The sequence below is a fragment of the Phragmites australis genome, chromosome 10 (assembly GCF_958298935.1).
Source record: "Phragmites australis chromosome 10, lpPhrAust1.1, whole genome shotgun sequence".
NCBI lineage: Eukaryota > Viridiplantae > Streptophyta > Magnoliopsida > Poales > Poaceae > Phragmites > Phragmites australis.
The window spans coordinates 31,687,446-31,829,875 of record NC_084930.1 but is presented as its reverse complement, the minus strand read 5'-3'; the positions used below and the strand labels follow the sequence as shown (position 1 = coordinate 31,829,875).

The 142,430-nt window shown below is 43.7% G+C and overlaps 9 protein-coding genes across 15 annotated transcripts in view; 3 read left to right on the top strand and 6 right to left on the bottom strand.

Moving 5' to 3' along the window:
* Positions 1–1,928, top strand: part of LOC133930748 (uncharacterized) — a 4,453-nt gene extending 2,525 nt beyond the window's left edge. Inside the window, exons 7-9 of the mRNA XM_062377472.1 lie at positions 909–1,015; positions 1,119–1,190; positions 1,279–1,928. Of these exons, the coding sequence (XP_062233456.1) occupies positions 909–1,015; positions 1,119–1,190; positions 1,279–1,673 (574 nt within the window). The 3' untranslated portion in view covers positions 1,674–1,928. The remainder of the gene's footprint in view (positions 1–908; positions 1,016–1,118; positions 1,191–1,278) is intronic.
* Positions 1,929–4,648: 2,720 nt separating this feature from the next.
* Positions 4,649–11,387, top strand: LOC133930747 (protein DA1-related 1-like). Of its 4 annotated transcripts, none has more exons than XM_062377468.1 (13): positions 4,649–5,191; positions 5,338–5,397; positions 5,501–5,655; positions 6,169–6,259; positions 7,075–7,318; positions 8,600–8,720; positions 8,788–8,871; positions 9,234–9,353; positions 9,476–9,688; positions 9,779–9,841; positions 9,953–10,068; positions 10,401–10,459; positions 10,841–11,387. In XM_062377468.1, exons 3-13 carry the CDS (start codon positions 5,536–5,538, stop codon positions 11,152–11,154), a joined length of 1,545 nt encoding a protein of 514 aa, XP_062233452.1. In that variant the 5' UTR covers positions 4,649–5,191; positions 5,338–5,397; positions 5,501–5,535; the 3' UTR covers positions 11,155–11,387. The 4 variants fall into 4 exon arrangements, with proteins under 4 accessions (XP_062233452.1, XP_062233453.1, XP_062233455.1 ...); XM_062377469.1 differs by having other exon boundaries at positions 4,649–5,244; XM_062377470.1 differs by lacking the exons at positions 4,649–5,191; positions 5,338–5,397 and adding an exon at positions 6,867–6,936 and having other exon boundaries at positions 5,628–5,655.
* Positions 11,388–34,966: 23,579 nt separating this feature from the next.
* Positions 34,967–40,068, top strand: LOC133930746 (two-component response regulator ORR22-like). Of its 3 annotated transcripts, none has more exons than XR_009911796.1 (7): positions 34,967–35,779; positions 36,158–36,310; positions 36,432–36,842; positions 36,940–37,016; positions 37,772–38,845; positions 39,414–39,652; positions 39,739–40,068. XR_009911796.1 is itself a non-coding variant. In XM_062377467.1 (7 exons), exons 2-7 carry the CDS (start codon positions 35,620–35,622, stop codon positions 39,483–39,485), a joined length of 1,947 nt encoding a protein of 648 aa, XP_062233451.1. In that variant the 5' UTR covers positions 34,967–35,223; positions 35,305–35,619; the 3' UTR covers positions 39,486–39,673. The 3 variants fall into 3 exon arrangements, 2 of the variants coding, with proteins under 2 accessions (XP_062233451.1, XP_062233450.1); XM_062377467.1 differs by lacking the exon at positions 39,739–40,068 and having other exon boundaries at positions 34,967–35,223; positions 35,305–35,779; positions 39,414–39,673; XM_062377466.1 differs by lacking the exon at positions 39,739–40,068 and having other exon boundaries at positions 39,414–39,673.
* On the bottom strand, positions 39,845–44,632 carry LOC133930745 (probable histidine kinase 2). Its single transcript, XM_062377465.1, has 6 exons — positions 44,267–44,632; positions 43,507–44,175; positions 42,785–43,160; positions 41,643–42,232; positions 40,408–41,535; positions 39,845–40,314 (listed from the first exon to the last, which is right to left on the bottom strand). Exons 1-6 carry the CDS (start codon positions 44,426–44,428, stop codon positions 40,099–40,101), a joined length of 3,141 nt encoding a protein of 1,046 aa, XP_062233449.1. The 5' UTR covers positions 44,429–44,632; the 3' UTR covers positions 39,845–40,098.
* A 5,241-nt stretch (positions 44,633–49,873) lies between these two features.
* LOC133930744 (exocyst complex component EXO70A1-like) lies at positions 49,874–52,980 on the bottom strand. Its single transcript, XM_062377464.1, has one exon. It carries the CDS (start codon positions 52,764–52,766, stop codon positions 51,330–51,332), a length of 1,437 nt encoding a protein of 478 aa, XP_062233448.1. The 5' UTR covers positions 52,767–52,980; the 3' UTR covers positions 49,874–51,329.
* Positions 52,981–72,871: 19,891 nt separating this feature from the next.
* On the bottom strand, positions 72,872–76,144 carry LOC133930742 (uncharacterized). Its single transcript, XM_062377463.1, has 8 exons — positions 75,753–76,144; positions 74,602–74,685; positions 74,438–74,472; positions 74,212–74,323; positions 74,001–74,089; positions 73,537–73,645; positions 73,319–73,459; positions 72,872–73,218 (listed from the first exon to the last, which is right to left on the bottom strand). The coding sequence occupies exons 1-8, from the start codon at positions 75,984–75,986 to the stop codon at positions 73,141–73,143; spliced, it is 882 nt and encodes a 293-aa protein (XP_062233447.1). The 5' UTR covers positions 75,987–76,144; the 3' UTR covers positions 72,872–73,140.
* A 272-nt stretch (positions 76,145–76,416) lies between these two features.
* LOC133930740 (CHD3-type chromatin-remodeling factor PICKLE-like) lies at positions 76,417–94,366 on the bottom strand. Of its 2 annotated transcripts, XM_062377462.1 has the most exons (31): positions 93,840–94,365; positions 92,786–92,920; positions 92,543–92,691; positions 92,306–92,467; positions 91,573–91,790; positions 91,370–91,465; positions 91,150–91,286; positions 90,848–91,063; positions 90,632–90,739; positions 89,944–89,994; positions 88,946–89,045; positions 88,554–88,696; positions 88,373–88,476; positions 87,834–87,972; positions 87,576–87,745; positions 87,432–87,498; positions 87,204–87,329; positions 85,938–86,047; positions 85,408–85,486; positions 84,596–84,787; positions 82,768–82,912; positions 82,570–82,672; positions 81,950–82,024; positions 81,005–81,066; positions 80,852–80,928; positions 79,588–79,718; positions 77,714–77,843; positions 77,485–77,625; positions 77,237–77,357; positions 76,974–77,038; positions 76,417–76,889 (listed from the first exon to the last, which is right to left on the bottom strand). In XM_062377462.1, exons 1-31 carry the CDS (start codon positions 93,996–93,998, stop codon positions 76,611–76,613), a joined length of 3,990 nt encoding a protein of 1,329 aa, XP_062233446.1. In that variant the 5' UTR covers positions 93,999–94,365; the 3' UTR covers positions 76,417–76,610. The 2 variants fall into 2 exon arrangements, with proteins under 2 accessions (XP_062233446.1, XP_062233445.1); XM_062377461.1 differs by having other exon boundaries at positions 76,974–77,357; positions 93,840–94,366.
* A 6,722-nt stretch (positions 94,367–101,088) lies between these two features.
* On the bottom strand, positions 101,089–103,592 carry LOC133930739 (uncharacterized). The gene is made up of 2 exons (XM_062377460.1): positions 102,364–103,592; positions 101,089–101,357 (listed from the first exon to the last, which is right to left on the bottom strand). The coding sequence occupies exon 1, from the start codon at positions 103,454–103,456 to the stop codon at positions 102,404–102,406; it is 1,053 nt and encodes a 350-aa protein (XP_062233444.1). The 5' UTR covers positions 103,457–103,592; the 3' UTR covers positions 101,089–101,357; positions 102,364–102,403.
* Positions 103,593–110,956: 7,364 nt separating this feature from the next.
* LOC133931347 (bHLH transcription factor RHL1-like) lies at positions 110,957–113,560 on the bottom strand. Its single transcript, XM_062378208.1, has 7 exons — positions 113,034–113,560; positions 112,888–112,965; positions 112,604–112,771; positions 112,186–112,251; positions 111,620–111,685; positions 111,455–111,523; positions 110,957–111,370 (listed from the first exon to the last, which is right to left on the bottom strand). Exons 1-7 carry the CDS (start codon positions 113,445–113,447, stop codon positions 110,969–110,971), a joined length of 1,263 nt encoding a protein of 420 aa, XP_062234192.1. The 5' UTR covers positions 113,448–113,560; the 3' UTR covers positions 110,957–110,968.
* Between the last annotated feature and the right edge of the window lie 28,870 nt (positions 113,561–142,430).

The window sequence follows — 142,430 nt, the reverse complement described above, 5'->3', positions numbered from 1 at the left end:
TATTTATCATCCAAGAAGGGATAAACTGTTGGAATTACTTCATTGCCAACTGCATGTCCTGCATGCCACTACTCCCGTTTGCATGTGCGGGCCTCTTGGCTGCATGATCCCAACATATGTAGATCTCTCATCTCTTGCACACACTCGTCGATAGAGTCGGTTAAATAAATACAAGTAGTATCCGAACTGCTTGAGAGATTCCAGATGGTTTACCAGGACTGTCTGAAATCTGGAACCAATCCTGGGCTGGGATTTCACTAGAAACAGGAAATGGCACCCTGATTCTATGGTCTGGTTTGGTGACATTCCTAGTTGTATCACTTGGCTGGTTTCTTATCAGGTACTTTTGCTAGGTAGTAAAATTACAACTGGAATGACTTAGGGTGGTAGGATGCTGGGTGGAACGGCAATGCCTGTTCAATTTGAGTTGACTCTTATCCATCACTTCACTATATATTGGTGCTAATAGAGATCTAAAGCATCTTATCTTTAGAAGGATAGCTGCCTAGGACCAGATACGCACAGTAATTGGCTGCCTACTTGATTTTGGTTATGGAGTTAGCTTATTTGGTTCTCATTCATTGATCACTTACTAGTTACTAGGATTAACAACCCACGCCCAAAAGCTTATCATTTGTCACAGAATTACTCTTCACCTTTTGCCCATGATGTTAAAACCAAATATGCACGGTATAATTAGTAGACTGCAATAGGAAGTTTGCAGCATACTATGTTGACTAGTATTTTTGCTGTGGTCAGTATCGGTAACTCTTAGCCTCACTTTATAAAATAAGTTCATCACATGCTATTCTTACTCCTTTTTTTTTCCTTCGAGGAACTCTTGCTCTTATTAATAACTGTACTTTGATCCATCATCACCGCTTATTGTTGTTACAATTACCATGTAGGTATGGTGTCAATGATATGGCCGGAAGTGCAAAGAAGATATATGATGCTGCTGCAGGTGCACCAGAGAGGCATTCTGTCGTATTGCTTGCACATAACGGGCCAACAGGTCTCTGAACATTCAATTGAGCAAATTACATAGATATTTCATGGAACTCATGAACAAAATGTTTGAAGTCTTAGCATTCTCATACAATATTATGATTATGCAGGTCTAGGTTCAAGAATGGACGATATCTGTGGGAAGGATTGGGTACCCGGTGCTGGTGACCACGGTGATCCAGGTCTGATATTCATGACGATACTTTCCCTCTATTTACCTTACCCCTAGTTTGAACAGTTGCTTCATACGACACGACAAAAACTCTGCAGATCTCGAACAGGCCATTTCAGATCTCCAGAGGGAAACCGGAGTTTCCATCCCTTTGGTTGTGTTTGGTCACATGCACAAGAGCCTAGCGTACGGGAGAGGCCTGAGGAAGATGATCGTAGTTGGAGCTAACCACACCATATATCTGAACGGAGCAGTCGTGCCTAGAGTGAAATACGCGCAAGCGCAACTGAGCAGCCCTACAATTCCCAGCTACGAGCAAAACCAGCTTGAAGGATCTAGGTTCACAGCTCCAACGCTGCTTGCATTCACCATTGCCGATCTCTTTGAAGGGCGTGTCGAGAAGATCTCCGAGGTCTGGGTGCTGGTGAGTGGTGCCAGGACCGAGCTTGAGGAGGAAATCGTCTTGTATAAGCATCCACGAGAGCATATGTGACATGCAACCAGTATCGAAGTGTTTGTACGTGAATGTAAATGTGCTATGGCGATGCTGAAGTTGTTAGATGACCAGTATAAAGCGACCTTCTTTTTTTTTTTGGAGCCCAGTATAAAGCGCCTTGTACCAACGGAAAGCAGCACTTACTGAGCCTGTAACGTGCTCGTGTTCGTTCTCGATGTTTGTAATCAGCAAACTTTTCGGAAGAGTTTCTTCTGAAGAGCTGAAGAAAAACATGTCTCGCCATTCAAAGAATGTGACAAACCGAAGTTCAAACACTCCCACGCTCGCTCGCAGTAGGTGAGAATTTCAACAACTTTCTGGTTGCTATCCGGCTGCCGTTCCGTCCATGCCGTTCCAGAAAGATATGAGAGTCATTTATGTCCGATTCAATTGCTAGATTGAAGCAATTGTTAGGTTGAAGAGTAAAAAAAAGTGAGTGGACACGTGTAGAGGATATTTTGTAGGATCGGATATTTTGTAGGATCGGGCTCAATAGAATTTACTTCTGTTTTGGATTACTTGTCACCTGTCTGCGTAGCGTATAGCAGTATGCCCTCCTCAGCCTGCCTCGGCTTTCTGCGACACCCATCCAATGCAGCGCGGATGACAGTGATGTTGTGCGAGGTTCTATGCCTTGCGCGATTGTGATTCTCCCTGCACATATCATGGGCTACCTCTTTCAGTCAAGAAACTCACGAAGGCTTCCCTACAACCATTAGTGGATAGAGTTGCGGATCAACTACCGGGATGGAAGGCTGCACTAATCCATCCCGCGGACAGAGATGTTCTTGTCCGAGCAGTGCTCACGGCTGTCCCTATTTATCATCTAATGGCGTTGGGCATCCTCCCAGATGGGTCATCGAGGCTATCGACAAAGGAGACGGGCATTCTATGGAAGGGGCGGAGAGAAATTAATGGTGGTCACTGTCTCATGGCGTGGAGCTGGGTGTGCAGACCAAAGGAGCTGGGAGGCCTTGGCATCCTTATCTTGGAAATTCTTGGGTGTGCGTATGGCTTCGGAAGACTGAGCCTCTTCGGACCTGGTCCAGCTCCAGCATCTCGGCACCCACAAACTCAATTGCCATGTTCTCAATTTTGTTCGTTTCTAAGACCATCACTAACTATATTCTTTTAAGACCATCACTAACTATATTCTTTTCATTTTGTTTCTTTTCTGATCTCTTTTTATTCATATATTTTTTATTTTTTCTTATCCCTAACAATTTTATTTCAAAAAATTCGTAAAAAGAAAAGAGGAAATCTCATAATATAGGGAATAGAAGAGAAAATTCATCCGTGAAGCGAATCTATTTTAGCGTTGAAGATAACGAGAATCTCTTGATAAAAAAAACTATAAACAGAAGCTGTTTGAGCATTAAAGAGAAAAATTCCTTAAAAAAGCATGATTCGCAAAGGAAAGTCGTTGAAGATTAGTACCAGAAATGGTACTGGTACACTGTTTTGGACTGACAGATGGCTTATGGGCTAGTCTTTGACTGAGTTGGCGCCGCACGTGTTCGCATTGGTGCCCAAGCTCATTGTCAATCATCGAACAGTCAAGCAAGCTCTGCTTAATCGGCGTTGGATTAGCGATATCAAGGGCGTGCTATCTGTCTCGACATTGATGGAATACCCTTCAAATCTGGGACCTTGTGGTGGAAGTTACATTGCAGGATGAGGAAGACACGCCCATTCATGGACTTGCCGAGGCCATCCAGCCCTGTCCTCTCTGCGACCAGGAGCCAGGTACCATCTCGCACCTTCTCGTCCAATGTGTGTTTGCCACACAAGTGTGGTGTGAGGTGTTCCCTTCGTTCTTTTTATTGGTCCGGTGTAGGGATGTCAACGGGGTCCCGATCCCCGTTCCCCGACGGGGAATTCCCCTATTAGGGGATGGGGATGGGGCCAATTTCCCCCCTGCGGGGGTTTAATGGGGGAAAATTCTCCCCCGTCGGGTATGACGGGGATGGGGACGGTTCCCTGTCCCCCGTCCCCGTTTCCCCACGGGGATAATTCTCCAAAATATTTAAACTCTTCATGGCCCATATATGCAAGAAATGACCCAACTAAAGCTCAATCCATCAAAGCCCGTCAGCCAGCAGGCCCTTCATCGTGCTAGCGTAGCGGGGACGGGGAACCCGTCGGGTATATTTCCCCGCGCGGGGACGGGGATGGGAGAATTTTCTCCCCCGCGAGCGGGGACGGGGACGGGGAGGGGGAAAATTTCCCCCAATCGGGGCGGGGATGGTTACCCATTCCCCGCGGGGAATTTCCCCGTTGACATCCCTAGTCCGGTGGCCTGGATAGCAGCGAATTTTGATCTTTTATTGGTGAACTAAAAATTTGTGTTTTTCGTTATTTTTTTATATGTCAGTGAGATTTTTTTTTAAAAAAAATTAGATATTGTGTTCCCTTACTAAATTTGTGAAATTTTATCAAAATTTCTGTGAAATTTTGATCCTGTTGCATGTTCTTTTCTCTCCCCTCTCTTGTTTTATTCTTTTTCTGTTTTTTTGTGAATGTTGTTTGGTTTTTGTACTGCCTTCTTTCCTGTTTAATGTAAATGACACGCAAAAAACGAGGAAAAAAACCTGACTCGGTTTCATAGTGGTAGCAATGTGTGTTTACCATATAAGTGTGGTGTGAGGTGTTTAGAGATTAGAATCAGATCACCCTTTTTTTTCAGACCGGTGGCTTAGCCGGCAATGAATTTTGGTTTTTTATCGGTGAACTAAAAAAAATATTTTTCGTTCTTTGGTTTTTATATGTCATTGAGATTTTTTAAAAAAATTTAGATGTTTTGTTCTCTTTCTAAATTCACAAAATTTTAGTCAAATTTTGATGAAATTTTGATCCTTGTGCATGTTCTTTTCTCCCATCTCTCTTGTTTTCTTCTTTTTTTCCCGTTTTTTGGGTCTTTGTTGTTTGGTTTTTGTACTGCCTTCTTTCCTGCTTAATGTAAATAACACGCAAAACACGAGGAAGAAAAAAACCTGCCTCGGTTTCGTAGTCGTAGCAAGTAATCCCACCCGCTCTCCGGCCCGCCCCGGGCACCTGACGCGGCGACCGCCCGGGCCGGCTACGGCGCAGCTTCACCGGCCGATCGGCTGGTCCTTCCGCTCCGCCCACTCTCGTATCCGACCGGCCGACCACCGCGCCGTCGTCCGTTTCGGCCTCCGCGGCTCCTCCCCGAGATCACCTGAAAAGGCAAGCGAAACCAGCCCAAACCCACCGGGGGAAAAAAAACGCGAGTCATTTCGTCTTCGGTAGGATCGCTCGGTGGCTCTCGCCCATCCTGCCCCCAGCTGCCTCCCCCCTTCCCTCGTTCTTCCGATTTCTCCGCCAACTCGTTTTCTTCCGCGCAATTTGTTGCGCGGGTCATCGCCACCGGCGACTGGGGGCAGCAGCTACAAGCCAGGTCTCTCGTCGAGGAGAGGCCTCGCTCTCCGCCTCCCCCTCTCTACCGGTGCCGTGGAGCGGAGATCCAACCGGACTTGGATCGGTACCGTCTTCTGGTAAGCAGACGTGGCGTGCTTGGATGGATTCTAGAGCCTAACCACTAGTGATTGTGAGCAATCAATCCAAATCTTTCTTTCGCTAGGTTCAGTTAGTTCTGCGTGGCACGTTACTAATCTAATCCATTCACCCATGATTCGATTAGGTTCTCTCTTTGCAAGATCAATAATCGGTTGAGCTTACACCATCGGACTTGGTAGCCAAGGTACTGGTGCAGTTTATTGTCCAAAAAATTTGGGGGCTCAATTGATCCCACTTTAAGCTATCCTCTGATTTTGTGTCTCCTAACATCTGCCTTGTAATTGCAGATAAAGGCTGTTGGTCGATTGCCATTTTGAGCAATATGGGTTGGCTGACGAAGTTTTTTAGAGGTTCAACCCACAATATCTCGGAAGGGCAGTATCACAGTAGGCTTGCAGAGGAGCCAGTATGGAATGAACCCTCTAGTTCGCCTGTTGTAACTGTAAGAACCTTATGCGATATGCTCCCCGCCTTTACCACATCATGTTTTTGAACAATATCGTTCATAGGAGTTCCTCAGCACATCTCTAGACTCAAGTTTATAAAAGGAGGTCATTCTATTTAACTAGGAAAGGCAAAGGAAAGCTCCGATTGGAGTTCCTCAGTTACCTCTGAAAGGAGAGATTTTTATTCCCACCTGTACAAATATATACCACTGTGTCTGTGCAATCAAAATTTTCCTTATATGGCTACTGCTATTGGGATATGGATTGAGACTGGTAACATAGAAGTAACTTTTGCCTTATTCGTAGTGATGGTTGTGGCGATTTTTGATACATCAACTGATATGCACAATAATATATAAGCTTCTAATAAAGTTTCAGATGGCACTAATAGCATGAAAAGATATTGAGCTTATAAACCATTGCAGTAGTCTTCGGTCTGTAGGCTGAAAAAGAAAGAAATTCCAGTTTTACGGATCATGCCACTGATCAAATTTTCACATGCAATGTAGGACATCCTTTCAGAGTTTAACAATGAGGATATTGACCGTGCTATAGCACTCTCTCTATCAGAAGAGGAACAAAGAAAGGCAAAGTCAATAGGTTAATGTGCTTTTTATTTCTCCTGCTCCTCAAGTGTTCATTATCCAAAAGAAGGCTAAAACTCCTTTGTTGTTTCATTTCGATTGGCTGTCCCTTTTTATTGTTATTAACTTATGCCATGACATTTGTCAAGGACTCAAGGTTCTTAATGTCTTAGAAAAGTGCCTATCACTTATGTTTACTATGCTATGACATTTTCAAGTGCTTAGTGTTTTAGAGAAGCACCTATCTCTCGTATATACTATGATTAAAATAAAATTTGTGAAGCTAGTCCACTGCATATGATATAGTATGTTCAGGTGGAATATTTGCTTTAGGATAATTAAATTCTTGACATTAATTGTTTCTGACCTTGTTTGATGTTGATCAAGAAACTCGTTTTTCTTTTCCATTTTTAAGTGGTAATAGTTTATTCTAGATGTCTGGATTAATCAAGTAAAAATCGAAACATCTGAGCTCAAAAAGATCCATCAATCATGTGGTTGCTTGTTTGAAAGATCCATCAATCATGTGGTTGCTTGTTTGTCTTGGCATACTTCCTTGGCATCAGTATGTTTACTTTTGAAGATGGGTTGAAGAAAGTTTTCTCCAATTTCTATTGTTCTAGATGTAACAATCGACTTGCTGAATATTTGTATGGAGGAACTGATACCAAGTAATAGAAGTGCATCCCTGAAGTGAGTATTACATACAAGTGTATTGCGTGTGAAGCTATTGTAGCTCAGCGGACTCCGGGTCGCTGACTCTGTCGCAAATATTCATATAAATTCGTGCAGTTAATGTGTGACACTTTCTGTTTTTTTTTTTCCTTCTAGAAAAGGACATGCATTTGGAGGAGGATGAACAACTTGCAAGAGCTATCCAGGAAAGTTTGAATGTTGAATCACCCCCTCGCGGAAATGGCAGTGCCAATGGTGGGAATACATATCATCCACCCCGCGAAAATGGCATTGCCAATGGTGGCAATACCAATACATATCAACAACCTCGCGAAAATGGCACTCCCAATGGTGGCAATACATATCAACCATTACCATTTATGTTCTCATCTGGATTCAGGTTCATTTGCATTTTGGTTACGTTACTATGCTGAGTTTTGTGTGGATATGCTGATTTGAGTTGATGCTTATGAAGTACTCCCTCCGGTCATAAATATTTGTCGCTTTTGATTTTTCACGGTCTTCGATGTGCAACTTTGACCATTATTTTCTATTAGAATATAGTTATAATATCTAATAAAAATATAATAGTATGAAAGTATTTTTCAAAACAAATATGCATATATGATTTTTATGTTTCAAAACAAAATATTCTGGAAGCTATTGATGGTCAAAGTTTTAAAAGTTTGACCAGATCTTGGTCAAAGCGACAAGTATTTATGACTGGAGGGAGTAGCAAATAAGTATATAACTGAACTGATATTGTAACTCACCATAAAAGGATTACAATAAAAGAAGTCGTGAACCATACAGGCTGCATATTATTGTTAAAAAATAGCGCATCTTATTTTGTTCTATCTGGAGCACTGGCGTGTTGACTTAGGCAGTTCATTCCCTGGATACCACACTCTGTTTAATGGCTTGGCAAATACTACTGGATCACTTTGAGCGAACAAGTCTTGAGTGAGAACTCATATCAGCAGATTTTCAATGGTGTACAGCCATTTTGTATTAATGAGACTACCTAGGAGGAACTAGGTAATTTTGTATTAGGAAGAAAATAGGCATCAAAGTTCAAGGCGAGGAGGAATCAAACCTAGATGGTGGGGGTGTGCACCCACACCTCTAACTCAGTTTCTTATCAGCAAAGTTTTAGTTGAGTTTGCATATCCAGTGAAGAAGTCAAAGGCACCATCGCATGCTTACTTAGAAAAAAATACACCTCACAGCTTTAGTATACAACTAAAGAGTTTCTATCTGTGATTGGGAAATTGCGCAGTGTACACTTTGTTATGCAAAATTCAGTTTCTATATCTTTTCTTTCAGTCTTTTTGGAGACTATTACAAACCGTGGTGAAATTTAGAGGTAAGAAGTAATGTGAAAATGGATCCGTTAAAGTGGCCGTGGCTTTTGGTTATGGGATACCTTGCACGTAAGGGTTGAAGCATGTCAAATCCTGAAGGATGTGGTTGTCTTAACCACAAGTGTCTTGGATATGTGAATTTTCCAATGCTGTCAAAAGAACATGAAATTGTGTGTCATTTGTTTTTTCAATTGTAACAAGGAAGATGCTGTAATGCTCTAAAGCACACTAGGATGATAGGCATGAAATATATCGTCTGAGCTTTTTTTTTTACTCTTTAACTATTTTCAAATGTCAAATGTACTTCTTTCCCGCAGGGCATGCGCAGGATGTCACAGAGAGATTGGTCATGGGCGTTTTCTCAGTTGCATGGGGGCTGTTTGGCATCCAGAATGTTTTCGTTGCCATGCCTGTAGTCAACCAATATATGACTATGAGGTAATTTCTTTGTTAACTTTTTTGAGCAATTGCTTTTATATACTAACCTTGCAACACAATGCTGCAGTTCTCCATGTCGGGAAATCATCCGTACCATAAAACTTGCTACAAGGAGCGCTTTCACCCAAAATGCGATGTCTGCAAGCAATTTGTAAGAATCACTTCATTACTCTGATCTTATCTGTTTCCAATAGAAGGTTCTTTTTGTCCTACATTTCATATGGTCTCTTTGTGCTAAGAAATAATCAAAACATCACATCTGCCTCCAAAATCCCGGAGAATGAAGTTTCCCTACATTCTCCATGATTTCCATATTTATTCTTGCTAATGTCCTATTACATGCATGTTTTTATCGTGTTTCTTGTTGTAACTATAAAAACCTGGAAGCTTGTAGTTAGCTGCCCATTTTAGTTAGCTGATTGGTTACGTTTTCAGTAGAACGTTGATTTGTGTCGACAGTTGACTTCTATTTTTGGTTTTCATACGCACCATCTTACAGTTCTTCTTTTTCAGATTCCTACAAATATGAATGGCCTTATTGAATATAGGGCGCATCCTTTCTGGTTACAAAAATACTGTCCGTCACATGAGGTGGATGGTACTCCAAGGTGCTGTAGTTGTGAAAGAATGGAGGTATATTCAGTTTACGGTGTTTTGGTTTTAACATTTGATCTTGTGGCCATACTTCTTGGTTAGATACACTGCTGTGAGTGAAATTTGTAACAGTTCATTCCAATATGGTTCATTTACTTCAGCCAAGGGAATCAAGATATGTATTGCTGGATGATGGTCGTAAGCTCTGCCTGGAGTGCCTTGATTCTGCAGTGATGGATACAAGCGAGTGCCAACCTCTTTATCTCGAAATTCAGGAATTTTATGAAGGTCTGAATATGAAAGTGGAACAGCAGGTTCCTCTGCTTCTGGTAGAGAGACAGGCTTTAAATGAAGCCATGGAAGGAGAGAGGGCTGTATGTTTACCATTCTCAAAATCCAGAATTCTCCCCTTTTTTTTCCACTATATGGTTAGCTGTAATTATTTTGTTTCCTGTGGAAACCAGGGTCACAACCATCTTCCAGAAACAAGAGGATTGTGCTTATCAGAAGAACAGACGATTAGCACGGTGAGAGCTATTCCAAACACCAAATGGATTATTCTTTCCTCATTTAAAGTCCATGTTCTACCATAGTTCTGTTGTTCTGCTGGGTTCCGACTAAGCTCATGATGTTTTCAGATACTGCGGAGACCAAGAATGTCTGGAAACAAAATTATGGAAATGGTAACAGAGCCATATAGGCTAACACGGCGATGTGAAGTGACTGCAATTCTCATTCTGTATGGTCTCCCAAGGTGAAACATCAACTTTTTGTTTTGCAATGTCATAATCAGCAACTCATGACAAAAATAATAATACTGTTTGATGACTTGTTCAGAAAGGTAGTTTGGTTTCAATCGCTTCAGAATATTGTTACTTCTATGTGCGCAAAAAATGTTTGCATGGAATTGTTGAAGATGTGGACTACCAACTGACTGCATAGTTAATGAGCAAAATAGTTTACTCTCGTACATCATCACTTTATGATATGCAAATACTTTCTTGTTTTGTTTACTTCTACATTGTTGAAACCTGATGAATGCTCAAATTTGTTTGTATGGATTTTTATGAGTTTTTGTTCTTGCAGGTTGTTGACAGGTTCAATTTTAGCTCATGAGATGATGCATGCGTGGTTGCGACTTAAAGGTGATATTTAGTTCTTGTGCTCTTTCTCAGACCAAAACCATTATGAGACCTTTTTGTTTCAAAATTGAGAGACCATGGTTGAACCGAGACATAGCAACTGAACTAATCTTTCAGCTCGAGGCTAGAAACCACATTACGCTGTTTTCAAAGCTAGACAACCTTTTATTAGCCAATGTTACCGTGTAAAACTTGTGGTGCTGCCATGTAAATTGTTGGTACCCACTTAGATATCATGGATCATTAAGTAGACTAGAAATAACCTCAATCAATACTAATTTCTCTGAAGAAAAGTTTGCATTCACTTACCACTATCATTTGCCTACATTTCCTGTCTACATGAAATTTTACAGACATTTCGTTCTAATGAACATGCCATTACAGGATACCGGACACTCAGTCCAGATGTAGAAGAGGGCATATGCCAAGTTCTTGCTCACATGTGGATTGAGTCAGAGATCATGGCAGGATCAGGCAGTAATGCTGCATCGAAGTCTTCAGCCTCTACGACATCCACATCATCGGGGGGACGGTCTCAGTTTGAGCGGAAGCTTGGGGATTTTTTCAAGCATCAGATTGAGTCGGATACCTCTATGGCCTACGGAGATGGTTTCAGAGCTGGGAAGCGGGCTGTTCTCCAGTACGGCCTAAAATGCACCCTTGAGCATATCCGGCGTACAGGGTCCTTCCCATTTTGAAATGACATGGACTCACATTTTGGCGAAACTTATATTATATATATGACTGTCATTCAGAGCTCATTTACAGGGAAAGAAAGGGATTTGAAATGTGCAACTGTACAAACATTCTTTTCAGATATATCTTGGAAGGGCTAACTACATTATTGAATGAGTTGAGATGGCTAGCCTGACCAATCATTTGTATTGTGACCAAACTATGGACCGAAAACAACAGTAATTTTTTTATACCATGAGCAAATGAGTTGAGATTTGAATTTCTGTTCAATACCTGTTTTGAAAACGCTGTCCTGTCGCAAGTTCAGAACAGGAGAAAATCCTCAACGGGAAGGAGTGTAGCTACCGGGGCCTCTGCCGCAAGTTCAGAACAGGAGAAAATCCTCAACCTCCCCGGATTTAGCCAGTACACCGCCCAAACAGTACCAGCACACGGTTTCTACAGTTCTGCTTCATGATAGGCATCTCGCTATTGGTACACACAAATTGTGCTGGACCCCTACAAAATCGTCGACATCACCGCTACAGTGCGCCGAGATCTTAGGGTACACATCGCAAAGTATCACCTGACCAATGCTATGCTTGGTAGAATAGATGTGGTCACAACTTGCATGACTGGTACAGCAAGAGAGTGAGAGCCTATGAACCTATCATGGACTCATGGCATTTACAGTATCAGCCGGTACTAGTACAGAGAAATCATCAAGGGTGTGTTTGCAGAGCTTGGATCCAAACGTAGAAGGGGCAAATGCTAAATGATAGATGAGCTGAACAAGATAGAGGTGACCACTTTGAAGCTTAATTAGTAAAATAATTTAAAATACTGCTACTTTTACTATGTAATCGAACAAATGTGTGTGTGTGTGGGGGGGGGGGGGGGGTGGGGCAAGGCCCCTTGGCCCTGATGAAATTTTGTCTCTGTGTTTGGTTCCCCGTATTTCCTCATCTTGTTCCATTGAATACGTAGAACCCCGAAAGGAAATCCATTTGTTTGCTTACACGTACTATTACAGTTTGGTTCAACAGGTGTAAATATATAGCTTCATCCTAGTCTGAAAGTGAAGCTCGACTTTGAGTTTCACTTCGCAGCCTGAGTCGACGAATGTAGACTTTGGATCTACTCATATAGACAGACTTACTTGTTAGTGTTATAAAATCATCTTCATACCGGTAATCAATCACAATCTTAACTTTTACATCTGCTCATACAGACTCAGATTCAAGTCAACCAAATAGAAACTCAATTTAGTCTATCCAAATAAATACAACTAACTAAACACTCTTCTTTTTAATAAATATAATTTCATTCAACCTACTTATACGATATAGCTCTACGAAACGAACCAAACACATCCCAAGTTAAAATCTGGAGGCGACACCTTCACCCAGCACGCAGGGAATAAATACTACAAAATTAACCTTACTAATGCACCGTTGGTTCTTTCTAAAATTAACCTACTACTGCACCGTTGGTTCTTTCTAAAAGTTCAGTTGCTGCTTGGGAACATGAGATCTAGTGACATAAACTGCAGGTACCTTGAGCATGTATGGAGAGCCACATGCTGCCTGGCCTCATGCCGGCCCGGCCGGGCCAAATTCTTCGCCGGAAATGCCTCGCCTGGCCCTGTCGTATCGATCAGCAACGCACAAATTTCTCCTCCAGGAAAGAAGCCGATCGAAAAGACGGACACGCGTTTCACGCGTCGTGTACTCGTGTTCTGCCTGCATGCCTGCCTTAAGCCACAGAGTCTCAACCACGGCAGCGCGCCAGTAAGCTCGGCTGCAACCAGATGCTGCATGCATGCATGCAGAGCTGCACTGGGCACTGCCCGCCCGGCCACGGCTGCCGGCGAGGTGCATGGGAGGCCGCACCGGGGACGCGTCAGCACGACCGCACCAAATTCGGCAGGATCCGGAGTTATTGCGAGCGTAAGTGAGGAATGTGATGAGCGATGAGCTAGAGCTAGCATTCATTCCGGCCGGGGAAATCCAGATTTAATGAACTCTAGATCTCGTTTTTGTTGGAAATAAACACGCCATGGTGTGTTCCTGGCGTGTGTGAGTCAGTGCGTGTGTCGCCGAGTCGTGCATGAGCTGCAGAGAAGCTGCGGCCATGACGGAGTCCGAGTCGAGCTCGTGAGCGCAGGGGTGCTGCAGTGCGCTCGGTCGGAGTCAGTTAGAGGAGTGGTGTGCGTGGCGCCGACTCGCATGGAGGAAGCCGCGTCGTCCGGACGAGCGAGTGGCTCATGGTGACGCCGAGCGGGTCCTGCGGATCATGGCGCGAAAGCCGGGCGTGGAGGTTAGCTTCGTGGCGTCCCCGGCCTATATGTAGCCCTGTACTCCTCTGTGTTTGGTAATCAAGTCCAGTGAATAAGATAGCCAAGATACAGGCGAGTTTGTCGCCGCGGCGTTCGTCGCCGGAAAACCACTGTTCATCTTCTTCCTCGCGTTGCCGTCGTGAGTGAGAGAGAGAGAGAGCAAGCTATCCTAGCATTCCTGGGCGCCAACATTTGGTATCCAGAGCGAGGTTGATGGCGACACCACCGCGGATCGGGGAAAGCTCGGAGAGCTCGAGGGCTGGTGCCGCCGTGGAGCGCGTCATCGCCAACTCCGGCGCCGTGGAGCTCCCGCTGCTAACTCGGACCAACTACCATGAGTGGTCCTTGGTTATGCAGGTGAGCTTGGAGGCGATGGAGCTGTGGGACGCGGTGGAGGCAGTCACCAAGGAGCGCGCCAAGGATCGGCGGGCACTGGCCGCCATCTTGCGCGCGGTGCCGCTGGAGATGAAGGCCGGGCTCGCCGTGAAGAAGTCGGCGAAGGAGGCGTGGGACGCGGTGAAGAAGATGCGGGTCGGTGATGACCGCATGAAGTCCGCAAGCGTGCAACATCTCATGAAGGAGTTCGAGAACGTGGCGTTCCGCGACGGGGAGACCGTCGGCGACTTCGCGATGCGCATCAACAGGCTTGTCGCCAGCCTGCGCGAGCTTGGCGAGGCGATGGAGGACAGCTGCGTGGTGAAGAAGATCCTACGCGTGGTCCCGAAGAAGATGAAGCAAGTCGCGGTGGCGATCGAGATGCTCGCGGACATCAACGCAATGTCTGTTGAGGAGCTCGTCGGGCGGCTACAAGTGGCGGAGGAGGCCGACGCTGAAGAACCCGCGGCGGACCACGCCGGGCGGCTGTTCCTCACTGAGGAGCAGTGGGAGGGAGGCGCGGCGGTGTCAGCGTGGCGGCAAGGAGCAGGCGTGCAGCGGTGATGCGCGACGTGGCAGTGACGAGAAGGGCGGCGGCCATGGTGGGGACCGTGGCGACGATGACGGCGGCGACAGCAGCACAAGCTCGGGGCGCGGTAGGAGCCGCTACCGAGGAAAGTGCTTCGACTGCGGGGAGCGCGGACACATGGCGAGGAACTGTCCGCGGAAGAAGAAGGAACAGGCGCTGCTGTGATGACGAAGTGCGCCATGTCGTGTTTAGGGGGAGATTGTTGGAAATAAACACGCCATGGTGTGTTCCTGGCGTGTGTGAGTCAGTGCGTGTGTGTCGCCGAGTCGTGCATGAGCTGCAGAGAAGCTGCGGCCATGACGTAGTCTGAGTCGAGCTTGCAAGCGCAGGGGTGCTGCAGTGCGCTCGGTCGGAGTCAGTTAGAGGAGTGGTGTGCGTGGCGCCGACTCGCATGGAGGAAGCCGCGTCGTCCGGACGAGCGAGTGGCTCATGGTGACGCCGAGCGGGTCCTGCGGATCATGGCGCGAAGGCCGGGCGTGGAGGTTAGCTTCGTGGCGTCCCCGGCCTATATGTAGCCCTGTACTCCCTCTGTATTTAGTAGTCAAGTTCAGTGAATAAGATAGCCAAGATACAGGCGAGTTCGTCGCCGGAAAACCACTGTTCATCTTCTTCCTGTGTTGCTATCGTGAGTGAGAGAGAGCAAGCTATCTTAGCGTTCCTGGCGCCAACAGTTTTGACTATTGCGAGTAGCTAGCATGCATGGCGTCGCCGGCCGCTCGTTCTACACGGTGAGTTTCCAGCTAGGAGCGCGATGCGTACTCGTCGTACGTACGTGCGCGCAGAGAGAGAGAGAGAGAGAGAGAGAGAGAGAGAGAGAGAGAGAGAGAGAGAGAGAGAGAGAGAGAGAGAGAGAGAGAGAGAGAGAGAGAGTGGGTGCAGAACTGCAGATCGGATGGTCCCTGGCTAGCGAGCTCCCCGCGCGCGCTGCCGTGAATGAATGCATGGTCGAATCCAAAAAAAATGCTTCTGAAGAGATGATCTCGGCCGGGAGTCAATGCATGCTTCGTTGCCATTGCAGCTGCGCGCGTTCCGATCGATCGACCGTGTACAGCCCAGCCTTATTCCCCCATATCTCTCACAGCGCGCGTACGAAGATCATATGATCCGATCGAGATCGGTCAATCATGCATCAAGCGCGTGTTTAATAATTAGACACCTTTTCTTGGTGCTGAACTGCTAGTCGATCAAAGGCTGCCCTGCCCTGATCATAAAAAAGCCTGGGCTTATATATGCCAAGTTAACTTCTGGTTTAATGCATCTGCAGCGCCATGATCGGCGACGAGAGAAGGAACAAGGTGAACGGAACAAGCGCAAGATGTTAGGGCCGGGTGAGTGAAGCGGATAATGATCAGTTCAGACATTCATCACAGCTACAAGCAAAAAAAAAAAAGTCTAAATATTCACAATCTAGTCAGAATTAGGTCAGGACTGACGCCAGCATCTATCTACTAAACAGTACTTCATGCTCTAACCTAGCTAGAGCAACGAGCAAAAACCAATAATTATGGTCATTCGAAAAAAGAAAAAAAACCAATGCTCAAGAAGGGACGAATCATATACATAGCAACTCTAAAATCACACTCCTTGAAACGAGGGTGAAAACTGAAAACTCGAGCCACTTCCTGTTGCTACGCTCACAATCTGTCCGACCCATACATGCCCGGCGGGCAGTTAGTTCAGTGGACTTAGAATTACCTGAGATTTGATTCAATATATGATCTACCTTACGATTCGTTCAAAGAAAAACGAAAAGAAAAAAAAACTTAATCGGGTGTCTACCCAACGCTCTGTGAAATAGATCACAACTGAAGCATGCACGCACAACCCGGCACCCATAGCCTGGCACACGTTGGGGGTTGACTTTGGAATAATACGAGCAGATCTTCGAAATTCGAACCCGATCGAGCGCGTTGCAGTTGCCGCTCCAGTTCGGACATCACGCAGCAGTTGAGACTCGAGACGATCATCCGGCTTCAACTACAGACTCGCAAGGGCAAACTCCGTACACAGCGCCACTGTGTACTTGGGTGTAGAAGATACGAGATCTTGAAGAACAGATCTATACGTACGGTACGATACCGTACCCAGGGCTCAACAACAGCTATATCTACGAGCCCGGCCCAGAGACCTGCACCCATCATTTCAGAGAGAGAGACTTTACTCCATCAGCGTCAGGCTGTCTGATTAGACTGTAGATGCATTTATTGGTGTACACTGTCAGTGTGTTACCTAAGCCGCAGGGAACGCATCGCGGTAATTGCTAGTCTACGATGGTTAGGCCAACTCCAGCAGGCAATTCTGTATTTCTACGGGCCACTGTAGCACACTGCTCACAGGGACTGACAGTGGGTGTGAAGGAAAAAACGCGTCTGGTACTGTAGCAGTACTGTAGCAACACTGTTTACAAAAGGCTGATAGCAGGCTCGGAGAGAGAAAAAGAGGAGTAGAAGGTAGGAAATGGGGTAGCTGCTGGAGATGAAAAAATAAGAGATGCTGTAATAGTGATAGAGGATGCTGTAATAGTATTTTTGAGGATGAAAATTTGAGGTAGTTGCTGGAGATGGCCTTACATGGCAGCGCGTGAAATCCAGTTAAAAGTTGGAAACTTAAAAATTCCGTCAAAAATCATACGTGAAATTTTACATAGAGCGATTAGAGATGGATGAATAGATATCTCAATAAACTTCTTATGATCGATAATTTTTTTCTATTTAGATCACTCAACGTATCTTTAAACTGAAGTAGAAACAAAAATTAAAAGAAATTTTAATAAGAAAAAAATGAGTCAACATAACTCTACAGATAGTATATAAAATATAGGTTTCATTTAAGACCAATACATATGTCTTAACATTTGAAAGATCATAACTAGCTAAGAAAAAAAAAAGATGAGCACCGAGCAACGAAACTCTCCAAATTGTTTGTCTAGAGGCAACGAAAAAAATAAACCTTTATGACTTATCTTTGCCTCAACGCAATCTTCGCGATGGTGTCACGTACTCCTCCAGTCATCCCACAGTTTTGAGATCAAACCGCGAAACCCTAGCACGCTTCTCAAAGTGTTACTAGCTGTCACTTGCTTCCACCTAAACCATGCCCTCCGATGATGACACGTGTCATCCATCTTGCGATCTTGACCGTCGGCAAGTCTCTTCCGCTCTCGATCCCTCGGGCCGTCTTATCACTTGTACCGGCATCTCCTTCGCTTGACTTTGTTAACACACCATCTTCATCCTCCGTTTAATGTTTTGTTTAACCTTCATATGTACAGCTAGGATCACTCTTTCTCCGTTCGGCCCTTCTTGATCATTCGGCATTAAAACACCCGCTTAGTTCCGATCACCCGTCGTCGACCATCAAGTTGCATCCATCATCTACACACCATGAAACAAGCAAACATATTTTTTCACACTCCAAAATATCTCCAGATTAGCACAAAATCAAAAATTTCAACTCAGAGCACATTCTGCAGAAAAAATGAACACCGGATGTTCCGGTGTGTTCTGCTCATGAACACCGGACCATCCGATGAGTGTAACATTATCTGTTCCAGGAAAAATTTATTCTCTGCAAGAAAAGGTCCAGTGAAAGTTTTCGATGATCTCATATTCATCATCGGATAAGCCGATGTGTGCCAATTCACTGAACCACCCTCCTGCAACCTCTCTGTAACAAAAGGTCTGATGCTTTCTTCGGTATTCACAATTACAACACTGGACTATTCGGCGTACATAATCAGACTTGACGCCAAAAATTCCCTCCCTGCAGAAAATATTCCAGCGCTCTCAAAGTCCATCACCGGACTATCCGGTGTTTGTTTTTATTTCTGGGTTACCACTGAAAAATGCTCCGGTGATACTCTCTGGTGTAACCACCACACTCACCGGGTATTCCGGTGCATTGATCTCTAATTTCGTCCGAAAAAATGCTCTCTACAAGAAATAGTCCGACGAGTATACACTGCAAACACCAGAACTTCCGGTAAACACCGGAATATACGATGTTCGCACTGAAATTTCCGATGTGCGTAATTTTTCTACGTACATAGAAGAATTTGTCAATTCCAAATACAGAATAAGAACAAGCATCTATAAACACATGCTAACTAAGTTTAAGATACATCAACTGTTATCAATACTCATCACGTGAAAACTAAGACACTTCTTCACTTGATTTCTCTGTTTAAAAAAAAAATCAATACCATTCTCAATCCCATTTGCGAGATACAAAAATGAAAACTCCGTCAAAAATCATGCATGCACCTACTTGGATTTTGCATTCAGTACGCACGTACGCGTATCGAGCACCAGGTCCCAAAATCTACGCACACGCGCACATGCCGGCTGGACGGACTCCTCAAGTGCGTGCGTGCGGTGCAAATTTAGGAGCTGGATACGCTGCTGTTGCCATGTACGTCGTGTACCCGAGTACCAACCGAACTGCCGCTTTGATCTACTTGTTAGGCTATCTCCAGTCCAAATCATTGCATGTTAAGCTGTTGTATCAGGCAGTGGCGTAGCAATCCAGGGTATTGCTAACGGCCTCACGGGAAACACTAACACGAGATAATAATCTCATAAAAAATATCTATTACTTATCATACGACTAGATTTCGATGCTAGGGGCGCCACAAGGTTTAGTAGGCAGTAGCTGCATGCACTACAAGATCTCCGACTTTACCTGGGGGGTGGCCGACGATTTAATCCATTCCTTTAGAACTTTCTCAATTGGCCGAGACTATTTTTAGTGTCAATAGGATATTTCCCAATGGTGAAAACAAATCACGATAAAACATTACCGATTAAGAATTTCCGACAAGGCTTTTGGTATAAAAATATATATACAAAAGAAACTAAACCGTTGGTCACTTAAAAACAGAAATCCTAACTAGGAGAAGTTAGAGATCTTGTAGTGCTTCTGCTCGAGCACTAGGTGTCCCCCTCAAATTTATTCTTTATGTCAAGAGGTGCTGATAGTGTTCCACCTCGTTAGAGATGTAAGTGTTCTCGTACACACAATTAATGATATACTGGACTTAAATAGTACCACAGAACTTTAACATATTTCCTCAGCTTCAATCGAATGAATACACGCCTTCTTACACTCGACTGTTGTGCACGTACGCCGCTGGTGAGGCTAGGGTTAGAATGAGTCGACACATGGTTGAGGTCGTGTGGAAGAAGAAAGGCTAAGCTGTCGGAAAGAAGAACAAAGATTGTTGGACCCGTTGAGTGTAATCGACTGTAGCATAGTCTTCTCAAGTTTTAGTTGTTGATTGTCTGTTTTCACCGGGCCAAAACGTGTGCTTCTTGTGGAAATGGGTTATATCTTGCACAAGACGCTCGGGTCATTTCTTCTTATCTCTTTCATTCGTCTTATAATTTTGTTGATATGGCAAGCACCAATACGAGTGGTATGTAGCTTTAGAAATAAGACAAATGCTATTTTTGAGGCGACTGTTTTCCCCTTTTTTTCAGTCGATGTCATCGGCGGTTCGATCCTTCTTCAACCTCCCGCCCAGTGGCTGCATCCAGCAAGACCCAGTCCAACAACTAAGTGCCTAATAAACCACCCAAACGTGCAATGATATAAAAATAAACAATTTTGATGGTATTTCAACTCCATACTTATACGATACAACAAACTACATAAAAATTTGTAATGATATAAAAGTAATTACCTAATTAATAAGTACTCCCATTGGGAGCAGACACAATGTGCTCGAAGAAACATACCTTAATGGTCATCCCGTTGGAAGCAGTCACCAGGTCTCATGTCTGTACCACTAATCATATTTTCACAGGCAGTAACTATAAAGTGAACATGTGAGAAGGGAAAATTATTGGCATTTAGCAAATACACTAAACAAGGTCTACTAAGATATTACTCCTATAGAATTTAAAAACTGAAGTACCTCTACTCCAGGGGGCTTGATTTGGCCCAAAGCTTTAGCTGCACCAAATACTACCGTAGAGCCTCCCATGTCAAATTTTATCAGTTCAATGCTGCAACCTGACCTAGTCTTAATGTTGTAGCCACACCACTGAAGTCATAGGTGAATCAAGTATAAGAACAAGCAACAATTATTAAGAAAATTAACTTCATGACAAAGTATATCAACATATTCTTCTAAATGTATCTATCATTGTACTAAATTCATGAAACAAGATGAAAGTATTACAAACCTGTCAAAAGTTAGACCCTTCCCAATGATAGCTATCTTTCTCGAGACGTTTCCCACCAGTGGGTTTGTAACACAAGTGGATAAAGTGAGGAGGGTTAGCAGAAGTTGCAGCAACTCCTAAGTAGGAAACCATCTTTAACTCTTTGTATTTCTCCACATATAATATTGTGGCAGTGAACACATCACTGTATGTACAAGCGATCTTTGATGGCTCCTCCGCAAGCACAACTTAAAGGACGAATGAGGACTGTAGTAAGTAAATACCACAAAAGCATCTATGGAGAGTACTAGACATTCACAGAAAAGATCTACTGACCCGGGGTAAGAACATTGGCAGGAGGAGAGTTCACAAGCTCTCTCCCAAATATCACACTCGACAAAAGATTGTTAGCGTGCTTAACACTATAATAGAATAGGTTATTCATACCGCACTATCAGTACCGGTTAGATACAAACCGGCACTGATGAAGTATCAGTGCCGGTTCGTAATATTTTGAGCTCGATCAATGATGGAGTCAGGTTAAACCAGCACTGATATTCATTATTAGTGCTGGTTCTAGTTACTAACTAGCACTGATACTTTAGTGCCGGTTCATAAATATGGACCAGTACTGATAACTTTTATCAGCGCCGGTTCATTAGTAGGACCGGCACTGATAACCTCGGTCGGATACGAAATTTTACAGAGCTAAAACGAATAAGTCTCGAGTCCGCGTACAGCAGCGCCGGTTGTTAGTAGGACCGACACTGATAACTTTAGTCGGACCTGAAATTTTACGAAGGTAAAACAAATAAATCTCGAGTCCGTTGTACGCCTTATCTCCTCACCAGTCACCCCTCACCCGCTGAAGCTCTCAGCCTTATCTCTCTCTTGATCGATCTCGATCTCTCTCTCTCTCTCAGATGGAGTCTAGATCCACGCTCGCGAACCTGTAGTCTAGATTCACTTTTCTAATGGATTTTGTTGTTCAACAATTGAGTGCTTGATTACCTTATGCAGATACAGGAGTATTTGGGAGAGGTCAAGCTCAGAAAGACAAAGGCAGGCTCCTCGTGAGCCTGCGGTGGCAGGTCTCACCCACGACGAGGCTAAGCCTGCGGCAGCGGGTCTCAACCACGGCGAGGCTGGGCGGTCGGCCCGGCGGCCTGCCGAGCCGTGCGGCGCCGGCGAGTAGGTAGCGACGGTAGCAACAGCAGCAGATCGGGATGCGCGTCATGGCGTGGTGGCGCACAAGTGTGGTGGCGCCCGTGCTCCGCGCCTGGCTCGCCGTCGCCGTCGCTGCCGCCCCCGCGCGCGTCAGCAAGGGCGGTAAGCCACCGCGCACCATGCCCTTCTTACACGCTGCTGCTTCTTGGTTCTCTTGGAGCTCTGCGTAGTACAGAACCGTAATCGTGTTCCTTGACTGATTCGAGAGCTGAAGTGTAGTTCATGGCTCACTAGCTTGTAGCCACATATACATGTCATTGGGATTTCTGTCTTTTGAAGAGTATGTAAACCACCGTGTCATCTGTCAAACACTAAATCAGTTCATATATATTGCATCAGTATTGAAGTTTATACTATTTTTGCAATTGCAAATTTTATAAGTATTGCATCAAACCATGGATGCATGGATGGATTTCGGTCTTTCGGTGTATCAATCTACGATTTCCTTGTTACTACACAGTTGCTTTATTTTTGTTTTCAATTTGGTGTATCAGTTCAGTTCTGGAACTTAAACTATGAATTGAACCTATTCAGTTCCATTCTTGTTAGACATGTGGACTTCAAACCTGTTGTACCTCTCTGTATTGAACTGTGAACATGAAATTCGGGCATGTTCAGCTGAAATCATTTTTATTTCTAAGATGTGAGCTTTTTTTTGTCCCTGTAATATGTATTAGTCTCGGCTGGTAAAAAGAACCGATACTGATAGTGTCAGTATCAATGTCGGTTCTCTGTTGAGAACCGGCACTGATACTGGAATCAGTGCTAGTTATATAACCGGCACTGATAATCATAGATTATCAGTGCCGAGTAATCAGTGTCGGCTTAAAAACCGGTACTGATGGGGTTTTTGAGCCAGCACTGATGACATATTATGTTGTAGTGTAAGTTTCTGATCCACCTCTAGACTAGAACCCAATCTAATAAGATCTACTTGTTTCAGATGCACATTTTTTGATTCAGACTTGTATCTACTGTCCTCATATAGCCCGAGCATAGTTCCTGCAATTCAAATAAGCACAATAAGATGAAAATGTCTTGATCCTCTTCATGGTGTAATTGTACTACCAATTAACTACAATGTGCAACATAAATGCCATCAGATTTCAATATGTGCAAATGATACAAAAAATAATCTAACTAGAGAAGGAATGGGGAATTGGAGAGGGGAGCAATCACCTGCTGAGTGCCAAGCCCTGTTGGCTGCTACGGTGCTTGATATGCTAGGCTGATGGCAGCTGGCCTGCCCCCTGTGGCCTGCGCCCTTCTGGCCAACGTAGGCGGCCCTGCCAGCCTGAATGCCGGTGCTGGGCGCCAGCTAGCGACTGCCCGTTGCCCCCTGCGACCCTGCCTACCTGCGCTACCCTTAGGCGGTCATGCGCCCGTGTGCCTGGCCCTTGCTCGGCAGCCCAGTCCTGCAGCTGCCCCCTGGTGCGAGTGTCGTGTGCACCTCCCTATCAGCTAGGGCCCTGGGCCGCTGGCACTAGGGATTGGCACCGCCGCTAGGGCTGAGAGTTATCGGTCGAGTCGAGTCAGAGAGATGGAGGGGAGCGAATAGAGCGACAGGCCAAGCAGGAAGTAGACTGGGCTGAGCGACGACCGAGCAAGAGAAAAGAATGAGTTTGGGCTTGGGCAACTCCTGTCTAGGTCGTGGGCTAAGTGGAGGCTTGAGCCACTCAATGGAATATATGCTTGGGGCATGGAAAATTGAGGGGGTTACTCAGATTTTTTGGGCCACAACTGGGGTCGCGGACCCAGTTGACCAGGGCCAAAATCCGCCCTTGGTCCTGCCTCCGCTCTCTCAAGTGACATTTCCCTCTCACGTGATAGCCTCCTCTCTCTCCCCCGCCCCATCTGTCTTTGGCTGTCTCCAGCGACGTCCCTGCTATCGGATCCACGCCCGTCACCCCCATCGCGCTAACTTGACTCTATTGAGACCATCAACTTACCTTCCTCGTTCTGGCACTAGCCCATCTGGCGATATCCCTAGTGCCTCACCCCGTGCTAGCCTCCTTCGTCAGGCTGGCCTGTCACCCGCCAATCTCCCTCTAAGGTTGCAAATGGAGAAATCCCGCGAAAAATAATGCCATGCACGTTCACACACATTGACCGAGAAGCCTCTCGATTTCAGTTGCCTGTGGGGCTAAACGAAAAGCTCGAAGCTCGCAAGCTAGCTTAGCTTGTGTCTGGCTCAACTCGAATCGTTCCAAAATCTAACAAGCCGAGCCAGAGTTTTAACTCGTTTAGATAACGAGCTGGCTCGAGCCAGGGCCATCGTCTACATCATATTGCTCCCTTTGACTGTGGTCATCAGTTTGCTCATTGAAAATCTTCATCTTCGATGGATAGGCTCCTCACTAGCCTACTTGGTTTTCTATTGGTCAGCTCCTCATTACGATGTAACTCTTATCTTTTATTTTTTCCATTGATCATTCCTTCAGGCTTTGAATGTATAGACGGATGTGTGAGGAACATTTTTTCATATATTTTTTGACGAAATGTTTTGTTCCCGTAGCAGAATATATATATATATATATATGTATGTATATATATATATATGTATGTATATATATATATGTATGTATATATATGTATATGTGGATCTGTCTGCTGATGTGCTGCATGTGGATTTGAAAAACATTCAGAAGAGATTCAGCTTACAACAATTATACCTGTGATTAAACCATGCAAAGAAGTACTATGCTTATAGATGTCATTAATATTGTTGTATAATTTTATTGATGCATTTTTCAGTGGATGTTTATATTCTTTTCATCCTAGTAACGAGCTGCTCACGTGGCAAACAAGCCGAGTCAAGCTGGCTTTTCTGCTCGTTATGTTAACGAGCCGAGCCTAGCTAGCTCGTTATCTAAACGAGCCGAGCTGGCTCATTATTTAGCCCTAGTTGCCTGAAATTTAGGACTATAGAAATAATACCTTCAATCATCATTGCTATTGTAACACACACACACACACACACACATGAACTACACAGACAATTTTTCACGGAGATGCAAAGTCAGCTTAGAGATATGTCGAGGGTTTTTCCCAGACAATATGTTTGTAAGAATAACGGGGTTGCCTTCATGATTCAGGAATCAAACAGGAGATGAGGCACACCCGATTTATACAGGTTTGAGCACCCAATTGGAGTAATACCCTACGTCATGTGTAGTTGATGATGTATTTATATTCACTCGAGTACAAGCAAGGTGTCTAGATCTATTACAATGAGTAGATGGGATCTAACTAGACTAATGAGGAAGTTGTCGAGTATATCTTGTGGCCCTAGTTGCTTGCGTCGAGTTACAGATGAGCTGTCCTCCTTCGAGAAAAGAGAGCCTCCCTCGGGGGTATGGGTCCCCACCTTATATATAGGGGTCTTGTACCACCTCCTATCTCACCGTAGTTGATAAAGAATCCTTCATCTTTTTCACCAAAAAAGATCAGATAAATCCGGCTGGGATACTAGTTGTTCTCAAGTTGGGTAACCAATCAAGACCTTTGTATATGTTACTAGATCTTCAGGAGTATCAGGTACCGTAGACCAGTTTCGTAATATCCAAAGTTGTTAAACATGCACACAACATACCTTATCCGTATATAGTATACTCTTTATACATATATACCACATAGTTAGATATTCGACAGTAGCCCCCTAACTCTACTCGGGAGGAAGGGTTTCTGCAATTTCCCACTAGAGTACCGTCAAGCCTAAGCCTGGTCGAGTAAGGTGGTTCAGGCTTGCAGTCGAGAGAATTAAGTAAGAATGGATCCTATTCTGAGTATTGAGTGGAAACACAATTGGGTTGAACGCCCTACTAGTGACCGCACTCGAAGCACAAGAAATGACTAAAAGCTCGATTAGTTGACACCCGATTCCGAGTAGAGTTAAAAAACCTTTCAAATTTTGAACCAACGGGTATAGGCGGATTTAATGCCTTGCAGAAGTTAGACGGGCGTGTAGAGATTCCCATGATATTGCCACTCTGCCTTTCATGCCGATCGAGGCGTCACAGAGACGATAGTGGTTGCCAAAATACAATAAGTTTTGGGCTATTTACCCGTACTAGCCGGAATTGTAGCGATCATTCCTTGCCCTCATCGTCAACCTTTTCGCACAAACGTCCATCTTTCTCCTCCCATACATTCACCGCCGTCGGGAAATCATGGATTATGGTTCTCCTTCGAAGACCCCCGCTCCCTCCTTGCCGGAGGAGGAGTCTGACATGAAGTCTGCTGATGCCTCATCCAAGCAGCTTGATGAGACAGAGCTCCTAACTGAGATATGGTCAGCCTCCCTGATGCAAGAATCAAGGCTGAAGGAGCTTGAGACTGAAGGAATAGTGCATGTCGATGGATGAACACCGCAAGCGGGGATACCTTCATATATAGTATATTTGGTACTCCCGGGAGTATGTACTCTCACATATGTATATCATAACATAGAAAGTATCTCATGTGATAAATGGTATGTACATAAAGCATGTGAGTATATAACATCATCCAAGTCGTACGCATACTTTTTTAGGTGGTTTGTACATATTTTTTGAGTATATTACATTTTATGTACAAATATGAAGGTATTATCAAAATCTATTAAAATTGATGGACTTCATTTCAATTTTTTCATGTAATTCACATTGGAGTACCTTAGAATGAGTATATAAGTATACTCATAGTGATAAATGAGTATATCCAGTTTATTTATGTGGTATATCATAGTAGGGAGTATGTACTCTCGGGAGTACAGACTAGTTTTCCTATATATATATATATATATTAATAAATGACACAAAATACATAATAGTTGAAATTACAATACAAGACCTATCTATGATAAACGATCATAACATATCAGTAGATGTCTCTGCTTTATTATCATCTATCGTATGTACTATATCAGGATATTTTACAAAGTATTTATCATGAATAATATTATTTTGCATCCCGTGTCTACTAATATCAATATTTTATAGGTAATATTTGGCCTTAATTTTACTTTTACTGGAATTCTTATTCCTAATATTTCTTTAAATGGTAGCTAAACTATATACTTATTTCCAAAGTTTGTTATAGCATCTTTTAACTGGATTATCTTGTCTCCTCTACTACTTTTAATGCTACAGTTTGCTCTTAGCATTCAGTATTTTCTATGAACTTATCTTCTTTCAAATCTGTATTGTCCATTTTGGTTTTCAGATCCTCTAATTCTACTTCTAATTTATTTACTGTGTTTTCTAATATTCTTACTCTGTTGGACATTATTTTTTCATCTGGTTCTAGCTCTAGCTCTTTTCTCCATTTTTGCTTTTTTGCTTTCAAGCATTCAAAGCATGCTTGTTTTACATATATGCTGCATGTAGCTTTATTTTCTTGACTTGGGTAGTATATAAAAAACACATTTTATATTATAATCCTTCTTTCCTCTAATCCAATCATGACCATAACTTTCTTGATCCATCATTTCTATTGTTAGACTTGCTAATTCGTCTATTAAGTCAATTTCATCATTATTTGACTTGTAGTCAGCCTTATTGTTTTCAATCTTATCAGTTTCTATGATTGAATATATTGACTCGTCGTCTTTGATTTTATCATCGCAAACTAATATATTTTTATTTACACTATCTATCGTTAAAACTCAAGCTTAGAAGAATATTACATAACAAATTTTTGTGTCGAATACATATGATTACAATCATTTGCACCAAATTAGTACAAAGACATAAAATCTAAAAAGGATATAGAGAAGATTGTATAAAGATTGAAAGATATCCAAATAATTGAAGAAATACCAATAAAATATTATGATAAGAACTCTATTGTATATAAAATTAACATATTAAACCCAGATTATATAATCAAAACATGCCATATAGAAGACACTCCAAAAGATATAGAAGAGTTTAAAATGCATGTTGAGGAGTTATTAAAATTAGGGGCAATAAGAGAAAGTAGAAGTTTACACAGATCAACATCTTTTATATATGACCCATCCAAATGATCTATATCTTTCATCAAGTATTCTTTATATGTAGGTTTTTTTAAGATCCTTCTTTTTTTTATAATTTTACAAGGTGCTGTTGTTGGTATTTTTTTTTAATTCTTTGCTCTTTTAAATTTCTGAATATAATCTTTTGATGCTGGTTCTATATAATAATTTACTCCTCTTACTATTTCAGAATGATTTCTTACAAATTTGATTCAATATCATCACAATGAAAGATAGAAATGAAAGAAGAAATTCTAAAAGAATTAAGAAAGGAGATGAATGATAAATTTGAAGAAATGAAGAAGACTTATGATGAAAGATTTGAAATTCCACTATCAGATAAAGATATAATGTATATTGTCGGACATAGGCAAAATCTAAAATAAAAAAAGTATATATACGAATGTATTGATAAGTAATATCACCAATATTATATGAGACTGTAAAAGAAGAAAATTATTATTTATTTTATTTTATTTTACTATTCAAATTAGAGTTATTATTCATTAACAATATTTATCGTTAGCGCAAGATGGTGTAAGATATAATATTAACTCGTTTACTTCCTGCATATAATTTTATATTAAGAATTACTATTTAGATACTATTTGGTACTATTTAGATACTATTTAGTATTGTTTGCTATAAACAGTAAAAAATTAATTTAATATTATTAAAACACTATTTTGAACCGTAATAATAATAATAATATATTTAATATTGAAAGCAATTTTTATTAATTTTACGTACGCATGTGCGCAGGCGTGTGTGTTAAAAAAAATATCGTGTTGCCTCACCCATGTGTAAATGTTTAGTGCAAACCCTATTTAAGTTCACAATTAGGGTGGAAATGAATAGATATCGTTCATCACATGTCTAATTCCATATATTTTCTTAGAGTTAGAGTTAGTCACAGTACTGCTTTTCCATCTTTCCATATGCACTCTAAATGCTTTTGTTCGGTTGGTCGAAGTCAGTCAAAATTATACGTCCCATTTGCAACCCTAGAAGAAAGTCACGATTGCTTGGCCAAATGCAGTTCGTATGAGCATAGGTGCACGATATTTTCTGATAGGATATAGACGGCTGATGCTAATTTCTAGATGACTGAAAAACGTTTGGTTCGGTTCACATGTGTTACGTTTGGATCTAAATTGGACGGCTGCTGATCTTTCTTGCTTCAACCTCCTGCACGCATTGCTCTTCTTCCTTCCATCGGCCTTCTTCCTTATGTCTCCTTGCGTCAGGTCGGTTCGCCTCTGCCTCACCCACCTTTTCTTGTAGCCACTGCCCCGCCCATTTTTTCTCGTAGCTAGGATGCCACCGTCGAATCCACAGCTGCTGCCCTGCCGCGCTAACCGGGATTCGTAGGTAGGGTCATCGTCACGTCTCTCCCATCCTACCATCATCTAACCGATGATCCTCTGCCTCCCACGATTGGTGACATCCCCACCGTCTCGCCATCCTGCCCGTGTCTACCGTCACCACCCCACAAATACCCTCTAAGTCCGGCAGCCATGAAATCTCTTACGGAAGCTAATCCCCGCATGTTAAAACTATCAACGTTTTAACACGATTGAAGAATAGGAGGTGTGGATATACATGTAGATGCCACACACTAATCTATGTCCTAGCTGGGGGATGCAAAATCCGATCTTCAGCCCCACACTTGTACTGCGAGCGCGCGTATCGTTCTCATTAACTCCGGTAGTGTCCCATCGGATCCGTTCCATAAATGAGAACGTGTAGGGGGGCCGGCCGGCGGCCCTGGCCGGGAGAAATCTACTGCGGGCAATGGTCGCACCTTCGATCCGCCATCAATTCCATTGGCAAGTGTTAAAGGACAAACTAAATTGCTGTAGAGGTAGGCATAAAACACGCGCGCCATGATAGTGGCCGAGACGATTGACGACGACGACGCAGCAGGTCGGGTTGTGTCAAGAGTCCCATTGATCGTTCGATCCATCTCGCAATGAATGAATGAACTCGCAGCCAGCATTGATTCGGTAGAAGCTTTAGGCCGGGACCAGACCAGCATTTGCTGCCGCCATGGGCGACATGGTGGCCTCGACTGATCCTTGGACGGATTAATAAGGCGACGGCTGGGAGGAGACATCAGTTAACAACGATCGAGTTCAAGCCGGTGTTGTACGGCCGGGGTGCATAGATAGGAACGACCAGTGAGATGTTGCCGACTTTAATTGAGGTGCCATAAACTTTGTGGGAGAAAATATTTTTTTAACCATTGAGATGGGTAGGAACGAGATTGAAAACTAAGAGCGGTGAATAAACATCTCAATAAATTACTTGTAAAATTGATAGTCTTTCTCTATTTAGATCATCCAACGTACCTCAAAACTCAAATGTAAGAAAAAAATCGAGAGAAATTTTAATAAAAGAAAATAGAGACAACATGACTTTATGGATAGTATATGAACTATAGGTTCCATTTAAGATCAATCCATGTGTCTTAGTACTCGAAATATCACAACTAGCAAAGAAATAAAAAAAGATAAACACCGAGCAATGAAACTCTCCAAATTGATTGTCTAAGGCAAATGAATTTAAGACCCTACCATATAAGCGTGTGTATATGAATTTTATAGCTCTAGCAACAAGAAAAATGACCTCACGAGGAAAATTTTCAGCCCAAATCAGCGGGAACAAAAATTTCAGCTCAAAAATAAACGAAAATCAAAATCAGAAAGGAAAAACTTACATACAAGGTAAGAAAAAAAAAGAAAAACTAGAAGATGAGAATTCAAGCATATGAAACAAAATAAACTTCACTACTTTAAGAGATCAGCCCTATTTTAAATGGATTACAAAGACATCTCAAAATTCTTACCTATTACATATGTTAAGCACTCATCATCCTCTCCACTAAAACTTTAGCATAATACTCTCATATGGGTGGTACAAGGGGTTCAAATGGCCGGTTCAATCTCTCTCATAGTCATACCTCTTTATTTATAGGCTTAGAAAATTTGATCTCTAAGTTTTCTATCTTTTTTTCCAAAATACGCTTCTCTTATAATACACTTCTATCTACCACCAATGTTATTTCAGTCCATTTTCTTTTCTATTCATCGGACGACCGTGACGCCTTTATGACTTAGCTTCGCCTCGACACAAGCTTCGTGATGGTGCCACGTATTCCTCCAATCCTCCTACGTTTTTAAGACCAAACAGCGAAACCCTAGCACGCTTCTCAAAGCGTAACTAGCCTCCACTTGCTTTCACCTAAAGCTAGTGCTCTAATGATAACATGTGTCCTCCGTCTTGCAATTTTGATCACCAGTAAGTCTGTTCCACTCCCGATCTCTCAGGCCGCCTTGTCACTTATACCGATATCTCCTTTATTTGACTTTATCAACATGCCATCTTCATCCTCCATTTCATGATTTGCTTGACCTTCGTGTGTACAGCTAGGATCATTCTTGACTCTGTTCGGCTCTCCTTAATCGTTCGGCACCAAGCACCCACTTAGCCTCGATCACCCGTCGTCGACATCTTAGTTGCATCTATTACCTGCACACTTTGAAACAAGCAAATATATTTCTCTACACTCCAAAACACATCTCTAGGTTAGAAAAAAAACTTCAACTCAGAGTACATCCTGCAGTAAATGTGAACACCGGATCATCCGAGGAGTATAACACTATCTATTCTAGGAAAACTTTGCTCTCTGCAAGAAAAGACGCGGTAAAAAGCTTTTGGTGATCTCATATCCATCACTGGATAATCCGGTGTGTGCCAATCCACCGAACCACCCTTCTGCAATCTCTCTGCAACAAAATATATAGTGCATTCTCCAGTGTTTACAATCTCAGCACCGTACTATCCAGCATTCATAATTAAACTTGGTGTCAAAAATCTCCTCTATACAGAAGATATTCCAGTGCTCGTAAAGTCCATCATCGTACCATCCAGTGTTTGCTTTTATTTCTGTTTCAGCACTGAAAATACTTTAGTGTAGCCACCACATTCATCGGACCTTCGGGCTTCAATTTCGCCAAAAAAAATAGTCTCTATAAGAAATAGTCTGGCGAGTACATACTTCCCACACTGGAACTTTCGGTGAACACCTAGACATCCGATGTTCACACTAAAACTTTCGATATGTATAATTTTTTTTTGCATACAAAGAAAAATTCACCAATTCCAAACACCACCCAATCGAGTTAGACATAAATAAAAACAAGTATCCACACATATGCTAACTAAATTCAAGACACATAACTATTATCGATACATCATCACATACAAACCAAAATACGTTTCCACTTGATTTCTCATATGGTCTGAACTAATGATGAGTTTTATATTATCTTTTTTTTTCTGCTAGGCAAGAAATTAAACATCATATATTATTAGGTTTGTTCAAGAATGTAGATGGTGTCTACGTACCTTGTTTAGTTGCCACAATGTAAAGCTAGGATAGCATGACCCAAATAAATTAGAAATAGAGAAACAAATGGATTTTTTCAGCCAAGCGAAAAGTTATACTGAATAATGTAACAACATAATCCAAATATAAACCAAAGCATTCTTAAGTACTCCACATATGAAAGCGTGGTTGTGTGATACGTTAGGAAGATATAAATGTCTTTATTAACAAAAAAAAGATTTATTGCATAATTTCTTTTATGAAACATTTCACAAATAGAAGAGCAATAATCCGGATTTGTTGCGTAAAATTACGTTTTTTTTATAGTTTTTTATGAAGAAGAGAGCACGGCCCTCCAAACGTACACAACGATGTTCGAGCTCGTCTACAAGCTGCATACTACATACCGATTTCAAATCAGCTAAAATCCTGCCGCGTCCAGATTAATTGTTCGAGCTGTGTGAGACTCGTCGACAGTTACACGTTCAAAAAACCTTTTGGTACAAGTACGTGCTCCTTCCAATTGTAACTCGATGGATATCGATCAGCGTAAGGCTGTGGAGGATCCTGCCGAGTGGTGTACATGCAGCAATCGCATCCGGGACATTCATCTCTCGCTGTAGCTGCAGCGGGAGTAATATCATCAGCCAGATGCGTAATAACAAGCGTGGCGACTTTATCTGGTGACGATCAGGCTTTAACATGGCGATCATTAACAGGATGAAGATTCAAAAAGATGTCTCCGATATTTGTCGAATTCAAAACTACTGGAGTCGGATAACTTTTGTTAGATTGGTTAGGGAGGTACCCGTTAAAAGCAAAACAGTGCCGAGATAGTGGACCTAGGATATTCATACCAAACTTTATATTTTTTGCTCCCTCAAAAAAACTTTATATTTTTGTTGCATGGGATCTTTTTCATTCGAATTCGAAATTAAACAGATAATAATACATCTATTTTAAGATAATTGGCCTACCGATATCAAAATGTCAGTTATAATGAAGTGTTGTATATCCTTAAAAGCACATAATTGAAGCGCCAAATCCTTATTTTTTGGCACAGTGGGGGAGAGCTGGGAGGCTGTTGACACGATGTTGAGAGAAAAGAAGACAATGCTGATGGGGGCAGGATTCGAAAATTCATCGAAAATTGCTCAATATTTGTGATAATAGGTCAATTTGGTCCGCACCGAATTATGAATTCGACTGGTTTTTGAATTTGGATTAAAAAATAAAAAATCATTAAAAAATTGAAAAATACTTGATGCCTTATGTGATTTTTTTTAAAAAATAATGTCGTTTGCATCATATTTATATGGAGGAAATTTGAAAAAAAATTGAAATGGGCCACATGAACATGATGATTTGGCTTATCACAATAAGAAAAGTCTTAACATGTAAACACATATTTTTCTGAGGTAGGACGTATCTTAAGATGACCTTTAAAATTTATTTCGCTTCATTTAGAGTTTTATTAATTTCTCCATAATTTTTAAAATATTCACAAGTATAAAGTGAACATGTTAAGAAAGAATATTTTAATTATTTTTTTCATGTCTACTATTATTTTTTCTATATAAAGCATAGTATAAGTAAACTAATAAAATTAGTTTCACTAATTTGGAGGTGTGATAGGTTAGTTATGAATTAATCTATTTGCAACATATTTACACAATCCTGCATGTTACAATAACTATTTCATGAGTTCATGTATTTTTAAAAGACATAGGATCATGTAAGTTGGTTTCATGATTTTTGGATTAACAAATAATTAACTATGTATTTAGCTAGGTTTAGCAAATACATTTTCTCATAGAAAATATTCAACTTCTTTATGATTATAAATACTTTTATCATGTAGATCATATTACAAGAAAAATAACAAAATTTGTTTCACTTGATTTGAAGCTTAGATGAATTAGTTATTGATTTTACAAGATTAAACCATTTTTTAGTTTTTTGGTTGAATTTCACTGAAATTCGAGAAATACGTTTGACAGATTGGAAAATTCGACCGGTTTTCGACTAATTCATTCAAAATGCGTCCAATGCGGAAAATGCTATCGGTAAATCGGAGAATTCGCTTAGTTTTCGGTGGAATTCGACCGATTTTTGCTAACTTGATTCAGTCGGTTTTTATCTTGGATTTATAAATTTGATCAAGTGATTTTGTCCGAATTTTGATCAAATTTTCTGATTTTCATGGATTTCGAAAAATTGATGAGTAGCGGTTTTCGTTGACAAAACGAATTTGTTAACCTGCATAGGTGAGTGCATCAATGTGACATCGTGTCGTTATATAACGGTCTAGGATGATCGACTGAAAACAACGCCGTTTTCAGTCACACGAAGGATAGCACTGCTCTTGTTTTTCCTTATGTAAGATACGCACAATGGCCTTTCACTAGACACTATTGATCTCTCATGGTACAAAAGAGTTTGATCTTTTTTCATACGAAAAAACTAGCACCATGTTTCCCTCAAATTCTCTCTCCTCCCATGAGACGTTAGATTCGATAGAGATGATAGGATTGATGATACGATAGGATAGAGACGTTAAATTTGTGAAAGCAAGTTCCTTATATCTCTATTACTACAGTGTCTATGCTACAGTGATCGGCGGCATGTACTCCTCCCGGCGTGAAGTCAGAGCATTTGATGCCCGGACGGGTATCGTTGGCATACTTGCATCCTGTCACCACCAGTCACGCCACGCCGTTCTGGCCCTCTATAAATCAGTAACCACCCAGACACTCGTGACTCCGTCTCCATCCCCATCTCCCTCTCAAAGCAGTCATCTCACCACCTCGCGCTGTTGCTGTGGTTTGGTGCTGTTGTTGTGAGAGGCTGAGAGGAGTGAGCAGAGCACAGGGGGCTTTTGCAGCTTGCGTGCGTTCTTGGCCACCTGGGCGGTCGCTGTCTCTCACTCTCTCCTCTGCTTTTGCTGCCTTTTGGGCTCCTCCCTCCTTTTGGTTCCCCACCTCCTGCGCTCAACAATGATGGAGGCGTTGTGGGTTCGTTCTTTAAGTCTCCTATCTCCCGTCGACAAATCAACTTGCGCTTTTCTTTGGTTTCAGGTGTAGTTTTGTCAGCAGGTGTTGCTAGCTTTTGGGCCTTCGCTTTTTCAGCTTATTGGAGTGCTTTCTTGGGGCGCCTCCGAATCAGGCGGTGTTAGTGTGTACGGTTTGAGGCGAAGTTCCTCTTCCTTGTTCTTGTCTGCCATTAGCTTCTCAGGATTGGCTATTTGGCTCAGTTTTCTCCAAACAGGTTCCAGGTTTCTTGCTTGGAACTGAGCCAATTGGGAGGTTGTTCTTGGGGCCTAAAGTTGCTTCCATTTGAGTTAGTACTCGATAAAAAAATGTTCTTGGGCTTGGTTCTTCGTTTCCTGCTCTGAATCGGTGTGAATTGGGATGCTTCTGGGCGCTGTGAGGTTGGAGGAGAAGAAGGGATCGATGATGGGGACTAGGGAGAGGGATCAGTTCCCGGTCGGCATGCGGGTCCTCGCGGTCGACGATGACCCGGTGTGCCTCAAGGTTCTCGAGACCCTCCTGCGGCGCTGCCAATACCATGGTCAGTAGTTGCTTGATCATTGTTGTATTATTCTTATATTATCGATTCCGCCAATTGTACTTTCAGTTATCAAATGTTAGAAATCAAAATTGATTAATTTTGAACAGTCATGCATATTCAGGACACTCTTTTTATGTTGCTGCTTGCAATGTATTATGTAGTAATTACTACCACCTAACTATTTCTGTAGCTGTAATAGTTACCACATGCAGAATATTTTTTTCCTTACATGATCTGACATGTTTGGGAGAGTCTTTGCTGTTATCTCTGAATTTGGTAGCACATTTTAGAACTAAAGGATGTGTTAATGGTGTTATCCAATATTACACTGATTAGACCATCGTAAACTGATAAGAGTACCTTATGCTTCCTTAACAGTAACAACAACCAACCAGGCCATTACTGCGCTCAAGCTATTACGGGAGAACAAGGATATGTTTGATCTGGTTATCAGTGACGTGCATATGCCCGACATGGATGGCTTTAAGCTCCTTGAGCTTGTAGGACTTGAAATGGACCTCCCTGTCATCAGTAAGTTTTCAGATCTTCTTATTCTAGCCAAGCGCTCTCAATAGTAAGAGGTGCTTGATGAGTAATGGTGTTTGTTTCCACATGTCAAATGTGGATGTTAATCAAGTACATTCCTGTGCAGTGTTATCCGTGAATGGAGAGACAAAATCCGTGATGAAGGGGATAACTCATGGCGCCTGTGACTATCTCCTAAAACCTGTTCGTATCGAAGAGCTTAGGAATATATGGCAGCATGTTGTTAGGAGGAAGTTCAGTAAACGCGAATGCAGTAATCTTGATATCTACAAAGAATTCAATAAGCCACCAATTGCAGATTCATGCCATGGGCACAGTCAGATTATTGGGGCTCCTGACGAAAGTGGGAGGATCAGCAAGAAGAGGAAGGAACTGCATAGTGACGAGGAAGATGACGGAGAGGAGAATGATTTTCAAGATGGTGATGAACCCTCAGCAGCCAAGAAGCCAAGAGTTGTTTGGTCAGTTGAACTGCATCGGAAATTTGTTGCGGCTGTCAACCAGCTTGGAATTGATAGTAAGAACTCCCAACCTCCCTTTTGCTTTATGTTGATTGTCCTTACAAGTTACAGCAACTCATTTATGTTGTGTCCTTTATTTTGCTGTTGATGCAGAAGCTGTACCAAAAAGAATTCTTGAGCTTATGAATGTTGAGAAACTTACCAGAGAAAATGTTGCGAGTCATCTACAGGTACGACATTTACTTCTGTCATTAATTAATTTTAGTGACTTACTGCCCTCTCTTTTTTATTTATGTGCCTGATATGCATAAGTACCAAAAGTTTTATCGAGTTGGTTCTTTTACAAAAAAAACTTTATTGAGTAATTACTGATATTGTCTGACAGTTGGACCTACCGTACTGGGTTGAATTTGAGAGGGCCTCGTGTCATCATTTTTTGTGGTTTAAAAAATGATTCTCATACACTGATACACGGCCTGTTTTTGCTTTCTTTCATTAGTATTGATAGAACAAAGCGTTGCTGATCATACCTTAGTTTTATATTATGGGCTATGGCTGCTGCTAAAATGTTAAGATGTTGTTCCGATTTCCTGGCATGAGCTTGAGCTCCATTATTCACCTTAACATTTCTGTGTTAATGCATTTTTTCAGTTGGTTTGGTACAATCTACACTAAAGAGAAATGCAAATCAATGTTTACTTTATCCTTCTGTAAACCCCGGATAAGAAGATATTCCATGCAAATAGTAGATTGCTCACTCTGCTTTGGAGCAAGTTGATAATTAGATTAAAGCTATATGTATACTCTACTACAAACCTGAGAGAAGATCTCAGATTCTTATCCCCTGTAGTGTTTCAATCCACCATTTTAGTGATGATTTCTGTGCTAGACCTGTATATCTCATGCATGGATCATATATACATTGTGGTTCACTGATTACATACCAGCATTCATGTCTAATCTGTTAGCTTTATGTGATATGCAGAAATACAGGCTCTACCTCAAACGTTTAAGTGCTGTGGCGTCACAGCAAGCTAGCATTGTTGCTGCTCTTGGAGGTAGAGACCCCTCCTTTCTTCACATGGGAGCATTTGAAGGATTTCACAGTTACCAACCTTTTTCCCTTCCTGCTGCTCTATCATCTTTCAACCCACACGGCTTGTTGGGTAGAAACAGCGCAACAGCATTCCAGTTTCAGGAGCTTGCTCCTACCAATACAATTCAAACTGCTTCCAGCAATTGCCCAAGAAGTCACTGTGCTGGTGATACAAACAAATTTCAGCTTGTTGGTTTACAAGAAAACCAACAAGCAAATTTGGCACAAGGCTCGACCACATCTCTCGGGCTGCCCCAACTCCAACAGAAGTGGATCCATCAAGAAAATAATGAGTTGTCCACTGTCTTTTCTGGGAGTGCACTGGCTAACACTATGTCCAGTACACTACAAGGAGTTACAAGCAGTTCATTGCTACCACAAGAACTTTTGGAATGCACGCAAGTTAGTGTCCAGCCATCAGTCAGGATGCCATCTGTGAGTTCAGAACTGCTTGAAAGGACTGTTGGAGTTTCGACTACTTTACGGGATTCAAGTATATCCCAACAGGGTGGCCTTCCAATAAATGATGGATTTTCTAGTGACAAGTTACCAACGGACAATCTGTTTGAGAGCACTGGTGCAACAAAATTGGGTACTAGCTTTGTGGCTTCACAAAGAGAGATAGACCAAAATGGGAAATTTTCAGTAAGCAGTATCAGCGGCGGAGCTAGTTCTTCTGGCAGTACATTGCTACTCCCTCCTTATACCGAAAGACATCCAAACTACATGCAGTTCGGAGTTTCGAGCAATGGAACTTTCAACCATAATGTTGGTGCCTGTATGACTGAACAGAAAAATTCAAGTGTGTCATCTCTTATGCCCCAAATGAAGATTCACACGTTAACATCAGAAGATAAACTGAAGCAGAAGAATATTCATGATTTGGGTATTTCAAAGCTGAATGGTGGTTTTAACTCTAGTAGCTGCAACTTTGACGGTCTCCTCAATTCCATGATCAAAATGGTAAGGACCTTAACAATGCTATTTTTGCTTCCTGCTTTTAGGAAATTACCGTAGCTTCTCTACATGAATATATCCTTCTTATCATTCTTCGTATCAGTATTAGGATCAGTAGGTTTAACGCTTTTTCTGTAGTCTTTAACACTTAATTTTGCAAGTTACAAATTCTTCCCTAACTTCAGGCATTTGTAGCAAACCTATCTGGCCCAGCATAAGCACTGGAAATCTTATACTATTGTACATAAATTTTGTAGTGCCAAATCACTTACTTAGTAGTAACTAGTATAAGTACGAAGACACACCTAATATCCATGATAATGTACCTCTTGAATATTTGGCAACTATGTGTGGGGAGGAATTGGCACAAGTCACTCTTAGGATTGTGCTGAGTGGTTCTGTGGATCATCGACTTTAAAGTCTGCTTTAATTTACCAGGGTTGTATCTCATCACAATATACAGAACTAATTTGACCACAAAGCATTTACATTCCTTCAAATCATTGGCCATGAACCTTTATTTCCCTGCATTACAAAACTGATTTGCTAAAGCGTTATTCTAATGCCGATGCAGGAGAAGGATGATATCTCGTTCATGGATAATGACCTGGGATTTGACTTTTTTCCACTTGGTGCCTGCATATGAGAGCTATTACTATCTCTCTTGCAGATTAGTCCTCTAGGGCATTAGTCAGTTATGCTGCCTATGTCTAGTACTATGCACTCTAGATACTTGGGATACAACTAGCTAAGGACAGTGGCTTGTACTTGTGCTTTCTCCTTTGGAATGGAAATGGAAGTGATTATGATTAGGTAAAAAAGGAGTAAATATAATGCTTCAATCTCATTTCATCGTCTTGAATTTTACCAAATTTTATTTACACATGACATTTGCACAGATGCTGGAGCTCAAACACCGCATCATTGTGTGGAATGGAAATGGAAGTGATAACCTGATGTTTGTCGCGCCCAGAAATGCCAAAAACTGAAACTCCCACATAACAGTTCTGGAAAGTTAGAATGACATATATGAGAAGTAAAATCTGGATACACCTGAGTTTAAGACTAAAGAGATTAACTGCTGATACATGTGATGGCACCATTGTTTAGCTACTAAAGATACATGCTGTTGTTGGACCGAATGGACTAAGAGATTACAACTGCAAGCAATGATCTGATAGATGCTGTGATCATCATCATCCTACTCAATAAAACCGCCCATTTCTTGAGTTCTTCATGCAACGAGGAAATTTATTCCATCAATTCTTACGTTTGCAGATATGGAAAACAGCTTCCACTATCCTCTTCCTTTCTATTGGCTTTGTCAGGTGCAGATCCATCCCAGCAAGAATAGCCTTCTGCAGGTCCTCCTCCATGACATGAGCAGTCAATGCGATGATTGGAGTGCGAATTCCGTAGCTGATTTCTACCTCGCGAATGAGTTTTGTTGCTTCATAGCCATCCATTATAGGCATCTAAATAAAAAAAGTAAGGTATATACTAGCAACGTCAGGCAATCATCAGATGAAGCTTTGTGTAAAGGGGTAGTAATTTTTTGTTGAATAAACCTGGCAATCCATGAAGATAATATGGTAGGGCAAGGGTACTGTATCCTCTTCTGAAACACTGGCTTGCTCGAGAGCTTGCTTGAACAATTTCACGGCCTCGGATCCATCTACTGCTACGTCGACAGTAGCTCCTAGTTGATTCAGCATTTTTCTTTGGATAATTTGCAGCACTGAAGTGTCTTCAACTAGCAAAACATGCATCCCTGCCAGTGGTTTGTCATCTTCACTTTTCGGTTCCTGAGCCAAGCGTTCAACTTCAGTTGATGCTGCAGTTTCCGCATCCTTTTTTGAAGCTGTAACAGTTTCCACATCCTGGAGAGCAATCCCTGGTAAATATTGCTGATGACTAGTCCCAGCAATCTCAGAACCAACTTGGGAAGATTGTGCATCCGAAACTTGGAGGTCTCTCAAGGTCATAAGAAGAGCGTACAAGCGAGACCCGTGCACTGGCTTTTGCAGGACAAGATCACAGCTCAACTCATTGAACCTCCTCAAAGCATCAGAAGAGGTCTTTTTATCGGTCAAGAAGACAACTTTGCATGGAGTCTGATGCTTGATTCTGAGAAATTTCACCATCTCCAGGCAGATGTCCTCCAATCCTCCATTGGACGCATCAATGATAACAAGGATACCGGAAGGATGCCCTCCAAAGCTGCCTCTCCTGGGACCATTGCTGTTCCTCAACGCCATCGGCAAGACTTGGCTGACCATCTCCTTGGAGCTGAAGCACCGGTCTGCCGCATCGCAATCGACGGTGGGGGATGATGCCCTTGCAGGGGACATAATAATGCGTTGCACCTTCTCCAACGTCGAGGCGATGAACTCGGCTCGCGGGATCAGCGAAACTTTTACCCCGATGTTCTCCATCCAAGTTTGCAAGATCCTCCTGGTTTCATCCCCATGAACGTAAAGAACGCAATGCCCACCCTTAAAGCTGTTGGCCTCTTGAAACACTGAGGCTCTGAGACTGGAATTATTCAGTGTGTCTGATGGGGCTGATGTTCCTTCTTCTATGTCTTGAGGTTCTTGCCTCTCAGTCATCTTCAGAAGCACATTGAACGCGAAGCATGTTCCTTTTTCCCCGGGTTCTTTGTCCTTGATGCTAATCTCTCCTCCCATCAGACGAACCTGTGATCAACAAATATTAGCTAAAGCAAAATTTTACAAAGAAAATTAACAAGAAATACTTATGTATATTTGAGATTTTAACTTCGAAAAAGAAAGAGAGAACCTACAAATGATTGCACTATTCCAAGCCCCAAACCGGTGCCTCCTTGCCCATCTTTCACCTGAACATAGTTCTCAAAGACAGACCCCCTCTTCTCCCGGGGGATCCCTATGCCGGTGTCAACCACTTCAAAGTAAAACTCAACTAGATTGGGATCATTCTGCACGGCATTGTAAGAATCGTTCTCATCACCATCGTCCCTTGCTCTGAACAAGCACCCCAGGAAACTGCCGCCGCCGCCGCCGCCGCCGCGCCTTGGGCACGCAAACCTTGAAGGAACACTGTTTGAGCTCCTCGCGATCGGCCTGTTCGCCCAGGCGCGGAGAGCGACGTGCCCTTCGGATGTGAACTTGAGGGCGTTGCCGAGCAGGTTGTCCAGAATCTGCTTGAGGCGCTTGCAGTCCCCGGTCACGTTTGTGCATTTCAGGACCGAGAAATCGCAGGGATCCCAGACCACCTCGATCCCTTTGCTGACGCCCGTCACGTTGGCCATGTCCACGGATTCCTCCAGGACGGCGGCCATGTTGAACTCAACTTCTTCCAGCTGCATCTTCCCCGACTCAACCTTGCTTGTGTCGAGAATCGAGTTTAGTATATCTGCAAAAAGTTTCATCACATCCATGAATATATACATACCTAGGTTTGAAAATCCTACAGATAATTTAGTGAAAATGAGCACGCTAAAATCATAAACTCTACTTATCGATTATATGTGCGAACAAATATTTACGATACTGATTTTCTAAATATATGGATGGGCTCCATCTAACACAAGGATTGTGCATACTCATGAAAAGGATAGCAGTAGTAGCTATGAATTGCTTAAAGATATACTAGCAACAATTCACGAGTCCGATCCACCTACTAATTGCAAGATATTAACAATATTAGCAGCACAAATCCTTCCTATCTATCAAAGAAAATGTGAGACCATGCATAAACTACCCTCTTTTTTTCTTTTTTCTTTTTTCTTTTTTTTTTTTGCTAGCGTTACGATTACTACTTTGTAAAAGGTCACCAAATAGTTTACAAAACATTAGTAACATCATATTTGCACCATGATATTTAATGGAGGATAAACACAGTTGCTTGTTTCATGAAGACCTTTGTTTTGCAAGAAAGTTTCATGCAGTTTAATTCCAGACTCACCTAGCAGTTTGTCAGTGCAGACGCCCATCTGGTTGAGGTTGTCCATGATGTTGGGGTGCGCCTGGGACTCCGGCAGGGACATCTGCACCAGGCCGGCAATGGCGGACAGCGCCGACCGGATGTCGTGGCTGGCGCTGGCGAAGGCGTTGCTCTTGTTCATGCTCTTGCGCTCCGCCTGCTGGAGCGCCTCCTTCTGCTGGACCAGGTCGGCGTTCAGCGCCGCCTCCCGCGCCGCGGCCTGCCGCAGCGCGCGCGCCATGAGGACGCACGACGCCGCGGCGACAGCCACCAGGACGCACACGAAGAAGAGCACGGTGATGCACGACGGTCGGATCATGTCTGCGTCGAGCCGGTTGTGAAGCACCACCCGGAACGCCTGACGAACAGCGTCAGAAAAGCATGCATGCATGTTAGATTAGGAATCACAAGCGTGGACGTGACACCGTTGGCCCAAAACTTTGGAACATGAATGCATGTATCATGTATGTATGCAAGCTGTTTTAATTTCTTTTTTCTAAAGGAAAATATTAAGATGGTATGCGTATCGACACTATCGGTATCGTATCTGCAATTAGGGAAGGGAAATGCTCGATCGATGCAATTAAGGACCAGATATATGATGATTTGTTGAAAGGATTTGTAAGATATCTGCAAACTGGTTAAACGTCCCAAATTACCAAAAACCAACGCGCACACGTGTAGAGATTAACTTGCAGACGTACCAGTTGTACTCCGGAGACGTCAAAGTTCGTACACGCGACCTTGTACTTGATGTAGCGGCCCACGGCGACAAGCTGGCCGAGCTTGGGCGCGTCGATGGCTGAGGCCTCGCACTCCACCTTCGAGAACAAGCCCATCTCCTCCGCTCGCGTCGCTGCGTCGTCGCTGATCTGGTTCTGTTCAGGGAGCAGCGCAGATTTGTAAGCAGTTGCCGGCGCGCCGCCGGCCTTGTCGCCGATCGCGTAGTACACGTCCACGCCGTGCTGGAAGCCGAGGCGGGAGGCGGTGGTCCCGACGATGTCGTCGACGGCGACCGCGGCCGAGATAACGCCGGCGTCACCGACCGGCGCAGAGAAGAATAACATCCGGACGCCCGGGCGCGCCCACCCGGCGCCAAGCGACGCGGGCGAGCCGTTCTTGCTGGCGAGGAGGATCCGCGTCGTGTTGGGCAGGTGGAGCCCCGCTGTGGCGGCGGCGGGGGCCCCGACCAGACGTCCGGTCGCCGGGTCCACCGCTTGGGTGTACCACCTCTTGTGCGCATCCGTGAGCAGCGCCCTCGCCTCGCCGTCGTCGGCGCGGTAGTAGGAGAACGCGGCGCCGTTGACGCCGGCGTACGACACCTGAGCCAGCAGCGGCTGCATGGCGAACGCAATGAATAGCTCGGGCCCCACCTGGCAGTTCAGCACGTAAGCACCATGCATGAATAGGACATCAACTGGCACGTGTCTGTCGTGACGGAAATAATGGAATAAGTAACAGTACGTGAGAGAAAGAAGTTGATTTCTCGTTGCTCATGGGCCGAATGGCGCCGGCGATGGCGAAGGCGGAGCGGTTGGCTTCCAGTAGAGTTTGTAGGTTGCCGGCGACGTGCCTGAACGCTACGTCCATGGCCGTCAAATCGGTGTCACTCATTTCTACTGCCATGGTCCATGATAAATACGTAAATGGCACGATTGTGACTATCACAAGTACACTGACGATCACCTGTGTGTAAATATGAACATGGTGAGAACATGACTATGGTAATAAATATCATATATTTTAAGTATCTTCTTAAATTTCATCCATGTACTCATTTTCTTTATGGTTTTCTTGATTTTTGCCAAAAAAAAGTCAGATCATAATTCCCTTTATGCATAAAAAGGGTTAAAAGTGGTTCATATGCCACAAATATAGGTATTACGACAACATGCGCGTATGAATGTATGTTATTTTTCAAAAAGCTTTTATAAATACTGTTAGATAGAACAATACGTCTTACTAAAAGTGAAAAAGAAACCCTCAAAATTTTATTATCGATTCACACGAACAATTAATCCATTTGGAACTCACAAAAACTACTAAATCCATACCCTACCACCGAGAGAAATGAATTCTAAGTTCTTGTTCAAGGATAGTCATGGTTAAACAAACATGATAGGAAGCTATATGCATAACACCATTACAAACAAAAGAGTCATGGTAACAGTACTAGTTGGTCATGAATCCTTACCAAGGGGGAAATGATACAAAAGTAGTGGAGAATAGATCTACTTCTTTCTCTAATCTCTTCTACCTTCCCCATGGTTTTTGCAAAAAATTCAAACACAACGATCTCAAGAACAAGGGCAAGCAAGGATTTGGGAAGCTAGCTTAGCATTTGGCAAGTGAGTAGATGGCTGAGTCTTCGCCTTGTTTTATAGACGCATGGCTGGGGAAACCAGGAAAGAAACCCATTGGTTGATGTTGCTAAATGCCGCCTATGGTTTTGGGAAATGCCTGCGTGGTTTTGCTCAGCTGTAACGGCAAGTCAACCAAATTTTCTCTTACCGTTGAGATATTTCGTTCGCAATTGTGGCATGTCTCTGCAACACGTACGTGCCGTGGCGCACGAATGCACGGTGTGCGCGCACCAGCCACGTACACGACCACCAATGCACCGTGCATCTTGTTCCAAGTCTGAAAGCGTCACGTAGCATGCATTCATTTGATTTAATTTTGTGCATGCCAAAATTGTATTTTTGGTTGACTCTGTAGATGCTTTGGATTGGGAATAGTTGTCATGTATACTTCTTTCCTTTATTTTCATGCATAGCGGTTTTACATGAATGGTAGAGATAGATAAAATTGGGGCTGCAAACCAGAAACCACTATATATGGCCCTCAGTATTACCCCTACAGGGAAAAATTTTGAATACAAACTTCTTGTGTTCAAACATGAATACCACAGCGCTTAAGTATGTAAACTAAAAATATGGGGCAACCATATTATCATGCAAGAGGAGCTGACCAGACACATAAATTGTCAGCTATAGATGAACTGTGCATGTGCATACAGCAAGCTATGTGCACTATAGTCAAGGTTTCTAACCCTTAAGTCACAAAAGGATGTATGTGCAACCTTCGCAAATTTATTTGTGCGGTTTATCGAAAGGGTAGTGCTTACGATTCATATGTGATTTTGTCGTTTCTGAATCAATGCACGAGTTATATTGTCCATCTATTTTTGTACATTGGTTGAATTTTACGAACATTGTAATAGATACATATACGTGAATGCGTAAGGACTACGAGGGAGAGACAGAATAATTGAATGTACATACTCAACTAGGGATGGAGTTGAACTAAGAAGTTACTGAAGGTAGGCTTGTTAATGTACTCATGTTGGAGGTTTTTCAGTCTAGAAATAATAACTATAGACATGCGTTAGTATTATGGGATGTATGGATGAGTTGGATTGCTTTGGTGATTTTGTGGATAAGGGGAATTTCTCCATAGAGTGCCCTACAGGGTTTCGAAAGCTACCGTTACCAACTTGTGTACTCTTGTTATTACCACTTTCTCTTGTACCCTACAACTATCGTTGCGTAGAATTTATTTTGCCATAACTCGTAACTGGACCTTTCTTATGAACAAAAATTTTATATAGGCTTTTGACCGTAGAGCCTCAAAAAAAGTTCTAACTTAAGTATATTGTAAAAGTTTTGGTAAAAATTGAAAACACTGGAATTAACCAAGCCCCTTTAACCAAAAAAAAAAAAAATGCTTAAAGAGTATGCGGAGGCACATATAACGGAGACTGATCCCCCCGATGTGCTACAGTAGCATAGCATGGATCATCGTCGGCATCTATAGCACCGCAGGCATGCTACGAGACTTCCCCGACCCCAGCTCCATTTCCTCAACGTCGGAACCCTTCCTTCGTTGAGATCTAGCTGTCCCCGCTGTCCGCTGCCATCACCACGCCTCTGCAAGCCGCCTCGGCGCCCACATGTGCCCTAAATGGAATCCCCATCCCTCGGAGAAGCTCTTTCGTCGCTCACCGGAACTCCCCAACCACCGTGGTGCCATCTTGCTCATCTCCGGTGTATGCACCGCTGCACCTGAGCCGCGATGCCGCCTTGATCCACCGGAGCCCAAGTGAGCCCTCCCTCAATCGTTTGATCTTATATGTGGAGCCGAGATTAGATCTAGCCCGTACCCTTTCGCGAATCAATAGAAAGTCGCTATGTGACCTCATAATCCCAGTTAGCTTATGAAGCTACGTCAACGTACCACACCAGCGGTTTCACCGACGTGGCATCCAGTTAGCCTTCCCAAGCCCAGTCTGCGTGCTGACATCAACATGACACAATAATTAGGGTTTCCTTTAGAAAAATAATTCACAAAAATAGAATAATTTAAAAATAGGTTTTATTTTAATAAAAGAATTCAAAAAATTAATACATGTTTTAAATAAATGTTTTTAATAGGTTTTCAATTCTAGTTTTATTACTAAAAATAGTTTTAATGTTAGAATAAATATTTTTATTTGGGAAAATAGTTTGGAAAATATAGATTAATTCTTATAATGTTTGAAAATGATTTATTTGATAAATAAATGCTTTTAATATGTTTTGTTGTATACAAAATTAGTTTCAATTCTAAAAAATACAACTAAATTCTATAAATTTTTATTTAGTTTTATGCTATAAATAATTCTGGAAAATTTTAAATAAAATTTTAGGCTTTTAAAAAATTAGTTTCATTCTAGAAAATTAGTTTTCATGGTTTTAGCCATTTAAAATTTTGTTTAGTCGTAGCTTCCGCGTCATAGCTCTGATTTGAGTGATTCTTACGCTAAATCTTTTTAAAATCGTGTCATAGCTCTGATTTGTTTGTTGTGTTAGCTTCATTTTGTGCTTATTCTTAGCGTGTTGTTCTCTTCACGTGTAGGCAATCCTGTCCCAGAGCTGTTCAAGAATTTCCAAGATAAAGATTTTGGTGACTTTGAGTAGCACTTCAAAGAAGGCAAGTGTCTTTGACCACTTTGATCTCATTGTAGAAAAGAATGACTTTTACTTTTTATTGCATACTTGTCAATATGAATCTCATGGCTAGGTTTACTATATTTTTTTCATAATTATTCTTGTCGCCTGTGTTGTAGTTTGGGTGTCGATGGTAGAAATACTTAGTCATGTTGTTGAGTCGAGTGGTTTAAATATTAAATCTGTTTAATGGCCTATGCAACATGAACTAGTCTGGTAATCTTGGTAGCAACATGGATACCTAGGGACTTGGGTAAGTGGACTGTAAGTGGTTGTGATGTTATGGTTATCTTTGGTTGACCTGTGGATGTGTTCCAGACGGTTTGGTTATGCTGGTATTCATGATGGTTAGTTTACCCATGTGGTTAGTGGTAGTCTTTCCTAGGTTGATGGCTAAGGACCGGTTCATGGATATGTAACCCGGCACAACAACGTAATCACGATGCTTATATGGGTATGATTTGACCAAGTAATTAGATATTTTCTCAGTATTGTATGGGTCATATGGTGGTGTAGGGTGTGGAAAGGGCCTATGCGGACTTCCATGGAAGGAGCTTGTGTGGATTTCTCTTTTACCTACAAGCACAAGAGGAGGCCTCTAGGCTGGAGTTTACTCCACTTATGTATAACGGTAAAATCTTAGTATGCAAATGCATGTTGGGAGATGCTTTTGAAAGGTCTTGTAGTGAGACCTCGGCTCTATACTTCGGAAGTCTGAAGCAACACGGGAATCACGACTCGTGGGTAAAGCGTGCAACCTCTGTAAAGTGTGCAACTAATATATCAGTCAATATCACGGTCAAGAGTTGGCTTAGACTTCTTCATGATTAATAGGGAATCTTAGATGGTTGGTTTTGATAGTCGTATAGTGGTGACCTAATGAATTGGTAGCTGGATACGGAATACCTAGTGAGTTTGGTAGTTGGATGTGATCCAATAAGTTATTCTTATAGATACAGTGTCGCCACACATAGTAAATAGAATAATATACCTTTCTTTGGGTCCTAGGTTAATATGGTATAGATGCAGTAAACCCGAGTCAAGTGTTTTTGTCTTAAGTCCTCATGTCATGTTTTTCCACACTTGTTGAGTACGATACGTACTCACTCTTACTATTTCCATTAGGAAATACTGCTTAGTTGGAGAAGACTACACGGAGATCAATGAAGCTGGAGACTACAATGGAGAAGGAGCGTCATAGGTCATGTTGCCCCAAGTCGTTTGCTTGTGGTGTGCTCTGAAATTTTCGTTGGAGTTTTCTTATATTCTTCCACTGTTGTTTAAAACTCTGGTATTTATTTATTTTGATAAAAAAAATTTATACGATATAGTACTATTTATCACTAATGATGTCACTCCATGTATGATGAAATTGATTTTGTTATACATGTAGTTTATATCTGATTTAGCCTTGTAGAATCAGGTGTGACACATCGCAACCACTACACCACTACTCCATATTTATCAACCGTGCTAAAATATGGTTAACCTCGCTAAGAAAGCTTTTCCTGTAAAGGAATTGGGAACATAAGCAAGAACATAGTAGATGTAATCTGAATATTGCTAAGTACCGATGAATAACTCAAAATTGAGATTTCACAAACCGATATATGGTGAAACTATCTAAAATAAAATAATCTAACTAAAATCCAAAACTAAACTATAACGATTACTATATATATATATATATATATAGTAGGGATGTGAGGAGGTGGATCCATGGTTGTGCAACCATAAGAAGAGGCGTACACAACCTAGACTCCGATCCTGACAGCTTATAAGACCCGACAAGACGCACAACGGTGATGTAGCACCTTATTTAATCGACTCTAATTAATCTATAAGGAATCTAAAGATGAAACTAGATCTATTAGAAATAACCCGTCATAAGCTTTTGAGCAAGCCTAAAAATATCTTAATTAGACTCTGTGTACGAAAGTTATGACTATTTTATTTACGTGCTATTTTGAGACTTCGAACTAAATTTAGAGTCCAACTAAAGCTCGATTTTGAGTCCAAATAGACTTATTCTTCGAGGAATGATGTCCAAATAAACTTGCAGTGCTTCTTCTATATTCTTAAGTAACAAAATATCATAAAAATTTAATATAATCTCATTTTTTACCATGAAAATATGAATAACGAGAAATACACGTACTTTATGTGTATATGGAGGGATATCCTGTCACACCGGATCGGAGCAATCACACTGTCTGGCAGCGGCAGGGGAGATGAAAAAAACCGAAAGCGAAGGGCTGCTTTGTTGGTGTGGAAGACTCGCTCCTCAAGTCCACGCTCGTGGTTCTTCTGTGAATTGTCTAAGTCTCCGTGCTTGGATTGATAAATGATTAGTCCAGTCTCGGTCCAGTGGAGAGCTGGCAGATAACCCAGTGGGAGTGCTCAGTGGCAAGTTTGGGCACCAATTGGAAAACCGCGTGGAAGCAGAGGATGAAGCACAAGACTCGCGCTGAGCGCGCGCACCAGACAATGGCACGGCCGGCCACGCTCGCACGTAGACGTAGCAGAAGGAGCTGCAGGGCGGAATGCGAAGCGACCGCGACGGCGCCTCGCAGTTTCACCTCTTCTTCCGCCCCGGCCCGCCTAATCCTGTTCCTGCGTGCGTTGATCACTTGCCGGTTTGCCACGAGCGCGCGCGCTGCCTGCACGTGAGCGCCTCGTTGGAAGCTAATTGTCCCCATCTTCTAGGCCGGCGAGCGTAATCGCCATGTACGCGCTCGTCAAGATCGAGGATGTCCGGATCGGCGACGACGGTGGCTATGAAAACAACAGCAGCGGTGGCAGCAGCCCGGCTTCCTCCCACTCTGGTCCCTCGGAGAGCGACGGCTTCAGCAGCACCGCCGACGAGTTCTGCGTCTGCCGAGTTCCGGCGCCAAGGATCTGACTCCTCTTCTGCCTCCTTCGTCCCCGACGAAGTCGACCGCAACAGTCTCCGCCTGGTCTCGGTGTCGTCCGCGTGCATCCTCGACGACATCGACGAGCACCAACAGCGCATTCTCCTGCTCCTCCCCGCCTTCTCCCCCACCGGCACCGGAGCGCGCGCTGACGCCTTGTCTGTTGTCTCGCTGCCTCGCCGGGTTTGACGTCGGCTGGGTGCTGGACATGGACGAGTCCAGGAGGGGCGGTGAAAGCCTCCCGCGGCGGGAAGTTGGGAGGAGGGTCACGGCGTGGGCGCAGGCGCTGAGCACCATGGAGCGCGTGTTCCGCCTCCGGCACCGGGAGCTCACGGACGCGCAGGTGGCGGCTCTAGGGGAGCTCGCGGCCTCGAGCGCCGGCGCGATGCAGAAACTAATTCATAGCTGCAAGTCGGTCCATGGCCCCTTTTTACCATCAAGAAGCTCCGCCCCTGGATGGCGCGTACACACAAACGGAAAAATTCTGAGTTCAACCCAAAGAACAGAGGTTGGCACAAGTCGGTCGAAAGGTCTCTGTTTCCGATACAGCAAGCTACTGAACATGTGCTATCACTCTGTTTCGTTGTACACCTCCGTCGGCGCAGCTTCAGCGAAACATCCCGTCTTCTATCCTTCAAACAAGTCCGACAACTGATGCTCCATCTCCTCCGCGGTGCGCCCGACGGCCACTTCAACCTCCGGATGGTCCTCCAGATACCGGCGATACGCCGGCACGACACTCTCCGACACTGTCTTCCGGAGGACGCACCGGAGCACCGGGTCGGGCACCTTCCAGCATCTCTGCGCGCTGCAGGCGTTCTCAAACAACGAGTAGAACGCGACCAACTGGTGCCGACGCCGGGAGACGGCGGACGGCTTAGTGCGGCCGCCGTCCAAGCGCGACACGGCGGGCGCCCAGGACGCGTCCATGTAGCCCTTGATGTAGCCTTCCATGCGCTCCTCGCGGGCACGGACCCACTCCGGAGGCAGGAACACCTCGAGGTCGGAGCCCACGGCGCGGCGCATGATGGCGCACGTGTTGTTGAGCATGAACACCTGACGCAGCGCCGGGAACGCGAGCGCCGCGGACTTCTCCTCAAGCACTGCTTCCAGGCACGAGATCAGCTCTGCAACCAGGCTGAGGCCGCCGTCGCCGTCTTCGTTGCCGAGGACGAAGTAGAGAGAGACGCGGTTGCGCATCATGCAGCGGAAGTAGCCCATCCAGAACCCGACGCACGGGTGCACCTCGCCGCTCTGCGGCATCCGCCACTGGTAGTGCGACCTTATGAATGCCTTGAGGTCGCGCCCGCAGCGCTGGACCGCGTCCACCAGGCCTGCGAGCATGGTCTCGGTGGCAGCCGAGACAGGGTGGGAAGGACCCCAAGAGAACAGCCTCGCGAGGACGGGGTACGTCTCCGAGACCGAGACGTACACGTCGAGCGCCGCGAGCAGCTTCGACGGGGAGCTCTCGAGCGCGGCCACGGCGCCAGCCAGTTTCAGCATCGCGCCGGCGCTCGCGACCGCGAGTTCCCCCAGAGCGGTCCTCTGCGCGGGCGTGAACTCTCGGTGCCGGAGGCGGAAGACGCGCTCCATGGTGCTCAGCGCCTGCGCCCACGCCCTGACCCGTCTCCCAACTTCTCGCCGCGTGAGACTCTCGCCGCCCCTGCCGGACGCGTCCATGTCCATCACCCAGCCGACATCAAACCCAGAGAGCCAGTAAAACAACGCTTCGGCGCGTACAGCGGCTATGGCTGGGGAGGCGAAGGCTGGGAGGAGGAGGAGCATGCGCTGTTGGTGCTGGATGTCGTCGGGGACGCGAGGGGACGACACCGAAACCGGGCGGATACGGTCGCGGTCGACTTCATCGCGGACGGAGGAGGAGAGAGGGGAGGCGTGGCGCCAGAACTCACGCAGGTCGTTGCAGAACTCGTCGGGACTGCTGGAGCCGTCGCTCTCCGAGTGGCCAGACGAGGCCGGGCTGCTACCACCACCACTGCTGTTGTCGTAGCCGCCGCCGGAGCCGAACTGGGCCTCAGCGATAATAGTCTTGATGCGCGCATTCATGGCGCTTGGCGGCCTGGAAGACGCAGGAAATGGGACTGGGAAACTAGCTTCGGCGAGGGGTTCGCATGAAGGCAGAGCGCGCACTCGCACTCGCTCTCGCTTGACAAACCGGCATGTGATGGACGGGAAAGTCTACTGGGTAGCGTGAAAGCACGCAGGAACATGGTGGCTTCGCTTCGATACTGTTGACATGGTCCACCAGATTGAAGCAAATAGCACTTTGTGGCGGCCGAGTGCCAGATGAGAACCGAAAGGAAAGCGAAGGGATGGTGCAGACTGCCGAGGATTCGCGCGTCGCTCGTCAAGTCGTCAGAGTCTACGGATGCGCGTACCAGTCAGTGTCAAAACTTTTAAGTTAGTTTGTTATATCAGCTTGTTTATGGTCTTAGTGACATGTATGAGCCCGTGACTTGTGTGAAAACCATGCATGTTGTTGGCCGCGGCGAGAATAGCTCGCAGCGAGCCGAGTCTTGAGCTGTGAACGGGACACACGTCACGTGGGTCATGGGATGGATGTGGCTGAGGCGTGTGTGAGAAGTGCTCATGCGCTCTTTCATTCAGCAGCAATCGCTAGTAAATAAATAGAGTAAGAAACAAGAAAACGCGGTCAAGGAGGCGAACGGCTCGACGAACTATCCACTACTGACCAAAACGAATTACAACGACTAGTCCTTGATGATGAAGATGAAGCTGCAAGCGCGGTGTCTCCGGAACACCATCGATCCTGGCGGTGTCGCGCTCCATGAGGACCGAATAGCGTTGGAGGCCATCTGCAGCGTAGTGCCGCACGAGATGATCTCCTCGTTGGCGACCAAGCCATCGCCCAAGGACGCGTGGGAGAGCATCAATACGATGTGGATTGGCGACGATCGAATCCACAAGTCCTACGTACAGAAGCTCCGATGCGAGTACGAGACAATCTCGTTTCGAGAAGGTGAGACGATGGAAGGCTTCGCCATGCGCCTCACCGGCATGGTCAAATAGTTGGCCATCCTCAGCGACCCCGAGCCTGATCAGAAGGTCGTTGAGAAGTACCTGCGCGTCACTCCTCCCAGGTTCAGCTAGCTTGTTCTTTCAATTGAAACCTTACTCGACATGTCTACATTGATGGTGGAGGAGGTGACCAGGAGATTGAGGGTGGCTGAGGACATGTGTGAGCCACCACCTTCGTCTTCCCGAGTGGCGGTGGCAAGCTCTACCTCACCGAGGAGGAGTGGCTTGAGCGGTACAAAAAAGGGCAGGAGGCTGGCCGTGGTTGCGGCAGCTCCAGCAAGAAGCTCGACGATAGAAGCAGACCCATGATCTTTTTGGGCTATGAACCGAGATCAAAGGCGTATCGTGCTTACGATCCAGCCACTAGGCATGTCCATGTCTCTCGGGACATCGTCTTCGACGAGGGGGCGTAATGGCAGTGGAGCGGCGACCAGATGGAGAACGTCGACAACGACTTCATTATCGAGTACACCACTGTGGTCAAGCCAGGCGTGGTCACCACTCTCCAACCGGCACCGGCAGATCGAGCTGCGACACCACTCGTGCCAAGTACCCATGTGCCAAGCTCACGTACGCCCATGCCGACGCCATATGTGAGCACGCCACCGATCGAGTTCGTCTCACCGCCACCAAGTGCAGAGGAGACCCTTGACGTCGACCATAACGACGCTCCGCTCTGCTTCTGCAATGTCGACAATGTGCTGGGCCTGATGACACCGCTAGACCTGGCTACACGAGAGCTGGAGGAAGACTTGCTACTGGTGAGTGCAGACGAGCCAACGATATTTGCAAAGGCATAGGAACATGAGTGCTAGAGACAGGCGATGCTCAACGAGATAACGTCGATCGAGACCAATGACACCTGGCGGCTTGTCGATCCTCCATCACTCCAATGCCCAATTGGACTCTAATGGGTCTTCAAGACCAAGAAGGACGCCGCTGCCAACATCACCAAATACAAAGCGCGGCTCATGGCGAAGGGATACGTGCAGCGACAAGGCATTAATTTCGACGAGGTGTTCGCACCGGTGGCGCAGCTCGAGTCGATGCGGCTGTTGCTGGTGCATGCTGCGAGTGAAGGCTAGCCCATCCACCATATGGACGTCAAATATTCCTTCCTCAACGGCAAACTGCAGGAAGAAGTCTACGTCATGCAGCCGCCAAGATTTGAGATTGACGACCAGAAGCACAAGGTGTTGCGCCTCATCAAGGCGCTCTACGGGTTCCGTCAGGCCCTGCGCACGTGGTACGCTAAGTTGGATGCCTCCTTGGTGTCACTTGGGTTCCATCAGAGCACCTCCGAGCACACGGTGTACGTTCGCGGTGTGGACGTGCACTAGCTAGTGGTAGGCATGTACGTTGACGATCTTGTCATCACCAGTGGCAACCTCACTGAGCTCGAACAGTTCAAGGAGGAGATGAAGGGGACGTTCCAGATGAATGACCTCAGCCTGATGCGCTACTACCTCGGCTGGGAGGTGTCCCAAACTGACGACGACATCACCGTGAGCCACGGCGCATAAGCGGTGAAGATCCTTGAAGAGACAGGCATGGCTGGGTGCAATCCCAGTCACATTACCATGGAGCCACGACTCAAACTCAATAAGACAAGCACATCCCCTACAACTGATGCTACTGAATACAGAAGGACCATAGGTTCGTTGCGCTATCTGGTGAATTCACTGCCAGATTTGGTATTCTCGGTGGGATACATCAGCAGGTTCATGGAGAAACCTACCACCGAGCATCTGATGGCCGTGAAGTATGTGCTGTGCTACGTCGCAGGCACTATCAACTACGGCTGCTGCTACCTGAGGAAGATAGAAGCTGCTCAACTCATCGGCTACAGCAATAGCGACCTTACCAGCGATGTCGACACTCGCAAGAGCACCACCAGAGTCTTCTTCTTCCTAGGGAGCAACTTGGTCACTTGGCAATCGTAGAAACAAAAGGTTGTGGCATTGTCTTCCTGCGAGGTAGAATACATTGCCGCGACGATAGCAACTTGCCAAGGTGTCTGGTTGGCGCGTCTCCTTGCAGAACTCAAGGGAGAGGAGGCGGGTGCCATCACTCTGAAGATCGACAATCAAAATGTAATCATGCTTAGTAAGAATCCTGTTTTCCATGATCACAGCAAACATATTGACACAAGGTACCACTACATTCGAGAATGCATCGAGGAAGGCAGGGTGAAGGTCGAATCCATCGGCACCAATGAGCAGCTTGCGGACATTCTGACAAAGCCACTCGTGCGTGACAAGTTCTTGGAGCTGTGTTTTAGGATATGCCTCGTCGAACTCAAGTAAGCAGTATAAGGTTTGGGGGGAGATGTGTTAGTCAAATCTTGTATGTACTCAAAAAATTTAGTTAGTTTGTTATTTCTGCTTGTTTCTAGTCTTAGTGACATGCATGAGCCCGCGACTTGTGTAGAAGCCATGCATGCTTTTGGCCGTGGAGAGAATAGCTCGCGGCGAGCCAAGTCTTGCGCTGTGAATGAGACGCACATCACGTGGGTTGTGGGGATGGATGCAACTGAGGCATGGTGTGAGAAGCGCTCATGCGCTCTTTCATTCAGTAGTAATCGTCAGCAAATAAATAGAGTAAGAAACAAGAAAACGCTGTAGTTTTACGGCATCACAAAATTCTCAGTGTTCCAGTTGTGTTCGTGTGAGTTCATTCTTGAGTTCTCACCGGTGATTATTGCCGGGAAACCTGACAGCTCGCACGTAGCAAAAACAGCAACAGAGAAAGTGAAGCCACAATGACGTGTGTTGACGCTAGCTCATAGACTTCCCGTCAATTACTTGCCGGTTTGTCACGAGTGCGCACGCTGCCTGCATGAGAGAACCCCCGTGGCCTTCGCCAAGCTTGTTGCGGCTCATCTTCCAGGCCAGCGAGCACCATTGCCATTACGGGTGCGTCAACATCGCTGATGTCCAGTTATAGAAGAAGCGGTGGCTGCATGCAGGCCGGGCTCCTCCCCGTCTGGTCCCTCAGAGAGTGACGACTCCAGTGGCACCACTGACGAGTTATGCCCTGACCAGCATTGTTGAAGTATAAGTAAATTATATATCTTTCTTTATCAGCTTAGATTTTTAGGTGAATTGATCGGTGCATATAACTTAATATGGTATCAGACTCAGATATCTTGAGTTCGAGTTTTGATGGGCGTAATTAAATAAAAAATTATAGCCAACTCCTATTTCTATGGTTGAGGCCTAAGGGGAGACTCCACGTGAGGGGAGTGTTGAAGTATAAGTGAATTGACTACATTTCTTCATCAGTTTAGGTTTTTGGATGAATTGATCGGTGCATGTAACTCAATATACGTGAGAACCGAAAGGGAAGGGAAGGGAAGGGATGATGCCTCTTATCCCAACTCCTCCTTATAAGTTTGAAGCGTGTTACCCTTGCGGGCCACTGGCTGCATGTTAATATAGGCAAGGATAGCCCCTTGCGTGGCATACAGATATGCCCGAGTTCGGCAAAACCCGATTCAATTATGGAGATACTATCTATCTACAACCTGTTGTACAAGTTTGAATACAACATGCATCTCCACTGAACCAATCTCTAAACCAAACTCAGACTTGATGTTTACATCTCAAACTCCAACACTTCCCCTCAATCATAACTTATCTAAGTTAAGATTGCGCCTAGGTTCTTCTAATTTCCGAACTGTAAGAGGCTTAGTAAATTCATCAGCAACTTGATCCTCGGACGATATAAACCTTATGTCCAGCTGCTTATTTGATACTCATTCTCCTACAAAATGATAGTCCACTTCAATATGTTTTGTTCGTGCATGGAATACAGGATTAGTGGACAAATAAGTCGCTCCTAGATTGTCACACCAAAGACAAGCTATCTTGTACTGAGAAACACCAAGCTCATCTACAATAGATTGAACTCAAATAATCTCAGTTGTAGCATTAGCAAGGGCTTTATATTCTACCTCAGTGCCAGATCTTAATACTATAGCCTGTTTACGAGCAATCCAGGAAACAAGATTTGAACCTAGACAAACTACGAACCCTCTGTAGACCTTCTATCATCTAAACATCTTGCCTAGTCTACATCAGAAAACACACTCACCAACATAAAGGAAGATCTTCTAATCTTAACTCCCAAGGCTATAGTATAAGCAACATACCACAAAATTCTTTTTTACTGTAGTCCAATGTAGAGATGTTGGTGTATTAAGGAACTGACATACCTTGTTAACAACAAATGCAATATTTGGACGAGTTAATGTTAAATACAGCAAGTCACCAACAATACTTTTGTACCTTGTTGAGTCTTCACTATTCAAAATATCACCACCAATGACTAAAAGTTTATGTGAGACTGAAAGAGGAGTAGTTACTGGTTTGCAATTTCTCATTCCAACTCGACCCAACAGCTTAGATGCATACTTCTCTTGAGAAAGAATAATGCCATCACTGGTTTTATTTACTTCAATGCCCAAAAAGTAATTCAAGTCACTAAATCTTGTAATGCAAATTCAAGTTTCAGCTCCCGAAGAAGATCTTCAATTGCACTTGTTGAAGAACTTGCAACAACAATATCGTTCACATAGATTAGTAGAAATATGATTATTCCATCTTTGTTATAGAAAAATAATGAAGTATATGCTTTAGAAGCAATAAAACCAAGCTGCTGTAACTTTGTACTAAGGCCGTGTTTATTTGAGCTTCTGCTTTTGAGCTTTTCTGAAAAGCTGTGTTTTTTGCTTGTCTGAAAAGCTGCTTTTGGAAATAGGCTGTTGGCTTCTATAATAAATTTTTAGCTTCTCAGCACATAGCTTCTCAGAAAAGCACATCTCAGCGAGCTTCTCAGCTTTAGTTCATTTTTCTTAGAAGTAGGCTTCACTTGTCATATTACTTCCCTTCTCAAGCTTCTTCATGGTGAACCCAATGATCAAGTCAATCGGGTGATCTTTGGAAATATGTGTATGCTTCACTTGTGGTTGTTGAGGTGTATTTTGTGGTGGTCCAACATCTTGAGCTTGCGCTTGAGCTTCCTCTTGAGAGATATGGACGTCATGTGATGGAAGTGGTTGATCATCTTTGTCTTCATGTTTATCAACTTGGGGTGCCATTGAGGTGTGCGGTATTGAAGTAGAGGGTACATCTCCATCATCCTCCTTAGGCTTGATATCCCCAATTGCCATATTCTTCATTGCATCTCTCAAGGGTTCATCACCTACATTATCACAAGAAATAACTTCTCCTTGGGAGCCATTAGATTCATCAAACTCCACATCACAAGTTTCTTCAACAAAGCCGGTGGCGTTGTTGAATACTCGATATGATTTGGAGTTTGATGCATAGCCAACAAGAAAACCAATATCACAACGTTTTTCAAACTTGCCTAGGCGTTCCTTTTTCTTGTAAATAAAACACTTACATCCGAACACCCGGAAGTAGGAGACATTGGGTTTTCTCCCAATGAGAAGCTCGTATGGCGTCTTTTTCAATAGTCGATGGAGATAGACTCGGTTAGAAGCATGGCACGCCGTATTGATTGCTTCCGCCCAAAACTTCTCTGGGGTACCATACTCATCTAACATTGCTCTTGCAAGTGTAATCAAGGTCTTGTTCTTCCTTTCCACTACGCCATTTTGCTGAGGTGTGTAGGTTGATGAAAACTCATGTTTGATGCCTCTTTCTTCACAAAAGTCTTCAATTTGAGTGTTCTTGAACTCTGTCCCATTGTCACTCCGGATCTTCACAAGTGTGGACTCAAACTCATTTTGAGCCCTCTTTGCGAACTTCTTGAAGATTTCAACGGTCTTTCCTTTGTCATCTAAAAAGAAAGTCCAAGTATATCTTGTATAATCATCAACAATGATAAGACAATATAAATTACCACCAAGACTTTTGTAGGTAGTCGGTCCGAAGAGGTCCATGTGTAGAAGTTCCAAGGATCTTGACGTAGACATCATAGACTTGTATGGATGAGGACTTGCAACTTGTTTTCCGGCTTGACACGCACTACACAACTTGTCCTTCTCGAAAACTACATCCTTCACACCAACCACCTTCCCATTTTTGAATACCTTCTTGAGTTGGCTCATCCCAATGTGTGCAAGCCGACGATGCCAAAGCCAACCCATAGATGTCTTGGTGAAGAGGCATGTAGTCAAGCTAGCTTCATTAGAGGAAAAATCCACAAGATAGATATGCCCATGTCTAAATCCCTTGAATATTAGGTCATTATGCTTCTTACTCGTTATGATAACATCAACATCACTAAACAAGCATGTGAAACCCAAATCACATAGTTGAGCTACGAAGAGTAGATTGAAGCTAAGTGATTCTACTAAAAGAACATTGGAAATAGAGAGATCTTTTGAGATAGCCACCTTACCCAAACCTACCACATTTGCCTTAGAGTTATCACCAAAAGTGACTTTATCATGATTATCCACTTCATCTTCTAGAGAGGTGAACATCGTTACATTGCCGGTCATATGTTGTGTACATCCGCTATCAAGCACCCAATGTTTTCCACCGACTTTGTAGTTCACCTACACACATGTGATCAAGCCTTTTGTTTAGGTACCCAACCAAGTTTGGTACCTTTCATGTGAGATACAAGAGATTTAGGCACCCAAAGTTGCCTAGGAAGTTTGCCCTTAGCTTGAGTTCCAATGAATTTTGCCATAATTTTACCATTTTTAAGCTTATGCAATAGAAAATGATGATCATTAAATGTGGACTTGTATTTAGAAGGCAAAATAGGGAGAGGTTTGGTAGGAATTGGACACTCCCTTGTGTGGTGTCCGGTGACTTGACAATGTTGGCAATATGAACCAACTTCCTTGATGAAACAATTCTTGATCTCCGGTGTCTTTATGACCCTTTTTATCGGGTTGGGGAAGCATCCAAGTTCTTTCTTGTTGTAGTACAAAGCATTCTTCATGAGGATTTCCTTGTGCTTGTACTCCCCCTTAGTCAACCGGGCCACACAAGATTTGAGACTTGCAATTTCACTTTCAAGCTCTTGCTCCCTTGCATGGTTAGTCTTAGATGATGATGTAATATCACATGATATATCACGAAGATCATCACAAGAAGTAGATGCATTGACCTTAACTACATCATTATCAACCAAATCATTCAAGCTACGATCAATGGCATCATAGGCATACTCAAGTTCTTGATGTTTGTATATTAGGCCATCATGCTCAAGTTTTAGCTTATAGTTACTTGCTTTGAGAGACTTGTTGGATTCAACTACTTCATCATATTTTCCAAGCAAATTATCGTGTTTAGTGAGCAACTCATCATGTTTAGAACTAAGCATGGAGTTAGCATTTTCAAGTAACTTGATTTTAGCCTTTTGCCTCTTGATTATAGTAGCATAGTCATTCATTAGCTTAGATAGATCATTAGGAGAAAGACCATTATCATCACTACTATCATCTTCCTCAGTACTCACCTTGTTGTTACCTTTTGCCATGAGGCACATAGGTGGTGGAGGTAGAGGTGGATCATCATTGACGATTGCAAGACCCGCGAAGTTGTTGTCATCATTATCACTTGAGTCATCACTTGAGCTCTCACCGGAGACCCATTCACCAACAATGTAGGCTTTACGTCCTCCACCTCTCTTGTTAAAGAGCTTCTTCTTCTTCTTATCTTGATCCTTCTTCTTGTACTTGTCCTCATCCTCACTTGCATCAAGCTTTTTGGACTTGTTCTTGTTTCTCTTGTCAGGATGAGGGCAATCATATGATATATGACCAAGATTACCACAATTGTAGCACTTCTTCTTGTCTCCACCCCCGAACTTGTCAAATTTCTTCGGACGAAATTTGTTCTTCTTGGGATCATAGTTGTAGCCCTTCTTTTGAAACTTAGAGATCATCCTTGTGGTTCTTCTCATGAGAAGAGCAAGCTCGGTGTCGAAGTCATTATCATCATCTTCATCATTATCGTCATCTTCATCACTTTCACTTGATGATGACGGAAGCTTGATCTTCTTCTTCTTGTTGTCGACCATCTTTGCTTTGAGAGCAAGGTTTTTCTTGGATGAAGACTCATGATCTCCGAACAAGAACATTTCATGCGCACATATCTTTCCAACGGCATCGGTGATGGTCATGTCATTGATGTCTCTTTCATGAAGAAGAGAGATAACAATATTGTATTGTGGCTTGGGAAGTACCATCAAGATCCTACGAATAACATCTCCATCGGACAATTGAGTGAGTTCAAGAGAATTGATTTCTTCCACAAGCATGTTCATACGAGAATACATATTATTGCATAATTCATTTGGAAGCATCTTGAATTGATTTAGAGCATTCATAAGCACATGATATCTTTCTTCACGAATTCTCCTAGATCCCTCATGAATTTCACAAAGAGCGACCCAAATGTCAAGAGCGAATTCCTTACATCTAACTCTAGAGAAAACTTCTTCACTAATTCCTTCAAATATAGCATTCTTAGCCTTAGCATTCCACCTAACTTCTTGTTCGGTAAAAGGTTGTTCAAACCCAACGGAGGTTGCTTGCCAACACTCGGGGGAAATAGCCTCTAGGTAGCTCGCCATGCGAACTTTCCAATATGCAAAGTTCTTTCCCTCGAACCTTGGCACGCTACTTCCGCTCCCCGGGGCCATTTCTCTAGGATTTTAAGCCTATCAAGAGAACGTGGCTCTGATACCAATTGAAAGGATCGAATAGCCCAAGAGGGGGGGTGAATTGGGATATTAATTAAAACTTCTACCGCTTTAGCAAATAAAACTAAAAGGAAATGCGACTAAGGGATTTAACTAGAACTAGATAGCTAATCAAGCAAGAATTAACTAAGAAAGATAATCACTAAGAAGAACTTGCAATAATAACAAAACTCAAAATAAGATGCAAGAAAGTAAGGAGTTAGAGAAGACAACACCGATTTTTTCCCGAGGTTTCGAGAAGTTGGCACTTCCCCCTAGTCCTCGTTGGAGCATCCACCAAGGATGTCGCTCCCCCTTGAGTCACCAAGGCTCAAGTGCTCTCTCTTGATTACCCCTTCTCCATCTCCGGATTGACGGGTATCAAACCAAGTACATCCTCCTTCTCCCGGGGCTCCCACAATTCCTCCAAGAGCTCACCGAGAAATCCTTCGATCACCAAGACCGTCTAGGTGTTGCCAACCACCAAGAGTAACAAGCCTCAAGCTTCGCTTGACAAAGACAAAGCCTAGACAACAACTAGATGCACACTTGCTACTCTTCAAGCACTCAAAGAAGTCCTTAATCCTCAACTAAGAACTTGGAATGGACACAAGTGCTCTCTCTCTTGCTTTTAAATGACACACCAAGTGTATGAGCTGCTACAGAGTCGCAAGAGAGACTATTGAAACCAACTGAGTGGGTATTTATAGCCTAGAGATAAAAATTAGCCGTTGGCTAACCACTCTCATTTTTCTGTAATCACCGGATAATCCGTTGGCTATATCCTTAAGATCACCGGATAATCCGGTGGGTTCAAACCCAGAGCCAGCTGTCACTAGCCGTTGCACGGCAACATTTGTCCGGTGATAAACTCCGGTGAACAACAGTCATCACCGGATAATCCGGTGAGTACAACTCACCCGACCCTTTAAATTTCAGAACCTTCTGCAAGAAATACTCCGGTGATATTTTTGCTCTCACCGGATAATCCGGTGAGTTCAATTTGTCTGAGTTTCTTCACAACATTTCTCCGGTGGTCTGCCAGCTAAGTCACCGGATAGTCCGGTGACTGTAATTTTCCACTGTGGCCCGAAGCAATGCTCTCTGTAAGAAATAGTCCGGTGTTCATATTATGGGGCATCGGATAATCCGGTGAATACAAAGTTGTTTTTCTCCCAAAATTTTCTCTGCTGGAAAAGCTCCGGTGGTCACCGGACTTCCATCACCGGACATTCCGGTGTGACACTTCTGAAATTTTTCATATAATTCGGATGCCTCAATTAGTGTTTATCCGGTGAGTATTAGACACTCATCAAAGGATAATCCGGTGAATAAATTTTTTTGTGAGCTCGTCCAATTCAGATCTCTTTGAGCTCTAATTCCTTGACAGCTTCACCATGGACTTGTATGCTCTACCTAGTGCTAGAATTTAACAAGTGTGCATCATCTATGTTTAGACTCACTAAGTCAAGCTACTACTTTTAGCCCCCCCTTTATAGTACGGTCAAAAGACTAAAAGAAAAGAAGACCTATACTACTCTAAGTATCCTCCATCTCCTTTGTGACACTTAGAACTAGAAGATCCTTAGTCTTAAAGCATATGTCCTTTGATTGACCATATAAGCACTTTAGGGACCAAGATTACCCAAATGTCATTGTATACTGAATTTTTGATTCCCTTCAAAACAAATTGTTAGTCACAGTAATATGGTTGTCATTAATCACCGAAACACTTACCACTTACCTAGGTGCCTAGATGCTACACTTAGGAACCTGTTTTAATTCATACAATGCTTTATCCAATTTACACACATAATTAGGATAAGAAGAATTTTCATACCCAGGTGGCTATTTCATATATACTTCCTCCTCCAGAATACCATGTAAGAACTGAAGAACAATGATGTCGACTAGAGGAGGTGAATAAACATTCTCTTCCGAATTTAAAACTATACAGTGGATTATATAGAATCTGAAACTTCCAAGTTCAATCTGGAACTTCCGGGTTCAGATATTTGGAAGAGGCATATACAGAATCCGGAACTTCCAGGTTTAAATCGAAACTTCCAGGTTTAGCACAGAACCTAAAATACTAGGTTCAACTAGTGCACTAACACTCTAAACAAAATGTGATGGAATGAAATCCTATGATGATAGACAAGCACAATAATTCTAAGAAAGATATGCAAGAGAGCTTAAGAATTGATATCACAAATAAAGATACAAGCATGCAATTTAATTCTATAAAGATATACAAAATGAGACAGAACGAATTGCAAGTAAGCCTATAACGAATAAGCACAAATGTAAAGGAGACACGAAGACACTTGATTTTTTTACCAAAGCTCGGATATCCAACGATATTCTAGATCTCCATTGAGGAATCAATCACACTTGTGCCGAGTCTCTTTCAACCTTTTTTCTCACAAAGCTCAGTCACATTTGAGCTTAGGTTTCTACTGTGGTCAACTCTTCCTCCACTCCGGAGATGATGAGTTCCGCAACCACTTCCGAGTCTCCTCACAAGCTTCACTTGAAGAGATCGCTGGTAGTCGCTCCACCAAGTCGTCTAGAAGACGATGATCTCTAAGAGTAACAAACTCTCGAACTTGCGCACGATTCACGCTAAGTGCTCAAAAATACGCAACCAATGCGATAATTGTGGGCTACCAAAGTATCACACCCCTCACACACCTCTCTCTGTGTTCACTAAGCCAACAAAACTTATTTTCACCAAATTTTACTAGAGAGGGAAACGGAGCATGCAAACGTGAAACACTAAGTTCAAAGATGAGGGAAGCGCATGCTCCTCCTCCCGGGCTTCTCTCCCGCCGACGCCGCGAGATTGACGTCGGCTGGGTGCTGTCGTTCTGGAAATGGACACGTCTAGCAGTGCCGAGAGTCTCCCGCGGCGGGAAGTTGGGCCAGAGGTGGGCGCAGACGCCGAGCACCATGGAGCTCACGGCCGGGCAAGTAGCTGCTCTGGGGGAGCTCACGGCCGCCAGCACCGGTGCGATACTGAAACTGGCCTTGTCGTGGACGCGCTTGGGAGCTCCCCGTCGAATCTGCTAGCGGCGCTCGAAGTGCACGTCGGAGTCTCGGAGGCTCCATCAAGGGCAACGTTGACGCGTTCTGGGCTCACCGTGGAGGAGCTGAAGCAGCAGTTGCCGGACTTGTTTGAAGGACAGAGTGACACCACTTGTTCAGTAGCTTGCTGTATCAGAAACAGAGACCGACTTGTGCTGCTGATCTCTGTTTCTTTGGGTTGAATTCAGAATTTTTCCGTTTGAGTGCCAGTGAAATACCAGCTACCTGCAGAGGATAGTAAGAACAAAAAACTAGTACCTTTGGATGAAGTTAACCAGCTACGCATTATGAAAAAACAAACACACACAAAAAAAAAAGTGCATAATCAGGGCCGTCCCGAAGAATTTAGGGGGCATGCGCTAAATTCTAGGCCATAAATTTAACTTCCCAAAATCAAAATATTATTAATAAACACCATGATTGTACTAAAATAGCTTCAATTACAGTATGGATATCATATATTGCTAAAAGATATGCCTTCAAACTCTACATATATCGCTAAAAGACATGCCTTAACTCTAAACTAGTATCTAATCTTTACTAAAAAGCATCATTATTCTAGTATACTTTGAAATGAAATCTTTAATCAAGAACCACTCAAATGGCTAAAAAAAACACCACTTAAATGCACAAATATAAGAAAGAGAAGCAATGAAAGGTAGTACTAGAAAATCAAGAACCAAAATATAGTTATAGTTTGTTTGGCAGAGCTTCATCTTCAAAATTTTCTGGAGCTCTAAGAATTATTAGAGCTAGGTATTCCTAACTCCAAAAATTTGTAAGTTGAAGTTGTGGGTACAGTAAAAGTATTTGAGGAGTTATCTTATTTCTATTTTAATTCAAAATAGTAACTTAAATCTTTTGATTATAGTCTATAACTTTAAAATCTGATGTGAAGTTAAAAATTAGAGCTCTATCAAACGGGATCTTAATCCAGCATGTGCGGGCAATGTTCACTGCATACTAGCAATGAATTGCAAGTTTGCAACGAAATAACCTGATTAGTGTGGCTTGTACGGCTTCCGGAGGCCCCCATGAACAGCCTGCTTGGAAACTTCAGCGACCAAGTGATGCCCTGATGTGGACTCGAGTCCAACGGATGAGTCCAACGGATGGAAGACCAAGTGAGAAGAAAAGGTGTCTGAGTGAGCACACAAAGAAACAAACAATTAAATCGTGCCACCGATTGGAAGAGCAGTAGAGAGAGAGAGAGAGAGAGAGAGAGAGATATTAACGCGTGATCCGTCGTCCCAGATCGCCCGACCCCGATCTCGGCTCGTCTCTGTCCTGGCAACAACTCGTCTTCCTCAGTCCGTCGTTGCCCAGCTTCCTCTTCACGCCCACGCCCCATCCCTGCCACTCCGTGCTGCCGGCGCCGACCCGCCCTCCCCTAACCTCACCGGCGTGACTCCCGCATCCTGACTTGTCACGCCTGATGCCCAGACGGTGACAGACGATGGCAGGAGCATTTCCTGATTTCACTAGGCTGTGTCCAGCAAGAAGACGGTAAGTGGATTGTTGACAACACCAGGCCCGGGTGTGTTAGATAATGTGCTCCGATGGCTCACGTTGTGCGTGGGCCATGTTTGGCAGTGAGTCATGGACATGTTAAAAAGGGTTGTAATGATTGGAACTCTTGGCAATCAAGAAGTTAGAACTCGTCTCCTACCTCTCCCTCTCATGTGTTCTTCTCTGAATCCTTCCCGCTCCACCTTCCTCTTCTGATGAACTCCACTTGATTGGCTGGGTATTACATGACTTTGCCCACCGCCCGCCTACAACCCGCGACCGGCGGCACCCCGCCGCCCAACTAACTCGAAATCCTGCCAGTCGTCTCGGGTCACGCGGTGTGATGCGAATTCGTGATCTGTCGTGGGTTAGAGATTCAGAAAGTTAAAGTTTTTTACCATATCACTTCCTCTAGCTAATTAGCAACTAGTACTACTACTTAACACACGGGTAAATTTGGGGACCTCAACTTTTGGGGGCCCTGAGCGGCCGCTCAGCTCGCTCCTATCCCAGAACGGGCCTGTGTAATTCTTATTCACAGTACATTTAACTTGGTAGAATTTATTCTAGGATGAGTTGTGTCCCACAAAACTATTGAAATCCTTTTAAGCTGATAGGATTGCAGCTCTAAACAAAGAGAAAAGAAGAAAAAGGACAGAAGCAACTGATCCATAATAACTAGTGAAATTTCACAAAGGAACATGACACATTTGCTAGATAGAACACCACAAAAACATTGGTCAGTCCACTGGAATAACACTGATATTGCCTTGTTGAACACTAATCAGATTCTGTTCAGAACATCCTCGTGTGGTGATCACCCGCCACCATGCACACGCATATAGCTATGGGACAGACCACGAGGGAGCTGGTGTCAAAGTGCTAAGACTCTTCCTTTCCGAATCATGGTGTCATCTCTTCTACTTAAAAAATACCAAATTCATGTATCGTCAGCGTTTTCTTCTGCCCGCCCACATCTTCGTCCTCGCCACCAAGTGGGCCCCTGTGCAATCATGTCTCCTCCTCCCCTGCTCTCCCTCTGCTCCCCCCTTCCCTGAACCCACCCGCACCTCTGCTCTCCAGACTCCCGAGCCGCGTCGGTGACGCTACCCCCGCTCTCCCTCTGCTCCCCCCTTCCCCGAGCAGCCAAGCACATCTGAGCATCTCCTCAACGGCCAACACCCTAGCCCCCGCCTGCGCCCCCGGCCCCCAGCACGCACCATGCAGCACCTGCATTTGAGCATCTCCGTCGTTGGCCCTCCGCCGCACACGCCTCCATCCGCCGAGGGGCCGACCCGCCGTCACCAGGTCACCTCATCGAATCATCGAATGGATCTAGCTCCAGGAGGTAGGTCCGTCGCTGGCACCCGAGGGCAGAGCTCTTCGTCGGTATCGATCGTGGCGTTCCCTGCCGCCGTCTTGCCTCGGGCAACCACACCACGCGACACACGCGTACGTACGCACAAAAGTACATACATAGCCATGACCGCCCTGCCCCGAGTGCCAGCCACGCCAGGACGGGCCCTCCTCCTCCTCCCAGCTCGCCATGGCGTCGATCGCACCAGCGGCGCCAAGACGGAGGCATGCGGCAGCGGGGGCCGTGGTGGGGGAGTGGGCGGCGGTGTCCAGCGCAGGCGCGTGACTGGTGGAGGAGGTCGGGAAGCACCAGGTGATGCGGCGCACAGGGCTACCGGCGCGCAACCTCCGCGTGCTGGACCCGGCGCTGTCCTACCCATCCCGCATCATGGGTCGGGACCGCACCATCATGGTCAACCTAGAGCGCTTCCACGCCGTCATCACCGCCACCGAGGTGCTCATCCCGAGCCCGTGTGACCTCGCCGTCGCACTGCTCGTTTGCGAGCTCCGCACGTGCCTTGCCTCCGCCCCGCCGCCGCAGGTCTATGTCTATCTCGGCTCGCCTCTTGTCTCGCACGGCTTTCTTGAACCGCTCACTTATGCAAGGTTCGATCTTTTTGGTGGAAGGAGAACCAGGCGGGCAAGGACGGGGTTGTCTCACCGCCGAGTCCTAGCGCAAGAGGTGGCGACAAGGATGGACAAACGTTAGGAAGCGACAAGGCCTTGTCGTTTTAGTTCAGGGCGCTAGGGGTGTGCCTAGAATTCACGTGCTAGTCCCTTGAACATGAGGTACGACTTATTGCCCTGTCGATCTTCTAATTGGAGTAATTCATGTTGTTTGAGAATTGTTGATAAACGCTAACTGAATCATCATGCATTTTAAAGCTTTCCTTTTACCGCCTGTCTGTCATTTTTTGCACTAAGAACACAGCCCAATGTTGTGAACAAACTTTAGTTGGCGCGTGACTTCTGTGCAGACTAATGTTAGTGATCAATAGTAATTATAAATCATACTTTAATCATAGCGATATGTTCCCGTCACAGAGCTTGCAGAGGCATTCCAATCTTTCCACGTTGGTGAGGCTATAAGAAATGAGTTAGCAATCCCATATGACAAGAGCAAGAGCCACCCTGCTGCTCTGAAAACATCAAAATACGGTGCCAACATGAAAGAACTACTTAAAGCAAACATCGATAGCGAGATATTGCTAATGAAAAGAAACACCTTCGTGTATATATTCAAGGCAACTCAGGTGATTCTCAAAAACCAAAGTTTCTTTTCCAAATTTAGATTATATCGACCTCTTACTTTGATTTTTCTTCAGTAATCTTCAAAAGTTCAAATTCAAGTGATCTCCTTGTTTTTTCCCAGAAATGCATAAACCAAATAACACCTTTTAGTTTGTTATTTTCCCTATTGTTCAGTGAACACTCATGGCAATCATTGCAATGATTGTCTTTCTCCTAACCAATATGCATCGCGACTCAATAATAAATGGAAGGATATACATGGGTGCACTGTTTTATGGAATCCTAATGATTATGTTCAATGGATTGGCAGAAGTTGGCCTAACTATTGGAGAGCTCCCTGTTTTCTTCAAGCAAAGGGATCTTCTTTTCTGTCCTACATAGGCATACTCCTTGCCGTCATGGATCATTAAGACCTCCATCTCCTTGCTCAATGTAACAATTTGGATCTTCATAACATACTATGTCATTGGATTTGATCCCAATGTAGAGAGGTAGGGAAACTAAAATTTCTATCCTGGATCAAAGCATGTTATGAGTGTGTTACAGAAGCTAATAAAAAAACTCAATGCTACAGACTTTTTAGACAGTTTCTGCTCCTCTCACTAATGAATGAGGCGTCATATGTACTGTTATGTTTCATTGCTGGGCTTGCAAGGCATCAGGTTGCTGCAAGCACCCTTGGCTCACTCGACATTCTGATTTTTATGCTTTTGGGTGGATTCATCCTGTAAAGAGGTATGCAAAAGTAGATATTCAAATATAGCGTATCCAGATAAAAATATTGGTTTAAATTGTCTTGTTGCAGTTGCTATTTCCAATTTTGATGTGGTATTTATATAAGAAATCACGAATTAAGCTATTCCTTTGATTTAACAAAGAATGATGGTGGATATAGGGGTACTACATATCACCCCTGATGTATGCACAAAATGCTATATCAGTAAATGAATTTCTAGGAGCCGGAATAAGGTAGAGTTTTTGCAGAGAAGAATAATCTGCATATGTTTAGCTAATGGCTAAATCATATTGTTACTGCTATGCAACAGATAGTCCCCGGTTTCACAGAACCACTTGAAATAACTAATATGTGGTACTCATTTATCTTTCAAAATTTCATACATGAAATGCGAACAATGATGTATCATCTTAGAAGGGCGATCTTCTAATTAAGTTTGACCTGTTCGCATAACAATTTTTGTCTTGTGCTTTTATTCTTCCTTTATTATTTCTTCTGTTGCAACGTACAGGTAAAAAACTATCATGCTTAATATATACGACTATGGATAAGTGAATTTTCATCAGTTGGCAGCACCACGGGTTGGTTATCACCATGATAGATGTCATAGTTCCCAGTATCAGCACCACGGGTTGATTGGCACGACCGTCAGCCCTGGAAAGTCACTTTAAAGGGATCAGTGACGTTTTAAGAGGAGGTGAATTAGGACATCTAAATCTAACCAGCTCTAAAAAATTCACAAGATAAACTTATATCAATTTTTATCTAAATGTACTCTAGGTTTATTTAGTGTGTCTATTCTACTGCTCAAAAGGGTTTGCAACCTATAGCTAATCATAGCAAACTACCTAAGGAAGGTAAATATGCAAAGGTGAATTGTAAGTATGTAAATACGAAAACGTAAATAAAGTAGAGAGAGTAAACTCGACACAAAAAAATTTTATCCTGTGGTATCGATGGTATAAACGCCACCTCTAATCCACGTTGGAGCAGTCACCTAAGCTATTACTCCCGGATGACACCCAATCACAACCCTTGAGCCACATAGGCCTTAGTAGGTTCAGCCACCAAGGCACTAAGTCAAGGCTCACCACAAGTCTCTCTTCCGATCACTTGTCGTCGTCTTCACTTCGGAGCTTGAGCTACCAAGGTAAAGGTCTATGTATCTCTGTATAAGCGTCTTGTTGCCACTCCACACCAAGTCGGAGGGTCAACAAGCTTAAACCACCAAGGCTCACAGTGCCAGCAAATCACCAAGACTCTAAGACGACAGCGTACCAGTTGGTACAAGGTAAGATCACTCCTTGATTCCTTCTCTAAGCAGCAATACCTAGCAACAACTCTTTCTAGCCCTAATAGCACTAATTGCTCTCTAATCTTGTGCTAATTGTCTTGATGATCACTTTTAGCACTTTGGTGCCTTAGATGTCTTATCTAGTATATATGACATTCTCTAGACTCCAGTATACTGAAATGACCGAGTGGGGGTGTTTATAGTCTCAAACCCACGAACTAGCCGTTGCCCCAATGGTCATATTTTTCGTGAACACCGAATATTCTGACGTGCACCACTTCTAGACACCAGATCATCCGGTGTGTATCCTCCACTCACAGCTTGCCGTTGCCAGCTGTCATTAGCCGTTAACTAGCTATTGCAGCTATGTGAATCCTCCGGCGATTCCTCCGATGCAAGCGCCAGATCATCCGACGTGTATATCGCATTCTTCCACTGAACCGAAGGAAATCCCTCTGGATATTTCTCCGACGAAGCCTCCGATGCATACGTCGGACTATCCGACGTGTACAACTCCAAATATTCCTATGAGAAACACTCCGGCGTGTTCAACACTTCATCGCCGAATCATCTGGTGTGTACAACTTCAAATTTCCACTTCTGACAAAACACTCCGACATGTACAAACCCTTCAGCACTAGACCATCGGATGTGTATATTTTTCCTGAGACTTATTTAATTCAATCTAATCTTTATTCTACTTCGATAGCTTTTTCACATGTTATATACATAAGATCTATTAAAACATATACTTAACAAATATGTTAGTTCTATTAACTATATTATCATTGATCATTAAAATAACATACATACCACGTTCGCTACACCGCCTCCGCAAGCCCGTCTCACGAGCCATTCCCTGCACTGCGGGCAGGCGCACTGCGCGTTCGTAGAGGTTGGCCGCGGCCGGAACGTCCTAAATCCCCCGTTCCGGAGGTGTTCAGAGGAACACGGACCTCGTATGCTGTGGTGCGGGCTTACTTCCGACACGAACTGCTCCGAGAGCAACCTGTACCGATCGCTTCCGTTTTTATATCCAACTGCCCCCGCACTCAAGAGTCCAGGATCAACCTCGCCGTGAACTTCTGAAGATTTATCGAGTCCAGGCCTCCAGGGTCAGGAGCTTCGGGTTGGAGATGGTGCCAGGTTGGGTGGGATACATTGGACTGCGAGGTTTGCAGCTATGAACTCACGGACATTTCCTCAATCGGAGAAGCTGCTGTCGCACCCACAGTATCACTTTCACCTCTGGGAGATCAACTAATATGGTATCAACAGATACAGTAATGGGCTAGTGGCAAATAATATTTACTGCACCTGTACTTCTACAAACATTCCAAGGAAGAAACAAACGATTATTTGTCTTTAAGATGGGAAGTATGTGGTTTTTGTTCTGTTGAGAAGATTCGATTCAGCAATGCTGAAAACAGACTCGGCATGTTGGCGTTATGGAACAGAAACTGAGAGGTTGAAATTTACACGGATCCTCTTCCATGCTGGTGAACTACAAATCTCTGAACCACCTCGCCTTCTACATTTATCAGCATTGACTCCTGCCAGGTTTACGAAATGAAAGTTACATGGAGATTCAAATGTTATGAATTGCTATTGGGACAAAGAAGGGCAAGTGTCAGCATAGTCATATAAACTCACCATCTCTAGGGGGCTAACTCTGTGCAACAAGAAACCATCCACACTTGTTTGGTCACCACCAGGACTGGGATTTCCAATGTACAATATTGAGTTGTCTCGGTGGTAGTACCCACAAAACCCACCCGTGCTTAGGTATGCGTTCTGTATCATATACAGGGTGTTAAATTACAAGCAATCATTAATATGATTTTCTCATCAACAAAGAGACGGGAAGTTACCACTTCATATTTTGCAAAAATACGCTGAAATGGTGCGTAGAACTTAGTTGTTTCTGGTGTTTCTGCCTCATTGCAAACAACTAATGGATCACATCCAACTACTATTTTCCTGGCTTAAACAAAAAGAAGGTGAGCCATTATGGTTACAAACAACAATCTATGCATAAATCTGCATAAGTAGTTATAGGCGCGGAGCTTAAATTTTGCTAAAGAGGACAATTTTAGTATTTCTTGGGGATGTTTAAAGTTTGCCAAGATGCCTTCAACACTAAGCTCTACATATGCTATTACCATGTCCATTGATAACTGTTTAGCATATATGCATGTTATGAGTATGTTGGTTCACAGAATATAACGAAAAAGTATCTACATTAAAGCTAGACAATAGTCTTAGCCTGTAACATTTGCTTCTCCAATAATAATACAAAAAAAATTGCATAATGAACAGAGTTCACTACACTTACCAATTACCGCCACTCAGCGCTAGTGATTGCTCCAACCATTTAGTTTGTTCCCTGTAAGAAGCGCTTATTTTGCGATCATGTAGAGGTTCCTTGTAAAAGAATGACAAATCAATGTATAAGAATCCATAAACTTCAGCATATATAACGTGATGTACTGCTGTTTATCAGATAGGCCGTCTGCAAGAACTCAAAGTTGCTCGAAATGTAATACCTGTAGAGGCCCTGTGTCCAGACCAATAATATCTAGAGCCTGACCGTATGGCATGTTAACCTTCTTCAAAAAGTTACCAACTATCCGCTCATGTGACGATGTGGTGGGATACCTGAAGGAGAAGCGATTTTACAGGTTAAAAACATAAGAGACAAACCTTGGGCAGTGTACTACACTACAGAGTTGCGTTTGTTAAAATTGAGTGTACATGTAGGAACAGGCTTACCAGGGGATATTCAGAGCTTGGAAGTACAAAGAACCCTGACAGAAAAAAAAAAAGAAAAGAAAGGATAGCTTAGTATTTGGCTCAATTAGTTCAACAAGGTCAAAACTACTCCTTAACAATTTTATTGGTAACTCCAGTAATATTAGCGTGAGTTAGCTACTTACATTTTGCCAAAGTGGGTCGTCATCTCCAAATCGAGCAACATCCAACACGAAATTGACTTCATAAATCTTTGATACAGTCTCCATCTTCACAGAAAATGGTTTGTATTTAAATAGCCAATCTAGAACAGAATGTAGAATATGCATTCTTTTTTGGTCCAATTCTTTCAAGTCAAGGGGAAAAGCACGATTGTCAATCAACGGCATCACAGACAGCTAAAAAATCATAAGCCAAGCCGAACTTTTAGGTCATTTAATTTGAGATCAAGCACAAAATGAGCCAAAGACAGGTAAGCAGCAAATCAGACGATACTTTACTACTTAGTTATATGAACACACTACACAGTGGTGTTAAGTGTTAACTAATCCATAAAGTGGTGTGACAATACAAGAATACAATTCAGAAACCGAGTGCGGGTTGGCGAAAAGGCATGATCAGGATTCAGGAGGCACATTTGCACATGCGCCTCATCAGAAGGAACATGCTGCATGTGCCGTCATCATAGGTAAGTCCAATGCAAAGCCTATAGAGTAATACCAGTCTTAGATCTGGAAAAGTTTATGTCGTCATCACCTCAATGCGCGAATCAGTGTGAAAGCATTGCTGATTAGTAGTTTGGAGCACGAGACTAAGCTCACACGCACCCACTGGCCCACTTACATACGGGCAAATCCGTATCAGAGTGATGATGACACGCCTTCTTTCCTAATGACTACCGTTGGTCAAACCAACGATGGATCAAGTCTTCGTAATGTTGCGAACTTACCATACTCGCAGAGTCACAGACAAATTAAATGGAAGATTACTCCGCACTAATCCAATTGCCCGTGAGGCCGTGGTAGCGCTGCATAGGAAAGCTACCACGGTGATCAATCCCTGTCTCTGTCAGCGACGCGTTCAGTGCCGTGCGTGCGACCCACGACCCACGCGGCCATCCGCTCCCCGCACAAACGAATTTACCAACAAGAAGACGCTGTTGGGTCGATCTGTGGGACTCCGAAAAATCCAGCGCGTCACGAAGCAATGCGAACGAGGGCAATGCCAAGCCGCTGCCAGGGGGAGACAAGTGAAGAGCACCACCAGCGGAAACAAGACGACGGAGGATGCGGATTAAGCAGAAGAGATCGCGGAGGGGGAGTAGAAACCCGCGCACCTGGCTCAGGAGCCGGGCCTGCTCGGCGGGCGCCCGCGCTCCGCCGGCGACGCTGAGGAAGGCGACGCCTCCGCCGCGCGCGCCTCGCCCGAGCGCGCCCACCCCGCCCCCGCCCCGCGGGAAGAGCTGCGGCTCGCCGAGGCTAAAGGCCGCGTAGAGCGCGAGGCAGAGCGCGGCCTGCACGGCCACCGTGCGGCGCCACGGCGGGCGCTTGTGCCCCGCCTCCTCTTCCATGGATCAGCAGTGACCGTGCGGCGCCTGGGCGGGCAACCAGCCAGGTGAACCACCGCACCAGGGGCAGGCTCCCGTCTCGCTCTGGTGCTTGATGCGTTGCAGTCGACGGAGGCTCATGGATGAGCACGAACTGACGGAGCACCAATTCTGATCCATAAAAAATGGCAACTCTTTTTATTGAGATCCTGCGGTGGGCCCACTGGGCCAGGTGCCGGACAGGTACGAAGGTGCCAGCTATGTTCACTGATTTGCCGATGTTGATCTGATCGGCACCTTCCAACGCTCTCATAGACTTATTCGTCACAAATTTGAATTCTCAGCAGCTTAGTAATCCTACATCACCACTCGTCACAACCTTACCTTCGAACTTCGATTGAGACATGTAGCGCATGACATCACAAAATGATAGCAGTGACGCATGTAAAAAGTGTAAGCACACCGCGGGGTCAAGTAAATTTGATAAGTTAGCGGAACGGTTTGACGGTAACCATTAGCAGTAACAGCCAGAGGTTTGCAGATGTCTGGGGGTGCCTTGCTTAATGTTACAATATATGCTAGATTAGGGCCACTTCATCAAGTAAATTAAACGGGAGTTTCCTTTCCTGTCATTCTGATACTGGCGCATCAACCATCGATTTCCATCTTGTCCTCCGGTTTGACGGACGATAGCTCATTCGCTGCCTCGGGGCCTGAATCTTGCGGAGGTGTAGCAGTTTCTTTGGAGTATGCATCTAACACCTCTTTGGTGGTAGTGCCATTTTCTTGTGCTCTCAGGGTCTGAACAACGTCCTCGCACACGGTTTCCAGCTGATGAAGACTATTGACTAAACTAGAAGAAGCTGCCTTGTCGCCAAAGAAAGAATTGAGTGCAGTAACACCGCTGTCCTCAAGCACAAAACACATCTGCAGAGAATACAAAGACAGTTCGGTCAAGGAAAATAAATGGTGTGGTAGTTTATGACTCACGAAAACTCCCTCATTATGCACCTTATTGTAAAGATGGAGAACTTGCGACTGATCAGCTGTACCATCAGAAACCACTTCTTTGGTAGCTGGAAAGAGGATCCCAGTTATCACAACAAACAATGAGCAAATCTCAAAGTATATTATTGTCAACAACGTTACATTTTTAGAGATAGCAAAGTACATAAAAGATATGATTGAAATGGTGAGTATGTGCACACAAGCAAGTTCTGTGTCTTTCTGCACAGATAAACAGAAAGGAATATAGATAATAGGATATCGCTTACATATTGGTTCAAGATTGGGCAATTCTCTCGACAATTCGCTTATATCTGGATAAAGCGGAGCATGCCCTGCTTGAACATCTTGTTCAGTAAGATCATCAGGAACAGGAGTGTTTGTTTTTATCTGCAAAAACAGGAAGCATTCCTTCATAAATGCCGCACAACAAAGATACTACATGAACAGTTATAGTGTATGCTCCCATGAGAGCTTCAGTACAAAGTCTGTTAAGGGAGAAAGCCTCGTGCCTTACCACTGCATATTCCAGATCCAAGCATCTCTCCAGAAGATGGTATCTTTTTCTTAAGAACTCAACTGTCTTTCTCTGAATCTCCTTGTAATGGGACATGCTTGTTGAGTTCACCTGGCCTTCCTGAGTGCCTTCCAGGTTTCCCTGGAAAAGGAATGGAAAGAAAAAATAAATGTAATGAGTCACGTCACTTAGAAGTTTGGAAGAAAAGACAGTGTGGGAACATACTAACATTTGCATCATTATTTGACTGAGCACCAATTAATTCATTGACAGAAGGGAGATTCAGCTCTCGTCGTGCAGCCTCAAAAAGCCCATTCTCTCTGTCATCTGATATATACTGCCACCTTGCATACCCATGCCTAGTGAAGGGACAACAGGCCATTATGTTAATACCTTAATTTTTAACTTTGAACACTTATAATGCTACAGCGTAAAGGCAAACAAAAATCAGATAAAGAATGCACTAGCCATGGGAAACACATGCAAAATAATTTTAACATAAAAAACAATTAAAATGACATTAAGGGCATTCACTTTGCAGGTCAGATATTCCTAATATAATCCTTAAATCGGAAGAAAAGCTAAGTTCCTATGAGATCTACTCATTAATTGGGAGGATTGACGGCAGTCAGATTCATGCCCAAAAGTGAACTTGAAAAAAACCTCCCACTTTCATTAAGCTGTTGATATATAATTATAATTGTCAGGATCTCTCATCATATGGAGTCGAAACAGAATAGATGAAGTTGGGAGATCAACTGTGGAGCCCATCTGGTTTCCACATGATATTTTGGTTTGCTTGAATCTCCATTCAAATTTAAGCTACATTGATTGCTTTAGGTAAACAGTGTTCCTCGACACAATGTTTCAAAAAGTACTAGGCACTGGGCAGACGCCTTGGTGTTACCTGGCAGCTGTGTGAGAGGATGCCTATTAGAGGAACCCTAACTTCTCAGTTCACTAGGGCCACTCAGCCCAAGAATGATAGAAACCTAACCCACACTTCCCAGGTTCCCTTCCATACTCTCTTCCAGTCCACCCCTCCCACCACCCCCTTCACCTACAGTGACACTACCCCCATCATCTCCCCTTACCGGAATATTTAACTTTTTGCCACTCTACCAAAGTGGCAATTCCTCGCTGAGGATGACAAATGGGGCCCTTGAATCTATGACAGGGGGCCAGGTGGCAAATTTGCCACTCTACCGGATGGCAGAGTGGCAAAAAATCAAATGCCCTCCAGGGCCACAACCCCTAGTCACCAGTCATCCTCCCCCTTCCCCCACCTCCTCCGCCTGCCCAGTTCCGCAACACGCAACCACACTCACGCTGCCTCGTTCGATTTTGACCACTTAGGCAGCCCTCTCGCTTAGGTTGGTAACTACAGGGCAAAACACAGTTGGAGGCTGCCAACCACACCTAGGCACGGACTTCCAGGACACTGCTCGGCATGCAACAAACCGAGCAGGCAAAGGGATAGAGAATGACAAATCTCAGTACTTTTGTGTGTGTTAGTGGCCAAACTTTGAGAACTTCAGTCACAAACATTCTACAACAAGTATATTTGGTAACAGAAGAAGCAGAAAGCAAAGCATAATTATCAGACTCGGCAGAAAAGAAAACAAGTCACACCTACCAAAGCTTTGAACATGGAACTTGGGGGCTGAAGCATGAAGCTCAGAGCGCAACGCAGCTATCCCCACAGCAAATTGTTTTTTAATATAGAATTGTATGACAAAATAACTAAAAGAATACCGGAATACACATACTAATAGAACTAGAGTCTTTTATGGTCTTTCTTGTATAGTTATTAGCAGACAAATAGATAATTAAAACAGTATGTCCATATATACATTTTTTATTAGTCATATTACTAAAAATAAAATACAGCCTGCATTACTACTGATTATCCACAGGTCTGACATGTGACCCAAATACCTTAGCCAGTTCATGGCCAGGTCAAGTCTGATAACACTGAAGCAAAGTCCAACGTCAATTGTTAAAGAACTATTCTAGCCGCAAAACTTGTTCTGGACAAGTTATATAAAGGGATAATTTCGTAAAGTTTATTGTAACAAACTGAACATGTCAACGGATGCATACTTTATTATTCCCTTCAGTAACAGTAAATCATGTTCCGCTTTCCATATTCTTCCACCGGATAAGCCTTGAAATTCATTTATCAAGTAATTAGGAAAGAGCTTTGTAATTTTTCCTTGTTCCATGGCAGCCACCTGGAACCACAAAGACATGTCAACATTAAACTGAAAGGTTATCACATAGAATCATATACCATGGTACTATTATCATATGGATTTCTAAAAGGTCTAGGGATCAATAAAACTGTACAAATAATATGCTTCCAAACTATAGCAAAGAACAGTCCAACTTCAAAAGAACACAAAAGGTAAAATACTGAGAATCAATTTCAACATAGGTTGCTCTTTACCTAAGAAATTCTACAGTACCCATAGCACAATCATATTTGTATTAAGCAACCATCACAACTAATAACCTTGGGTGGCCATCAGTTTCTTATATGTTCTAAGTCAAGGTAAGATGCCAAGACTAACTCTGAGCCACAAATACGTACTAAAGACTACCAAAGAAATAATTAACATTAAGATATGGTGCATTACAAAATATATTTCCAGATTCACACTCTTGAAAAAGCGAACAACATGCGCACCTTCACATCACAAACTTTCAGAAGACAAATTACGAATTTCCTTTGTTTGGGACCTGTTTGGTAGCGTGTTTAAAAAACAGCCTAGGCCTATGCAGTAAGCAGTGGCACCGCCGCGATTATGGCCTGGGTGGTGATAGCCTGGTGCACCCAATTGTGGGATGTAGAACTACAATCATATATTCTCATTATTTGGTAGAATGTGTTTTCCAATGTCGTATGTACCAAAAGTACTTCGATAAATATGCGGTCGAACTTCTGATTAACTGGTTTGACTAGTGACCCAATACCTCAGCCGAGTCCGTAACCAGGCTGACAGGTACTCCTATTGTTTCACCCTTTGGGGAGTTTTAAGATGTTTGCAGCAACCACTGAAAGAGTGACGCATAGAAGCAAAACTAATTCACAGTTCTACAGTATTTATATTTATGTAATGTTTAAAAATACGGAATTTTTCCTGCTGTTCCAAACATATGTGCATCAGATTATACAAGGCATAATGGGACTTGTTCAATGAAAAAAAAAACTTGTGTTTCAGCTATCATTATTCTGAAGGTTTTTCCCATGTCCTCTACAATAATGCAACAACGCACAAACTTTCAGACTACTTCAATGAGAATAACAGATGCATTTGCCATCAGTATGGCTGAGCAGATGATGGACAATACTCTAAACGTGTACCTTCTCCTCAATAAGGGATATGTTTGCTATCTTGACCAATGTCTCATCTGTACGCATCCCTTCCTTTGGAACGCCATCTGCATTCATACATATGGATTTTTAAGAATGTAGATGGAATAGAAATGAGAGTAATCATCACTAAGCTTAATTTACCTGAAAAATAATCTGAATCATTGATTTCTTCAACAAGATGGACCATGACAAGTTCAGCATACCTGCAAAAACCATATTATAGAATAAGTAAATTTACTGTAGAAGGTATTGCTAGCAATCAGCTTCAGGGCCTTCGAATAAGGATTGCTTTTAGTGCAAATGTGTCAAAATTGGATTGTTTGGCCTTTTACCTGGGAAGTCATTTAATGATAATTTGATAACGGAAAAAGGCCTACTTGATGCTTAATAGGCAATATACAACCCTCTCCTACTGATAGGTGGGTGTACAAAACTAGGTGCATGCTCAAGCATAGAGCATTCGAACGTGGAAAGATCAATATTCAACACTAAACCTATATGAGAGGTCTGCATCTCAATGCCTGTTTCATGTTCATACGAGTTTACTTCAGCTTCAAGCTTACTTGAACTTCAACTGAGAAGTGACCCTATCGACCGTCGATATATCATCGGCTGCATTGCTTGGAAGTGCAATAAGCAGAACACTGTGTCACACAATCACGCTCCACTGCTGAGCCAAAGCTACAGGCACTTGCTACTACCACTTTAGAGATAGTCTGGCTTTGGTGACTTCCGGCTTTTCTTGGTGTTCCATGTGGGGTGCTCTAGCTATACAGATTTTCAATAAAAACTAACCAAGCATGAGCCCACCCAAGCATATTGGTGTAAATGCCTGGTCGCTCTCATTGCCAGTAGCTGACCATTGCTCCCAATATGTACTCTCAGAACTTCAAGGTACTGATTTCTTCGGCAAGGCACAAACTCAAGTTCATTGTATATATACCTAAAAGCTACTTGATTAAGCGTACAACGTTGGTAGATAATCTTTACCTAAGTTAGAAAACTATGCCGCAAAGTCTACATTATATTTGGTGTTCAACTCAAAATATTTGGGACAACATAATATGGAGAGAACGTTTCACATACCTCTGAATTTCCTCAATACCTTTCCCTTTCAGTCGAGGAAGATACTCTTTCCAATCATAATTCTGAAAACCATATCTGCAATGTTGAATGGGGTAAATTACTGACCAAGAAAGAAAACATGGTACACATTCATGTTAATCTGATAGTACTTATAGAATACCGAACATATAACAATGATCACAGGGCAAATATGAAAATGCTCAAATTGGATAAGAAATAATGATATGGTGGCAAAGATAGAGGTCAGAGCACACAATTACACAAACAAATAATAAAAATGTGAAAATACATTAACCATTGTCAAAATAATAACTGTGAAAAATATGTACTCTGTTCTATCAATTGATACAAATGAATCAGAAAATAATTATATGTGCTCTGTTCTATCAGACTATGTAAACAATCCTCACATAAACTATAGTTCTTGATACCCTCACCTGCCAGGCGGGTTCCGAGGGAAATCAGTAGATCTAGTTTAGCTGCCCAGGGCATGCCATTGAGAAACAAAAGAGCAATTTACAACTGTTCAAACTTAAAGTGGTAAGCACCCCCCCCCCCCCAAAAAAAAAAAAAAAAAAAAAAACAGAACAGCAAATTTTACGTAGATATTTCTAACTAACCTATTGAGAGTCTGTAGGAACATTGCTCGTTGAGCATGGTTGAATCCAAGAACTCTCAGTGTACGTCCTTCACCCTCCATCAGCGGAATCGAATCAACATTACCTAATGATAATGCATTGGAAAAGTGTATAAAATGCATAATACTTATATCATGTAGCAATAACACATAATGACAGTGTACACTCTAACTTTCTTACGTGATTTTCTCTTAGAATATTGGCCCTTCCTCCCAGAAATATTTCCTTGTAAACTCGTGTCATTGTCCGACACATCGTCCTCATAGGAGTAATCCTCATCTTCAGAGCTTAAGTCATGAATGTCGTCCTCATCAGCAGCGGCCATCTACACATGACCCAGAGAGAAACAAGGCTCATTAGTCCTTTTCGTTACTGAAAATGCATTGCTCACTGTAAGTTTAAATCAGTCCCAATTAAAGTATTATCGTGCAAAACAGAAACATAACAGTACATTCAGCTATAGTTCTCGTGACTAGTTAGGAGGCAATGAACTAACGATAAATTTCAATTACACCAAGAAAGATCTAACAAAGAATGGCTGTATTTTTTCCCTTATTGTCATGCAAAACTCAGCTCCATTCACAATGGTGTCTTACATAACCCGCAAAAAATCCCAAACTTTAGGCACAAGAATTTATCAGAAAGTAGAGTATTAGATACCCCAAAACATGAAGAATTCTACTGTTCACAGCTGGATATAGAGGAAAAATTGTATGCTGAAACATCTAGGCCCCTCTTAATGGAAAGAATTCAAAAGCTGTGCTTAGAAGAAAGAACATCCATGTTGATTCTGATTTGTTTGTGTTGTGCAGAAAGAACAGCTCTGAAGATTATGGTCATTTGTTCTTCTCTTTTGATTTTCTTAAAAGCAACTAGGAAATGTTTGGTATTTATTGGGATCTCTTTATACAAATTATGGAAAGATTGGAAGCTGCAAGAGAGGTCTTGCCCTCGACCAAAATGGAGCTCAAAAAGCTGGTTACTTTGGGGTGCTGGTACATTTGGTTGCGACGAAATATTAGTGTTATGGATGTGGGCCAGCCCAGCCAAGTCCATTGGGGATGGCGCACAAGAGGCAGCAGTTATCCATAGGGCCACATGATGCAAAGCATGCATGCGTTCTCTTCATGGCTAGATTAGCTATATGGCTTTGATACATATAATATCAATAGCTGATTAGTTGCATCAGTTATCCTTGTTAGGTAGCCAGCTATATAAGCGCAGCATCATTATCTCTTTGAGCCAAGCGATAATAATGAACCAATCTGATATCCACCAAGCTTCTTCCTCACAGTCCATGGTCCCCACACCCCTCGTTCTCCTGAGCCTCTTCCCTTCAGCTGCCTTCATCCAGCCCTCTCCTCAGTGCAGTGTTTACCCCCTAATGATCTAAGGATCATAACAACTCGGGACATGGTTTTGCTTAAAGAAAGGGCCTCTAAGAAGTTTCTGCTTCATATGTTGGCTTGGCTTCAGAATAATTAGAATGATATCTGCCCATTCTGTTCTAGTGTCTTATGGCTTTGCTTCAGAATAATTCAAATAATATTAGGTTGGCTTCAGAATAATTAGAGTAAACCTATGGTTTAGAATTTACATCATTGATGCAAGTGAGCAGTATGCTAGGATCAACAAACAAAAAATTTCCTTGGTGATCTTAAGCACGGAAGCAAAACACCACCCACCATGCTATGTAGAAAAAATACATGTGGTATCAATAAGTTGGAAAAAAGAGAAAAGCGATGAAGCACTACAAATAGTTTACAAACAGTCAACGAAAGCCAAAATCCCTAAATTTTAATTACAGTTACAACTATGCTACAGGGTGTTTCAAAGTTTTTTTTCTTTCCCTTTATATAGGTGGAAGTTCTAAGTTGAAATCCCTGTTAATAATTCACAAGTGTAGCCAAACTCGAAATAAAGAATTCAGATCGGAAAAAAAAAGAAAACAAAAGGAAAGGAAAGGAAAAAGAGACAAGGTTAATAGGATAACGCATAGGAGTGAAACCTGCTTGCGGCTTCTTTTTCCTTTTCCCATAGTAGTATGTTCTTCAACTTTCTGTACATCATATCTATCCTTCAATAGTTCATCCCAATAGTTTGCTCTTTGAGAGTTTGCAGCTTCAGCTGCAGCCTTTCTGCGTGCCTCTTCTTTTGCTGCCAAAGCCTTTGCCTCATCAATGTATTCAAAGTTTGCAACCTGGCATGAAGTAACACATGAAATGAGAACTGAGTTGCTTGATATAATATTCCAAAAAATCATAATACAAGCAGAAAAAATGTGTCTGATATACAGTTGTATTATGTGATATTTTAACAATAAATGAAAAACAAATAGTATTACTCTGTGAGTAGCATGCCACGTTTGGCATGGCAAAATATACATGCTGGCGAATCAAAGAAACAAGATAAGACCACAGAAACACTGCTTATTTGCAGAGTGCTTTTACCAGCACTTTACCAGCACTACCCATCTTGGGCGTACTGGTAGAACTAGCAAGCTAATTCAAATGTGAATGCATGCAATACTTAAGTACCAGATCTCTTAGATTATTCACCAACAAACTCTTAACACATAGGTTAATCCTATCAAATATCAACAGTGGTTTGGTTAAATGAACAAAGAATACAGTAAGATTAAAGTATAGCAATCACATGGTAGTCAGACCTCATTAGCTCATAGACAAACATATGCAAAATGGATGTGCACATAAGCAAGAAAAAGCACAAGCGATGGAGACCACAGTGAATAATAAGAGGATAACTAAAATGAAGAAGCTCCTCGGGCATGCTACTTGTAATCAAATGAGGCCTCAGCACCTTGAATCCTTTTAGGAAGTCGTCCTCTTCTTCATCTTCCAAACATTCTTCCTCATCAGCTTGGTCACGATCCAACAACCTGTGAGACCAGTGCAGAACAATAAAAAAAATGTCTCATCCAACATAGAGCACTCCTGTTTGAAGCTGTAACAAAGAAGATAAATTTGGGTGGGGAGGGGGCTGAAAGACTAGGGATAATGTTTCATACACTCTACAACATAGACAGAATCCATACTATAGATTAATCTAAAAGGAGGAAACAGAGAAATTCATAAGAAAATGAAATTAAACAATAAAAATGGATTATTCTGCTGAAACTTTTCTTGTGCATAGGGTGCATTTAGAGTATAAGCTATGTCCCTTTACTACAATGATTACAATTTTTCCAGGTTTTCAAACATCTTGAAATTATCCCCAGCAATTTTTTCCAAATTGTTCCAAAAAAATTGGGGATTGCTTTAAACAACTTCACAGCACAAAGGCACTTCACAAAAAATTTATCCCCATGTTGAAATTAAGAAAGTATGTACCTCTCTATTGCAGCGTCATCATAATGAATTTGACGAGATTTTCCGTCTTCGTCGTTCTCGTCATCAAAAAGTTCCTTTGATCCATAGCGTATAATATCATCTAACTCCTCCTAGAAAAGGCACAGATGCATATTTCTTACTTAGTATTCAAAAATAGATATAACAAGGTTTCACAAGTTTCACAAGTGGGGCAAAGTAGCAAGTTGGGTAACTACTAGACTACATTCAATCAATTAACAAAGCATAAAGAAACCAGAAGTGTGATCCCGGTGAGAGCATGCACTTTGAGTTGTGTTTTGTTGTTTGTCTACAAATGCTAATTAAATGTTGCTAGAAGTTGATAATTGATGAATGTTTAGAAAAAATAAAATTGAAATATGACTAGGATTAGACCAGTAACCAGTAAGTTACCAGCTCCAGCCAAGGAGCAGGAAATTTATGAAAAACAGATTCTGAAACCCTGGGCCTTATATTTTGTTGCTGGTGACAAGCCTGTTTGAAGAGACTGTCAACCTTGTTTTCAGTAACAAAGAACAAACACCACCCAGCGGGCCTGCCAAGGGCCAGTGCGGAGCGCCTTACCCTCAGCCGTCAGACCTTTTTTTTTTGACTGAAAACTGCAGGTTCCCCACAGTGAGCACATAACAAAGTCGACCTGATCACCCAACCTAGACAACAATCTGAGCTAACGCATCCAATGGATTATGAATATGAAACAAAAAAACTGGAATTTCTACAATTACCATCAGCCATAACAAAATAAGCAACCCCTAGTATCAGACCACAGCTCAAAACTAGGTCTGAATCAAAAGTACATAACACCATAGCGAAGCTAAACAAGCTATACCACACTCATGCTAACAGACCCACAGTCTCATTCCAACTATAAACTGCTATAAGAAACTACAACTAAAATTACTGATGGGCTTAATAACCACCAACTGTGGCAAGCTGTGTTCTAGCAAATAGCCACATTTTTTCAGTGTCCGGAAGCAAACATGAAAAAAAATCATGTCCTACAGCAAAAGCCACACCTAACGAGTGTCCAGGAGAAAAAATTGCCAAAATGTTACACAAAGAAAGGACTATTTACTAACAGATTGCATTTAGGTTCATGCCATACCAGTAACAAAAGGTAACATGTCATTACTCGACCTTTGATGCCAAAAAAATGAATTCATACATAGGTTAAACCATAAAAGATCAGCCAAAGTTGATGCTTCCCAAAATTCCCACTAGCCATTTAAATGCAGTCCCCACAATTACCTGATTGACATTATTAGCTTTTGTGAGTCGACCAACAACTAAGTGCTCTAATATCATCTTTTTCTTTGTAAGCTGCATCATTCGTTCCTCAATTGTACCTCGACTAACAAGCCTGTATATCATCACCTGCAAAGAAAAACAGATAAAAAGATTATAGATAAGAATCACAACAAAAATTATTGAAAAATATTGCATTTCAATATAATATAACGCTGTAAGGTAAAATACCTTGTTCGTCTGTCCTAACCGATGAGCTCTTGCCATAGCTTGCAAATCCGCATGTGGGTTCCAATCACTGTGCATACATGGAAATGATAAGTGAAGGCGAACTCATAATATTGGCTGTATTTGTCTAAACACAGACAGTTTCACCTGTCATAGATGATTACAGTATCAGCCGTTGCCAAATTTATTCCCAGACCACCAGCTCTGGTGGAAAGAAGAAAGCAAAACCTAGTCGAATTCTTAGCATTGAAGCGGTCTATTCGTATCTGCCTTTCAGCACCACCTATCTTGCCATCAATACGCTCATAGCTCCATTTCTGAAACATGTATTGTTCATAATACGGTGCATCAGATCCATTAGCCCACAAAGCTAACAATAGTCACAGTGGGAAGATAATGAAGTACCCTGTAACTTAAATAATCCTCCAGCAAGTCCAACATGTGCTGGAACTGTGAATAAATGAGAACTCTATGACCCTGCTCTTTCAGTTTCACCATCATCTTGTCCAGCAGCTGCATCTTACCCGAAGAATCTAAAAGCCTCCTGCAAAATCAAAGAACAATATTATGGTAATACCAAAAAAAAGTATGGAGTATAAATACCAATCAATAGATTTACTCAGGCATGAAACATGACTAAATCAAATCACTTAATCCAGTTCAACAGAGGAATAATTTAAAAGATACCTTAGGAAATAGATGGTGCCATACAATCATTCTAAAAGATGGATACATAAGATATATTCAAACTAAAAAGGGCACGATGAATATTAACAGGATGTTTATATCAGCCAAATCCCAACCTAAACCAAGAAGGATAAGAATATAATGGAAACCAATATAAAACTACATGTGCCAAACAAATAACAGTTGCAGCAAAGAGAAACTAAAGAAACATAACAAAATAAAATATAAGACAGTTAATAAACAAGCAGCTAATGCACCTTAAACCTTCTTCTGGATTGGCAGGTTCAGAATCAGGTTCATCTGTCATGAATCCATGGCAACAAAGTTTGCGCAGCTCCATTACAACATTTATTAGGGATATCTGCAACCAGACAATAAAGAATTGTAAATCCAGTAAAGGCGGCTAGAATCGATGACATGAAAGTCTTAAGCTATTACTTGTCCACCACTGCGACGGGCTAACACTTCATAATTCTTGGTGAGAATTGCCTTATAGTACTCCTTCTGTTTGCTCGTCAGTTCAACTCGTAAAATCAGTTCCTTTTTTGGAGGAAGCTCTTTCATAACATCTTTCTTGAATCCTATATGTACCACATGGGCAACAAGGTGGCAAAGGAGTCAGGTGATAAACATAATACAGAACCTTGTACAACAAAGCAAACCAATAGCAGGAAGTTTAACTACAGTGTACATGAACAACCATACAAGTTTCACAAGCAATAAGTTTGAATCCTTTTAACAGGGGCAGCCAATAACACAAATAGTTCAATTAGATATCAGCGGCACTATGTGCCTGTGCAAAAAATGAAAAATGTGAAGTAGATCCGCACTTCGAAGAAGATGTGGCTTCAACATTCCATGGAGCTTCTCAATTTGCTTGTCTTGGTTTATATCCTTGAACTCTTCTTGGAGATCAGCTATACTCCCAAACTACAGGGTACAAACATAAGCACGTAGCATCAGGATATACATAGTTTCGGGTGGGGGGGGGGGGGGGAGGAAGGGGGATGTGACAGCCAAGTATGTGCAATGCATTGTTCATAAATGGCTACATTGTGCATCAAAATGTTTCCTTAGCTTTGACCAAGCAGAAAGGATATGGGAACCAATAAACTTGGTGATCCAATCAAAACAGTGCTAGTAAGAATTAATAAAGGCAGTATAGTATGATGATTAGTGATTTATACAACACTTCACCAGCTTAAAACTTATTTAATCCTATTTGTCTTGCACTTGCAGAAAAATGGTTTTCAGGATTACTCCAGTAATACATTTGTGACAAATCAGTGCCAGTTATGGTATTCACGAATAACTTAAGGTATTTCTCCAGCCATCTGGCAGTTAAAGAAAGTCCAAAGGTCCTAACATAGTCAAGCTCATATAACAAAATTGTGCAGTTTTCAAACTCTTACTAACACCAGGGAAGAAGCTGACAGTAAATAGCTCATTGAACCAACTGATAAACAGCAAATCAGCAATTACATGATGACAATAGTCCCTGTATGACAGTCCATCAGACTGGGCAATAGTGGTGTGGCTTACACAAGCAACCATTGTTACCCTAGCTAAGCAATTCAATAATAGGATTATCTATCCGGCTAAAGTTGGTCAATTGTCTGGTAAATTGCCTTTATTTATCAATCAATCTGCTGTGGGGATCTTTTCCCTAGTTTTCAGTCCAAAACAATTGGCTGTGAAGGACAACAGTGCAATTGATACATTATAAAAAAGGCTGCAGAAGAAAGGTCACCACCAATGAGCTACAGAGTACCATGAACTAAATTAAAATAAAATAAAATGAGATCATCCGAGAAGCAGGAAATCTTACACTTTCGCCCTCAAGGAAATGCATAAGCATGAAAAGCTCATCAAGGTTATTCTGGAAAAGAGAAAAAAGACAGAACATCAACTTAAAACATATAGAACAGAATGGCCAGGATCAACAAACGACAGTACAACCAGAAGGAACAGCATACACAGAAATACTCGAGTAGAAAACAATGGCATGATTATGAACAAATAAATTGAACGATTAACAAATGTGAGTTGAAATGAATGATGTCACCCGATATATGATCAAGGCTAATGCAAAGTTACTGTGCTTAACTTTCAATATTTCATATTTGCATTGCATACACATGTGATGCATAAATAGCATCTCGAATTGCACATGTGAGGAAAAGTACCTTTTTTTTGTTTCACATAAGCATGTCATCGTAGATTCAATAAATATATACTATTAGGTTGTAAGTTCCTTAGATGTCTCATGAGGCAGATAGACTGTTAAAAACAATTCTCAAATATCCGTACTCAGGAATTAGCAAGTAAAAAGGACTGGCAACAAAACTGCCAGCAGGGAGAACCAGAAGGTACAAAACACTGTTGAATCTCCAAAGAAATAGTATGAATACTTCAAAACACGTCAGTACTAATAGGCAAAAAAAAAAGTATAACTTTTCCATATAGCCGAGGCAAACAACAATGATAGTTTTGGTCAATGTATATATAACAGCAACCTGAACTGGGGTCCCTGTTAATAGCACACGATGTTTGGTATTATACTCTTTAAGTTGACCATACAACTTGGAATCTTTGTTTTTCAACCGATGCCCCTCATCCACAATCTGACACAATATTAAAGATTGGAGACAAGTTAATTAAAATTTAAACAGTTGAACAAATATTCCGCTAGAGAAATGATGCAGAAAGGGGAGGTGCAAAAATAGAAGTACCAAGCTTTCCCATTCTATATTTTTTAGAACAGCTGAATCCATGTTAATCATCTCATAAGATGTCAAAAGGACATCAAATTTTATCCTTGACTGCTTCTTTTCTTCATTAGATGGAGATGATTTCTTTTTCTTAAGCTTCTTAGGTTTCTCTTTCGGGAAGTAAAATTCGTGCTTCCTAATATTTTCACGAGAAGCAGCAGATCCAAAATACATTACCTGTCAACAAGGGGAAATATTATTAAAGACATAAGATTGTCAGAATTACATACAATATGGATATCAAATTAGTTCGATCCACATACAACATTCATTTGAGGTGCCCAAGTTGCAAATTCGCGCTCCCAATTTCGCAAGGTTGAGAGGGGGGCAACAACCAGATGCGGACCAAGCTTGTCTTCAAACAGAGAGCCTAGGAAAGCAATACTCTGTATCGTTTTCCCTGCAATTTTTAACCATTTGCTCAAAATCCCAATACAACATTTGATCGAAAAGCTTTGTTCTTACAATACAGGTATCTCTTACCAAGACCCATCTCATCACCAAGGATTACACGTTTGTTATGATACCACGAATAACGTAAGAAGTTTAACCCTTCAAGCTGATAGGGGTGTAGTGTGCCTTCAATAACCACCAAAAGCAACATTCAAGGAAAGAACAGATCGATGAGATTTAGTCAACTGAAAATCAAATATCAAGGAACAATTATAAGTTTAATAACAACATACCACCAGAAAGAAACTTAGGGCTCTCCTTGAATGTACGTATCTCACGAGTGACACGTTTGCCCTGGTCACCAGATTTCTTACGTCTGGACTGAATCTCATTAAAACGATCAATCTGATGTTGGAATGCCGAGATGTCGGACTCATTTTCCCAAGTACATTCGTCGTATGAAAGTTCCTTCCATTTCACATAGTACTCCCGCTCGCCAGTGGAGCTTTTTCTGTTCATAAATAATGTTGAAATCTCAAGATGCCAGCCAACTTCTGCTGATGAAAATTGATAGGTATATGAAAGGAAGATGATAAATGGACACCTAAATGAGTGAGACCATCATGGCATGGCGAATTAGCACTATGGAACTAAAGTTGGGGGATGTTGTGATATATCATGAATTAATTGGGTACCACCACTTCATTCTAGATTACGGAATAAATTTCATAGTATCCAATAGCAACATGAGTTCATGACTGACTGACTCACAGAACCAGTAGGAAATAAGAACCCTAAAAATGGAGTATGCATTCGCAATAGCGACACGCATGACCACTTGTTTGACGCAAAATTAGATGCATATGCTAATTCAGTTATTCACCAAAGAAAAGCCGGCACACCAGGTTATAAAATCACAATAACAAAATGGTTCACTAGATATCTAACAGAAAATCGTATTAGTGTTTTTAGTACCACAAATCCCTCGTGTATAAGATTTGTTCGTTATCAAATTACCCTACGTACCTGCTAGCAAGGATCCGGTCAACAGTTGTCCATTCCGGTCTAATTGCAGCACAGTCATCATCAGATTTGTCGATAGAATCCAACTGCCTATGGAAGTTATTCAACCTGGTTTTCAACCGAGGGTGTATCTTGGCAGCTTCAAAATATTCTTTTTCTGAAACCCTGGTTTCAAAGAGAGATGATAGTCAATAAGAGAGAAGTAGAAAGAAAACAGTTATGCAATGAGCAAGAAACTACCAAGAGCAGTGAATGTGTGATAATCCTTTCCACTTTATAAGATATCGCTTGATCTTCTTCGGTCCAGGCTCTGAGGAATTAATATCTTCAGAAGTAACATCTTGCATTTCACAATCTAGAATCTTCTCCATCTCCGTCAGCGGACTTATCTAAAAATAACAAACAAGGTGATTTGGTATAGCGATGGTATCAAACAAGAGGTGAAAGAGAGGAGCATCAAGACCGCAAGACATAGTGACATACACATTCTGGGCAGCTCCATTTATCAGATGTAATGTTTAAGCAAGGAACCAAGCATTTTCGGTGAAATGCATACGTGCATGTTGAACAAGATACTAGATCATCATTTTTTCCACAGCGCTGGCAAACATCTTCTTTCTGCACACACAAAATGAGTAAGGATGAACCTACAAAAAAATACAGGACCACGTAAACTGAAAAGAAATAAAATAACAAATACAGAATCACTAGAAAAAAATCAGAAAGTCCAGACAGTGCATCACAAACAATTAGAGCTCATTATATAAACCAGGACAAGGTTCAGTCTTTGAACAAGATATCTCAAGTTCAAAATGATAAGATCCTAGTTACCTTATTATTCTGCATTAATGTAAATTGGCAATAAACCATAACAAATTAAATATTAAATATATGCAAGACCCAAAACAGCAGGTCCTCTCTCGTAATGGTCTCATGAATAGTCCTTACTGAAGCTTGAGCTTACAGAACGCCAAGGCCACCTATTATGGAAGAACATAGTACTTACACAGTTACACCACGACATTTAAGCAACACTGGTATCACCTCGTAACTTCAATTTTAAGTTCGAACTCAGGTAGCACAGTACCAAATAATGTGTCAGTCTTAAACCAACAGATTCTTAAGTCCTCTTCAGAATGAACAAATTTCAATAAGTTAACCTCTGCTGACCAAATCTCATCATGCTAAGTACCAAAACTAGTAGCATGTCATTGCTGAACTCAGCCAAAAAGGAGGAGAGCCTAATATCACGATTCAATCCCCTAAAGGCATCGAGCAAGCATGTCACCTAACCAAATCCTCCTAGAAACATTCCAGCACCCGTCAGGCTACCTCAATGCCCCTAATCCACATGGAATTGCAAAACTAATTCTCCCACTTTGCGATAGTTGAGCCATCTAGCAACCTAACCCTCAATTCCCGACCAGCAACCCTAGCAATAACAGCCCTAATTGAACCCCAAAACCACTAGCTGCCAGCCAGCGTCAGCACAATTCGCAGCAAACAGCACAGAGAATCAAGCCCCGATCAGCCATACCGCGCCCTCCCGCTCGATCCGCTCGGCAGGCGCGTCATTCTGCCGATCCTTCCCTTTCCCGGCCCCACCAAGCGGCGGGAGGTCGTCGTCCGACTCATCGAGCGTGTACAGCGGCCGCCTCTCTGACCGCACGCGCAGCCGCTCCACGAGGCTGCTCATTGCGGCGGCGCCGCTGCAGCTCCACGCACACCGGGAGAATTAGTACCAAAACGCCGCCAAGCTCTACTTCCACCTCTCGATCCGCCGCCTGCGAGTGGGGCTAGGGTTTGGTGGGCTAGGAGAGAGGCGAGGAGTGGAGGGCTATTTGTACCCCCGTGGGCGATGAGGTGTCGTGCGTGGGACGGCGGCGAGAATGGAAGGTGGCTACGAGGTGACGCTCGGTGTGAGCTGTGGGCGGAGGAGGCGCGAGGGCGGTGAGGGGGGAGCTTCTCTCTCTCCTCTGCACGAGCTCTGCACGAGAGAGGGGAGGAGAAGGGGGCAGTAGTAACGGCCACTGCCCAGGAAGAGCAAGGACTGTGACGTTTTGCGATCTGCACCTTCTGTTGCACCCAAATTGTATAGTCTTTGTAGGGAGAATTAAAATCCAGCCCTGACTATGCAGAAATTGAATAGACGTGGACTTGTTTGAAAGCAAAAACCTTTGTTGTAAAATATGATTCATCGTGGTATTGACCTGATTATAGTTGTTGGAAATCTTCTACGGGGTGTGAACATGTCGTCATTTATGTAATTTGCCTGTCTGTATTAATTGTTGCTGGATTAGTACCTTCTTTCCTTGGCATGTATTCAATTGTTTGCTAAGATTTGGATTCTAGAGTATATATCAAAAACATTTAAGGCTCAAACAAAACAGATCAGATCTTGAAAAATATAAATCTTTACCTACCCTATTATTCTAGAGTATATATCAAAACAAAAAAAAAACATTTATGGAAAGGCTAAATGTCATGCCAATGAAAATTGGTGGAGAAATCATTCGAATCCGTAGCCTTTGGATTTGTTAGGAGATTTATGCTCACCGCGCGAGTGGTTGTCTTCTCCGACGATGTTAGGGTTCGATCGGTCTGGTGGTGGAGGCGGGCGAAACGACGAGGCGGTGGGGGCGCCGCCTGTCGCGGTGGTGGAGGACCAGTGGTGGGTGGTGATTGTGACAGGGGCATCGTGCTCATAGTGGCTAGAGGAGGGCGGGGATCGAGGGTGGTGGCTTCAGCGGCAATGGCGCTGCAAGAGCCGGTCAGGGTGATGGCGGCGATAGGGCCACCATGAACGAAATCATCGGTGTCAGGGATGGATTCGCTAGTGTTGTGGAAGACCATTTTGCGTGAAGGGGGGAGGTCCAGCGACAATGAGGCGATGGAGCGCAGTGGTGGATCCAAGGAGCGGCGGCGGGGAGTGAGATTAGATCGGATGGGTTAGGGTTGTTAGTTTATAAACTAACTTCGGATTGATCTGGTGCGTTGATTGAATATTCGACGTATAAAAAAGGTGAATGGTTTTGCATAGAAAAAACATTAGAAAGTTAAATAGACAAACTCAAACATTTAATGCTCAAAGAAAGCAGATGTGATCTTGAAAAATGTAAATCTTTTCATGCCATGTTGCCCTACGTGTCGTGTCCCCCACCCCTAATTGCCGACGCAACCACCGACGTCGCAACTACCCGTCGTGCCATGACCTTCCCTTCTACCATTGGAGACATTTGATACATTATCCCTGCCACCTCCTTCCCACCTACTCTAATCTCTCATGTGTGACACCTACACCCCACCAAGCCAACCAAACCACAATTAGTGATGCCCTGCAACCACCAGCCACCATTGGAACTGAACATGACACTTAGGAAAACACATATTCCATAAACCCATATATGGTTTATCCTAGAGAGGGTTGAGAGACAGCTGCTTACCTTAAGAAGCAAACATGATGGTATTGGGGGAGTAGGACAATTTGGATGCATTGATGTAGAATCAAATTGTGATAACATGGGCAAAAGGAGCACTTGTGTTACCGTACTTCACGGGAAGAGATGGACAATGGAGGAGACCTTGTCCACATGAGGAAGGTGATGCTTACCTCAAAGAAAATAAGGAAAGTGGAACAGGTAGAGAGGAAATTGACTGTAACTCAGTGTTTTCAAGTACGATAGACTCGTGGGTATGTACAGAGCTGCGAGTGGGGCGGCTTGTGGGAGAAAGTAGTAGCAAGTAGACACTCTTATTGTGGATGGAAAGCCAAGAGAGTAATGAGAAATGCAAGTCTCTCTTTACACAAGAGAGAGAGAGAGAGAGAGAGAGAGAGAGAGAGTGTGTGAAGAAGTTGTCGGATAGCATACAAGAGAGGGGTGAGAATGAAATATAGTAGAAAGTGGACACCTTTTATGCTGTTACGAGCAAGGGAGGCGCAAGGGCGGTGAGAGGACTCAAATTCTAGTTGCCAAACGACAAGGGGGCGCGAGATATGTGAGGTGGAGTGCAAGAGAAGTCCATGAGAAATGCAAGTAATAGCAACTTGGCACTTTATGCAGTTCTCTAAGCGGTGGAGGCATGAGAGTGGCGATGGAGCAAGTTTCAACGTCTACACTACGTCTAAGGGTCAAATGCAGGGAAGATGTTTGAGCAAAAGGCAATAGCAAGTGGACATTTCCTTTATTGACGCGGATAGGGGAGAGCAAAGGGTGGCAATGGGGCTTAAGTATTCTTCTATACAAGAGGGACAATGGATGGAGGGATGGGATAGGGTGCAAAGGAAAAAGGCAAGAATGGAACTCACAAGACATTTTCACCTAATTGTGAGTGGGAGAGGCACTGGGGTGCAAAGGCAAATGGTGAGAATGGAATGTAGCAAATATTTTCTCTTTGTTGTGGGCAAGAGAGGCACTAGGGATGGAGGTGTCACAAATTTTTTTTTACAAAAGGCGAGAGAGTGATGTGTGAGTAGGATGGTGTGCGGGAGAAGGTAGTGAGAACAGAAGTACTGGCAATAAACACCATTTATATGTTGATGCGTGTGGCAAATACACTAGGGTGGAGACATACACCTATTTATGTCTGCATGAGAATGGAGGGGAGGGGATGGGCAAGGGTGGCATGCTTGAGAAGATGGTGATTAGAAGGTAGTAGCAATTCGACACTTAGGATGTAATTGGTTGCCCATATGGACCGTATATGCAGGCTGAGCAGAGTCATATTTGTTGAAAAAAAAAAGAGTGTTTCATTGGTTGTATCTGTCTGAACAGGTTGAGCTGAGTTTCTGTTTGGTTGATTGAATTTGAGGTCACATGGGCGGATGTAAGAGTTGAGATTGTGATTGGTTGCCCGCATGAAGGTGATTTTGTGACATTGACAAGTGGGCCCGTCTGCATGAGCGGATGTAGACTCAAGTGATTTTGTAGTACTGACAAGTGGGCCCGTCTACATGAGCTGATGTAGTAGCTTGCATCCGCCTGGCCAGGCTGCGGAGCTTCCCTCCCAGACCAAGCTGCAGGCGTACATTTGCATCCGCCAGACCAGGCTGGAACAGTGCATACGGACAACCAAACACGCTTCTCCCTAAGATTATACATATCTGCCGAGTCAGGATTCATCCATGCGAGCAATCAATCTCACCCTTACAACATTGATGCGTGTAGGAAAGGCATGAGTAAGACAAGGAGACTCAAGTTTCCTTTACTCAAGAAGGGGTGGGCGTGTGCTGGACAAGGTGGTGAGGGCAAGGACAAATGGACAACGTTTGTTTTATTCCTGGTGACGAAGGCATGAGGGTGACAGGGAACATATTTCTCTACATGAGGGTGGAGCATGAGGGAAGGGTGGGTGGCACCTCATTAGAATGTGGTGACTCTCTCTGTTTGACATATGGGACCACCCTACCACGATGGCACTGCGGTGGCGAAGTGTTCCCCTCCTCTCCAGTCTCCGAAGCTCTATGACTTTTGGAGGAGCCAGGGTCCTAGCTGGAGGATGAGTTGTCTAACTCATCGCCAACTTCTTCGATATTTTCTACCCCTTAGACCCTCTCATCACGCCCAAACGCGATCTCCCTCTCCTCCTCCACTTTTTCAGCAACAACTCACAAGTCCACCAGCTCATCATCATTGCCCTCGCTATCAATCATGAGAGGGGCCAAGTCAATTCACGCAGAAGTTGTAGCATGTTTTGGAGAAGGAACGGGTACATCTGATGTGTCCTTTAGAGGCGCTTGTCGAAGGGGCACCACTTGAATGGCTTTGGGCTCCCCGAGGTCATCATCACCCCCAAAATCACCAAAGGACAGTTGGCGATGTCTTTTCGTCAAGGCAATGGCCTTCTTTTTCTTGGCTCCTTGAGCTAGAGGGTCTCCACCTTTCCTCTTCCTCTGGGCTTGGGTGGCGGAGGTCACGCCAGCGCCGGTGTTCGAAGGGTGACCCTCTGCAACATAGCCCGCCAAGGACCCAGACAACTTTGGCCTATCTCCATAGGTGAGGCCCCTCAACTCAAAGATCCGATTGAGTTGGTGGCTGAGGGCATGTTCGATACAGGCTTGGCCCTCAGCTAAGGTGAGTTTCCCTAAAAGAAGTTGGGCTTCGGACTCCACCTCGGTGACTATCACAACTATTGCAAAGTACAAAAAAAAACTTAAGAAAATAGCAAACAATCAAAGGTTAGTAGGAGTTAGGCCAAGAAACATACCAGGTTTTCCCCTAAAATCAAGCTGGGGGTGGTAAAGTCCCTCTGCCCCCTTCAGTCTGAAGGATGTAATGGTCCACCCTTCGCTCAGTGGCCAGATCCTTGCAGCAAGGAACTCTTCGATGAGGTTACGAGTGCTCAGGTGCTTCATACACATCGTGAAGGCTTCGAACACTACTCGCTGGGGGGTCTTCAGCTGCACATCCGGGGCACAATTACCTTTGAAATCTTGGCATTTGAACACAAGATAATCCTCTTATCTACATTATGGTAGAACCACCCGTGTGTCCAATCCTTCGATCATTTGTTTTTGTAAGCCACGACAGGTATAGCCAACCCTACTCGATAAGAGAAGTTCACGCAGTCGCAGTGGGCTTCGCTCTAAATGTCGTCCACAAAAACCGGCTTCAGCTGGTGATGAAGCTGGTGGGCAGCAACAAAAGCTCTGGTTGAGGCATTCGCTTCTTCTGCCTTGCCATCCAAGCGAAAAGGCTAAGCCAAACAATGAAATTTGGCGTTAGCTGATGGAGAAAGATCTCAAACATCTTAAGGACCTTCGCCAGGATCTTGTCACAGGGTAGGCGAAGTCCAGCTCGGAAGTAATCCATGAAGACAAGGGCTTCGTCATCTTCCGGTGTTGGAGTCTCTTGGTCCTTGGGAAGTATGACCTTCGAAATATCACTTATCAGACCTTCTTTCTTCAGATCGGCCAGCACTCCTTTGTCGACCTTCGACTGCCTGATCCAATAGGTCTTCGACTTACCGGATTTGCTTTTCAGAGCCATCGGATCATCCTACCTTGGCTTCGATCTGAAATACGAAGGATGGCGAATAACTTCGTGCACAACGTAGAGAGATGAGCGTGCAGGCTTGAACGCAGAGGTTCGATAAAAACAAATGAACTGCGGGGTAGTCTATATATAGCGGTCAATACGCCAACTCAAGAGCAATTGAGAAGGCACACATTGGAAATCAAATTGTCGCATTAATGGTAGTTAAGATAAATGAATAGTAACTGATGTTTCAAAATTCGAACCGTCTCACCAGAATAAAACTGTCACTTATAGAAAAGTTAGACCCTTCGGGTGAGCAGGGGGGTTGATTAGCAAAAGATAACTCGTATAGCAAGAGGCCTTCGACAGGCCGAAGGGGACAACGTTTGGTGATACCATCTAATTCACAGATTCAACCCATATAGGAGGAACTTTGCCTGTGGGGGCTGCTATTGGGGAATGATCTAACATGCGACTTATAGTTACCGTGGATCTGTCATGTTGCAGAAACCCTTTGACAAGCTGAAGGAACCCTTTGGACTCTCCACATCGAAGGAACAGTTTCGACAGCCAGAACGAGTGAATCCTTCGTTGAGCCTTCGGAGTTCAACCGAAGGGCTTCGCTTGATGCTGCGAGGGAGTTGCCCGAAGGGACGCCGAAGGTGTGGCCGAGTGGCGACCTTCGAAGGTCCAAGGGAAGGGTGACCCAGGTCTTGCACAAAAACGGAGCAAAGGGCGAAGGCACGGTTAAAGGGAGGATCATTGGTAGCGACCGAAGACCATAAAGAGCAAGATTGTAAGTAATCTGGATGTACTTAGGAAAGTATCGTAATACCCTCAAATATACCGATCATGTGGCAGTTGGAGGGGTAATCTCGTAAATTGTAACAGAGAATGGTTGATTACGGCCTATAAATAGGATATCACTATAACTGACTTGACGGGTGACACTAATTTCAATAAAGATTTCTCCACTCTGTATACATTTCCCTCTAGCCTTCGGATTCCTCTGAGGTCTGAAGGCTCACCCGCACTTTATTGGCGACGTTAGTTCCCAACAGTTTTATTTTATTGTTATCATATTTATATAATAGGGAAAGAAATGAGGGTGTGCTTGGTTTCCTAAATGAGGTTTCATATAGTTGCATGTATAAGTAGACTGAGAGAAAACATGCCGAGCGAAACCATATTTGTTGAAAAGAAGAATATTTGGTTAATTCTATCTCTTTAGATAGATTGAACTAAATTTCTGTTTAGTTGACTGAATCTGATGACATATGAGCAGATGCAAGAATTAAGATTATAATTGGTTACTCATATGAAATATATTTGATTATTTATATGAACAGATATAATGACTATATAAAGATGTTTAGTTGTTTATATAAACAGATACAATGATCTTATACTAAAACTAACAAGTAAACTTATTACAACATTATAGCAAATATAATACATCCACCGAACCAGATTCTATAGAAAAGCTCAATCCAGATATATCCACCGGACTAGATTCCAATCGTATAATTACATCCACGTATGTAACGATAAACAATACATACATGTAACCAAACAATTTTCTCAAAAAATACATACACAGCAGAACCAAGATACCCCTCGTTCAAACAACCAATCACACACCCTTTGCTACTCCTATGACAAGTTGAATACAGAGATGGTAGTCGAGGCTGGAAGAGTCTCTGCTTTTCCAAAGGTAAAACACTGTAACAGTTTCCAAACAAAGAGCGAGTGAACATTCAAACAAGGGGGTGATAAGCACAACGTATTTTTGAGGAACCATGCGAATACCACTTTTAGAAGAACAAAGGGACCATAAGAATGAAGGTGGTTTCACCAGTGCCATCAGAGTAAATATGGTAGACATGTCGCACATACAAAAAACCGAAACAGAGTACCACGCAGTATATACAGCTTGCTGAATCATGGGCAAGCGACAGTACATCACAGGCATACATTTAAAAACTACAAGGCGCAGAAGTATCCCAAATTCTTATGCCAGGCGTTCTTTGCTGTCTCAAATTTTGCCTCCTGGAATTGCACATCTTTCGGCCATTTCTTGTCTGAAAGAGTCAACAATTAACACAATGATATATCAATTAAATACTCATAAGTAAGGTTGATTTTTCAAATATATTGAACCACTCTGAAATCCTATGTATCTTAGGAATATATATGTAGTTCCAATTCGGATTAGGAGCATGACACCGCTCAAATGGATGGACGACACACGTATTGAAGATATGCCTGAAACTATTTTTCATGCTTATGAGCCAGACAAATTCAAGCCGATAGATGGTAACTAAGAAATACACAAAGAAATGGACCGAGAAAGGTACTCCATTTCACCTAGAAACAAATATGGATTTTGTGATTAAAAACAGTTTGGAATCAGACCCATCACTTTCTATATTTTAAGCACAACTAGACAATTACGACGTTAAATTTTCGTGTGACTAAATAAACTGATGCCTTGGATAAGCTTTTGACGTTTCAGCAGGATTTGTGATTTGTGAGTGCATTGAAAAACTAGCATTATCCTAGGCACTGCTTTCAATGGTTTACAAGAGTTGCAATTCACAAACCTATATTTAGCAGACCTGCTACAAAACCCGATGAACACTTGAATATTGGTTAACAGCTCTGCAGTATGTTCGCGGAAGATGGTTTTAGAAAAGAATAATGAGGGAAAACTGACGTTAATTTCCATGGAGTGCATCCTTTGTGGAGGATACATAAGAATCAAACAAGTATTGTGAATATTACAGATGGACTGTTGATTAACTGTACTGTGGAAGCTACAACGATGACACTAGAAATCCTTAGTGTGTATGTGCAATTTCTTTGGGAGCTCCTTAGCAATGCATATAAGTTCCAACTTTATTCCAAAACCTGCTACACAAGATCAACTATTGCATATTTAGCACACCATTCAAATGAATTTTGCGCTGCTCTAAAAGTGGAAATACATAGCTCCACATCACCAATCAAACATAAATAACACCAACTAAAACAGCCCTTAAACTTAAGCGAGCCATGGTACGAAGCAAATCAGTACAAGAGGTTCACCTCCATGCAACCTCCCCCAGTCTCCCGGCATGACATCAATTCAGTTCCTTCCGAGCGGAAGTGACCGGCATGAGTACGTCTCCTTGAAATCCGACTTCCTGGAGGATGTGAAAATTGATGCATACACTTCCTTGTTCGCATAGGCTGGTGCATGGTCTGCAGCCTTGAATCGCTTGGCTGCTGCGGCCTCCCCCTTCTTCCCATTCCCCAACTTCTCAGCCCCTGCCTCAACAGCAGCAGCAGCAGCATGCTTACTGCCACTGAGGCCGTTCCCCACCTTCTTGCCCCTCTTCTCCTTTACCTTCCCCCTCTCCTCCTCCATCCTCCTCCTCAACACTGCCACCTCTTCCTCGGTCCCGTTGATCGGCATCTTGTCCGCCTCGTCAAACTCCTTGTGGCAGACCAAGCACGCGGATGTCTTCACCTCCTTGAGGGCCTTCACGCTCAGCACGTGGCCGCACCCACGGAGCACGAGGAATTGGTACCTCCCGTTGAACTCGAGCCCGGTGATGGGGCACTGGAACCTGACCTCCTCCCCGGTGGCATCGGCGTCCGGCTTGGGATGCAGGTGGATGGGGATCATGTCGCGGAGTCCGCGGATGTGCGAGAGCGCCTTGGGCAGGCGCTTGTGGATCAGCGCCTCGACGAGTGCCACCTTGTTGAAGAGGTTTCCGAGTCGGTCGGCGACGGCGGGCGCAGCGAGGGGCTCCCCGGAGAGCGCGCAGCAGGTGAAGCGGGAGAGGCGGGCCTCGTTGGGGTCGGCCTTGTCGGGCTTCTTGGAGAGGTACATGGAGAGGTAGCAGTCGCGGGACTCGGCGCCCGTGGCCCCGCCGTCGCCGCCCCCGCCGCGGAGCGCGCGGAGGCGGAGCTGGACGGAGGCGGACGGCGGGAGAGAGGACACCGGGGAGGAGACTGGCAGCGGGCGGCCGTCGGAGGTGAGGTAGTAGGACGAGGAGGGGAGCGGGAGGGAGCGGAGGAGGTCGGAGACGGGGAGGTGGGAAGGCACCGTGAGGTACCGCGGCGGCAGCGCCAAGTCATCGAGGCGGAGCACGACGGCCCTGGCGGCGCCGGTGGGTGGGACGGAGCCGGCCATGGCGTTCTAGGGTTAGGGTTTCGGCGAGGCTGCCTGATCGGGAGCGGAGGAGGGGGAGGTCGGACGAAGACGATGGGGGCAAGGGGGATCGAGGCGCTCGGTGAGGGTTGGCCGTGGAAAAGTTCGACGCGGACTAGCGGAGGGGTGAACCGACATTGCCGCGTACGCGCGGCGGAGTGGGCTGGGCTGGGGCGGATCGTGGCGGAAACGTAGCCGGCCGCGCGTGAGTTCGTTGGGTTGGGTCGAGCCCTGAGAAGGCGTGCGCAACGCAGCCGCGTTGGGTTCGGCGGGGGCAGAAGGACGCTGTTCGATTTCGCTGCTCGTTTTCTGCGTCTCTGACGCAGCGTTCGAAAATTCATCAAAAATCAGTCAAATATCGCGAAAACTGATCAATTTGATTATCACTAAATTTTAAATTTAACCATTTTTCGGATTTGAATTCAAAAAATATAAAAAATCTAAGATAATTCTAAGGCCTTCTATGATATTTTTCAAAAATAATATTGTTTACATCATATTTCATGAAGAAAAAATTTGTAAAAAAGAAAAGAAAAAGTGTGCTTTAAAAACGTGCCACTCATTTAATAGGGTTCACGTTAAGAAAAATATTAACATGTAAACACATATTTGTTTTATGTATGGCATATCTTAAAAGGATCTATAAAATTAGTTTCACTTTATTTAGAGTTTTATTAATTTCTCCATATTTTTACAAAGTTCATAAGCATAAAATGAATATGTTAAAAAATACTATATTTAACTTTGTCATGTCTACCATTATTTTTCCTACACAAAGCATTGTTTAAGTAAACTATAAAATTTGTTTCACTAATTTTGGAGGTGTGATGGATTAGTTATGAATTAATCTAGTTGCAACACATTTACTCAATCCTGCATGTTACAATAACTATTTCATGATTTCATGCATTTTTAGAAGATAGAGGATCATGTAATAAGACTAAAAAATAGTTTCATGATTTTTGGATTAGCAAATAATTAACTATGCATTTAACTAGGTTTAGCAAATAATGTTTCTCACAAAAAATGTAACTTTTCATGAGTATAAATACTTTTAACATGTAGATCATGTTACAAGAAAATCAACAAAATTTGTTTCACTTGATTTGAAGCTCAGATGAATTAGTTATCGATTTTACAAGTTTGAGTTTTTTTTTTCTTGAACTTTACTGAAATTCGATAAAACCGAATTATTTTCAATGGAATTCGAGTGATTTTTAGAAAAATCGAGTGGTTTTCGAGCACAAATGAAATGCAAGAAATGCGGTCGGTTACCAAATGGTCGATTCAACCAGATTTTGCCTCGATCAAACCAGCTTGACCGGTTGAATTCGACCGAATTAACACCGAATTTTGAATGCATTTTCCGATATTCATGAACATTGGGCATTCAGAGATCTCCGGTTTCGCTTGTGAAACAAATTTGTGAACCTTGCTTTGACGAGAGTTTGGGTCGTTTTCATGGAGAAATTGATAGATTGGGTCCTACGCTTCAGCCAGTTTCGGCCACAACTCAAATGCCACGATCGTCTAAGATGAAGATTTGAGAGGGGGGGGGGGGGCAACCCTCTTGTTTTCAAGCACCCACCCCTTGTTTGTTCCTTAGAGTTGGCACTTGCAATTTCCAAAGACGGTCTAATCAGGAGCGATTAGTGATGCATGTTGTAAGTGCATATTCACGGATCACCGGATCCGTTTTTCCAATTCCCGATCCCAGAAAAAGGAGTAAGAGGTGGTAGATGGATCTCGTTCCCTTTCCAGAACCCAAACACAACATATAAGAGAAATAACACAAGACACATTATGTAGGTGGGCTTCAGACCTTTTCTTATTAGTCATTAAATGAATACAATGGTGTCGTATATATAACTACGGGAGAAATCCACCAAGGACAGTTTCGATATAAAGCTTACAAAACCTACAATTAGAGGTTTCACAACACTCCCCTTAGAAGTATACCGCAGCATTCACATGTCTCACTAAAAATTCCTTCCAAAAAGCAGTTGGAAAAAATAAGGAATGGAGAAAGCGTTCACATTGTTGCCGCACATTGCATTGCACATTGATGCCTCATAAAAAACCTTATGTGAGTAACTTTAAAAAAAACTCACTAAGAAAAAAAAAGTACAACAGGTGTCTTCAAAACGAATTATAACCTTTTAGATTATACTATTTTGAATTCTCTAGAATCCTACATAAGGGCTAACTTTTATGGACGTGCTCCCTTGTAGCTGGGACATTCCAGGATTTGCCACGATGGTCCGCATATCAACCTCAGCGGAAAATTGGCATCGGTTAAGGATGGCAAATCCAGAAATTTTCCCCTGTAGCTTGCCTTCAGGCGCGCTCAACGTGTAGGCGTGTAGCTCGCGTGACGGCGAGCGGGACAGGCAGCGTCGTTACTGGCACGGATGGCAGCGACCTGCCGCGCGGACGACGCTTCGAGGCTAGTGTTGTACTGCCGCGCGTTTGGCTGGCAGGACCAACATGCGGCCGGCACAGGCAAAAGGCAAATAGAAAACACAGAACATGTTGGATTCCAGCAAGATCTACTAGTAAACTTATCTACTACTAGGAGGTAGGGATTAGTCTACCGGATTAACGAAACCTAGTAGAACGGATCGATTGGAAGGTCAACAGCAAATCGTTACCATGCAGGTCATGGCTATTGTGTTTGCCGCGTACGGCAATAGCCACGGTTGAAGACCTGCCTGCTTGACGATCGATGAGGATGTCAAAGATGGCGGCGACGCGGTGGCCGCGGATGTCGAGGACGATGGCGATCATCTCTTCGTAGGGATCGCCGGCCGTCGTTCCTCGCAAGCACATCAATATGTGATTAGCAGCACCAAATAGTAGAGTGATCTAATAACAAAAATAGAACAACTCACCCAGTGGAAGAGATGCTGATAACGTGTTGTAAAAGTGCCTGTTCACATATCACATGATCCGTTTTCCCAATTCCCGATTGCAGAAAGAGATGGTAGATGGATCCCGTTCCCTTTCTAGAACCCAAGCATAACACATGAGGAATAACACAAGACACGATATATAGAGGGAGGAAACCTATCACGGGCAAATTTGGTATAAACCCTATAAAACCCTCAATTAGTTATTCAAAATAATCACTATGTAAAAAACAGATAAAAGATACACGAATTAACGATGAGTTGTAAAATAGCCCGCAACTGATGATAATAGTGACGTATTATAGTTATGATCCATCACTTATGATTAGTCATCAGTGTCAGATCATTCTAGACCAGTCATTAGTGATGGGTCAACTTGTAACCCGTCACTAACGACGGATCATCTTAAGGAAGTTATTATGATGAGTCCCTCTATACCCGTCACTTATAATTTGTCATTAGTGATAGGTCTCCATGAGCCAATCATAAGTGACAGGTGCTGTTATGACCCGTCATTGATGACGCATGTAGCGAACATGACCCTCTTAGATATGTATGTGGTTTTTACGATTAATAACAACATATTCAATGAGACTAATATGTTTATTAAGTATATGCTTTAGTAGATCTCATGGATACACCACATTAAGAAGCCACTAAAATCAGAACAAAGATTGATTAAATTGGAGTAGTCCCAATAAAAATATGCACGTCGGATGGTCTGACGATAAAGCTGTTGTACATGCTCGAGTTTTTCAGCCCATAGCACTTATACATGCCAGATAATCTAGTGCTTGAAGTTGGTAATACCGGAGTATTTCTGTCAAGTAAAAAAAACTAAGACAACACCGGAAGGTACGACGATATGAAGTTGAATACGGTGGAGTATATCTTACAGAAACTACTGCTAATGTTGAAGAGTGAAGATTAACAAACCAGATGGTCCGGCGCTCTAAAAGTTAACATGCTGGAGTATTTTATGCAGAGAAGAGTGAAGATCAACACGCAGGATGGTCCGACGCCTTGAAGATCAACACGTCAGGGTATTTTATACAAAGAATAAGTGGCTCGGTCTAGCTCAAGTGTACACGACGAATGGTCTGGCAATAGAGCTGGTGAATATGCTGAAACATCATGTGTTCACAGAAGGTTTGAGTGGAGATCCAACATGTAGTTTTTGAAAGATATACACGTTGGATTTTCCGATGAGTATAATGTTGTTTACACAGGATCATCCGCGTATATACAGTAAATATGAGTCGCTAGGGCAACGGTTATGCCGTAGGGTTGAGGCTATAAATACCCCTCTATATTCTTTATATTGTTTATTTTAATTCTGCAGCTCCTTTGGGTCAAAATAAAAAAGCTCAATTAAACTTTAATTCCACTATTTGATTCTAAAACTTTGAATTGAACCATTAAAAGTAATTTTATTTCTTTTGCTCTTAAGCTCTGCAATTCAAATTGGTAACATGGTAATAGATGATGGATCACTGTTATGATCTATCACTAATCAGTTATAGGTGACGTGTCACAAATATGACCCGTTGCATTAAAAATAGTTTGAAAATAGTGTGATTTATGGGGCATAAGCGATAGACCGCTGTATTAGGGTGGTTTCGAGTGAATATATATATAAATTTTTTCGTAAAAAATATTTATCAGTCATAAGTGACGGGTCACTATTACGACCCGTCACCTATGACTTTTATTAGTGATGGATCAAGTGTTAACTTGTCACCTATAACTTTATTGGTGGCAGTTCTTAACCCATCATCTATGACCTTATTAGTGACATGTCTTAATCTATCATCAATAACAACTCATCAGTAACGCATTTAGGTGACAAGTACATGACCTATCATTAATAACAATTACCACCCATCAACTACGTCCTTTTTTCACATAGTGAATGCAAATGGTAAGGTTATTGCTTTAGATTATGGGTAAACTACAAATTACGCTTGAACTTTGGTCTAATCTTCAAATTTCATCATGAACTATGAAATCAGATATATTTCACCATGAACTATGAAACTAAATATATTTCACCTTGAACTTTATAGTACAACTCATACTTTATCCTCAACTATAAAACCAGATATATTTCACCTTGAACTTTACAATACTACTCAGATAACACCCTAGCTAGAATGATTTTACCTATGTGACAAGTCTGCATCGGCGGTTAAGCCATACGGGCTGACATATCACTTAATCTTGTTTTTATTCTTCTTTTTTCCAAGTGGTTTTACTATGTATTGACTCGGTCATGTTGCTTAATCATTATTCAACGTCTAGCTGAGCTAACACGGGCTGTAGCTAGGGTTTGTGCTACATGTCAATTAATTTTATTTTTATTCTTCTTTTTTCAAGTAGTTTTACTATACATTGACTCGATCATATTGCTTCATTATCATTCAACGTCTAGTTGAGATAACATAAGCTACCACCAGCCATGTCAGCATGCCCTTTGGCAAAAACATTCATGCTTACGCAACAGATAGGCAAAATCATCATTTAAAATCGACTAAGGTGTTATTTGAGTGGTATTATAAAGTTTAAAGTAAAATATATCTGGTTTCATAGTTCATGGTAAAATTTAAAAGATCAGAAGATGATCTATAATTTTCACTTAGTTTATTTATTTTCTCGACTTAAGTAGATGAAAATACAATTTTAGTTTAACTTTGACTTTTAGATCGACCCATTAACCAAAAAAAAGAGACAAAACTTGCATCTAGAAGCTGCCATATAGTCCACTAACATGCTTGCAGCTCGCTAGCATGCGAATCTTTCAACAAGGTCGTCGTATAGAGTATAACTAAGCATGCACATATGTAAACTAGATTAGGAGTGATAGGGTGGGGGGGGGGGATTTTGTGATGAATGGATAACCATCTGTCCACCTCTCCGCCTGCGGGGAGAAAATTTTTCCATTCTCACTCCGCACGGGGAATGGATACCCGACGGGATGCCTCGTCCCCGTTACAGCTCCTGCGGTCGAATCACCTCACCGCACAGGCCGTCGACCACGACCTGCTGGCTGCTGCCTCATGCACTAGGCTCGCTCGTCGCTGCGCACCCATGCCAACCTGCTAGGCTACACACCGCCTAGGCATCACGCGCCTGGCCCGAGTGGGAAGGCCGAGCCGCCTGCTCCTGGCCGCACGACCACGTGGGCCTTCGCCTCCACAAGTTTGGCTGGGTCATGCCTCTTGGCGCGAATTATAAATAGGGTCTCGTTGGAAAACAGAGACAGGAGATAGGGACCTTTCCTATTCCCGTCATACCTAACGGGGGACTTTTATCTTATTAAACCTTAAAGCATCTCCAAAAGACTCTTTAAATGGTTCTCTATAGCTAAATATAGGGATTTTGATCCAAAATTCATCTCCAACAATATCTCTATCCTGCTCCCTATCTTTAGGGAGTCCAAAAACACCTCTCTCGCTCTCCATTTTTGGGGAACGCATCTGGTTCCCAAAACGCTCTCCCGCCCCTGGGCCCACCCCACCTCGTCGTCCTCCTATGGTGCAGCTCCTGCGCGTACGCACCCCGCCGTCGACGTTGGTGCTTGCGTTGGTCATCTGGTTGATCGCCTGCGCACTACCGTGACTGCTCAACACGTTCGTGTTCGCGAAGGTGAGCCGCTGTGTGAACGGTGAGCGGCGGCGCAGCCGAAGATTCGACGCAATCCCAGACAGATCGGCGAATCAGATGGCAACGCAGATGAACAGTTCGGGAGAGATGGAGCTGACGGTCGAAGTCCACCTGTTGGTGAGATAGGAAAGGAATCTATTGGAATATAGGGATTGGAGTATAGAGAATATGCTGAAGAGGGTAGCAATATAGGGAGTAAAATTTATTGAAAAGGCTCCCTATATGGGGATATAGGGAGTCGATTTTAGAGAGTCTCTTGAAAATGCTCTTACCAGGGAAAATTAATCACATCATTATTCTTTAACAGGGGAATTTTTCATCGAGAACGGGGATAGGAGCCATTGACATCCCTAAACTAGAGGCTGGGATGTTATTCCATTATTAAAAAAACAATCGCGACGACGTGCAAAATTGAGGGAGGAATGATCCAACTTAGTAGCCTGCACATCGCTCGTTGTGACCCGTCGTTATACTGAACAATGTAATCTCCACCAGCATCTCAATCATTGAAACAACTGCGTCTTAAGATCAGGCACTAAAAGATTAAAGGATAACAATAGATGAAAGGTATGTATAATCAATAGGATTTCTTTTTAACAAATGAAATATGATAGAAAAACAAATATAAAAAATCTAGATCCGAAGAGAGACATCCAAAGATATTACACTAAGATCAAGAAAATATCTCAAAAGTGGGTTATAGCCGGACGACCACCCAGAAAACACAAAAAAGGGACATTTTTTTGTGAACCAGGTTCAACAAACCTGATTAAATCTAGTTGATAGCCACAGCTGAAGTATTACCATCATGCTATTCGGGCTTTCTCTTGAAGAAATACGAATGTATGATACGATTGTTGGACAGACAGGATGCTTCATGACATGGTTTTAATTACACCCTTCTTCGGCCGGCCAGGCTCACTCACTGCTTCCCGCCACCGGCGCCGCCGCCGTCCGTGACGGGCCGTGGCTCGTCACCCCCAGCACCGTTAGCCGACGCCGGCGACGTAGCTGCGGCGCCGTTGCCGTCATGCAGCTGGCCGCCTCCGCCGGTGGCGGCGTGGCGGACGGGCGGGCGCGAGAGGAGCGACGCGGACGAGGTGGCGGAGGAGATGGCGGACGCGAGGGAGATGGGCATGAGGCACAGGCCCTTGCCCTGCAGGTACTGCATGGCCGTGCCCATGTCCTCCTCCATCATTTTTGCCACCTGTTTCTCCGTCACCAGCAGACCGCCGCCGCCGCGGCCCTCGCCGTTGACGGTGTCCTTGGTGCCAGCATTCCCTTTTGCACCGCCGCTGTTGCTGCTGCTCCCATTGCCATTGCCCTGCACGCGTAAGTGATGATGCTTCTCAGAATCGAAACTACAAGCAGCTGGTATCTGACCTCCTAGTATTGAGCGTTCAATTACCTCCGAGGACATGCTTGCAACCAGAGGCGCCATGCCGGCGGCTCCTCCCAGCCGGCTCATGCTCAGAACCTGAAATGCGCAAAAGTCAGCACTGCCGCTAGCCGGAATCAAGGACAGCTGAACTATCACTTGCCATCAATGTTCAGACTTCAGAAATAGCATCACCTTGACTTGGAGCTGCAGGAACTTGACGTAGTCGATGATCTCGTCCAGCATCGACGCCTTGTCCGTCTGCACAACGACAACCCCACGTCGCCATGTCAGTGACAACCACACGTTTTCTCTCTTTTTCCCCCTTCTTTTACCGAGCGTGCAAGAACGCATCGATCCGGCGATCAACAGTGCAAAACACAGCATTGATCACCCCTTCTGAAAATCGGGGGAAGCTACGACAGATTGAGCAAAACAAGGAATGGAATGCGCCCACGTGCCCATTTACTACACTCCACACATATATACTAGCAAGTACTACTACAGTACACTGCACCAAAGTTCGTTCGAAGTTCAGGCAGAAAAATATATATTTCTGTATGCTTTTCTGTATGATTAAATCTAGTCCTATTGCTGCCACTCGCTCGCGGTCACGTAAACGGGCAAGCACCTCGGCGCACGCGCGCGTGCGTCCGGAAAGATTCGCCCTTTTCGCCGGAGAGCGAGACGACGGGAGCGCGCAAAGCGGTGAAGCGACGACGACGACGCGAGGGAGGGAAGATGGGTTGCAGAATGCAGACCTTGTTGGCGTTCGGGACCAGCTCCTGCAGCGATTTCATCCGCTCCGCAATCCTCTCCCTACGAAGCTGCAAAATGGCACGAAAAGTTCAGAAAAAGCTGTGAGTGTAGGATGATAGGATCATAGAATGAAAGGTGCATGCTTGTCATTTTGACATACAAATTCTCTGATGGTTCATGGTCATTGACCGAAGGTTACAGGTCAATTAACGACGTAAATTTCTCCAAGCAAATTAATAGTTTCCAATAATGTGGAATTGCAGAGAATTTGTAGAGGTTGACTGGTTGAGGCTTTGCAATGTTTTGTCATGTCTGTGAGAGAGCATGTTGAATTTAAGTTCTATCTTTTTTATTTAAAAAAAGGAGAATAATTCAGAGAAGGGAAAGGTGGCCTGATCGGAGAGTGGCAATGTTGCATACACGTTCAGCTATGCTATGGGGATCCGTGGCCTGGCCTCTCCTCGCCCGCACCCGCTGCTGCCGCGGCGGTGCTGCCCCGCCGCCGGCTGATGAGGCTGCGCCAGCTGGTGTCGCGCCGCCGCTCCCCGCCGGTCCTCCCAGATGGCTCTGAGGCGACACTGATCCTCCCTGCGACAGGATGGAGGGAAAGAAAATATGCATTATTTTCACGACTTCAAGAGAAACATTGGATGAAAGAAGGGTTCCTGACATACAGGCATACAGCTGGTGGGTGGTGATCTTACCTGCCCAAACTGTGGCTGCACGGCGGCCGTGCCATGGCCATGCATCCCGAACCCGTTGAACAGCGCGTGATCACCTCCCTGCATGCACGCCCAAGAAATTAGCGAAAGATCAGATCGAGCGCTTCCAGAACGGCGAGTCGACGTACGGTAGCATTGGGCGACTTGAAGCCGCCTTCCATCTCCTCCCGCGCCGGCGCCGACCGGTCCGTGAACAGCGGCAGCGGGGTGGAGAAACCGCCAGCGCCCCCGCTCTCCTCGCCGCCGCCTGCCAGGCCGTGGCGGTGCAGGTCGCTGAGCTGCAGCATAACCGGGGAGGACTTGTCCCCGCCGATCTGGTGCTGCCGGAGGCGGGACGCGAGCAGCGCCGACTCGTCGCCGAAGGCCTGCGCGGCAGGGTCCTCGGCGGCGGCGCCCGCGGCCAGCTCCCAGGGCGACTTGCCGCCGGCGCCCAGGTCGGCCCACGCGGAAGGCAGCGTGGAAAGCATCTGGTCGAAGAAGTCGTCGGCCTGCGGCCCACCCCCGCCGTCGCCGCCGGCCATTTCGCGGCCGCTCGGTTGCATGGCCCTGATTGAAGCTGCTCCGGCTCTCGGTGAGTGCGGCTAGGTGAGGCGTGGCTGGTAAAGGCGTTTCAGAAGGCAGGCTGAGAGGAGGGAGGGGAACTCCTCGTCGTGCACTGTTTATAACAGCCTTGTACGTGCGAAAGTTATTAAACAGAGGACGAGTCTAAAATACTGATGCATGTTTTTTTTTTTCATGCGACTGTGGTGAGAGCTATTGGATGGGCGCCCGCCACCCGTCCTTACCTCCGTCTTATACTATCCTTCAGTTTACAGTCGTGCTCGTTCTCCACCCGTCTCTAACGGCGCTTTCGTAGCTTAATCTGTCGTCGTTGTCCACCACCACGCTAACCAAACTAGGTTGTCTTTGCTCTTCCCCGTCACTGCATCGCAACTAATCGTCCTCCGCCGCTTGCAGCTAGCAATGTCCTTACCATCTTGTCACTCTATCCTTGCGCCTGCCTTCTTCCTAGGTCGGTGGACGGTGCCGGAGCGGGAGGGAGCAGAGACGGCCCACGCCCATGTTCTGCATGAAGTCACAGCTGAACGGTGATCGAGGAATCATGCAGTTTGACCTCTTCCAGTTCAGGCTGCAGTTCGGCGCTACATGTACACGTGCGACGACATACGCATAGAGAGCCAAATGACAAAAATGTGGTACTCGGCATCCAATGACGGGTAAATGCGGTTATCAGAGCATATTGTCAGTAATGCAGCAGGTTCAGAGACCGGATTAAGACTAAGAAAATGATTGCCAAGGCAAGGTCATTAACCACCGGATTATTCTGTGTCCCCCACTACGAGTCATGTCTCGGTGTTCTTCCAATTAAAATATAGAACAGCTTATGTGCGGCTCTAATCCAAGGTTCTATCTTGTAAAGTGATATGATTATTTATTAGCAGCTTACTAATAACAAAGAGGATCCAATGCCTTTGCTTGGCCAAATACTCTCAGATTCTTCGACAAAGTGAAAAGGTTCTGGCTAATTGACGAGAAGACCTGCAACTTGTAAAAGTAAAGAGATAAAGATCAAGATCATAACAGTTGCAAAAAAGAAAGAAAAAGATCGAGATCAGTATGCATATACTAGCTTTATCTACCTGCTTTAGCAAATTAATCAAAGGATAAACAATTTATACTAGAGTGCACTATCTCAGAAACTAACATGAAAGACACAACATTAATGACGACTACTCATTATGTATTACTAATATCCCATTAGTAACGGGTGGTAACAACGCCCATCATAATGTGGTAAATTTGCCGCAGTCAACACCGAGATAGAAATATCAAGTCCTACCCTATGCCGACTGTTCTCGTCCGCACATTTCCCCTCTCCTCATCTCTCTCTCCTCCATCTTTCGTTCTCTCCCAACTCGTCGCCGCGTCTCCAACTTCTCCGCCATCTCTCCATCTCCTTCTCCACTAGATCCATGGAGGTGGAACCCCATGCAGCGCAGGCATAGGAGCCTCCTCCTCCGCGTATTGTTGCCACCGCGGATCAATGGAGGGGCAGATCCATGGAGCCTACTCTAAGTCGCTGCCGGATCTGGTCATTGGTAGGGCTGCAACGGCAGGATCCGGGTGCTGGGTTGGCGGGATTTTTCCTGGGCTGCATAGGCATGTTCGCGGTGTATGACGAGCGCAAGCTCGAGGCCAACATGGTAGTGCTCCTCCCCCATGCCATCACTGCGGGCGTCACCTTCCTCGATACCTCCAACGTCTACAGCCCGCACACCAACCAACTCCTCCTTGGCAAGGCTCTGAAGGGCAGGGTGCAGGAGAATGAGCAGCAGCCGGGTTGACCCGGCTTGCGCGGGAGGATTAAACAATCTTGATTCATGGATACCTCTTCACTCTAAATCGGGCGTCACATAGTTAATTTCAATTCCCGTTATGTAAACAGCAATTAATACGAGATTGTGTTGTTTAAGTGTCAGTTAAGCGTCAGTTAAACTTGTCTTAGGCTTAAGCTAAACTGGAGAGTAATTGGGAATGAGTGGATATCTGTAGCTTGTATGTGGATTAGACTTTATCTATATTCAGTTGACAGTTGTAATGGACACACTATGTGAGACGACTGCGATGTTCTTCGTCAGTTCGTCCGTTTAATCCACCAAATTCTCCTATATTTCTTCCTGTGTTCTTGATTTATCTTGTTGTTCGACTTGGAATCGATCTGGGTGTGTCAATTGGTATCAGAGCCTGGCGATTCTCGGCATAGCTAGCGATGAATTCGACAACGATGAGGGTTGCTTGACACCTATTTGAGTGTAAAATTCCAGGAGCCGAGGGTTGGATTGGAGTCACGGTGGTGATGGTGGTGAGTTGGATTCAGGCGATGGTTGCACGACTAGTCTGTATGTAAAATTCCCAAGCCAATCTTCATCTGAGGCAGCGGTAGACCTTGGAGTGGATCTGCACTGGGGGGAGACTATCTCTGAACCGATCCACATCATAGATTGCTGAACATGACGCGCACCATGAAGGCAGTTGCAGCGGTGGCAGATGCCGCGGCGGTTTCATCCACTGGAGTTCCTAGCCTAGAGGAGTTGGATGGCTGCAACCAAGGATTTGCTGAGAACATTCAGGAGGAAGTCATGGATCTGAGGTCACAAATAGGTAATGTGGAGATACACTTAACCCATATGCAAGATCAGTTGAATTCTATGCAAGCTACTATGTAAGACCAGTTCAATACGATGCAATATTCATTGTTGGAGTTGGTCAAAAAGGGTAGGGTAACTAGAGATTAGGATGTGAGGGGAGAAGCCCATGATAGTGTTGCTGAACCTGTGAAGGAGGTGGGTAAGAGGTTGTGTGATGAAAGGGACTGTAAGCTGCAAATGGGTACTATCACTGATTTGCACGAACCAATGTTGTCTAAACATAATTCCCAATGTGGATATGTGTTCACTGATGTGCACCACAAGAATAGGACTTAGGAGCCTAAAGTTATAGTTGATAGAACTCAGCAGATGCCCACAAACACCACATCTTGATTTACCCACCCATATGTCCCTCCCCATGCTAGACCACCTGAAATTGGCAGACAAGGAGTTTGGAATCATCAGGATCATTGGGGACATAAATCATACGACAACACTTTCACCCTCTCCATCTCCCAGCCTAAACTGGACTTACCTTCCTTTAGTGGGGATAAACCAAGTGGTTGGACTCGTCAATGTGAGAAATACTTTGATCTTGCATCTGTACCTCAAGATATGTGGGTCTCAATGGCTACCTTTCATTTCTCTGGAAAGGCTGAACACTGGTGGTCAGGTCTTCGGCTCTCTGCTAGACAGATGAGGTGGAAGCAATTATGTTCAATGGTGTGCAATAGATTCTCTGAGCATAGCATGTTTGACATAGTGTAGATTTTCCATTCCCTCACACAAGAATCAACAATTGCTTTGTATATAGACAGATTTGAGGAGTTAATGGCAAGCATGCAGAGGCAGCACCCATGTCTTATGGAACATTACTATGCCAGGTGCTTTATGAGAGGTCTCAAAGATCAAATTAAGCAGTACCTCAAGCCCCACAAACCTCATACATTGGAAGATGCTTATTGTATAGCTAAAGACCTAGAAAAAGCAGTTCTAAGCAGAAAATCATTCAGTGCCAATTCTTCTTTTCCCAGCAGAAACTCTCCTCAAGCACTTGGCACTCACAAACCAAGTATTGCCAATCCCAAGTTAGAAGCTGTTTACAGACCTGACAAATTGGCACATGTACTAACTAAGGCCAAATAACCAGGAACTTGCTGGAAGTGCTCAGCTCCTTGAACTCCTAAGCACAAGACTAAGTGCAAATTTTATCAAGAGTCTACTCATGCAATCTCCCTAGAACAGGACGAACACTATGTCCCTGCAACTGAACATGAAGAGACAGACCAACCTGAAACCAATATTTAGTCACTTGAGACTTATTTGATAGAAATATCTAAACATGCCTTGCATGGTACTAGATCAGTTGCTACATTCTGTTTACCTTTGCTTGTGGGTGGAAAAAGGACAGTTGCATTAGTGGATAGTGAGAGTACCCATAGCTTTATGGATGTCACATTGCACATAAGGCTCAGTGTGTGATACAACATGTACCACTGCAAACAATCAAGATAGCAGGTGGTGGTGTGCTACATTCAAGTGGCTACACACCCTACTGTGTATATTGGATTCAAAAGGAGAAATTTCAGAACTTGTTCCAGCTACTAGAGTTAAAAAAGCTATGATATCATTTTAGGATCTGACTGGATTTTCCAGCACACCCCCATTAGGATGGACCTTAATAAGAGAACTCTTACTATTCGGAAGGAAGAAACTGTTGAAGTCTGTTTCTCTGATTGTCTGCAAAATAGAAAAGAGTGTTCCATAGAGGCTCCCAAATTTCTAAAAATGATATCCAAGGGAGGAATGCGATATATACTGCATATTAGAGCAAGTGAGCTAGTAGTTCAAATTGCGCAATCTCAGGAAGAGAGCATTGCACACATTCTGGATCAGTATGCTCAAGTTTCTCAAAACCTATAGGCTTACCACTGAGAGAGGTTGTGTCCTCTCAATTCCTTTGAAACCAAATAGCATCCCTCCAAATTTGAGGCCATACAGGATCCCTCACTACCAGAAGGATGAGGTAGAAAGGTTAGTGAGATAAATGTTGGATCAAGGAATCATTCAAGTTAGTGAAAGTCCATACTGTTCACCCTCAATTCTGGCAAGAAAGAAGGATGGGTCTTGGAGGTTTTGTGTAGACTATAGACAATTGAATGATCAAACTATCGAGAACAAATTTCCTATTCCAGTGGTAGATGATCTCCTTGATGAGCTTCATTGAGCCAGAATTTTCTCCAAGCTGGATCCCAGGTCAGGTTTTCATCAAATACTAATGAAACAAGAGGACATACATAAAGTAGCTTTTATGAATTCTTAGTAATGCCATTTGGCCTCACTAATGCTCTAGCAACATTTCAAGCTATGATGAACCAAGTGTTTGCTCCATACATTAGAAAATTTGTCCTCATATTTTTTGATGATATACTCATGTATAGTGCATCACTGGATGAGTATAAGGAACACATAGCCATTGTACTGCAAACTCTGTTAGATCATCAGCTGAAGGCAAAGAAGAGCAAATGTGTGTTTGCAGTTAATCAAATTGAGTAATTAGGACATGTGATTAATGAGACAAGACTCTCTACTGATAAAACCAAGGTGGACTCTGTGAAGAAATGGCTAACACCAAAAAGTATCATTGAACTTAGAGGATTTCTTGGATTGACAGGATATTACAGAAGGTATGTGAAAAACCATGGAATCATTTGTAGGTCTCTTCATGATATGCTCATGAAAAAACTCATTTTGTTAGGGCAATGCTCAAACACAGGCCTTTGACGAGATTAAGGACAAGCTCACCACAACTCCTGTATTAAGTTTTCCAGATTTCACACTGCCTTTAACGCTAGAGGTTGATGCTAGTGGATTTGGAATTGGAGAAGTACTTATGCAGTGTGATTAGCCTATTGCTTACTTCAGTAGAGCATTGAGTCCCTCGTGGAAATTGCAGCCAACTTATGACAAAGAGGCATTAGCCATCTTGGATGCTGTCAAGAAATGGAAGCATTACCTGTTAGGATCCAAAGTGATCATTAAAACAGACCAGCAGAGCCTAAAACATAACAGAACAAAGGTTAACTGAGGGTATTCAACACAAGTTAATGCTTAAGCGCCTCCAATTGGACTATACAGTGGAATACAAAAATGGTAAGGAAAATCACGTTGTAGATACCCTCTCTAGAAGGGAACCTGAATGTCAGGCAATCACATTAGTCCAACCCTTATAGATCAATGACATTCTTCAAAGTTACAACAATGATCAAGATTGTCAACAACTCATAGCACAATTGGCTATTAATCCTGAAACAAACTCAGATTATCTTTGCACCAGGAGATTATAAGGTATAAGGACAAGATACATGTTGGGGCTGACAGGAACATTCAGTCTAACATATTAAAGGCTTTACATTCATCAGCTGTGGGAGGACATTCAGGGATTGCTGCAACATATCAAAGAGTAAAAAGGCTTTTTCATTGGACTGGGCTAAAGAAAATGGTAGCAGAGTTTGTTGCAACCTGTCCTGTGTGCTAGAGGGCAAAATCCGAACATTGTCATTAACCTGGGTTACTCGTACCATTGTCGATCCCAGATATGGCCTGGTCTCATATCTCAGTGGATTTCATACAAGGTTTACCTAAGTCTAGTGGCAAAGATGCTATTCTTGTGGTGGTAGACAGACTTACTAAGTACTCGCATTTCATTTCCCTGAGTCACCCTTTTACTGCTGTAAACATTGCTCAAATATTCATGGACAATATTTTCAGATTACATGGACTTCTAGCTGCTATAGTTTCTGACAGGGACAAAAATTTCCTAAGTGATTTTTGGCAAGCCATCTTCAAATCCTTAATAGTATCTTTGAGATTCAGTTTTGCATATCACCCTCAAAATGATGGTTAAACCAAGAGGGTTAACCAATGCTTAGAATCCTACCTCAGGTGCATGGCATTTGCAGAGCCTAAGAATTGGTTTTATTGGCTGCCACTAGCTGAATGGTGGTATACCACCAACTTTCACAGCTCACTAAAATGCTCACCCTTTGAGGCTCTCTATGGCTATCCACCTCCCATGATCAATGAAGTTTCTATTCTATGTCCAGAGTCTCCTGCAAGGGATTTCATCATGGAGAAGCAGCATATGTTGACACAGCTGAAAGAAAATCTAGCACAAGCACAATCTCGCATGAAAAAATTTGCTTATTTAAAGTGATAAGAGAGAACCTTTTAGGTGGGAGACATGGTCTATCTCAAGATGCAACCGTACAGGCAAGCAGCCTTTGGTGTGAGAAATGCACTCAAGTTCACCACCAAATATTATGGGCCATTCCTAGTTCTTTAGAAAGTAGGAGCAGTTGCTTATAAATTACAATTGCCTCCAAATTCCTTGATACATCCAATTTTTCATGTTAGTCAACTAAAGAAACATATTGGGCCTGAAGCTATACCAAGTTCAGAACTTCTAATGGTGGACAGTCAGGGTAAAATCAAGCTCAATCCTATTGAGGTGCTGGAAACAAGAGCTTTACCAAGGAATGATCCTATTATCACGCAATGGAGAGTACAATGGGATAATGGTTCTCATGCAGAGGCAACATGGGAAGACAAGACCTTTATCAAAGCTACTTTCCTGGAGTTTGGAAGACTCTGAAAAATTGGTTGCCTGACGACCCATCTTCAGAGGGACGGTTTGTTGGCTAGAATTCAGCATCACAGAACACTTGAGGGCAAGTGATTTCTCAAGGGAGAGGTATTTGTCATGACTCGGCTTGCGTGGGAGGATTGAACGATCTCGATTCATGAATACCTCTTCACTCTAAATCGGACGACACATAGTTAATTTCAACTGTCGTTATGTAAACAGTAATTAATACAAGCTTGTGTCATTTAAGTGTCAGTTAAGCATAAGTTAAACTTGTCTTAGGCTTAAGCTAAACTGGAGAGTAATTGGGAATGGATGGATGTCTGTAGCTTATGTGTGGATTAGACTTTATCTATATTCAGTTGAGAGTTATAATGGACACGCTATGTACGACAACCGCGATGTTCTTCGTCAGTTTGTCCGTTTAATCCACTAAATTCTCACAAATTTCTTCCTGTGTTCTTGATTTATCTTGTTGTTCAACTTGGAATCGATCTGGGCGTGTCACCGAGCCAAGCCACCACTGCCACCATGGGTAAACCCCGCCGCTCTTCCGCTCCGCATTTGCCTTGTGGTGCTCTGATGCCCATAGAGGTTGTTGGGTTTGACCGATGCTAATGGTTGCAGCGGCAGTTGTTTTGGATGTGTCTGTGCAGGCATCTCGTGTGACTAAATGCACAAGCGTCGGGACACCGGTGGGAAGCAAAAGGCGTGGAGGAAGAAGCGGAAGTAATGGCGATTTCTCTCCCTCTCTTTTTCCATTTGGATTCGTGTGGGTTTGCTGTTGTGTAGTTGTAGGTAGGCGAGTGCTTGATTAGATCAGTGGTCGGTGTTTTCAGTTTTGCATTTGGATCTCTCGGTGGAATCGTTGTGTTGTTGCAACTGTTGTAATTGATCTGAGATTCTGATTTATAACTAGGATGGTTTGTTCACAACCCACTAGGTCACCTGCTATGGTTTTCCGTTTCACACTTTAGATGATCCTAGTTAAAGCTTATATAATTTTATTGGCTCCCTATTTAATAAATCTAATGTGAATGTTGAATCATGAAAAAGAATGCCTCTGCTGCTAAGAAGGATGCTACTGAGATATTATTCTTTGATACCCAAGTTTTATTGGTGGTGGTGTCATTTAGAAAGGAATGAAATTTATACACAGTATTTTCTATTTTGTGGTTTATAAATTGCAACTCATTTTTGTTCCGGTGAGATCTGACTACTCCATTCTTGTAAATATTTGTGTAGTACTCTTAAGAAGAAATTAATAAATTCATTTCCTTTTGCTCTAGTGTAGCTGTTGTGTCTCTCTTAATTGATCATTTACTAGATGCTCATATGTGCAGGGACAAGAGGGAGAGGTCACAACTGAGGAACAAAGAAGAGCAAACAAGTTGGTATTGCTTCCCGTCCCGAGCAGTGTGGCCATGCTGATAGGTACAGAATACTGGAATTATGTTTGGATTTTTTCCTAGTCATGGATTCAGAAGGTAACTAGAACAGTGTGTTGATTTATTTGATTCTGGTTTATATGCCATGAGAATTCACTGTTTGGATCTTGATGTTTGTGAAAAGATATGTTGAGCACCTGTAGTTTCCTTGCTATCATTACTTGAATCATATATTTGGTTGAAATAGCTTTAGAACAAAGACATGAAACATCCATAGTCACTTGCTATTGTTCGTAGCAATTTATAATGGTCCTTTTTGTATGACAGGTACACACTTGAGGGTAAAGAGCCTGATTTCTACATGAAGAAGCTCCAGAGGAAGAAGGGCAAGGGTGCTTCAGCTTAAAGCATTCTATCCGGTGTTCTACGCTTGAAGGGTGGATTATTTATTTTTTACTCTGGGTTTCATTAGTTGTCTCAAGTGCGTCTATGTCATGTTTGCAGACCTACTAAACACCTATTTTCTAAAAATGAATCAACTCTAACATCGAAGAACTGAGAATTTTCACCTGCTATGATTGTATTCTCATGATATTTAGGTTCCTTGTGTACTTATGCTGAATTGTGCTCTAAAATGTGAGGTGGATTTCTATTGGATGTGGGCCATTTTCTCTTCTTCTTTTTTTTTTTTGGTTTTCAAATGCTCATTAGTGATGGATCTAGATCAATGGGTTTAGACCTGATCTATCACTGATATATAGTCATCAGTGACAGGTCTGGATCTAGACCCGTCACGGATGGGTGTCATTAGTGACGGGTCTAAACCCGATCTATCACTGATGGTGTCATTAGTGATATATTTGAAGCGACAAGTGTAGCATCTGTTACTAATGAGGGTTATGACCTGTCACTAATATACTATCCTAAGATAGTGAGGTATACATGTAACTACAAAGGCAAATAGCGGGAATTGTTAATAACGCAGTACTAGTACAATGTACAATGGATTGTGCTCTCAAGTTCGACAAAGCAAGAGGTATCACTTGTCGCGTAGCACTAACCTCTCTACATCCCACACCACCATTTTGTCAATTTCTATATACTTCTCTTATCAAAATGTGTCTGAGACAATCTCTAACGCTACTGCAATTTTTAGGTAGTGTTTGTTTCGTGAGATGGGATGGGATAGAACGGATCTATCCTGTTTTTAGCTGTTTAGATGGACAACAGTGTAATGAAATAGTTTAGAATCAGAAAATATTCTTCAAAGATTTGGGATGGAGTCGTTCCAAAAAATAGTGAAACACAACTGTTCTATTTCGAACGTGGCACTGATGATAGATCTAAGATACTAAAATAGACTCTTTTCATCCCACTAACCAAATAAGTATCTATATATGAATGGAATCGTCTCATCCTTAAATATATTAATAGAATAATCCCATTACAGTTCGCTCTCTAACAAACACTAATTTAACTGTTTTGCCTATGTTCTTGTGCCCAATTTCTCTTTGGCTTAAGAGATGGCTCGATTCTCATTACCTCTCAAGATCATCAAAGATCTTAGATAACAAAAGCACTTAGGTGTACAAAAGTACATGAAGATAGAAATAATCAAGATGATAAAGCTACTTAGCGTGTCGATTAGTGAGCACCAGATCATGGATTTTTAATTTCGTTTTATAATTTTTTTACAGTGAAAAAACTAAAATTTGTGAAACTTCACAAAAATTTCAATCATTTTTCGTCCATTGCTACTTAGGTCTTACATGTTCGTAAAAGAAAATTTCAAAATTAGATATTTCGTCTACTTCTAAAATTTCTGAAATCCGTAAATTTTCATCGAAATTTTAATGCCTGCACCACATAATCCGTTGACAAGGGGCCAAGAAGAGTGCACGATTGCAGTGGCTTATTCCCTCCTCCAGAAAAAGAAGAAGCGTGCACGGGGGTGGCGCGAAGTCAGCAGCGCGCATTAACTGCGATACATTCCTCTTGGAGAGCTGAAGATCAAGGGGATGGATCAACGGAGGAAGTAGAAGTAGTGGCGGGTTTAGTCAATCTCCGCATTAACTGCCCTAATCAAATCTGGCTGCAACATTAATGACCCCGGGATTAGTTTAAGGGAAAACTGCAAAAACCCCCCCAAAAGTCACTTGGATTTTGACTTTCCCCCCCAAAAGTTGTTTTGTTGCAAAAAGCCCCCCAAAAGTTTGACTTTGTTGAAAAAACCCCCTAAAAATTCAAAAAAAAAATAAAAAAATCATTAAAAAATTCTAAAAAAAACTAGAGACAATTCTAAGACCTTCTGTGAAATTTGTTTTCAAAAATAATATCCTTTGCATCATATTTCATGGAGAGGAAGTTTGGAAAAAAAAGAAAAATATGCAGCTCATTTATTAACTCATGTTATTTTAAATTTGTCATGTCTACCATTATTTTTCCTACACAAATAATTATTTAAGTAAACTAATAAAAGTGGTTTCACTAATTTTGGGGGTGTTATGGATTAGTTATGAATTAATCTATCTGCAACCCATCTACTGAATCCTGCACGTTACAATAACTATTTCAAGATTTCATGTATTTTTACAAGATAGAGGATCATGTAAGAAGACTAAAAAATTTTGTTTCATGATTTTTGGATTAGTAAATAATTAACTATGCATTTAACTCGAATTAATAAATGAGTTGCACGTTTTTCTTTTTTTTCAAACTTACTCTCTATGAAATATGATGCAAAGGATATTATTTTTGAAAACAAATTTCACAAAAGGTCTTATAATTGTCTCTAGTTTTTTTTAGAATTTTTTGTGATTTGTTTTAAATTTTTTTGAATTTTTAGGGGTGTTTTTGCAACAAAATCAAACCTTTGGAGGGTTTTTTGCAACAAAACAACTTTTGGGGGGAAAGTCAAAATCCAAGTGACTTTTGGGGGGGTTTTTGCATTTATCCCTTAGTTTAATCCCCCCTGCACCCAGACTTCCCAGCAGGAATGGATGGAAATGACAAAGACATTAATGTTGTGTCGTTCATGTACTACTATTCGATCGAAGAAATTCCATCCGTGAAGAAAGACAAGAAAAAAGGAGATCAGAGCACTGTCTAAAAGGCTGTGGACGAAAGACTCCAAGTTTGATCTGCATAGACTTGAGTGTTACAAGTTCTACGAGAAAAAAAGAATATCCAAATTGGAATGCAGATCTTTAGAATGCCGGTGCTCAAAATTTTATTTCAGTGGACTTTCTATTTTTTTTAAGTTGTAAAGGTGTAGATCCAAGATAGACAACTAGAGCGGTGAATCGACGGTTTAATAAATTTCTTTCAAAATTGATAGTCTTCTCATATTCCTCCACCTAACGCACCTTAAAACCACGTACGGAAGCACAGAGACAAGACCAAATTGCAAAAATTCCCAAACCGATGAATGTGTACTCTAGATTCCAATTGAGGTCATATTAAGAGTCACAGCGTAAGAAATCAAATAACTTGATAAAAAACTACTAAACACAATAAAACTAGCCGTTGAAAGAACGAATTCTTCAAGTTGATAGATCTAGAGGGTTAAGATGATTTAAGATCAACTCATATGAGATGATTCACCCTCTAGCAATAAGAAGAACATCTTTTACACGATCCAAAATAAACAGCTCTCAAGGAGAACGAAAATCAACAAAGAAACACCAAATATATGCATAAAAATAAGAGATCCAAAAGCAGAAGACTAGAAGATGATGAACTCAAGCAAATGCAAAAACACTCTTTTCATTAAACTTAGAGAAACATCATCTTTTGGTAGACTACGAAGTGTTTTCTCACAAAAACTCTCATCTCAATACAGGCTAAGCACTCATCTCTCCCTCTCCATATAACATAAGTGGAAGGCTCTCAAAACTCTAAAAAGCTCATCTATTTTCACCCGCTATACCTTTCTATTTATAGGCCTAGAGGCTTGCTTAACCCTTAAGCAATCATGTCCCTAAACTGCCATTCACTTACAATACACTCCCACCTACCATTAGTTCAGTTTTGTTTGAATTTTTTCTATCCATCGGATGGCCATGTTATATTCATGACTTAGCTTCGCCTCGACGCAAGCTTCGCGATGATGCCATGTGCACTCCATCCTCCCGTGATTTTTGCGGCCAAACTGAGAAACCGTCTTATATGTTTCTCAAAGAGTGACTCATAACCACTTTCATACACCTTATGCAAGCATCATGATGATGACACATATACTCTATCTTGCAATCTTGAACGTCGACGAGTCTATCATTCTCCCGATCTCTCGAGCCGCCTTGTTACTTGCACCGGCATCCCCTTTGCTTGACCTTGTCAATACTCCGTCTTCATCCACCTTCATAAAACTTTGCTTAACTTCCACATGCACAACTAAGATCACCCTTGACTCTGCCCGACTCTCTCGATCGTTTGGCACCAAGCTCGTGCTTAGCCCCGATCTTCTCACCATCGGTCACCAAGTTGCATTCATTACCTACACACCATAAGATAAGCAAAAATGTACTTCTAACACCATTTAACTCCATCACAAGTTAGTCAAAATTAAAATCTCTGCAGAAATGAAACATCTCTGAAAAATCATGAACGCCGGATGATCTGGTGTTCGCTCCTCCTAAGCATCGGACCATTTAGCATGTTGAACTCAGCAGACTAGACCGTCTGAAATTCTCTCAACAAAAAATAGTCCAACGTATATTCATGCCTATCCCCGGACCATTCAGCACATTCATTCTTGCCCGAACCCATTTTGCATCTTCTTTGAAAAAATTACTCCGACGAAGCATCCAGCATACAAATTGTCCAACGCCGAACCATCTGGTGTATACAAGTACATCAGAGCCAGTTTATAACCTCTCTGCAAGAAAAGCTCTGGTGTTAAGTGATGCCCAACACCGGACCATCCGACGTATACTTCAAATTTTACTTCTTCGTTGTGTGTACTACAAGTGAACGCTGGATCATCCGATGAGTTCATTTTCTTCAGCGTCGGATCATTCAGTGTGTACAATTTTTCTGGACTTAGAGATAAACATGTCAACTCTATTTTCTCTGCAACTTTAATTAGTTATGATCATAATTACAGTACATAACCATACTCATACAATCTCAAAATCATCAAACTAAATTGACACCATTGTCAATCACTCATCACATATAAATTAAGATACATTTTAACTTAATTTTAATAAGATCCAATCATTATTATGACTCGCTCAATTTTTACAGGTCCGCCCCTAAACATCATAAGACCCAAGCATTACATTCTCATGGTCAAACAGACAGTAGCGAACCAACCTAATTGTAGTTTTGTAGGTACCCTACCTTCTTGGAATATCCCCTCTCCCCCTGCCTTTTGCCATTATGAATCAGCACAGTTTCTGCATATATAACAACAGAAATTGGTTGGTGCCCAGGGATCCGGCGTCACTTTGGACGAAAATGGAGAGCTCTCATAATTTATACACAAATGTGTTGGTAGTTTAACAGAAATTGGTTGGTGCCCAGGTGAAGGCATGGTAGCTTGATATACACAAATGGAGAATTATCATAATTTATCAGAACAACACATGAACATGGCACTCAACTACTGGACAAACCACGAACATGAAACATTCAAAATAATCCTTACCAGTGCATTAGTGATAGTACCTAACAGAGTGGCAACTCTATATGCACTGCTATTCTAATATTTGCATTTTGCTTGCCTGAGGAGGCTCAAAAATTTGGAGCATCATACTACTAGCATGCACCATAAACACCTTTGATATTTTTGTTTATCCAAACCTCAAGTAGCATCCATGCACCAACCCCAGCAGCAGACACAGCACCATAGAATGCCAGTGCAGAAGGCCAAGATCGCCGAGGAAGCAAGTAACAGCCAGGGACTTGTATTAGTTTCTTTGGGAGACGCTTCTTAACAATCGGTTGGCTTGATTCAGTATTCACTGCGCCGCCCTGTAGAATAGATATGATCAACTGGACAATTGTATTGATCAATGGCAGTGTTCATATATAGGTTACAATGTGGCCTTTGGCCAGTGCTGTACACGCGAACGGGTGAGCGCGCTAGGCGCGTGCATGGGCGCCGCGGAGACCGGGCGCGTGGGCAGCTGCGGCAGTGCGCGCTCTACGGATCGTGGACGCGGCGAGTGCGCGATGTGGGCGCGCGACGGGCGCGGGACGTTGGCGACGCTGAAGACTTGGACAGCTCTAGCCGTTGGTGGAGTGTATCCGCTGACACCCCCCTTCAGTCTCGACGTCTGCAGTTGTGACGGAGAGACTGTCTCGGAAGTCGAAGAAGAGCGCCGAAGGAAGTCCCTTTGTGAACACATCCGCTAGCTGCCGTGCACTGGGAACGTGGGTGACGCGGAGCTCGCCAATGGCCACCTTCTCCCGGACGAAGTGGATGTCGAGCTCGATGTGCTTGGTTCGCCGGTGGTGCACGGGGTTCCTGGACATGTACACTGAAGAAATGTTGTCACAGAAGGCGACCGTTGCCGAGGGGACCTTGTAGAGCAGCTCGCCGAGCAGTTGACGTAGCCATGAACACTCGGAGACGGCGTTGGCGATGGCGCGGTATTCGGCCTCGACACTCGACCTCAAAACCGTGGTTTGTCGTTTGGACGACCATGAGATGAGGGATGAGCCAAGGAAGACGCAAAAGCCTGACGTAGAGCGTCTCGTGTCCGGACAGCCGGCCCAGTCGGCGTCCGAGTAGGCGGTGATCGTCGGTGTCGCCACAGCGTGCAGTTGAACGCCCAGTTGCAGTGTCCCTTGGACATACCGGAGGATGCGCTTGAGCATTGTCTGATGGACGTCGCGCGGAGCATGCATGTGAAGGCAAACCTGTTGCACAGCGTAAGCAATATCGGGACGAGTAATCGTCAAGTATTGCAGTGCGCCGGCAATACTCCGGTAGGCAGTGGCATCGGCGAGGAGGTTGCCGTCGTTGGCAGAGGCCTTCGGCTTCGTGTCCGCCGGTGTGGCAACTGGCTTGCAGTTGGCCATCCCGGCGCGCTCGAGGAGGTCTTCGGCGTACTGTGTTTGGGAGAGGAAGAAGCCGTGCTGCGTCCGCCGAACACCGATGCCGAGGAAGTGGTGTACCGGCCCCATGTCCTTGACGGCGAAGGTGTCACGTAGCCGAGAGATGACATGCCGAAGAAGACCTGGCGTAGAGGCGGAGAGAATCATGTCGTCGACGTAGAGCAGTAGGTAGGCCGTGGCGCCGTTCCGGTTGAAGACGAAGAGTGACGTGTCGGCCCTGGACTGAACAAAGCCCAAGGAGGTCACGTGCTCGACGAAGCGGTTGAACCATGCCCGTGGTGCTTGCCAGAGTCCGTAGAGGGAGCGTGACAGGAGGCAGACAGCGTCGGGCCTGTCAAGATCAACAAAGCCCGATGGTTGTTGACTGTAGACACGCTCTTGAAGGTTGCCGTGGAGGAAGGCATTTGATACATCGAGCTGATGAGCAGGCCACTTGTTTGTCGCAACGATGGTGAGAACTGTGCGTATGGTTGCGGGCTTGATCACCGGGGAGAAAGTTTCTCCAAAGTCGACGCCGGGACGTTGATTGAATCCACGGACGACCCATCGAGCTTTGTATCGTTCGAGGGTACCGTCAGGATTCATCTTATGCTTGAACACCCATTTCCCGGTGATGACACGAGCTCCTGGAGGCCGAGGCACAAGGGTCCAGGTTTTGTTGGCCTGCAAAGCATCAAACTCAGTTGTCATAGCCGCGTACCAGTGAGGATCGTTAACAGCCGATCGGACGCTCCGAGGGATGGGAGAGATGTGCTCTGTTGCTGCCAGAGCATATTTGGGATTTGGCTTGTATATGCCTGCGCGTGCGCGAGTCACCATGGGGTGACCAGGTTGCTCTGGGATGGGCGACGCCGAGGTGGACGAGGACGACGTCGAGGTGGGCGACACCGCAGGTGCTGTGGCCGAGGAGGCTGAGGAGGCAAGGGTGGATGGTGGGGTGTTGGTGGTGGCGACTGCAGGTGCTGGTGCTGGACGCGCAGAGCGTGCGCGGGTGGGATGATGTGGCAGCATGTCGGCAAGGCGACGAGGAGCGGATGCCAGTGGAGCTGGGCGCGACGTAACGTTGTCGATGTCGTGATCCGGCGAGGGCGGTGCTGACGGCAGCGCGACAGCGTCCGCCGGGGCAGCGCCTCTGAAGGGGAAGGCGTCCTCATCGAAGACGACATGCCTCGAGGTGATGACGCGGCCGGTGTCGAGGTTGTAGCACCTGTATCCTCGATGATCAGCCGGGTAGCCGATGAAGACGCACGGCGTCGAGCGAGCGGCGAGCTTGTGAGCCGAGGTGGAGGTCTTGTTGGGGAAGCACCGGCAGCCGAACACGCGGAGCTCATCATAAGAGGGCGCCACACCGAAGAGCATGGCGTGCGGCGTCGTAGTGCCAGTGGCGCGACAGGGTCGGCGGTTGATCAGGTACGTCGTCGTGGCAAGAGCCTCGGCCCAGAACGCCAGGGGAGCTGCACTGTGGAGCATCATGGTACGCAAACAATCGTTAATAGTTCGAAGAATTCTCTCGGCCTTTCCGTTTTGCTGAGATGTGTACGGACAGGAGAGACAGAACTGGGTGCCAAGAGAAGCAAGGAGGAGACGCATGGCGTTGGTGTCATACTCCCGGCCATTGTCAGTTTGGAACGCGAGAATGGGTAAGTGAAATTGAGTGTGAACATAGGCAATGAATGCTCGGACGATGGCAAAAACATCAGATTTGTTGCGTAGAGGTATGGTCCAGATGTAGTGGGTATAGTCATCTAGAAAAACAACATAATACTGATAGCCAGAATGGCTAAGAACTGGTGACGTCCAAACGTCGGAATGAACAAGTTGAAAAGGGAAAATGACTGTGATTCAGATGCACTGAAAGGTAAACGAGTATGCTTGCCCAAACGGCAAGATGAACAGGAATGAGCATCAGCTTTATTACATGTAAAAGGAAAAGATTTAAAAATCTGGGAGGTGACTGGTTGTCCCGGATGTCCCAGCCGCTGATGCCATAGAGACGCCGCCGACGCGGTGAGTGCCTGATGATTGGAGACTCGGAGTGGGTAGAGATCGCCGCTGCTCTCACATCGGAGCATCTCCGCCCTGGAAGGAAGAGCCTTGATAGAGTAACCAGAGGGGTCAAACTCAATTGAGACATTATTATCGCGGGTAAGACGGCGAACAGAAATTAAGTTTTTGATGAGCAGCGGAGAAACTAGAACATCATTAAGTTGAAGTGGAGAAGATGCAGTAGGGATGGATGTTTGTGCTTGGTGTGTCACAGGCAACCGAGCACCATTGCCCACTGTAATTGAGGAGGAAGAAGGACGAAGAACGGATGATGGGAAGTTACCAGGAGATGACGACATGTGTGATGTCGCGCCGGTGTCAAAGTACCAGTCCGACGTGCTGGGTGCTTGATGAGGGACGCCGGCGGAGTGCAGAGCCGCGTAGAGGGCGCTGTTGTCGAAGACGCCGCCAGGTGCGGTAGCCGGCTGGTGGTAGGCCGCCATTGCCTGTTGCGGCTGGAACGGCGGGCGAGGCCCCAGAACGCCAGCGCCGGGGGCACGGAAAGGCATGGGCCAGGCTTGCACCATGCCTTGCCAGGGGTTGTTGGGGGCGTTGGTGTTGTTGGATCGGGAGCCGCCACCGTTGCCGTTACCGTTCCCGTTGCCGTTGCCGCGACCACGGCGGCGATCGGATCTGTTGTTGGAGCGGGAGTTGCCGCCGCCGTTGTTGGAGCGATTGTCGCGGCGAGGTACGCTGGAGGAAGAGCCATCCTTGGAGCCGTGGTTCGTCGAGTTGGAGTTGCCGGTGGAAGAATCCCCATGAGTCGCGGCGAGAGCCTGAGAGGCTTCGGCGGCGACGTCGTGCTGGAGGCTGACCTCCTCAAGCATGAGGAAGGAACGGGCACTCATGAAGGTGTGGGGAGGGTACTTGGCGGTGATGACCGGCTTGACGTAGCGGTACCGGGGGTTGAGCCCGCGAAGGAGGTTGAGCACCTGGCTCGGCTCGGAGACGGGATGGCCGATGTCGCGCAGTTGATCGGCGAGGCGCTTCAGCTTGGTGCAGTAGTCGTTCATCGACATGTCGCCTTGCTGGAGGGAGCGCAGCTCGGCTTCGAGGTACACCGCACGCTGGAGTTCGTTGTCTTGGAAAAGACCTTCGATGGCATGCCACAGGGAGAAGGCGTCGTTGCGGTCGCGGCGGATGATGTCGAAGACACCTTTGGAGACCGTGGTGAGGATCCAGTTGGCGACGCAGGAATCCACCATGCGCCACTCACCATCACGGTCCGCCGACGGAGTGGTCGACCGAACGTGGCCGGAGAGGCCGAACTTGCCGAGCACAGATTCGAAGAAGCAGCGCCATTGCCCGTAGTTGCCCTCTTCCATGTCGAGGACGACCGGGACATGATGGCGGATTGAGATGCCTTGGATAGCAGAGGCAGGAGCGGGGGCGACGAACTCGTCGTCGGAGGAATCGGAAGAAGCGGCAGAGTGCGCCATTGATGCGGAAGGGGAAGCAAAGGGGTTCTGTAGGATCGAGGAAGAATCTGATACCATGTAGAATAGATATGATCAACTGGACAATTGTATTGATCAATGGCAGTGTTCATATATAGGTTACAATGTGGCCTTTGGCCAGTGCTGTACACGCGAATGGGTGAGCGCGCTAGGCGCGTGCATGGGCGCCGCGGAGACCGGGCGCGTGGGCAGCTGCGGCAGTGCGCGCTCTACGGATCGTGGACACGGCGAGTGCGCGATGTGGGCGCGCGACGGGCGCGGGACGTTGGCGACGCTGAAGACTTGGACAGCTCTAGCCGTTGGTGGAGTGTATCCGCTGACGCGCCCAGTCTTCCAGTCCGCATTCTTCAGGATATCTTTTGACTCCTCACCGACCATTTTGATACTCATGCAGGAATGTAAATCCGAATAATTCCATAAATAGCACCTGTATGCATGAATGTAAATCCGAATAATTCCATAAATAACACCTGTAATGTAAGATAGTCACACACATAGCAATATACTCAGGTTTTCAGGATGTGCCACTCAGCAATCAGACAGGCTTGGATGTTGATGTGAGGCATAGGGTGGCATATCCAAAGACACCAACTTATGGAGTGGAATATCCTAAAAAAAATCCCAGATATTCAACTACGAGTACCCACCTACAATTAAGACCCACGAAGAAATATAATAAATCGAAAAAGACTCAGGTTTGCTAGTAACATGTGTTAGACCATCCCAATCAATTTTTGTCGAAGACAGAATCTCTTTACAGAGTAATTTTTTTCCTTTTAACGTTTTAATAGTTTTCTTTTACGGTTCTTGTTACGAAAGAATTTTTAAGGTCATTCACTTCATGACGAGATTCTCTCTCTTTCCCCTTCACGAATCTTTTCGAAGAGAAGCTGTTGAAGATGAGAAAAATAAAATAAATACGAATGGGAATGAGAATAAAAAAGGAATAAAATAAAGCTACGCCTAGCGTAGTTGATCAGCACGTTGTTTCGCCCGCATCACCCGCGTTGGAGCATGCTCTACGTGGGTTCTCACCAATTTCGTAAAAGCGGTTTCCCTTTCTTTATTTCCCTCAAAAAATACTGTTCGCTGCTGCAAGTAAGTGCCACACTGCAGAGGCAACATCAATTGCCACAGCGCAATCCAACACCTCAAGTCATCAAGGCATAACGTAAGTTCGTAGTTCAACTACGCGCTTGGTGAATGGAACAGCCCAATCCGACGCAGACGCGGCTACACTCCTCCTGACGTACTCGCGTCTCAGGAGCTCACAAACCGCTTTTACCCAACTGGTACGCCGAACCAAACAGTTCGGTAGGCCGGTCTGCGGTTTAAGCCGGCTTGGTGGGCTGCCGTGAGCGTGGTCGTCACCGGGGCCGGGTAGATTTGCCGCGCGGCGCGGCCCAGAGAGGATGGAGCACTGGAGCGGGAATATCTTGGGCTGGCGGGCCACGCGATCGCAAGCAGAGAATTACATATATATTTAATATTTACAAAATTATATGTTCATTTCAAAAATTTGCAAGAATAATCTACCATCGCTCATTGTGGGCCCTGGTGGTCAGTCAATTGGAAAACCAGTGACCGTAACGTGTCTCCCATTCACTAGGCCAGATCTTGATCTCGTTCGGTGAATGGACGATACTTTTGTCTCGCTCGTTAAACAGACGATATCAATTGTCGCTCTATGAATGGGTGACACCTTGATTTAGACAAAATAATTAAATTTGCGGCAGAATAGGCGTCTGTGTGCTACAATTTGTTGTGTTGTCGAATCGGCGAGTGCCATTAGATGTTTATGCGATATTTTGTATACCCGGATTTGACAAAAACGAAAATTTTATACGGTAAATTTAAAGGGAATAACGACATTATACACGGGCGTTGGTATGTACAATACACGATCATTATGATGTAAACAAGTATCACGTCTAAACCTAATATGCCTTAAGGAATATAAATAATATGATTAAAACATATGGTTTACTGGGTGCAATGTGGGTACTTTCACTTCCTCGCCGTTTTGGTTCTTGCGTCACACGCCCGATGTGGCCTCTTGCGATTCCTCTCCCTCTCCACCACATGGGCCTCCGCCATCATACAGTTATTCTCACCCCTCATCTTCTATTGCTCCTCTTGAATGCGCTTTTGCATAGCCTCCCTCCTCGAGTCTGCTTTCATCTCATGGAAGCGTCTCAAAGCGGCGTAGTGCTTAGTGTGAAGGAGGAACACGTACACTTCTGACTGCTCAGTATCCAGCCATTGTAAGAAGTCACATAATGGTGGCGGTGACTGCAATGAAGACTAAAATATTAATGGGTTAAATCTTAGTTGTTTTGTAGTAGTTTGACAAGAAATTATTACTAGGAGGCGGGAACCAACATTTGGTGCTTCTCTAGGGTGGATCGTACTCATAGTTGCGACACATGAAGAACCCCCTTTCATAGGTGTAGGAGAACTCGAAGGACTTCATCACCCTACAAATATCTCAACACCAGCACATGGGTACTTTGACCCCATATCGTGGAGTATCTGATATGTATTTCTTGGGGAAAGAATCGGATACTATTTTTGTTGGAGTTGTGAAGATTGAGATTAGTGATTTGGTTCTAGATGTGGGCAGGAGATCATGTATTTATATAGCATAATCATGCTAGTGTATGGACTAAGTCCACAGAAATGGACCATGAAAAGCAATTGATTCTGAAGTAAGGTGCGGTCATATCAACTGAAAATGTTACTTCTGAAAAGGCTACAGCTGAAAAGGCTAGGTTTGAAAAGGCTACTTCTGAAAAGCCTAGGTTTAAAAAATATTGCTCTGAAAAGACTATGATGAGAAGGTTAAGTCTAAAAATGCTAGGTTCAAAAATTATAGGTTTGAAAATGGAGCACATATTTACTAATGTGAAATGTTATAGTAAAAGCCGTCAATTTTGTTTTCACGGTTAGATGTATGTGAGTAATGTCAAAGTTGATGGTAATATTACATTGATGCGAACAGGAAAAGGATTCTATTGGGTGGACCGGGGATGTCTCCCCCTTCGTTGACGTGCCGCTTCGCACTCACCCTTTTCTTGCCGGCGCAGGAGTGCTTCATGCCTTTGTAGGTGTTCCTCACGCCTTTGAAAGTCATCCACCTGCCCCCTTAGAATATCTTGTCAAAGACGATGTTCCTCATCACGCCTTTGAAGTTCCTCACTTTGTCGCTTGTGTTCTTGTTCTCAGCGTTGACGTTCCTGTTGGCGTTCATACCTTGCCTCCTACCGCAGCCATGATTCCTCCATCGTAATCTCATACTCATATTTTATTTCAGCCTCTTTGATGTATCCCCTAGAGTATGGTGGCCTGACACAGTCGATCCATTCCTTGAAACGACAAGGCTAAGCATAATAAACTCGAAGTTAGAAGTGATATAGTCAAGGTATAATTAGGATGTGGGGACGAAGGCAAAGAGATATGCACCATAAAATCATCGTGAAGCTCTGGACACATAAAGAACCTCACACAAAAAGTTTGGACCTCGAAGGATGTAGACATTCGCGCTCAATTGCCACACCTGCATAATGGACACTCGTGTTATTGTGCACTCCCATAGGGTGGTTCCTCCAGAAATCCATGATGACTTATTTCGAGGCGACAAGAAAAGATAATTGTTATCACGGTTTGAAAAGGCTAGGTCTACAAATAGAGTACATATTTTATTATCACAGTTGTATGTATGTGGGTAACACAAATTTAACGGTAATATTATGCCGTGGTAAAAGGATGTATGCTGGTACAACACATTTATAAAAAACTCATATATCTAGAAACTGTAGCATCTAGGTCTCTAGATAAGTGGTAAGTGTTTCAGTGATTAATGGCAACTATATCGTTGTGACTAACAAATTTACTTTAAAGGGTAGCAAAAATTTAGTTCACAATAATGATTGGGTATTCTTGTTTCCTAAGTTGATTATATGGACGATCAAAGGAGATCTGCATCAGGATTAAAGATCTTCTAGTTTTAAGTGTTACAAGGAGATGAATATCACTTAAAGTAGTATGGGTTTTCTTTCTTAGTATTTTGACCGAACTATAAAGAGGGGTTAAGAGTAGTAGTTTAACCTAATTGAGTCAAGACATGGTTTGATACGCATTTTTGAAATTCTAGAACTAGGTAGCTAATAGAAGCCTATGGTTGAGATGTTGTGAAGTTAGAGCTAAAGAAAAGATTGAATTGGGCAAGCTTAGTGAAGTTAGCCCCACCGGATAGTCCGATGATGTGACTCTTGTTCTCACCAAAGCATTTTTCTGGATTCAGACAGAAATCACATGTGTTGACCACATGGTCTGGTGGTTAATATGCAGGTATCACTAGAACATTTTTTTGGTGACACATGTCCTGGATTTTTAGAACTATTGCACCGAATGGTCTGGTGTTACCTCGGTGAGAGCACCAGGGTTTTTTCAGCCGAAGCAATATTTTTCTAGGTAAAATGAAGTTGAACTCACTGGATTATCTAGTGATTGAAAGGTGAGGTCACCGGACTAATTTTTGCAGAGAGGTTGCTTCAGACAGTTTAAAGTTGCTTAGTTCACCGTATGGTCCAGTGATGGACAAAATAAGCAAAGAGCAATTCTTGCAGAGAAAGTTGCAACTGTTTAAAAATTGGAGGTCAGCTGACTGGATGATCCGGTGATAAAGGTATGCTCATCGGATGTCTACACCGGACTATTCTCAACAGTAACGGCTATTGACAACTGGCACTGTGTGGTTTTAAAATTTGTACTTGTCAGGACCCGTCCAAATTAAATTTGACTTAATCGTTAAAACGATCGTTTAGTAGATGATAGCTAGCCTGTGCTAGTCTCTCGACAAGCCACGTGCTAACCTACATCTTACCACAACCATTGTAGCCACTAATGATTAAAGTGAATCTAATTCCAGCAGGCTCAGTATGTGTGCGTTGATAACTCTCAGGAAAGCTATTACCCACACATACCTTTACAATATGAATATCACAACATCAAGATAAACAGAATTCAAAGTATTACAAGATGATACAAAAACAAAAGACAAGGTTTCAACTAGCGTTAACATACATACGCCGCAGCGGAAAACAACTAAAGAAAACAAAACTGATGGCATCATTTGCCCACAAGGCAACTGACCAGGGGTTAGAGTAGACAGCACCTAACCATCTGAAAAGAAAATAAGCAACGTGAGTATGAAGGTACTCGCAAGACTTAATCCATAATAGGTGTATATAATAACTCAACTTCAAGGATTATGCATTTAAGTCATTAGTAGGGAGTAGACCAAAAGTTTAAGTAAATTTATAAGCGTAAGCAACCTAGACACCTATGCGTGAGCATCTACGCTTAACAACATATACCTTTCTATTCTGTAACCATTGAGTTGTATATAAATGTAAATGGAACCATCTCATGAGCATAACTGTAAAATGAACCATCTCAAACCCATCTCATCCAACCATACCACACATCCTAAATTCGCAACTCTACGATGCCTGCAAATGGGCAGAAGCATGCTCATGACTGTGAGCGTGACAATTTGAATTCGGCAAGAAGTTCGTGAAGCATTTGTTACTCTTGGAGGTGAAGCCTCCTAGCCGACTAGGTGTTGTCCGGCAAGCTCCCGTGCATGTGGTGAGCCGCGAAAAAGTTTGTAAGGTCGATCTTGCCTCCACAAGGGAAGAGATAAGGCTAGTGGATCGAGAAAAGCGGTTGAAAGAGGCCCAGCTCGTTGGAGCTTCCTCAACGGAGACATAGGATTCATGGTGGTGAATCCGAACTTTGGGAAACAAATTCTGGTGTCTCCACTTCGGTTTGTTTTCATTTGAGTTCTTGCTCAATATTTATGCATATTGCTCGATCTACTTGTTTGTGTGTATTTGATTGTAGGTTCTCTGTGGATTTACTTGGAATCATTACTTGGACATACAACTTTATTTGGTTTGAGCTGGAACTCTTTAGAGGCTGTTTAATTTTAGTTTCGGGCAAGTTTTTGTACAGAACCCGGAGGGTCCGGATTTACCCGGAGGTTCTGGAACTGTACAACCCGGAGTATTCGGTGAACATTTTTTCCCGCATTTTTCAATTAATGTTTTCTTGCATATCTTTTGCTAGAATTGAATAATTTTTGTCACTTTAGGATTGTAACTTTCACACTTATTTAGGGTGATTGTGCACTAGTTGAGCTTAGCATATTTAGGTTTTTCACTTGTGAAAAATTTGTTAGATTATATTCCGCTGCGAGTTTAGACCAACGGTAAAAGGGGACGAATTTTTAGAAAAAAACGTTTATTCACCCTCCTCTACGCGACATCATTGTCCTTTCAATACAAGCCGTATAAAATGTTAAATTAAAATTGTACAAACCTTAGGATCCAATGCTCCTTAATCCTCATGAGCTCATCCGGCACACGGAGTCGTAGTACTGGGATCTCCTTAGCCTGCACAACGATACAGTACGAATGGTACCTAACATCGAGCTGAGGGTCAAGCTAATGGTTGCACATAATGCTAATAGTCATATCTTGAACCTCAGGGTCTATTTTGAAACCCCATATCAATCAGGCAAACAAGTGTCCGACACTTTTATGCATAGGCCTGAACATACCCTTGTCCATTGTCTGAAATATGAACAACATTAACCCTTTCAAACCATATAATATTTCACTATCGACATAAAAAAATAATAAACTGCCACTGATCCAACATACCATGCAACCATCGGCGTTATTGCGACGGAACATAAATAATTATGTAAACCTACATACAATAATGCAAAATCCATTACAAACATGGGCCAACATATAATTTATACTACAACAAGAAATATACAGGTCGCTATATGAAACATCTCTAAATCATACAGCTACTACCTCAGTTATGCCTGCACTATATCTAAATTATGCATCTAATACCTAACGTATGTCTAAATACTACATCTAATTGCTGAAATATACGTATAAACCTATATCTATATTTTAATATACATCTGGTGGCTATCCTATCGGATTTAGATCAAACCTATAATTTAGATCAAAACCTAGCACCAGTGACTATTCTATCAGGTTTGTGAAAAAAAACATACATTTTTCCTCTGACAGGGCTTTGTTGTAAATTTTTCCTTCCTCTCCTCCCTCTCTCTCGGCTCAGCTGAGTGGAAATGACGGTGCGGACGTCAACCGGGGTAGCGCATCGCATTTTATACTCAAAAGGTCTCGCTCAAACTATAAGTGACACCTTTTAAATGGATCCGTCTGGCGTTACAGCAACGAAAGTCTCGTCCGTTCAGCGGGCGAGAGCAAGGTTGCGAGACCTCAGTAAAATACATTTAATATGCTCTGACCTCGATGAAATGCATTTAATATACTCTGACCGTTGGGGTCCACAATATCGCGAGAGCTTGCTCTCGCCCGATGAACAAGGATCCATAGTCTATTCTTACAAATTTTCTAAATAATCGTATAATTTTACAAATATTAAAAAAAATTAATAAAGAAAAAGATTGGCAAGCAGACGGTGGAAAGGCCCCGAAATTAGCCCGTTGGATCAGGGCCTGCGCCGGACGCGGAGCCGTTCTGGCTCCGGTTCAGACGTTCAGTGCAACTAGCCAACCAACGGCTGCCATGCAGATTTTGCTGGGCGCGGAGAGAGACGGCACCACGCGCTGGCGCTGCTTCACAGTTCACGCACGAGCAGCAGCTCAGCACGATGCCGGGTGAGCCGCTCTGCATTCGACATTCGAAAGCCACAAACTTGGACGTGCCTATTCACCTAAAACGCATAATGCATCTCGCAAGCGCCGCACGGTTGGACCCAAAATTGTTGGTGGCTTTGTGGAGCGCTGTCCGGAGATTATGTCCAAGATTGGATCAGTGGGGATGCACAAGCTCATAGAATTTGCCTAGTAAGGGCATGAACAATACAGAGTACTTATAGCTTGATCTTTAAAAAAAAAAGAGTGTTAAATATCTATATAAAAATTATAATTTTCAATGTAAACAAAGGTTATATGTGCTTAAGCATAATTAATTATCTTGTTAATGCTAATATAAGCAATGGTGCTTAAGACTACCCCAATCATATTACCTTTATTTCGATCCCTTCCTGATTCCCTTCCCCGTTCCTATTCCCTTTATTTCCTCTCATCTCCAACAGCTTACCTTCGAGGGGAATCGCGAAGGGAACGGAGAGAGAATCCCGTCCTGAAGGGAATGACCCTGGAAATCCCGTCATGAAGGTAACCGTGAAGGGAAACCGTTGGGAGCGTTGAAGGGAACGAAAATCCCTTCACGACGGGAATCTGGGCCGCGAAGGGAACCTGTTGGGTTTGGTCTAAGTAAGCCCATTGCTCTCTATCACACCCTAAAATTTCAATTTTGGGATGTGAACGTTTCCAAACAATAAAATAGCATTTTGTTATTTATTTAAAAGTCTTTCCTAATTTGGCATTTTAAAAAGAGTTTATTTGCGAATGATAAAATATTTTATTTGAATTCAAAGCTTTCCAAAATGCCTCTCTAAAATTTTCCTAGATTTATTTAAGTGTTTTGCTATTTAATTAGATTTTATTATTGCTTTGTTTTTCTAAAAATATTTTGATTCCTAAAACCCTAAAATCCTCTTGGGCCCGAACCCAAATTCTAAGCACAGCTCGAACTCAAAACCTCGCTCACCTAAATCTAACCCAACCCAACCTCACTCCCCATGTCCCTCTCTCAGCCTAGGCCGAGCCGGCCGAAGCCCAGCTTCCTTTCCGCATGCTCCCCGCAGCTAGGCTGCAACCGGCACGAGGCCCAACCGGCAGCCACCTCCCTCTCCTCTCACTGCCATGCCGGGCCCGCTCATCATCTGCCACCTCCCGCCTCACTCGCAACCGCCGCCATGCACGACCTCCGCATCGCGCCCACGTCACCCGCTCCCTCCCTCTCCATTTAAGCTGCAGCTGAGCCTTCCCCCTTCAATTCCACACCCCATTCGCCGTCTTTTGCCCCGCCTCTGCCTCCAATGCATCTACGAGTTATCCTCATCAGCACGACCATCTTCGAGCGCCACCACGCTTGATATCCGTCGACAAGCCGCCTTCGTCCTCCTCGAGTGGCTCTCTGGCACCACGGGACCATGAGGAGCCGCCCTCGGTGCCTCCCGATGCACCTCCGCCGCCGAAATCGTCTCCCTGTTGAACATCTTCATCAGCGACCACATCTCGACATCGCACCGCCTCTTCGTGCCCTACCCCATCTCCGACGGAGTTGATCCCACCTAAGGCGCCGTCACATCGGCACGGTGCCATGGAGTCAGCCCCATGTTGGTCTCATGCCTCGCATCTCCACCGCCATCGATCGAGCCGCCTCCCTGTCGCCTTCCTCCACCGAGCGCGTGCCTCGTTGTGATTCCGGCCGAGCCATGACCCCACGGTCTCACCACGGCGCGGTGACCTCGCCAGCACCCCTCCTTGCTGTTCTTGAGCTCCCAATCACCGGCAACCATCGTCGGGGAAAGCACGACCAAGCTCCCGCTCTACTCTCTCTTTCTCTCGGTGAGAATCACAAAGAACCCCCTCCATTTCTCTCTTTTCTCCCTATCTTTATTTTTCTACTCATAATGTTTACAAGTTAGCCCCTATTATCTATAGTTAATTATATTCCCAGTCCTTTTAATTCAAATACAAGTTATCTCTTCAATACTTTCCAGTGAATTTCATCCAAATTCAAACACCAGTCCATATATTCATCTTAATCATCATATTTCAGCGGTTCGT

What these genes read in the sequence shown, in the direction of transcription:
- LOC133930747 (XM_062377468.1), top strand. Translation starts at nt 5,536, where the DNA reads ATGGGTTGGCTGACGAAGTTTTTTAGAGGTTCAACCCACAATATCTCG. An exon ending in CTAGTTCGCCTGTTGTAACT is followed by an intron (nt 5,656 to 6,168) that starts GTAAGAACCTTA and finishes CATGCAATGTAG; the next exon opens with GACATCCTTTCAGAGTTTAA. An exon ending in ATTCTGTATGGTCTCCCAAG is followed by an intron (nt 10,069 to 10,400) that starts GTGAAACATCAA and finishes TTGTTCTTGCAG; the next exon opens with GTTGTTGACAGGTTCAATTT.
- LOC133930746 (XM_062377467.1), top strand. Translation starts at nt 35,620, where the DNA reads ATGCTTCTGGGCGCTGTGAGGTTGGAGGAGAAGAAGGGATCGATGATG. An exon ending in AATGGACCTCCCTGTCATCA is followed by an intron (nt 36,311 to 36,431) that starts GTAAGTTTTCAG and finishes ATTCCTGTGCAG; the next exon opens with TGTTATCCGTGAATGGAGAG. An exon ending in ATGTTGCGAGTCATCTACAG is followed by an intron (nt 37,017 to 37,771) that starts GTACGACATTTA and finishes TGTGATATGCAG; the next exon opens with AAATACAGGCTCTACCTCAA.
- LOC133930745 (XM_062377465.1), bottom strand. Translation starts at nt 44,428, where the DNA reads ATGGCAGTAGAAATGAGTGACACCGATTTGACGGCCATGGACGTAGCG. An exon ending in ACGTCTCCGGAGTACAACTG is followed by an intron (nt 43,161 to 43,506) that starts GTACGTCTGCAA and finishes GCTGTTCGTCAG; the next exon opens with GCGTTCCGGGTGGTGCTTCA. An exon ending in TTATCTTCATGGATTGCCAG is followed by an intron (nt 40,315 to 40,407) that starts GTTTATTCAACA and finishes TTTTTTATTTAG; the next exon opens with ATGCCTATAATGGATGGCTA.
- LOC133930744 (XM_062377464.1), bottom strand. Translation starts at nt 52,766, where the DNA reads ATGAATGCGCGCATCAAGACTATTATCGCTGAGGCCCAGTTCGGCTCC.
- LOC133930742 (XM_062377463.1), bottom strand. Translation starts at nt 75,986, where the DNA reads ATGGAAGAGGAGGCGGGGCACAAGCGCCCGCCGTGGCGCCGCACGGTG. An exon ending in ACGACCCACTTTGGCAAAAT is followed by an intron (nt 74,473 to 74,601) that starts GTAAGTAGCTAA and finishes TTTTTCTGTCAG; the next exon opens with GGTTCTTTGTACTTCCAAGC. An exon ending in TTTTTGCAAAATATGAAGTG is followed by an intron (nt 73,460 to 73,536) that starts GTAACTTCCCGT and finishes TATATGATACAG; the next exon opens with AACGCATACCTAAGCACGGG.
- LOC133930740 (XM_062377461.1), bottom strand. Translation starts at nt 93,998, where the DNA reads ATGAGCAGCCTCGTGGAGCGGCTGCGCGTGCGGTCAGAGAGGCGGCCG. An exon ending in ATTTCCTTGAGGGCGAAAGT is followed by an intron (nt 89,046 to 89,943) that starts GTAAGATTTCCT and finishes TGTACCCTGTAG; the next exon opens with TTTGGGAGTATAGCTGATCT. An exon ending in ATATTCTAAGAGAAAATCAC is followed by an intron (nt 82,673 to 82,767) that starts GTAAGAAAGTTA and finishes CATTATCATTAG; the next exon opens with GTAATGTTGATTCGATTCCG.
- LOC133930739 (XM_062377460.1), bottom strand. Translation starts at nt 103,456, where the DNA reads ATGGCCGGCTCCGTCCCACCCACCGGCGCCGCCAGGGCCGTCGTGCTC.
- LOC133931347 (XM_062378208.1), bottom strand. Translation starts at nt 113,447, where the DNA reads ATGCAACCGAGCGGCCGCGAAATGGCCGGCGGCGACGGCGGGGGTGGG. An exon ending in TCCTGCAGCTCCAAGTCAAG is followed by an intron (nt 111,524 to 111,619) that starts GTGATGCTATTT and finishes TGCGCATTTCAG; the next exon opens with GTTCTGAGCATGAGCCGGCT. An exon ending in TTGCAAGCATGTCCTCGGAG is followed by an intron (nt 111,371 to 111,454) that starts GTAATTGAACGC and finishes TTACGCGTGCAG; the next exon opens with GGCAATGGCAATGGGAGCAG.